Here is a 144,179-nt window from a genome sequence, read left to right as displayed (position 1 = left end):
GGGGCGTGGCAACAGGAATGAAAGGTGTCACATATTTTTAAAAAAAAAAAAAAGTTTGTTCATATACGAATAGAGAACATGACAATAGTATACAGTAACCAAGGACCAAGATAATTTGTTTCAGGGGATAATCTCATCTGTAGATGTGTAGACAGTACTACACATGTAGTACTCTGTCTTTACTCTTCCATGTACACATGAATACTGTAACGATTTCTAATCACATTATCCCACCAGATTGCCAGCCAAGGAACCCTAATGAGTCTGGTTCCTCTGAATTTTTTTTTTTTTTCCCTCGTCATCTCAGGGAATTTTTTTTTTTTTTTTCCTCAAGCCTCTGGTTTGCTCATTAGGGATCTAAATGTACATCCGGAATTTTGTAAAGCTGCTTTGTAACAATGTCTATTGTTAGATGCGCTATACAAATAGAATTGAATTGTAAGGCGGCGGACTGTATGGCATGTGTTCATGTCCTAAATTGGGTGAATAAGGTTAAATATGTTGCTTTCTAAGACATTGTATTCCCAAAGGACTCAAAACTACATTTCTTTGCTTTAGGAACACTCTGGTGTTTTTCAGTGTTGATGCAAAACGCATGTATAATGAAAATCTAAGGGCAGATGAATTCTTTAAAATTCCATATAATCTCAAATTCAACTTCGCTGGAACTTTTTTTTTAAAGGTGTAAAAATAAGACCAAAACGAAAGAAAGTCTGACCAAAGTTGTTTGGTTGTTCTGTCCAATTTTTCAACACTGGAGCAGTGCAGTAAAAAGTAGTTTTGTTTACTTTACACTTTTTTTCTGAAATGTTTTGTGGTATTCATGTGCCATCAGAGTCACAAAATTTAATCCCATTTCTGAAACCATGAATTATAGAGCTTTATTTGACTACATGAAAACGTTCTTCCAAAATACGAGTTTCTCCTAAAAGTTAGCGTTCACTAGCTTATCACAATAGATTTCCATTATAAGCAAGTTTGAAATAACATTTTCGTTCTTTTCATCAGTACAGGGAAGTGTCTCAATTTTTGTCAGCATACATGTCATGGACAGGTACAGTAGATAAGATCTTGGCATGAAATAATTGATTCGAAGTATTCCTTTTAAACTGCTTTGAATATCTTTCCTACATCTCTAGGTCTTCTTGCTTGACTACAGTGTCCTTTGACTGATCGTGTTGTGAAATTGGTGCATAGCTCTCCAGTTATTTACATTCTGAATAAAGGGTAGGTGAGTGAGACAGAAATATGTATGGAATGTTAACAAGTGGTTCTCCTTTTATTCTGTACCATTTGGAAGAGTACCAGGGCCACCATTACATAGAAGGTTTATGCCTTGAACTACTTGAAGGGCAGGTTAGGGTTTTTCAAGGCTACGATTCAAGCGACAAGGATTAAGTTGTATTCTGTTTACGAACAGAAATGTTTATCAGCGATCAATTTTCTGTGGGTGGATCTTGTTGCTGTGGCCACAAGGACATAAAACCTATTTTACAGAACCGTTCTTTCTGACACTCACTTCCCTGACTATGTTTTAAGTCTAGTGTGTGTCTTTTTATATTCATAGATTGCCATGTATAATTGTGTCAACAAGAAAATGTTTCACTTTATTATTTGGACAGGTTATATGGAAAGCTATCTTTTACTGTACATAAGTCAGTATTGCATCTCTTTTGAACACTTTTTTAAATCTTTGGAAATGTAAACTTTAAGTATGGCATAAAAGAATATGTAAATTAAGAGTGTTTTTAAATATATACATGAGCTTGAGAGTATTCAGAAACGCAGCACACACTGCATTTTCTTTTACCATGTTTTCTAAAACCTTAAAATTGGGTAAATATACAGTATGAGGTAAATGAGCTTGCTCTCACAGTTGGACTGTTTGTTAGGGCACTGTGTCAGTGGGAGTAACAAAACGAAGCAGAAGGAAATAGAGGAGGAGTCATTCTGGCAGCTCAATGCTTCACACTGTGTGCACTGTGTGACTTAATTAGAGACCCTGATGGGGTCCCGCTGCTGTCATGCCAAGCTTTTCCATTCACGCAACTCCTCTTAAGCAGAAGTAAAAGTGCCATAATGTACCGCGGTCAGGCAGCAGGATTGGCTTCTTTCGCTCTCTGATCATGTTTTTTCTGTCCATTCCACACAGCTCGAGAATGGATTGCCAGTTGTGTCTTTGAGCAGTGCTCCAGGACGGAGCACTAAGGAACCGCTGTTACACAGAGACGCCTTCGCTGAGCCCAGTCAGGAAAAACGATTAGGATGGACGTGCACTCAAGCTGCCCTAATGTCAGTATCCCCTGTTACAATGAGCAAAGAGACAAGAAAAAACGTTATACTGTGAGTACTTATTACCTCATTGACTGCTCTGGGGGGGGATAGTATTGCCCTTGACATAATTTTCTCTTTAAGCTCTACATTCCACATTATTGTCATAGGTTTACAAAGTGATGGTCAGAGTTGGAAGACATGAGTGGTTTGTCTTCAGGAGATACACAGAATTTGATAAACTATATAATGCGGTAAGTGTATTATATCTGACGTTTCCTCAGAATGTGTACCGTACGTTGTAACCTGTTCCTCTTATCTACGCATTTGTTCAGATGTAAAAAGATGACGAAACTGAGTTCTCACTCTTCTTGTGGTTCTAAATGATTCCTTGAGCAGGAAACAGGATTAGTCAATCATTTATTTAACTTTTTTTTTATATATACTTTTAAAAATGTAATTGCAAAGCAGTGAAAAACTGACAATTTTTCCAAAATCTGACCTGTTTTAAAAACCCACTTATTTTACTACAGTTGAGAAAACAGTATCCTGCTTTGAATTTGAAGATACCTGCTAAGAGAATATTTGGTGACAACTTTGACCCAGGTATTTGTATGCATAACATTTGCTCTGTAGTTAATGTACTCCTATGGAGAAAAATACTTTATGGCTAATACTTGGCCTTGTTTCTCAGGTGATTTAGCTTCATTCAGTTAAATCGAGATCATGTGCATGTGATGAACAGAGTTGTCTTTAATTATCTTAGTGACGTGTTTTAAATGTGTCCTCCTTAAACTGAGGAGCGTGCAGTTGTGGAATTTGACCTTTTAATGGTTTGATGTGTCGTAAAACTGTGCTTTTTGTTTTAAACTCGTGTGTAACCAGTTAAATGGCAAATGTGGAAGTCACTTGCTGCGCATGTAATTGAATGCATGTGCTTACAATTTCAACATGTGATAAAGGCAGGAATTAAGTGTATACCAGTGCCGTACCTTTGCTAATGCATTCTCTGTCACCATCATTTTGCTTTCAGGAAAGATTCTAAGAGTCTGATAGCTTGAACCTTGTTTAGTATGTGATATTATTGGAAATTACATAATATGAATAGTAGAGCAGTGACTGTAAATGCACCACCTCTTTACACTTCCCGATTCTTGTTCTACAGCTGATCGCACTGCTTCCATCTCTTCTGTAGTCATTTTTCTGATTATGATGCATTATCTCCATCAGAGTTTATAAAGCAGAGAAGAACAGGGTTACACGAGTTCATTCAGAAAATCGTGTCCCATCCACAGCTCAGCAATCAGTGAGTTCATCAGTCAATTATTTATTCAGTGCTTCGTGAACATTATTATTCATGAACAGTCGTGCTGACAAGTCCACCAGACGTATGCAAATTTCTGATCTTCTGGGAGATCAAAATGTCCTGAGCATACAAATATAACTAAAAACATCCTTTATTTTATTTTTTTGCTACTATATCAACTGCATTTTATTTCTTTATATGCATTGATGTTACTTTTATTATCAGTTTTGTATTGTCTCAGTAAGACTTTTAACATGTGACACAGCTCTGATGTCCGAGACTTTCTCCAAATGGACAAATATCAAAATATCTCTGATGCTTCAGATGATGAAGATGAGAAGGTATGTCTCAATCCATCTTGTTCATGTTTATTATATTTATTAATGTTTATTCATTTTTGACTCTTTTTTTTTTTTATTTGTCAATGTATATAAATACAGTTAAAGATAAAATGAAACGAGAATCGAGTAATAATAACATTTCTAAAACTAAATTTTGTGACCGGTGGAAGCTTCAGGACTTTCGTCCCAATTGATAAACTTCTCCTATAAAATGTATATGTATGCAGGGCTCGAAATTCACGGTGGTCCGGTCGCCCGAGGTGACTTAATTTGCCATTTGGCAGGTAATTCCTGTCACTAGGCAGCCCGGTTGGCTAGTTGAAAATAAAAAATATATATGAAGCGAAGATTCGGACTAGGGCTGTGCGATATATCGAATATACTCAATATATCTCCGAAAATTGGGCGGCACAGTGGTGTAGTGGTTAGCGCTGTCACCTCACAGCAAGAAGGTCTGGGTTCGAGCCCCGTGGCCGGTGAGGGCCTTTCTGTGCGGAGTTTGCATGTTCTCCCCGTGTCCGCTTGGGTTTCCTCCGGGTGCTCCGGTTTCCCCCACAGTCCAAAGACATGCAGGTTAGGTTAACTGGTGACTCTAAATTGAGCGTAGGTGTGAATGTGAGTGTGAATGGTTGTCTGTGTCTATGTGTCAGCCCTGTGATGACCTGGCGACTTGTCCAGGGTGTACCCCGCCTTTCGCCCGTAGTCAGCTGGGATAGGCTCCAGCTTGCCTGTGACCCTGTAGAACAGGATAAAGCGGCTAGAGATAATGAGATGAGATCTCCGAAAATTCTGTGTGAGATACATAAAAGTTATTATATTGTAACTATCGAGTATTTTATGGTCATCTGCCGACTTGCGTTTGTTTCATGTTTGTTGCGTTTGTTTAAAGCCTTTTTCTGGTGGTTTTCTCCCTGTCCCTCAGGCAGTAACATGAGAGGCTGCCTAAGGGTAAAAAAAACAATAACGTCACGCACTTGCCATCCAATCCCGTGTGACCTCTAGGTGCTGAAAGGAACTTGCGGGAAGATTTCCTAGTTTCGATTTCCAGCGCTGACTCAGTTCGTGCAATCGCTGGTGTTGCATAGGCTACCGTGTAAGCTCTGTCAATTTCAGCGACAAATTAAAAATGGAAGCAGACGAATTGGTTCCTAAAATAACTAGTAAGGGGTCAGTCATCTGGCTTTTTTTTGTTTGTTTGTGTTTTTTGTTTTTTGTTTTTGGATTATATTATGGTGCTCTGTTTTCATTTATGTATTTAACAACAGTATCAAAATACTCGGGTCTTGAAATAAATGCACATTAGTCATGAACATTGGTAACGACTCTCTTTTGTGTTATTTTTGACAAGTAAAATTCATACATGAACAAATTTTGGCTAGTTGACTTTGTTTGGCTAGCTACTTTGGAAGGCAACTAGTCCGGCTGGCTGGTGAAAAAAAAATATATGAATTTCGAGCCCTGTGTATGTGTTGTTAAATCTTTTTATATAACTTTAATCTTATTGTTTAAATTATCAAAGTTTATGAGCTATAAAATAGGGTTCAGTAGTCAAGTAAAGAATTAATGAGGTTTGTACTGTGACAGTTGATTTTGATAATGGCTAATTACATTGCGATCATTTCAATTTCGTTGACTTGGCTTCAGTTGGAAGCTTATTCTAGAGACCAACTATTCTTGGGAGGAAGGTGGCTCTGTAATAGGTTTGCTTGTGGTGTTGAGGCTGAGTATAGTTATTTCTGTCAAAGTTCCTTGTGTTGTAAGAGGGTGCAGATGGTAGCAGGTGCTGTTTGAAGTCAGTATCAATTAAGTTATTTCTTATCTTGTATAGAAGAATAAGGTCAGTGATGTTCCTTCTATGCTCCAGTGGTTGGAGCTAAAGTACGTGGAGTCTTTCAATGTAGCACATGTCTTCTGGATAATTCAGAATAAACTTTGTTGCCCTACATTGAATATCTTCAATTAGCTTGATGTATTTCAGTGTATGGTGACCATACACTGGAGGCGTACTCAAGCTGCGGTCTTGCCAGCGAACAATATAAAGTCTTCCTCGTTGCCACCTCTTTAATGTGTCTTCCACAAGTTCTCTTCACCAGTCCTAGGATCTTGTTCGCTTTCGCACACCTATCCTCGATGTGCTTGTTCCATGTTGGGTCACTTGACACAGTAACACCAAAGTCTTTTGTTTCAGTTGCATATTCAAGGACTTGATGATGGTACTGGTAATTAACAGTTTGGGTTATTTTCTTAGACATGTTGACAACTTTGCATTTGGAAGCGTTGAATGACATGTATGAATCAACACTCCAGCGATAAATACAATCAGTGTCATCTTGAAGGGATTCCTTACATGCTTCAGATTTGATAAACTTTGTACAACTTCGAGTCATCAGCGAAGAGGGCAAGTTTGGAGTCACCTTGTACATAATCCGGCATATCATGGAACGCCTTTAGGGTTATGAGGTGAAATTAATGAGGGTTCGTATTGCATAACATGAGGGCAGACTATATACTGTGTGCAAAAAAAAATTTTGTATCTCCTGTGCTGTTTGGGTGTAAAAATATCATTGTTTTACAATTCATCCAAGACTTGAAAAGTATAGCTGTATTCTGCGTCATGCCAGAACATAAGGCAAAAGTAACAAAATGATTTTGGGGGGGGGTCAGTTTTACCATTTGATAAAGGCAGTGTATGATACCTATCAGAGATGTCCTATTAAATAATATTATGATGGAAATATATTATGAATATTACATATGAGAGAATGGAAAAGATGCTCAGAGCATACTAAAGGGATTGGATGAGGCTAGAAAGATAAATGATAGCCATGTGATATTCTCTAATATGTTGATCACAACAGACTTCCCAACCTTTATGGATTTTCTACAGGGACGCATTTTAAAATTGGAATTTGGAGTATGTTGCTATTAGTTACCACTTTAAAAAAAAAAATTTGCCAGCTAAAGACAGCAGATGAACCAATCAGAAAGTTTACATTTACACTACCTATTATTAATCATGTGCAGAGCATCTTGTTCCTAGAATACAAAGGAAGTGTGTGTAATGCCACTTTTCCACTACAAACGCGGCTGAGTTGGGCTGAGCCGTGCCATGCTGAGTTGGGCTGAGTCGAGCTGAGTGGGGCTGTTGGAGTTGCATTTCGACTACAACCGCGCTGAGCCGTGCTGGCTGGAAGTGGGTGGACACATTGGGTGGAGTTAGCGAAAGTGGGTGGACGTCACGTGATGTCGTTAAGCAGCGCAAACAGTGACATCAGTGACCTTTTAAGCGGTAGTCTCACGACCCGAATAGTAAACAATAAACATGGAGGACATGGAGTCGTTAGTGTTGCTGGTCTTGGTGCTGTGGCTTGTTGTCACCGACAACGCCAACAGATACTGGCAAGAGCGTATAGATGAGGCGAGGCGCATAAGGCTTCAGAAATTCTCGTAATTCGTAATTCTTCTTCCGGGTTTACGGTGTTTACAGATCCCAGCGTGCTCGCGGGGCGTGTGTGGGCATGTGAGGACACTCCTCCTCACCAATCAGTACACAGGGGAGTGTCTGCTCACGCCCCCAGCCTCACTCAGCTCGGTTTGGCTCGCTTCAGCCCTACTCCAAAACCGTGCAAGTTTTAGGGGCTAAGCAGGGCTGAAGCGAGCTGAGTCGTGCTGTTTTTTGGTAGTCGAAACGCGAGCCGTGTCGGGCTGAAGTGAGCTGAAGCGAGCTGAAGTGAGCTGAAAAAGGGTAGTGGAAAAGGGCCATATATGTTCCTAATGTCTACATCTCAATTCTCACACAAATACACCAATTTCACCTTATACAAGTGATTTTGTGAAAGGATAAAACATGCTTAATTTTTTGTTCGTGTCCATTGATTATACAGTAGTGCTTGAAGGTTTGTGAACCCTTTAGAATTTTCTATATTTCTGCATAAATATGACCTAAAACATCATCAGATTTTCACACAAGTCCTAAAAGTAGATAAAGAGAACCCAATTAAACAAATGAGACAAAAATATTATACTCGGTCATTTATTTATTGAGGAAAATGATCCAATATTACATATCTGTGAGTGGCAAAAGTATGTGAACCTCTAGGATTAGCAGTTAATTTGAAGGTGAAATTGGAATCGGATGTTTTCAATCAATGGGATGACAATCAGGTGTGAGTGGGCACCCTGTTTTATTTAAAGAACAGGGATCTATCAAAGTCTGATCTTCACAACATATGTTTATGGAAGTGTATCATGGCCCGAACAAAGGAGATTTCTGAGGACCTCAGAAAAAGCGTTGTTGATGCTCTTCAGGCTGAAAAAGGTTACAAAACCATCTCTAAAGAGTTTGGACTCCACCAATCCACAGTCAGACAGATTGTGTACAAATGGAGGAAATTCAAGACCATTGTTACCTTCCCCAAGAGTGGTTGACCAACAAAGATCACTCCAAGAGCAAGGCGTGTAATAGTCGGTGAGGTCACAAAGGACCCCAGGGTAACTTCTAAGCAACTGAAGGCCTCTCTCTCACATTGGCTAATGTTCATGAGTCCACCATCAGAAGAACACTGAACAACAATAGTGTGCATGGCAGGGTTGCAAGTAAAAAGCCACTGCTCTCCAAAAAGAACATTGCTGCTCATCTGCAGTTTGCTAAAGATCATGTGGACAAGCCAGAAAGCTATTGGAAAAATGCTTTGTGGACAGATGAGACCAAAATAGAACTTTTTGGTTTAAATGAGAAGCGTTATGTTTGGAGAAAGGAAAACACTGCATTCCAGCCTAAGAACCTTATCCCATCTGTGAAACATGGTGGCGGTAGTATCATGGTTTGGGCCTGTTTTGCTGCATCTGGGCCAGGACGGCTTGCCATCATTGATGGAACAATGAATTCTGAATTATACCAGTGAATTCTAGCCCTGTGATGACCTGGCGACTTGTCCAGGGTGTACCCCGCCTTTCGCCCATAGTCAGCTGGGATAGGCTCCAGCTTGCCTGCGACCCTGTAGAACAGGATAAAGCGGCTACAGATAATGAGATGAGACCAGTGAATTCTAAAAGAAAATGTCAGGACATCTGTCCATGAACTGAATCTCAGGAGAAGGTGGGTCATGCAGCAAGACAACGACCCTAAGCACACAAGTCGTTCTACCAAAGAATGGTTAAAGAAGAATAAAGTTAATGTTTTGGAATGGCCAAGTCAAAGTCCTGACCTTAATCCAATTGAAATGTTGTGGAAGGACCTGAAGTGAGCAGTTCATGTGAGGAAACCCACCAATATCCCAGAGTTGAAGCTGTTCTGTATGGAGGAACGGGCTAAAATTCCTCCAAGCCGGTGTGCAGGACTGATCAACAGTTACCGGAAACGTTTAGTTGCAGTTATTGCTGCACAAGGGGGTCACACCAGATACTGAAAGCAAAGGTTCACATACTTTTGCCACTCACATATATGTAATATTGGATCATTTTCCTCAATAAATAAATGACCAAGTATAATATTTTGTCTCATTTGTTTAACTGGGTTCTCTTTATCTACTTTTAGGACTTGCGTGAAAATCTGATGTTTTAGGTCATACTTATGCAGAAATATAGAAAATTCTAAAGGGTTCACAAACTTTCAAGCACCACTGTAAGTACATTTGGATATTATATGATTATTTTTATTACCTTTACAGAATAACTCTATCTCCAGAAATATTAACCTGGGTCCATCTGCAAACCCTCAGTAAGTATGGTTTTCTGCTACCTGTTTATCCTGTTCTCATATTGTACATGATGAAGTGAAACTTGACCAAAAAAAACCTGATTTACAGTAATCATGGACTCTTGCACCACTTTTTTCCTTTCACTCTCAGGGCAAAACCCACTGACTTTGACTTTATGAAAGTCATTGGTAAGGGGAGCTTTGGAAAGGTATGTTTATTAAATGTATTCTGTGCATTTGTGTAAAAGGTGTGTGTGTGTCTAAAATTATACTTAAAAGGTTTTATGTAGTTACCACTACATGAAGTGTGGTGGTATCAGTTCTGCAGGTACTGAAACCTCTTTTTTTCCCCAGAGAAGTGTTTATTCTTTAGGTTTGTGGTTGGCAGCTAATGAATAACGGGCTTTCCCACTGAGAATCGAGAGCTTCCAAGTTCTCCAAGATTTATACAGTGTTTCTGTTCAGTCTGGAACTATTAACCAAACATGCTGCTTCTCACACCAAAAGGTTCTTCTTGCAAAGAGGAAACGAGACGGGAAGTGTTATGCAATCAAAGTCCTTCAGAAAAAAGTCATTTTAAAGAGGAGGGAGGTAAGTGTTTAAAACTGTGAATGAGTATTGCATTCTAAACTGAAATTGAACTTTTATGTTCATATTTTGTTTCCTTTATTTTTTTTCTATACTGATATAACAGCAGAAACACATTATGGCCGAGCGCAATGTGCTGCTAAAAAACGTAAAGCACCCTTTTCTAGTTGGATTGCACTATTCCTTCCAGACAACGGATAAGTTATACTTCGTCCTGGATTTTGTCAATGGTGGAGAAGTGAGTACTCTCTTTTGTGCATAGGCATGTATGGAATGTCCTCTGATGGATGGAAACTGGGAGTAGTCTAACAGAGGAAGTGGGGCCAATGGAGTGTCCTTAGGAACCACTAATCACAAACCTCTATCTAGCCAATGAAGACACTGTGTTAAGAATAGACAAGATAAGAAGTTGTTGTGCTAAATTTAAAAAAAAAAAAAAAACCCTGAGGAAGTGATTTAAATTCAGGTAGTGTATGTTTTGATAAAATATGTGATTGGCTCGTTATTTGGCTTTTACAGATATTTAGCACCTTGGTCACGGATATACTCTCCCCTGACCTATGTACTGGTTAAAAATGTGGACGTTTCAGATGGGAGAATAACATGATCCTGACCACATTAAATTACTCCTCGCTGAGTCAGAACTGAGTAGTGTGGGAGCATGAACTCGAAGGCCATGGTCAACGAGAGATGAACTTGCCATTTAAGCAAGTGAATTTTCTTTTGTTTTATGTGTGTAAACCTTCAGTACAATCCAAAGTAATGGCTTGACTTCTGTTTTGTTGTAGCTTTTCTTTCATCTTCAAAAAGAGCGAACCTTTCCTGAGCCAAGGGCGAGGTTCTACATCGCTGAGATGTCAAGTGCACTGGGCTATCTACACTCTCTCAACATTGTTTACAGGTCAGTACCTATATTATGCACTACACATGTAGTCCAGAATTATTGGCACCTTCGATAAAATCAGTTAAAGTAAGTAATATTAGTGAAAGGAAAGAGAGATGCCATCAGGTCCATAAGTATTTGGGCAGCAGCTTTTTTTTTTGTTGTTGTTGTTTTTGTCCCCCCTGTAAAATTCTTCAGTGCATTTAACAAAAATTTTGAGCCTAATGAAGGCCTTCTTCACTTGTACTGACTCTTCTTTGGAGTGCATATTGAAAGTTTTCATGTACAGCTGCCAAATGCAAATTCAACACTTGGAATCAACTCCAGACCTTTTATTTCCTTAATTTGTCATGAACTATTGAGGAAAAGGGCCATGAAATGGTCAGTTGTCCCGTTACTATTAAGCATGTGAAAATGGGAATACTATTTTTAAAAAATGGCTGTAATTACAAAACAGTTAACACAATATTTTTGTCAAAGCTGAAAGTCTACACTTCAGTCGCATCTTGATTGCTGCATTTCAAATCTATTGTGGTGGTGTGCAGAGGCGAAATTACAAAAATGGTCACTGTCCAGATACTTATGGATCTGTGTATTTTGAGCTTGAACATTGCGTGTGGGTTTTTTTTTTTTTTCCTGAAAGAACAGTTGAGGATTTATATTTGAGACTGTATGATGTGGTGTGTGGGGTTTTTTTGATTGCTTCCTCACAGCGTAGAATGGTGGACAAGAACGGTGTATATTTATAAGTGGACAGGTTTCTTTTCAGTTTGCATAGCATGACTTGATCAAATAGCATGTGATTTTGTTTTTGTTTTTTGTTCATTATGGACTCCTCTTTGCTAACCACAAAGGGTGGATGAACAAGTCCAACAGCATGAGGTCAACTATTTTCCATGTATTAAAATTTTAAAGGCACAGTAGTTTGTTTTATCCACAAAATGATATACAATGTTATCCCAATCAGTGCTGCAGCATAGTGTGGACATTTATAAGAGTTCAGCATCCCCAGGGTTTAAAACAAATGAGACATGATGAAAATGTTTTTGTTTTTATAGGGATTTGAAACCGGAAAATATCCTGTTGGACTTCCAAGTACGTCAATTTATCACTCAATGTATATTACTGAAACTATAATGTCCTACAAATGTTGATCTGATAATCTGTTATTAATTAGATTAAGTTTTGAGTTAGAATTTTCTGGCTAATCTTGCTGGGAATGTGAACAAATGGGCTCATGTCCCAGGCTTTATTCAGCAGCATTACTATTCAACTTTGAAGAGAAATGGCTTGTTTAAAACCCTTCTTAAAACCATTTCCTGTCTGTTAAGGGACACATAGTCTTGACGGATTTTGGACTGTGCAAAGAGGGGATCTCTCAGGCAGACACGACCACGACGTTTTGTGGGACGCCTGAGGTAATATTTTTGTGACTGTGAGCAGGAATGTGGTCATTACATTGATATTTTGATTATCAACCTAAGAAAACATTCCCATCAGTTAGCAGGATATGCTGGTGTCAGTCTTTTATCAACCTATAAAAGTGTATAGATGTACAGTAGTTGGAGGATTTGGATATACAGTAGGTGTTTCATTTTCATTGTGTCATAAATCAGCTTCTAATGTGGCAATTAAATCCTGCTGCACCTTTTAGCTCATTTTAGGTTTATTTTTCCATGCTTTAAAGGTCATAGGCAAAGGTTTAAAATTTATGCACATTTGAAACTTTTTATATGTTTAAAAAAAAAAACTCTAATTTTCTTCTGGTCCCAAGAAGTATTGTTAATAAGTAATAATTAAAATAAGTTGGCGCGGATTGCAGCAAATTTCTGCTCGGCGATTTTTCGTGACCACTCTGCGCGTGATGTCATTCAGGACAAACAAATGGCTTGAGTTGAGTCTACTTCCGTTTATTTGCATTGCCATTCGGCTCGAGTGCAAACGTGCGTTTGGGAATTTCCAAAGAAAAGCCATGCCTTATTGTTGTGCAGTGAACTGTAACAATGGGACCGGTTCAGGAAGAAGTTTTTACTTTTTTCGGAGAGAGTGGATTGTGCGCGTGAAGCGAGAGGGTTGGCAGCCGAGTAAATACGCCACTCTGTGCTCCGATCACTTTTTGAAGAATCCCCCATCTGTTGGAGAGTTTAGGTGTCGGTGTCGGACAAAGAAGGCTCAAACCTGACGCTGTTCCGACAAAATTCAAACACAAAGTCAAGCAGTCAAAGAAGAAACGGACCAGCAACGCTCAAGCAAAAAGGAGAAGATTGGAGGTAAACATTTTTACCTTTGCTTGCAATTGACAAGTCAAGAATCCTGAGGGATCCTGTACAATCATTGTGGAAATGAGACAAAAGGGATATTTCCTCACTTGGAGTAGGCTATAAATAGTATAATGTCGCGGATGGCAGGCTAATGTGGCCTACCGGTGTACTGTCAAGTAATCATTACCTATATCCACTAGGGAGGGCGGTTTAATTATTCTTCAAAAGGGCTCTTATTTAGTATTACGACGAAAGTAAGACTTTATCATAACTACCAGGATAAATCGTTTGGGCGCAAGCCTTGTTGAGGTCCGGGGTCACCGCGATCAGAATTGGCTGAGTCGCTGTCCAGTTCCGAGGCCACACGGTCAAACCAGTGAGCCACATTCACCGATTGCTTTGCAACAGCCATAGGTTCATACATGTATGGTTTCACCTCTCGATATTCAATTTGGAGGCTTCCTACTTCAAAATCGCTATTGCTTTCAAACATTTTACACAACCTCTCACGACCAAAGTCTGTACGTGTGTGCTCAGTTCGCAAGTAAACACAACTGCTCCCAGTCTGTTTGCCTTGAATAACGTCATGACTACTGTCCCCCTGGCGGTAAAAGTGCGCATAAGTGAGAGGTCAACAAACCTTCGGAACTTGCGCAAACCAGTATATTTTAACCATTTTATTCAATTTTAGGGTGCAAATTAGACACCAGGAAGATTGAATTTGCTTTTCGGGTCGTTCTTCTAGAAAATAAAGTTGATACGTTCTACCTCTGACCCTTGCCTATGACCTTTTAATGTACATCTTTTTCTTTTTGCAGTATCTGGCTCCTGAGGTTTTGAGAAAACAGCCCTATGACAACACAGTGGATTGGTGGTGTCTCGGTTCTGTACTATATGAAATGCTCTATGGATTGGTAAGGCAAAAAATGGCCATTTTCTTAGTTTTATTTGCAAATTCTTATTGTATAATATCTGAATTTGAGATTGGCCGTCCTCTTATTTTTCCCCCAAAACAGCCTCCATTCTACAGTAGGGACACGCATGAAATGTATGATAACATCCTGCATAAGGAGCTGCCAATGCGCTCCGGGGCATCCACAGCAGCCTACTCTATTTTACAGGCTCTTCTGGAGAAAGACAACACCAGGAGGCTGGGATACAAGGATGACTTTGTGAGTCATTATTGTTGTATTGTTTGTTTACCAGGACTGCTGGTTTCCGCTAGGAACTGACAAGCTTAGAATCTCAATAAGCAGCAAGCTGGATCACTTCAACACACGGGTTGACTGTCACATTTGCGATTCACATTTCAAGGGAAGATGTTAGAATTGGCAAAGGGGGGGTGTAGATGTATGTATTGCAAGATTTGTATTTTATATAAATATCTTTGATTTAATGCAGGGCTCTTTGGAAAGTATCAGACACTGAGTAGCTCTGGAGGAGGTGCTAAATTGCACACAGCACTAGTGTTGTGAATGCTGTCGATGTGCAACACCCCCTGGTGGATGAAACTTGTTTTTAAAAGTACAGATTTAGTTCAAGTATATTCATTTAATGCCGTATTTCTGTTCAAGCATGAAATGACCATGGAAGATGGTCGTTTAATTTATCCAGTCATCTCCACTGCTACTTCCATGAGTGTTGGTGAAATCCACCCTGTGTCAATTACAAATATAAGTGCATAAAGAGAGTTAGGATGTATTCAGACCAGGATAGTTCGATAGTTCACTTGCTTTGGTCCGAACCAAATGTTTTTGTTTTTTTTTTCATTTTGGTGCGGTTCGCTTTCACACTGTACATTTTAGTAAGCGGACCAAAATCTGTCAACAAAGCCACGCGCCCTGAAGTCGTTCAGCTATTGGTCAGAGACAACACGCGCACAAAGCGTTAAGTTCAAAAGTAGTCATGGAGGCTTTCCGTGCTGTTATTCTTTTTAATGTCATCAAAGCTATATGTTTTTTCCAGTTTTTACTGTTTTCACAATTGTGCGATTACTATGCTGTTGTACAAGTAATTTATCAACGACGACGACAAAGGGCAAGGCCGCTACGGAGGATAGCGCTGATGAGCGCACATCATGTTGTGACAGTTCTGGCTCTTCACGCAATAGATGAATTTCTTTTTTGCATCGCTAGTACCGCCACTTTTTGAAAGAATGTCCCTGATTTTAATGTAGGTCTGACAGAGTTTCTTCACTTTTAGCCGACATTGTTCTGGGGAGCGCGTGAACCTCTTCTTCATTTTCTCACTGAATACAGCAAACACGTCGGCATTTTTGTGTGTTCTCTCCAAAAGCTCAGATATGTGGACATCTGCCCATATATCCACAAGGGTACGCGTTTCTTCCTCGGCTCACATTTGCCCCCTACTCATTTTTTGTACTCTGTAGTCTAGCCTACCACTGGTCTGAATGACTGAACGACTGTTGTAAGGTTCCCTTGACAACCGAAACAGTGTTTGCACTTTGCGGTGGAGTGTCAAGACTCTGTTTCCCATAATGCTCGACAAACGACGGAAGCTCCCGAGGTATAAAAAAGCAAAACTGTCAGATTAGGTCCGGTCTGCTTTCACACCTCCAAAAGATCCGCACCAGGGTTCCTTTGGTCCAGACCGAGTCTGACCTTGCAGCTCGGTCTCGGTCCGCTTGTTTGGTCCGGACCAGAGTTCGGTGGTTTATATTCAGACCAACCCAAAAGGTCCGGACCAAGGGAAATTTGGTTCGTTTGGTCTGGACCAAACAACGTAGGTGTGAATACGCCATTAAATGCAGTTGAATAGGAAGAGACCCTTTCAGAAGCTGAAAAGGTAGCATAAAAATGAGCTTATTTATAATGCATCATAAATTACAATGTGAGTGACTTTGTTCCACCAGTCTATTAAAATGGCTCAAATTGTTTAGATTAGAGATACCTTTAGGTACACAATATATTGGTTTTCTGAAAAATATCAAACTGTAGTTTATTCTGTATGTTGCTTAAAAACAATCACTCTAACCACAGTAACCCTGACAAGAAAAAGTGGTTGCTCGAGTTGAATGAGATTCCTGATCAAACATTATTTGTCTGTTAATATTCCTGCAAACACCTTAATGAAACAGCAGACAAGATTGGAATGCTCTGATATTAATATACATTTATAACTTTGTCAATTGAACAGCCTTCGGTGATGCTTTTAATCTTGAATATCTGCACATTGTTTCAGAATGAAGTTAAAAGCCATGTATTTTTTGCTTCCATTAACTGGGATGACCTCGTGCAGAAAAGGATCCCACCTCCATTTAATCCCAGTGTGGTAAACGTCATTAATATTATTTCTCTACATTGAAACAATATTTTATTTCATTGCATCCATAAAACAAATGACATGGAATAAAACACCTAAGCACTACCTTCAGTATTTTATTTAAAAAAAAAATGAATGTGCATTATTCTAAAGCTGCCCCCCCCCCCCCCCCCCCTTATTCTTTTTCTGTACAGGAGTCCCAGTATGACATATCAAATTTTGATCCTGAGTTCACAGAAGAATCTGTACCCAACTCTGTGTGCATCTGCAAGGATAACTCCATTGTCAACGCCAGCGTCATGGAAGCTGACGATGCTTTTCTGGGCTTTTCCTACGCTCCACCTTCAGATGACTCCTTTCTGTAAAATTTCTTAAAATAGCTGCTTTACAGTTCTTATGCTGCCAGAAATGACTTTGGTGTGCTCCTTCATTCAGACAGCAAAGAAAATGCAATGACCAAACCAAGGCATTGTATGCTTGACAGAAGGACCGACATCTTGTGATGCAGGGTTTTCCAATTTTTTTTTTTTTCTTAACCTCTTGACAACAGATTTATATTTTGTATTGTATAAATGCATATACCTGAGATAGTGTTTATAGCTCAGGTATTCTAGTTTCTCTTCCCTGGATTATTTTCTACAGTGGCAGTAGTTGTGTCAGGGAATTTGGGTAATGAACTTTGAAACCAGATATATACATTCCATATTTAAATACCCCTTAATATAATGAACTTTATGGCACTTAGGATTTAAAAGAAAAAAAAAGTATTGGAAGAATAGTTTAGAAGGCCTTTTCCCCCCACAGAGAATTTGTAAGATATTTTTTTTGTTTTCTTTTTGTTTTGTTTTTTTTAAACCAAAGATATGTTTTGTAATAACATAAAGATGAAAAAATTAAGTAAACTGTGTAACTGTGGAATTTAAATGAGTAAACTGTGGATGAATGAACCAATGTTGTTTCTCAACCTGTCTGATTATCTCATCTCATCTCATTATCTGTAGCCGCTTTATCCTGTTCTACAGGGTCGCAGGCAAGCTGGAGCCTATCCCAGCTGACTACGGGCGAAAGGCGGGGTACACCCTGGACAAGTCGCCAGGTCATCACAGGGCTGACACATAGACACAGACAACCATTCACACTCACATTCACACCTACGCTCAATTTAGAGTCACCAGTTAACCTAACCTGCATGTCTTTGGACTGTGGGGGAAACCGGAGCACCCGGAGGAAACCCACGGGGAGAACATGCAAACTCCGCACAGAAAGGCCCTTGTCGGCCACAGAGCTCGAACCTGTATATAATTTTTTTTTTTTTAACTGAATCTAATATCCAGGCACAAAAAGATGTCCTGATCCAATAATTTGTTTGGAGCCATTTTATATTTCACAAAGGCTAAGTGCCAAATGACTTCCATATTTAAGTTCACTATAGACTGTGTACCATTTTATGGTATTAAAAAAAAAAACTTTATAAGAAACAAACACTACAGTTATTTGAATAACACATTTATTATTTATTATTATTTATTATTATTATTATTATTATTATTAAAAGGGCGCGTGCTATTCTGTCAGCCCTAAAACATCGCACGAGACACAACGGTTATAAAGACACAGTCACGTGGTTCGTTCTGAGGTAAAGTTAGCGGGTTTTAGCATCTTGATGAAGACAAGATGGAGGAGATTCTGTCTCTGAAAGAATCCATAGTCACATACTTGGACAGAAGTGGAGGCCTGCGTAAACTTATTGAAGCCTGCCAGTCTCTTAAAGGTTGGTTTTGAAGGGGGAATATTTCATTTCCAAATCCATATACCTCCATAGTTAAACTGACTCTACAGCTAGCCTATGAACAGCCCGTTTAATAGCATATACAAACACTATTAGCTTTGATGACACATCATAAATAAGCCTTTCTTTTTTTTACTTACTTACCTCACATTAACATTACATACGTGTATTGTGCATTTATTTTTCCTCTTTCATATTATGCATATAAATGTTATTAACCCTGACCCATATAAACAACTTCGACATTTATTTTCCCTAAATGTTTAACATTAAAATGCAACTCAGGGTGCCTGGTTTCACATAATATATAAATTAAAAAGTTTTGTTTAAAAGCAACATCTAATCTTATGTAAATGACTAAAATATATCCTTGCTTTGATGCAGTGAAAAAAATTTATAAGATTTAAAAGCATGTGTAAGAAAAACCGTCACACATTTGATAGTTACATTAATAAGATTTAATAACTTAATACAGTAATAATAAAGCCAACTGGCTGCAAATACTATTCAACCAAACTTGTCAGAGGTCATGAAGGTATTATATTCATTTGCTAAAGTATAGATTAGATTCACTTTATTCATCCCACGTCGGGGAAATTCACGTGTTACAGTAGCAAGAAAAATGTCAAACAGATCTCATCTCATTATCTCTAGCCGCTTTATCCTGTTCTACAGGGTTGCAGGCGAGCTGGAGCCTATCCCAGCTGACTACGGGCGAAAGGCGGGGTACACCCTGGACAAGTCGCCAGGTCATCACAGGGCTGACACATAGACACAGACAAACATTCACACTCGCACTCACACCTACGCTCAATTTAGAGTCACCAGTTAACCTAACCTGCATGTCTTTGGACTGTGGGGGAAACCGGAGCACCCGGAGGAAACCCACGCGGACACGGGGAGAACATGCAAACTCCACACAGAAAGGCCCTCGCCGGCCACGGGGCTCGAACCCGGACCTTCTTGCTGTGAGGCGACAGTGCTAACCACCGTGCCGCCCATGTCGAACAGATAACAAATAAAACTGAAATAAAAATTAGACAAATGAAGGATTAAATACAGAGGGCTATTTGCATTATCTATAGTGAAAAAGTATAGAAAAATTGCCTTATTGAGAGGCTCTGAAAAATTGCACATTACAGGTAGACTCTATATATACACACACACGTATACATAAATTTTATATATATATATATATATATATATATATAAGTATGCATAAAAATAGTTTAGGGCCTATATTATTGCACATAATTGCATATTAAAGTATACCTGAGAGAAAAAAAACAGTAATTAAAAATACAACTAATAAGTGAGCCAAAAGACCTTTTTAAATTAAAGATTTTCTCAGGATGTCATCAGAATAAATACATTAGCTACACGGGTCTCAGAACAACATATACCCTGTTTGAGTAAAAAAAAAATAAAATAAAAAATGACAGTTCAGTCATTCATGACTATATTTTTTTATACTGCTCCAAAAAGAGTCCTGTTTAATTATTTTTCTCAGATTCCCAGCAGGTGTATCGTTTCAGTTTTGACGTGAACCCCTCTGACATAGTTGAACTGGATGCCAGACTGGGAGACTGCATATTACACGACCCCCTGAAAGCCACTGCACTCTTTCAGTCTGTATGTTTCGTTTTGGATGATTACGGGTATACAGCGATTATTTTGTTAAGTTAGGGTTGCAGGTGTGATTTAAAAAAAAAAGGTATTTATGTACCGTATGTGTTTCACAGGTTTGTTTTCTCTCAATAAAGACTCTGTCACTAATTGAGCACATACACACAGAGAACCAGGTACTACATCATATCATGAGCCCTTATTTCCCTGTCCTGTCAAAATTTATTATTTTGTGATTATCTCTTTTTCAATCCACCAAGATTAATGTTATTTTACGGCCAACACACATGCCACCATTTCCCAACTACATTCTGGACTTATCGGAGTTCCCTCGTGCCTATTATCTGATGAGACCAGTAGCATTAGAGGGCCTTGTAATTGCCATGACTTGTGTGACAAAATACACTCAAGGAGCCAGATTCATCTGTGCAGAAGAAAAATGTCCTTGCTCCAGAGGTAACTGAATCAAATCTGTTTAGCATGAGCCTTTTTAGTGTTTATGGTGTCTCCAAATATATCTGTCATCACGATTCCATCAGGTTTTCAACATATTAGAGTACATGCACCAGGAGCTACAGAGTCAGCAACTGTCCGGAGTGACTTCATCTGCTTTCTTTGCTCTTCGCCACTCAAAGAGGATGTGAAATCTCGTATTTTAGGGGGTAAGAACTAGGGATGGGCTATTGCTTAATTAAGATCATGACATGTTCCTGAATATTGTAAGGATTGTCAGTGCTTTCATAACTTTGTTATTCACTGTACAAATTCTCATCATTTAATATTTCCACCTCATAAAGAACTTTTTCAGAGGTTTTTCATACCATGGCTCCACTGTTAGCACTTTAACAAAACCTAAGCCAAACTAAACATTGTGATAAAGTGTATTGTGAAGATATCTTTAATTATCATATCAGCTAGTATCATTACCAGCTAGATCTTCTTTTTTTTTTTTTAAATACATTGTTTGGAAAGTGAAATCGAAAAAATCTGATGACATGACTACTGATGACAGATAGTGTTCTCATATCACTATTACAAAATAAGAAAACGATGTAAATGCCTCATTTACATGCCAAAAGCTCAAGCGACAATACGGAGAACATGGAACTGAGCATATATTTGTGAGCCAGTGTACTTTGTACATTCCTGAAATATTTCAACGATTATATAGCTGGAACATGTTAAGTAGTAGACTTTAATAGTTACACCCAAGAGTCAGGAAAAACAAACTGATCTCATATTAGAAAGCCCTTGTGGTGCATAGGTATGAAGTTCTCTGTGCGTTTCCTTTTGTAATTGACACTCATGTTAATTATGCTCAGATAAGCAGCTGATTGAGCTTGTACATGTGAGAGCGCTGGATGTGTTGGGAGTCCATGAGCCTTGCTCCCTGAGATATCAATCTGTCACTCTATTTTTGAGAGGTAGGTCAAGATGTGATATCACCTGTACAACACAGTATCATTCAAATCTTTTCTACTCACAGTAAGGACATTGGAGTATCATCAAATGAATGAGCTTAATTCTAAAGACTAATGCTTAAATTAATAACAAAAGGTCAGTATGAGATATTAGACATTTTTTTCAGTATACACAACTGTCTAGTCTAATCACACTGAAAAACACAAATATAGTATATTAAATGCAGCTGGATGATGGACCGTATCTGCCAGCCAAATGAAGTGGTGAGCCGATGTGTCTCCATCTCAGCTGTAAATGTAAATAAAATTAAAAAATACAGTTAGCACAGCAAACACTATTGGCTAATTTACCCAGCTACCATCAGGTAAAATTGACTTTATATGCTATATTTTGTGTTAATTATATACTGTAGCTTAGTGTATACATTACAACATACTTTTAAACATTAGGTCATGCTGTTTGAAACGGTGTAAACTCCAGTTACTAAATACATAAAATGTACATTCCACTCATGTGAAAATATTTTTGTGTTGTATCCTAATTTTAGATGAACTATGCAACAGTATGAAAATTGGCCAGCTCTACCGAGTAGTAGGAATACCAGCACATGTACACCAGTGGTCCAATATTACTTGGACCATCGAGGCTTGCAGCATTCAAAATATCATGCCTGAATGTGAGTAGTCCATTTCAGTTTAGGAAATACATAACACATTGCCATGTTTTAGGAGTGTCAGGATCACTGATCTTAGACTGCTTCTTACAGATCCCTCCCGTGTAAGCGACAATTTCCAGACCCTGCATGCTGCCTCAGCCTGTTCCCCATGGAGGTTTTCTGCCATTGTTGCTAACTCATTTGGCTCTCCAGTAATCCCACCTGGCCTGTACAGCACACTGAAACTGGCGCTGCTTCTTAGCCTGGTGCAGACCAAAGAGGAGAATTTCAAGGCACACAATCACTTGGATGTGCTTGCACTCACCAGCAATACTCTTAATATTGAGAGGTATCGTTTAGAGACTGTTAGATAAAAGACATACATAGTCATTTTGTTAGCTCTGGATATGTATGTTTGTATATTACTGTTTTTCAAGACGTCCCTCCTTTGATATTTAATCAGGCCCAGATATATAGTTACTTTGCTCCTTGTCTTATACTGATATTATTTGGCTACATAAAAGTAAATAAGCCCACATAGACCTGTAGCAATTATTTAACTGTGTACATTCATCGTAAGGTTAATGACATACAGCCTGAGCCTGGCAGCACGGGGTATTCGTCACCCGGTTACTGGAGAACTGTTCGCCTCCTTGTCCAAGGATGAACATGGAGCAGGAACAGCCAACATCCATGCAGGCTCTGCTCTCCTGGCTGCTGGGGGTGTGTGCCTGCTTGGGGACTTAACATGCTACAAAAAAGACAGGATAGACACCCTCCAATCAGGTATCATGGAAAGAAAATAAAGTTAGGGGTATTTTATTACATGCATGAGGTGAATTGGAGTAGTAAACCATTATCAATAGAGAGTAGTGTAAGAAATCCCACGACACGCACACACAGTTTATCATGGTTTATCTTGTGTTCCTGCAGCATTAGATAGCAGAGCAGTATCAGTGTTTATCCCTGGAAAGAAGTATGGTGAGGACGCTGACCAGATTATTTCCTTCCCAATCAACTGCAACTTTTGGGCCCTGGCTGATGCATTAGCTCCTCCTAAAAAAGCTAACAGGCCAGACAGTGCACTGCTGGGCTCTGTTGTAGGTTCACACCCTCTTATATGAATATGAAATATATTTCTTGGTTCTAATGAGTATTTCCTGGAACTGATGCACCATAGAATTTGAATTAATATATCTGTATTAGCTGGCATTTTCCCAGAAACAAATCAATTGGCTTTACTGAGGCCTTAAAAACAATGCAATCACCAATATCCATTTTGCCATAATGACTTTGTCTTCTAAAATTCTTCGTAAAACATAACTAAAAAAGTCATGCTTTGTTTAGGATTTGCAAGATGGCAACAAAATTGGAACAATCAGTTCCGACAGAAAACCTTGTACAAGCTACATTCCAGGTTTCTTGTTTTGACCCAACCTTGAAACAATGGTGCATAAATTTTTAGGCGACACAAGTTCTATCCACATTTAGTAACAGGAAGCAAAGACAATATACTCTTATTTGGAGAAGTTCCAAGTTGCAAATAGCCTGACAAATATTACTCATCTAGGGTGTCTATGGTTCTTATGAATTTGTCAAAAATTACATTTAATTACTTTTTAAATTACATTATTTAATATTGAATTAAAATTACATGGATTATCTTAATTTACATGGTTTTAGATTTTCAGCTTTAGGCTATTTGTGTATTTTATCAAGATACTGTTATTTGTTCACATCACTGCAAATTACAAATCTGCTGTAGTGACATTTATGAATACTTTTAAAAATGTACGTCACCATTAGAATACCTGTAGATGCCCTGGCATCTGGATTAAAGAAAATCTAAAAAGAATATAACGTACATATACTGTGTGTAGGAGATGGGTCCGGTACCCCCACAAGTTGTAGATGCATTTGGGCTTGTGATCCAGTGTCGAGAGCCAGGAGGTAACCACCCACTCCTTCCTATGACAGTACACACCCTGAAGCAGGCCATTTCACCAGGAGAGCCCATTTACCCTGCCTGCATGCAGTTTACCACACAGGCCTACAAAGAGGTTAAGCCACAAACATTTCTGTAAAATTCCATTTCATTTATTAACCTTTTAACTTGTGTGTCTGGTAACACTGTGTATATTGTACATAGTGTACAACTTTAATCACCCCTGTTCTCTTCTTCAGTTCCTAGCTTATGCTCGGAATCTAAAAGTAGACATGAGCGTTGAGGCTGAGAAGATGATTCATGGTTACTACATGGCCAGTCGGAGAGTGCGCTCCTCAGTATCTGTCACATCCATTAAGCTACTGTAAGCATGAGTTTAAAATACCTACGTATAAAGGAAGCAGGGGCTTGAAGAGAAAACAAACTGTTAAACTAGGACCCTAAACTATAACGTGTAAGAGAGCACAGTCCTGGGTCATTATATCCCCCTCTGCACTCCAAATTCAATACACAAAGGAATCAGTAATTGTTGGAACAATTTAATGGTGACTAAAATTAGAAATGGCTGCAACAAAGCCGAGTACACAATAAATGGACAGTACAATTGCTTGCCACTAGATGGTAGCCTTAGAACATCTACACACTAGATAAACGTACGAGTTCTTTCTGGAATCTGCTTTGCCTTTGGACAAATTCCGGCCATTATGAGAGACAATTATTTGGGGAGTCAATACATTTGTGATAATTAGATAATGAATCTCATACACAAATTCTGTGCTTTAACTTCTACACAGCTCATTACTGACCCCATTCACCAGTATCCTTCAAGATAAACAATACATTCATAATTCACTATTGCAGTACCACAAAGTGCACTTAAATACAAAATGTATTTTGCTTGCTGGTTTTGCCAGGATAGCCCTTGCACAGGCTCATGCCAAGCTTAACCTGAGGACTCTTATTCTGGAAGAGGATGCAGTTATTGCAGTGCTGCTGTGTGAGAACTCCATTACCCTCAGACATGGTGAGATCTTTACAAGTGAACCTTTTAAGATTAATCATTCCCTGTAGTAAACTGAATAGATTACTAGCTGCCAATTAACATGATCTTTCAAGTTAAAGTTGCTTTGGTAGTAATTTACTAACTTTAGAAGGTATAATAAAGAATCTTAAAAAAAAAAAAAAAAAGCTCCATATTCAGTGAGGGATATACCACTAGCATAAAAACACTGCAGCAACAAACATTTAAACAAACTTTTTTTAGATGAAGGTTTCAACATTCACTTTTTATATATCACTTCTGTATTAGTTCACTATTATTTATGGATCATGATGAAGCTCTTATTCTTCAGAGTCTGTCTTGGGAATGCAGGAGCCTCAGCACTTGTTCTTCCACCCAATGCGGCGTTTCCCTGTGACCTGCATGACCTGGAGTCCCTGCACAGACGAGACCTGACCTTGGAAGAGTTCCACCAGCAGATCCTGCAGTTTGTATACAACTATGCACCAGGAGCTGCCACCTACATCATGGAAGAATAGGGCACATTTGATCTCTCCGGTATCTCTGAATCATCTTTACAAATGACACATCTAATACTAAGGCATATTTAAAAAAAAAAAAAAAAATTTTGCTTAAACACTCAAATGTCAAAACCATTAAGTTAGATATAGCAAGGTTCAGCTCAGCTGTTCTTAAGTTAGGATAAAATATTTAACACAGTAGTATTAACTTCACATATTTAAAATGTATTCGTCTTACCATATTTATAAATGCATTTTCTAATCTCCCACCCCCATGCAATCAATAACTTGCACTGCCGAAGAAGTCGGGTCTCTAAAGATGATTGGAGTAAAACGATGGTGGGGAAAAAAGCCAAAAGGAGAATGATTAACAAGACAAGCTAAACAATGCAACTTCCCAGATGTGATAATGTAAATTACATGAGTGGGCAAAGATCACATGTGTACCATCTATGCTCTGGCTTTAGAATCCTAACTGCCTAACCCACAATCAATTAATAAACATGACCCCAAGATAGCTTTTCAGATAGTCACATTATCAACAACCCAGTCTGGTCTGATGGGTAAACGGCGAAAATGTGAAAAATCATCATAAATGCAGCATCTCGGGTACAAATTTATTTATTTATTTTTTTTAAATTGGGGAGAATTGTCTTACCATGTCCTGAGACATCCATGTTCAGTTTGTAATATCCATTTCTGAAGAGGGAACAAACGCCAATTTCACCACCTGCCCACCATAAGATACTCTTCAGTGAATATCTGAGCTCTATAGCAGAATCAATCACAGCATCAACAACCCAAACTGGTCAGATGGGTAAATGGCAAGAACATGAAAGTCAGTCAGTACAGATCCACATTTTGCATCTGAGAAAACATCTCTTCTCACCCTGATGATGCAACACAAACTGCAGCCAATGCAAATCCACGTTTGTTGCTCTCAATCTAATAATTCAGGACAAGAAAAGAAAATACAAAGTGAGCCATTTGCTTCTGCCCCAGGATGTGAAACCCCCCAGTGTCAAAGATCAGAGTACAAGTTCTGACCTATAAATTTTGAATTTACTATGGTAAATCTACCACAGAAAACATATACACACCACTATACAAATGCCTTCTTATATCTGGAGGATGAAAAGCTCTGTCCACTGGGGGGCAGGTCAGAGGAAAAACACCTCAAGTACTAAAGCACCTTCTATGTACATCTTAAAACAGCAGAAAAGCTACGGTTATGCCAACACGTGTATTGGGCCATTAACCCATTCATGCAACATGAAGAGCAGGGGTCTGCAAATCTTATCTGCAGTGGGCTGATGTAGCTGCAGGCTTTTGTTTCTAGCCAAACTGGAAGCACACTTGATAGTTGATTGGAGACCAAGATGAACCGATTAAACAAGTGGAATCAGGTGTAGCTCCTGCTTTGTTGGAATGAAAGCTTGCAGCCCATTGTGGAGAAGACTGAAGACCCCTGCTCTATACCATTACATACATAAACCATTCATCTTACCAATGATGGAAACTGACACAAACCACAGCAAAGGCAAGGTCATACTGCCCCCCACTGTTTACATTACACTTAACTGAAGTTAAAAGCAAGTATAACCCCCCCCCCAGCTGTAGCCTGCTCACTCATACACAACAAGCTGGCTTTTCAGAGAGTCACATTATCAACAGCCCATTCTGGTCTGATGGGTAAACGGCGAAAATGTGAAAATCATCATATGCAGCAGCTCAATTTTAAATAATACCAATTTTAATAAAAATTATACCAACATACCTTATCTTGAGACACCCAGGCTCAGGTTACTTTTCAGTAGTTCATTTCTGAGGAAAAACTACATCTTAATTTCATGTTGCTCATCACCCATATATTAATATTATTGGGAGTAAAGGAGTCTGATATTCAATGCTCAGAGTGTCACATTATCAACAACCCAAGCTGGTCAGATGGGTAAACGGCAAAAAACATGAAAATCATCACAGCTCAGACTCGTCAAGAATTAAAATACTTCACAATCTGTGTGTGGGTTTTTGTTTTTCACATATATGGCAAGTCACTGTATTACCTTGTAGTCTCCACGTCACCCATGGCCTTGGCCATTGTTTGGAGTTCCTACTGTATAGAGAAAAACGAATGTTTAAAACATAGTATCCCCCCTCCAAAAAATATATATATTACATGTCAAATTCAGAACCTACAATTGAGTTGTACTGTCCAATTGGGGTTTGATCCCTCCACCACCCACATTTACACCTCAAATAACCACTCCTTAATTAGCCCATTTCTGTTACAATTACTTATTTTACACTGCTTCAGATAAGCAGCACTGAAGGAACAATCAATACATGAACTCAATTCTACGCCATAACTTGACTGATGAACCAAAGGTCAAAGAGCAATATGTAACACAGCTTGAGACCACAACATCCAACACCAACGCAAAAGGTCTTACCACAGCTAGTAGAACTCAAGGTCAGGACCTTAACCAAGACCGTAGCTCCTCAGAGAGGACTAAATTCAAAATTTCCCCAATATAGGTCATGTGAAGACCATTACCAAGCCATTGTGGCCTCACAAGGGACAATAGACCTGGTCATAGCCAGTGGACAGTCCTACAAACAGCAATGCAAAGAGCAAAGGGGCAATTTATCAACCCAAGTGGGACACAACTGTCAACATGATTTATAACTACTGTAAGTGATAAGTAGGCTGCCTGTTGAACACAGTGTCATGATCACACAATAACTTGTTTCTATAAAACTTGAAATAAAGATTTACCCCTATCCTGTCCAAATATAAACCAGAGGTATAATCCAAAGGAAATCTGCACGAGTGCAACCTGGATGAATTACATCCTCTCAAAAACAACCACCCAACTCAAAGTCTGGCAGGAATTTAACAAACTTCCATCCGTTTATCCTGGGCAGAGTCACGGGCAAGCTGGAGCCTATCCCAGCTGAGGCGGGGTACACCCTGGACAAGTCGCCAGCTCATAGCAGGGCTGACGCATAGAGACAAACAACCATTCACATCTACGGTCAATTCAGAGCCACCAATTAACCGAACCTGCATGTCTTTGGACTGTGGGGGGAAACCCACACAAAACACAGGGAGAATATGCAAACTCCACACAGAGAGGGCCCCCGTCGGCCACTGGGCTCGACCCCACAACCTTCTTGCTGTGAGGCAACAATACTACACCACCGTGCTGCTGCCCATTTAACAAACTTACAAGACAAACTTGAAAACAGCAAATATACGCTATACACTCAATCATTAGTATTATGCGTTAACCGTTAGTTATAGATTATAAAGTTAGAAATGCATAAAATTAAAGAATGGGTTTCAATCATGAGTTCAGTTTCAAAATCCATTTTTAAACACCATCTTTTTTTCATACCAATAACTAGACGTAAACTTTTAACATCATCGAAATCCTCTCCCAAGGTGCTTGTTATTTAAGACCAAAACCCATGAACTTTGAGAGTGAGAAGGAAAAAAAAAAAGACCACCACGTGGTCTGATCTCGAAACAGTAGTCTCAAGACCAAGGAGTTTGTCTATTTTTCCATTAACGATTTATACCTTATAATGTTAATAATCTAAATTATTAAACAAACGATATATTATTTCCAATCTACATAAAAGTAACGTGTGAAGTCGTCTGGATACTTTTCATATCCGAAAGATAGGCCAGGAGCAACGGAGTTACAAATTACTGGAAAGTGCATGGCCTTATTTTAAAGCATTGTGCTTAAACAATGTTATAGCAGCTAACTTAATCGTATTTTACCTGAACAAATGTAATTCAGCGTGATAAAGCATTCTGCTTAGGCGACATCCGCGGCCCTTGAAGACATCCTCCGCTGTGGGATCCATGCTGCAAAGAAAGAGGTCTTGCGCATGCGCGTTTTATTATTTCAGCCCAGACTTCCTTTTGCAAACGTGTACATGCGCACTAGACCCTGCTGAGCGCACTGTTGTCAAGAATGTGCACTGCAGTTCTGACTTATGAATAACAAAATAGTACTTTTTTTTATTTTTGATCTCAAGATGCTCTGAACTTATTTCAATGTAGCTACTAGGAAAAATATTTTAAATACATGAACGTGAAAGCCTAGATAAATGAAAATAGGCTAAGTGTCCCAAATTCCCCAAAAATTTTCAGTCAGTTTTGGAAAAAGGACAGCCATGCTTCTTTATCTTATATAAACATGTTTCCTTCACATGTAGGCCTAGATAGTCAGCACTTTAAGGATTTCAGAAATGTGTGTTGAGGTATTTTGTTTTATTAATGGCAAGAAAACTCAGATAAGGTGTGTGTGGTGGTGGTGGTGTGTGTGTGTGGGGGGGGGGGGGGGGGGGGGGGTCCAGTATGATTAAATTTACCTCTCCTTTTAAGCAGTTCACGCAGGTCTACATATAGTCCATAAAAATCCTGATATGGTGAAAAATAAATGCGCAAAGCTCATAGATGATTTAGCATCACTATACCTGGCAGGAATATTGACTGTCATTTCGACTGAATGCACCCATGTTATGTTGACATCTTACAAATACCAAAGTGTTTTTATTCCCACTATTTATGAGCATCCCAAGTATAACGCCTAAAGATTGTTTACACAAGAAAGTCTTAATTAGTGGCGTTTAAGTAGATTTTGTTTGTCACTTTCAATTCAAAGTCGACATTCATTAATCTCTATCTTATGTGCAACACGTGGGAAAAAAATAGAAAAGTATATAGTATAGTCGCTATTAAATGCCCATCTATATTTCTGCCTTTGGTGAGTCAGTCAGTAGACAAATGAATCCATGTTGTATTTCATTTTATTTAATGAACTTATTAAATTACTAAGACAAAAACCAATATCTGAATGCGTTCCTTGTTTCAGCGAATTTCCAAACAGAAGTTGTGTATCATTACATCATCCAGACCTTGTTTTCAAACTGAAAACAAACTTTCTGTCATACAATTAACATCATAATCTGAAAGTGGCGAGTAGTTTTAAATTATGCGTCATTTTTATTTTTCATGTACAATTCACAAATACACCGACAATCGTGTGTGTGTGAAAGGAAAGAGCAGGGTTTCTGCTCGACTTAGTCCAACCATTGTTGTGATCCTGACAGACCTCTTCACATGACAAATGTTACGTTATTCACACATGCATTTAGTGCAAATACTTCAAACTGAAAGTGCACAGCCAACAAGTCAAGCATGACAGCTCATTTTTCCCTACATAGCTACACAAATCCTCCAAGTACGGAACTAAAAGACACAGAACATTGAGCACAGATGTCTGGTTAGAAAGACATAAAAATCACAGTCGATTATATACAAATTATGTACAAATGTCAAATAATTAGGTTACATGCAAGTGTGCCGTAAATACACAGCAACACAATTGCCATGCAGTCGTTTGTTCCTATTTGCATTCATTTCAATATGAAATTGGTGAAAAATTAATAATAATAATAATAATAATAATAAATGAAATAAGTTTTGATAATTCCTTTGCAGAGTGACTCATTAAGACGATTTAAGGCGCTAGTTAATCTTCGGAGCTAAAACCACATCATCAGCGCTTACAACAGAGGTGGTCCACATGTTTAGCTCTGCAAACATCCTGAAATGATCATTTAAAACTTCATTTTAATTAAAAGAAAGTCTTGTGTGCAAAGGGATTATGTCTGAGATGATGATGATCCTTGATTTTCGTTCTGGCCTGAACTGCTCAGGAACTGGCCACTGGCACCGATATACAACCTCGAGCGCATGGGCCATTTCTGGGGGGGGGAAACAACATACATTATATATATATATATATATATATATATATATATATATATATATATATATATACACACACACACATGATTCATTTAAAATCTTCTCATAACAAGCAAAAACATAAACGAGGCTAATATTTTAGATATCAGCATTTTGTAAAACTATTTTTCAAGTGATGCATTTTGATTTGTCTTTTCAATATCTACTGATAGCACAATCAAAGACACCAAGTGTCAACCAAAGTGCTATATTTAAAAAAAAAAAAAAAAAAAAGGCAAACAGCAATGAAATAAAATACAACTGAAATAAATCAAATTAATAAGTGTATTTTAAAAAAAAACCAAGATGGGGTAAAACAAGTACAGACCTTTTTTAAAAAAAAAAAAAAGTCTGTAGTATCGAGACTTGTTTTACCCCATCTTGTTTTTTTTTTTTTTAAATACGCTTATTAATTTGATTTATTTCAGTTGTATTTTACTTCATTGCTGTTTGCCTTTTTTTTTTTTTTAAATATAAAAAAAGTACAATTCTTGTGAAAGGTGTACATCTTTTTTTTCAGTCGTATGTAGACTGTGATTAAAAAAAAAGCATAACATGAATGCAAATTAATGTGATTTAAAAAAAAAGCATAACATGAATGCACAAAAATGCAGATACACGTTACTCACTTTCACAGGATGCAGGTAACCGCCGCCTTTGAGTGAATTTAACGGTTCGTTCCGTTTTGCGCCGTCTCCTTCTTCCATGCCCTCTTCCTGCAGGGTTTTGGTCAGATGAGCTATGTATGTAGTGGCTAATATGAGTACGTCGAGTTTGGACAGTTTGGTGTCGGGTGGTACCGATGGCAGGGTCCTCTGCAGCTCCAGAAACGCGTGTCTGAGGGTTTGAACGCGACTCCGCTCGCGCGCAGCGTTGGCTGCTGCCGGTCGCCCTCTGGTCCCGAGACCACCGGCTGCAGACAGCACGCGCCCTCGTCTCCGGTCTGAAGGCAGCGCGTCGGGACTCGGGCTAGAGCTCGGGCTGGATGTAGGACTGTCCTCCATAACTGTCACACACCCAGGTCCATCCACTGGAGATTAATTCTGCAACCTAAAAAAAAAGTACCGAGATAATAAAGTTTCCTAATCACTAGGCCTAAATCTGTGACCGATCTATACATGAAATTTATTGTGCTGTACAATACAAGATTTCCCTATTCGACTTGACCAGAATTTGACTAATTCTTATTGCTTCACAGAAAAGATTTAAAAGAAGGGTTACCTATAATATGAGCTCTATTCAGTGCAATTAGTGAACGACTATACAACCCTTTGATCACGCAAAGCGATACGCATAGCTATTAACCTGACAGTGTTAAGTTAAGCATAAAAAGAACCCTGATAAGTTGTTTCACAATATTTGTCAGAGACAGAGAGACTTAATTAACTGCCACGACCTCTCCAAGTCGCGCAAAAGGAAAACAAAAACAGTGGCATCGTTCAACGTGTCAACCCTCAAAAAAGAATTTAATCATTATTTTGCACACAATTTCTGCGCAAAGATAATTGACGAGTCATTAAAATGATTCAATGGCGCATATTTGGCCTGTAAATCAGTTAACTTTATCAAACTTAAGTTATTTAGCCATCACCAGAGAAAGGACTCAGATAAAGTTTGCTTAAGCTTACACATTTTAATGCTTTTGAAAACTTAATTAAAAAAGTTATAATGCTCTCCATGTTTTAAAACGAGTAATGGATAACCTTTCTCACACACACACATACCTTTACGCTTATTTTCAGCAAAAATGCCTTCTTGAAAAAGTACACATGAAGGCAGAGAAGTTGGAGTTCTCTCTCTCTCTCTCTCTCTCGGACAACAGAGATGTACAGTTCCGTTCCAGCTGCAGACAGATCTCTATAGCCTGTAAACCGGGCTACAGTTAGTGAAGAAGGTGCGTTTTTATGTCGCCGTATCTTTGCCAAGCCCTCACCTGAGCGCGTCAGGTCTCAGGAGCCTCTAATTTATTGGGAAAACAACGAGCTGACAAGTCCTTCACTTCGGTGCAATTAATCACAAGGCTTTAAAACGCACGGGCGGCGCATGAGGCGCCCCTTCTCTCTCTCTCTCTCTCTCTCTCAAAAAAAAAACAACCTCCAACGCCAGAAGCAGCATTTTTCGGCCACACGCATCTACTTCAGTGCAAGCCACGACTAAAAGACTAATTAAAAGGGAAACATTAAATAACCCCTAAAATAACAAACCAAACTCTCAGAAATTAGGGTTCCAAACTCTTTGATCTCGCTTGTTTTGTATCTTTACTTTGTACACTACCGTTCAAAAGTTTGGGGTCACTTTGAAATGTCCTTATTTTTGAAAGACTGTTCTTTTCAATGAAGATCACTTTAATCCACTCTATACATTGCTAATGTGGTAAATGACTATTCTAGCTGCAAATGTCTGGTTTTTGGTGCAATATCTCCATAGGTGTATAGAGGCCCATTTCCAGCAACTCTCACTCCAGTGTTCTAATGGTACAATGTGTTTGCTCATTGCCTCAGAAGGCTAATGGATGATTAGAAAACCCTTGTACAATCATGTTAGCACAGCTGAAAACAGTTGAGCTCTTTAGAGAAGCTATAAAACTGACCTTCCTTTGAGCAGATTGACTTTCTGGAGCATCACATTTGTGGGGTCGATTAAATGCTCAAAATGGCCAGAAAAATGTCTTCTTGACTATATTTTCTATTCATTTTACAACTTATGGTGGTAAATAAAAGTGTGACTTTTCATGGAAAACACAAAATTGTCTGGGTGGCCCCAAACTTTTGAACGGTAGTGTATATTTTACCTGGAAACCTTTAAAACTCAGCCAACATGCACTTTAAAAGATGCAAAGTCCAAAACCCTTGGTGGCACCATTTAATTATTATTTTTTGTATTTCTGAGAATGTATGGCTCATAGACTTTATTAGACTTTTCCTATATTGTCCATTTAATGTAAATATTTGTGATGTTTTGGTTGGGTGATTAAGGTGGTATGACCTGCATACTGGCGGTCACTGGATCAGACACTTGGACAGTGCGGAATTTTAGCCTGATATTCTAACCAGCAGTCAGCACTTTGATTCACAGCCAATAAATAAACTCTAAACACCGCAATCAACAGGGAAGTATGAGGAAATTCTTGTGAGACTCCCAAATTAATCACCCTGATTTCTAGAGTCCACACACGGAGATGTCGAGGAATTAGGTTAATGAATGGAATTATTCATAACTTGTATATCTCAGATACACAATGTTTTTGTAAGGATGAAGTAACAGTTTTGCTCCAGGCCACTAATTATGAAGCACAGCAAATGAGGTTAAGTAAGCTCCTCTGCCTAATTACTCCACGTCTTACACAGCGTGGTTTAAAGTTCAACAGACTGGTCAATTACAACATGGGGCTTATTACAGGATACAGTGACCAAATGAAAGGCATCTAATCACCCTGTTTTCTTCATTAGTCTCCAGTGAATATATTTATTGTGACCTTCATTATTTGAGTGATAACAAAATGGCTCCACATAGAAAAGGAGCCTTTAAAAAATGTAAAAATTGTTTGATTCACAAATTGGACATTTCACTCTGATAAAAAAAAAAAAAATTTAACGTGTTGCACATTACAAAATAAAATGACACCTTCGGGTTCAAGATCAATCTAGTTATCTTTTAACATTTTAATGTTTGTGCACAGTGACACAATAACACTGTGCTTTGCAAATTTGCCAAGGTTGTAAACTAATCTTGCGGATACCAACAAACCAAATTATATAAGAATTAATTTTGAATATTCTGACAGGAAAATTCTAAAATTGCAGTCTGTTTGAATGCAAGTGTACAATCTCAAGTTTCACTAAGAGACACAAAGCATATAAAGAGAAAAGAATTATATATTTTAATGCAAACTCTCGTACTGTGAATGACAGGAAGTTCTGATGTTCAACAAATAGTAAACTAAAACAAGGCTTGAAGATAAAGCTCACTGGAATGTGATAAAAACAGAAATTCTTACAGGCATCACTTGATCAAATAGCTGTCAATAAACTGATCGAAGACAGAGGCAGTGTGTGAGTGTATAGAACAAAGTGCAACAGAGTGCTTGCTGTCAGTGTGTTACAACTCTGAAAGTGGCATTCTGACATTATGACAGACAATTACTGTGGACTTGATCTTTCTGTGAGCACTCAGATCCATTCCACATGCACTCGTGATGAACCGTCTGTGTGTGGGGTGCGGGCCATGGGAAATGTCTAAGAGGTCCACAAAGTTTCTTCAAGAGGATGCTCAGAGAGCCATGTGATTCTGAACTTTCATCTCTTGAAGATCTGTAATTAGTCCTGTGCTCCGGGGGTCTTCATGATTCTTCATACTCATGTGAACAACAAAAATGACTGTCACTTATATGTATTCATGTTAAAATCTGTCATGTGAACACAAAAATTTGATATACAATAAAATAGTCATGAGAAGCATTTGGTTAAGCATACAGTACGAGTACTTATTCATAGAACATCATATTAAGTTTACCTTTAGCTTAACATTCAGGAATATTTTCATCAATTCAACACCTTAAAGGAACAGTCCACCGTATTTCCATAATGAAATATGCTCTTATCTGAATTGAGACGAGCTGCTCCGTACCTCTCCGAGCTTTGCGCGACCTCCCAGTCAGTCAGACGCAGTCAGACGCGCTGTCACTCCTGTTAGCAATGTAGCTAGGCTCAGCATGGCCAATGGTATTTTTTGGGGCTGTAGTTAGATGCGACCAAACTCTTCCGCGTTTTTCCTGTTTACATAGGTTTATATGACCAGTGATATGAAACAAGTTCAGTTACACAAATTGAAACGTAGCGATTTTCTATGCTATGGAAAGTCGGCACTATAATGACAGGCGTACTAACACCTTCTGCGCGCTTCGGCAGCGCATTGATATCTGAGCTCCGTATCAATGCGCTGTCGAAGCGCGCAGAAGGTGTTAGTACGCCTGTCATTATAGTGCCGACTTTCCATAGCATAGAAAATCGCTACGTTTCAATTTGTGTAACTGAACTTGTTTCATATCACTGGTCATATAAACCTATGTAAACAGGAAAAACGCGGAAGAGTTTGGTCGCACCTAACTACAGCCCCAAAAAATACCATTGGCCATGCTGAGCCTAGCTACATTGCTAACAGGAGTGACAGCGCGTCTGACTGCGTCTGACTGACTGGGAGGTCGCGCAAAGCTCGGAGAGGTACGGAGCAGCTCGTCTCAATTCAGATAAGAGCATATTTCATTATGGAAATACGGTGGACTGTTCCTTTAAAGGCTACGTTACAGTTTTTATACTATCCATAATATTATACAGTCTTAAAAACAAGGACAGTTTTCCTTGTCACTGGCATGGCACCGTCACCAAGGATACATCGTTTTGCCTTATGTTTCTTTTATATGGTATGTTTTACTGTTAACTAGCTCTTCAAGTAAATCTTTAGAGTCACCAGTGGTCCTTAAAGTCCAATCTGTACTGTAGATCTTATTATTTTTTTAATGGTATAAGGATACATACTAAAGGTACAAAGTGCATCACCTCAGTGACAAGAAAAAAGTGCAGTTTATTATCTGAGAGTTTAGACTTAACAATAAATATTTATTAAATAAATGTAATTATCGACATAAACAGCTGGTTATTAGGATTACCGTTTCTCAGCCTTACTTACTCTCCACAAAGTGCATTCCTTGTTGCATTGACTAAAGAATACAATCTACGTTTAAATGCATTAAATGTATTAAGCATTCTTAAAAAGATTTACGAAAGGATTTATAAAATGTGTTAAACCAACGTACTGATTAAATTTCTTTCCTCTTTAAATGTCTTTTACAATGAATTTTTGCTCTGTTATGTCGGCACTTAAGTGATAGATATTCCATTTTAATATATCTATCACACCTGTTGGTAAGGCATGATGAAGTCGATCATATCCCTTATCTGGTTTCTCTGAAGCTTGTCAGCGCATCTTCTCAAACTATGGGACATGCAGTGGTAGCGAGGGTGTAATACTCCTATCCTTCACCTATAACGGAAATGCAGTCACTAAATCATTGGTGGAGAGTGTGTGCAAGTGGCACATGAGCTGAAGTGGTCCTAAACCTGAATTTTTGGGCGAGCTGGTCCAAATCAGCACTCTGGTACACCTCTGGGAGTAGTGCTTAAGTAGATATGCTCTCAGGGGAGTGGGTAGTTTTTCCAAAGTTAAACTGTAGCTCCTGACCTTACATACAGCAACAACGTGAAGCAATTGATATCCTAAGGCTAGCTGCAGAAGAAAAGGTTGTTTATTTGCATGGAGTGTTAAGAATATGAAATGTAACTTGACAAATAGCAGGTCATTTATCAACCTGGGAGAGAGGAAGGAAGCGGGCTGCTAAATGGAGCATGTTTATGTTGATATTGTTTATACACTTTTTTAAGTACACCTCAAAATTTTGCTGAAAATATAAAGAGTATATTAGATTTTTTTTTATTTGATTTGACCATTAAAAGTGATCTCTTAATTTTTTTCTGTAGTGATGTGTGTATATATACCATAGAAATGACATTTTGTTAGGAATTAAGAGGGATTGCTGATGCTGTTCATACCTTACGTCTCCGCAGTCTGTCCGCACTGCGCCTGACCTCATTTTTATGGTGGGTCTCCCAAACCAGAGCGGCTTTCTCTTCCCCAGAAAGCCAGCAGAGTTACAGGCAAAGGGATGTTGGGGGCCCAAGTGAAAGTCAGCTGGAATGAAAATGGAATGAGTCACATCTTGTCCAAATCCCAATACACACGACACAGAGGGACTTGAGCGTGTTTAGTTACATGCTGATGACATGTAAGAACATCGATTGTACCGCATATGTTTAATACTAATCAGAAAAATGTTTGAGAATAGAAAGCACATATACAGTACACTCCTAAGTATTTCAAATGCTACAGACTGAAATCCAGTGTATTGTGGCAGCCACTGAATGTCTGCATTCTGATTTTAAAAAGTAATTTTTTGTTATTATGAAACCACAGAAATCAGTAGTAAAGAATACTAATAGCCATACCAGAAAAGGGATGTGAAATTTGTCCCGTTATGATTCTACCATCTGTTATTTTCTTCTTAACGTCTTTTGAGGCTTTCCAGTTGATTAAGAACTGCCGAGACATCTCGGTTATCTCCTTCCCATCAAGTTCCTCTACATATTAGAAATAAATATGGTTTATGAGAATTGTTAGAAAAACAGACACATGGATGATTGTTACACATTGTCACATATACGTAAGCGTCAGGTTAAGAGAACTCTGAAGTCTGAAATACTTTCAAAACATACAATACTGTAAAAATGTTTGGACAATAAAAAAAAAATAACACAGGGTAGATACTCCATCAGTCCATAAACAAATAGTCATTTTGAGGTTCTATGTTCTTACCTAGCATTTTGCAAACAGTTATTAGTCTGTCTCTGTATTTGGGTTTATGACAGACAGGATTTCCACGCAAATCCATATGATACAGTTGAGGCCACTGGCTAAACACCATCTCCAGTTCCTGATAGGAGAACAATAAGTTTGTTTTGTTTTTGCGTCCAATTTAATAAAATGTTAAAGTCTACTTAAGATCTTATTCAGGTGGAGAAAGCAACAAATCTGCACAAAACTGGTTCCCAAAATCAGCATTTCCAAAAAACCTTTAGCTAGCATTTTTCGTTACTTATGAAAATAAAGGTGTAAATAAAACACGGCTTGCTTTAATAAATACTGTCACTTGGACTAACAAGTTCCCTGGGGCAATAGCCTTCAAGCATGTTGCCCGCAAAGTATGTTTATCTAAAGACACATTAATCCAACGTGGAAATATGAATACTCTCTGGACACACTGATTGTTCATTCCCTTCCTGTCTCAACCAAAGTGCTTCCACTTTTCAGTCCACATGCAATCAAGTCTAGCGGGACTCCAGCGAGCGGTGCACTCTCAGGCTTTGATAAATGATCATGTCAGGGCCGTCAGTCAGAGGGCTTAGCTGCGAACTGCCCAGCACCAAATTGCTCTTCCATGCCGTATGAGTGCCGAAGGTACCCCTGACTCGGCTCTCCTCCAGATCCACATTGTACTAATGATGGCCAGTTATAAACCTGTATTTGACCAGCGCTTCGATTCCCCATCTGCACCCGTCTGGCCACGTGCCACTCCCAGCCTCTGCAGATTCCCATTTGTCACTCGGCTGACTGCTTGTCATAATCTCTTTTAAAAATCTATAACGTTTCCTCTGAATTCCCACTGAACTGTGCAAAGCAGGAATCGATCCTTTGGGCCCTGTCTATTCTGAATCAATACTGGCCAAGGGGTTGTATAAATTAAAGGAGATATCTGCTAAACATGAAAGCTTCCTTTGACACATGTATCACAATTATCTCAAGTGTTGCCTCCGAGGCCTGGCCTGAAGTTACTGCACTGCTCTATGACAAGGTTTTTGCATTCATTGCACATTTCTACAGCAGCAAGTCTATCAGCCTGTGTACACTAAATGGTCTGAAAAATGGCTTCTCTCGAAAAAAAAATGAGGTTACATTTCATCCTTACTAGGGCCTCTTGCAAGAGGAAACTAAATTTGTAAAGTTATTCCCTCATACAAATCTGGAGTTCGAGTGTCAAATGTGTGATGTGGAATAAAATAAGTCTAGTGAGGAAGGAGGAAAACTTGTGCTTGTTTAAGTTGTCAGCAAAGGCGGTCCCTGGAGACCTAGCTCACTGATTTGTTGAATAATTTGAACGCTGTGTAACTCTGTAGACTGGGAACCGCTGAGAGGATTTGCAGGATTAGTTTTTAGTATCCCATTTAGTATGATTTCACACATAATAGTGGATATAGCTATCAAATAAACAATCAAAAAGTGTACTAAATGTAATCTTATTGACTCTTTGGCATGTAATGCAAGATTTTTTACTAAATGAGTCCATTCTGATCTTTCAGTTTAGAAATAAACATGAAATACAAAAAAAAAAAAAAAAAAAAGTTACCTGTACGTCCACGAATTGGTTGTCTGCAGCATATAAATGTGTCAGTTTGTTGAGAACGGCCAGATCCAGTATCTCATCAATGTTGTTGTTGTTAATATTCAAAACACATAATGACTCCTACAAAGAACATGAAGTTAGAATGAGCTTCTTTAGATATTAAACTTGACAATGGTTTCTCAGGTAGTGCACAAATGGATATGCAGTGATACTAGATGGGAGGCTTTTTGGAGGAAAATCTGCCGCATCCACCATCGCAGCAATTTTGTTCATTATCAAAATAAATAAAATTAGTATATTTGCAGTTTGTTTACTGAAGACCAAGGTTGTAAACAGGTTCAGTTGAAGTGAGTGGCAACAGAGAGCTCTTTTACTATCATTACACAAAAACAGCTTTAATACGAATCTGGCCCATGTGTTTGCTTTGGTTTCGGTTTTTACCCAACTGCAAAAAAGTCATATATACAGTATATATAGATATACACTACCGTTCAAAAGTTTGGGGTCACTTTGAAATGTCCTTATTTTTGAAAGACTGTTCTTTTCAATGAAGATCACTTTAAACTAATCAGAAATCCACTCTATACATTGCTAATGTGGTAAATGACTATTCTAGCTGCAAATGTCTGGTTTTTGGTGCAATATCTCCATAGGTGTATAGAGGCCCATTTCCAGCAACTCTCACTCCAGTGTTCTAATGGTACAATGTGTTTGCTCATTGCCTCAGAAGGCTAATGGATGATTAGAAAACCCTTGTACAATCATGTTAGCACAGCTGAAAACAGTTGAGCTCTTTAGAGAAGCTATAAAACTGACCTTCCTTTGAGCAGATTGACTTTCTGGAGCATCACATTTGTGGGGTCGATTAAATGCTCAAAATGGCCAGAAAAATGTCTTCTTGACTATATTTTCTATTCATTTTACAACTTATGGTGGGAAATAAAAGTGTGACTTTTCATGGAAAACACAAAATTGTCTGGGTGACCCTAAACTTTTGAACGGTAGTGTAGATATACAAAGAAAGGTTCTCATGTTCCCAGTATCCTTAACATGGAAGGAGAGTCCAGGTCTCCAGTGTGTGGGCAGCTTTCAACCTTGAGCTACTCACCGACAGGCTTTGGACAGTACGAGGGTCAAAGAGCAGCTTCTCTCCTAGTGGGAGTCTCTGGCCTTCGATGTGCAGCTCCTTTAGCGCTCCCAATTGCTCCAAACCCTCGACCAGCGTAATGCTGTTGCCCCCCAGAAACCTGGCAAAAATAAACAGCTGGTCATTGGTTAACTGGAAATAACACTGCGCAGACTCTCAGTGCATTTTAATATGAATGCACAGTATATATTTTATCATCAAAAAGATTTGTATATAACTTTTCACACGATTGTATAACAGAAGGTTTAAGCAATACACTCACAATTTGGAGAGCTTCTTCAAACAGGACAAGTTCTCTATGTGAGTGATCTTGTTGTTTTGCAAGTACAAATGTGTAAGATTGGAAGCAAAATTCAGGTTGCAGATGTGTGTAATTTGATTGTCATACAAGTACAGAACTGTGAGGTTTCTGCACATGGAAAGGTCATCCTGTAAGAAGGCATGAGACAAAATTAGAAGGAAAATAAATCTCACTCGTGGAATTGGAACAAACTGAATTATTCGGAGTACACTTGGGAATTTACGATATCATCGATGTTCTTGTTTGAAAAATTGAGATGTGTCAATTTCTTGAGATAATGTTGGACTGGAACATTTCTTTTGCTTTTAAGGTGACTGTTAGATCTGGCGATCAGATCTACAGTCAGGCGAACCGTGGCAGCTGGGAGTTTTGGTGTGTTTCTGAAAAATAAAGTGGTTAGGAGATAATGAGCACAAATGTGGATTAAGAGAAGACCGAAATCTAATTTATAGTTCACTTCTGGTTAGAATAAACATTGGTTATAACATTATTTGGTTCATTCTTTAAAAAATAATAATGCAAGCATTAATTTATATGGCAACATTGCTAATTACACAACTACTATCCTATTTGTTTTATAAGCACCACAGTGTGTTGACCCTGGGATCATTGTAAGGCTAAAAGCAGCTGAAAGGCCAAAGGTGAATTAAGCACTTGCTATAAATGTGACCTGACCTAGCATCATACAGAAAGCAGTTCTATAAAGAAAAACTAGCTCAATTCCCTTGAGGTCTGCATTATTTATCTCTGTGACCCAAGGACATCTGCCTGCTGGGTCTTTTTCACTGTGTGTACGGTAGGTTAGAAAAGCTGTGAAAAGACCATAATTCTTTGCAGAAACTTCCAGAGTGACTCTTCAGCAAAGGGCTAAGAACTGCTCTGTCTCTAAAATGTGATTTGTCGAGCCAGAGAAAGAGGTGGATAATATTATATCCATCACAGCATGACAGCATGTCTCTGAGGTTATAAAGCGACTCTCTGTGAAATCAACAGAAAGAAATGGTTCCTCACGGGAGGTGGAGAATTTAGCTAATTTGGCTAACATGAATCTATCCCTAACGCAAATAAATAAATACTATTTACAAATAAAAAGGGATGAAACTGTCAGGTTTTATATCTATACAGTGTCATAAAAGAGGTTTACCTCGATGATTTGTTCGCCATTCGTATAAACAGAACTTTTACAGCCCTTAATGACAACACCACGGATCCTTTAGGAGTTAGCAGAACCGTTAGCAGAACTCACCGCCTTGTTTACGGAACTGAACGCTGCTGTTGCCATGGATACGCAGAAGCGCGTGCATGAGGACAGCTCGTTCACAGTGGACACGATTAACACACATGCAAATATTCACCCTATTGTACATTAATCATAATTCATTTTTCACGTGATTAATTAATTTTTACATGATTCCTTTTTCACATGTGATTTTCTTCCACATGGTTCATTCATTTGCATAAGATTCATTTTCATATTTATTTTCTCCACAATTATTCTAGTTTCACACGATTCACTTATTCACACGATTTTATATACGCCATTATTTTCACACGATTTACATATAATTTTTCTTCACGTGATTCATTTATTTCCACGATTCATTTCACATGTGATTCCCCCAAATGATTCATTTCCACACGATTCATTTCACATGTGATTCCCCCAAATGATTAATTTCCACACGATTCATTTTCACATGTGAGTCCCCCCAAATGATTCATTTATTTTCGCATGTGATTCCCCCAAATGATTCATTCATTTTCACATATGATTCCCCACAAATGATTCATTTATTTTCACGTGATTCCCCCAAATGATTCATTTATTTTCTCACGTGATTCCCCCAAATGATTCATTTATTTTCACATGTAATTCCCCCCAAATGATTCATTTATTTCCACATTTTCACATGTGACTCCCCCAAATGATTCATTTATTTTCACGTGATTCCCCCAAATGATTCATTTATTTCCACATTTTCACATGTGACTCCCCCAAATGATTCATTTATTTTCACGTGATTCCCCCCAAATGATTCATTTATTTTCACGTGATTCCCCCAAATGATTCATTTATTTTCACATGTGACTCCCCCAAATGATTCATTTATTTTCACGTGATTCCCCCCAAATGATTCATTTATTTTCACGTGATTCCCCCAAATGATTCATTTAATTTTACATGTGATTCCCCCCAAATGATTCATTTATTTTCACGTGATTCCCCAAATGATTCATTTATTTTCACATGTGATTCCCCCTAATTATTCATTTATTTTCACGTGATTCCCCCCAAATGATTCATTTATTTTCACGTGATTCCCCCAAATGATTCATTTATTTTCACATGTGATTCCCCCAAATGATTCATTTATTTTCACGTGATTCCCCCAAATGATTCATTTGTTTTCACGTGATTCCCCAAATGATTCATTTATTTTCACGTGCTTCCCCCAAATGATTCATTTATTTTCACATGTGATTCCCCCCAAATGATTCATTTATTTTCAAGTGCTTCCCCCAAATGATTCATTTATTTTCACGTGATTCCCCCAAATGATTCATTTATTTCCACATTTTCACGTGATTCCCCCAAATGATTCATTTATTCTCACACAATTCATTTTTACGTGATTCCCCCAAATGATTCATTTATTTCCACGATTCATTTTCATGTGATCCCCCCCAAATGATTCATTTATTTCCACACAATTCATTTTCACATGTTATTCCCCCCAGAATGATTCATTTATTTCCACACGATTCATTTTCACATGTGATTCCCCCCAAATGATTCATTTATTTCCACATGATTCATTTTCACATGTGATTCCCCACAAATGATTCAATTATTTTCACACGATTCACTTATTCACATAACCTTAACCCTAAATATTTGTCCACATGATTCATTTATTTTCATATAATTAATTTTCAGGTGATCCCCCCCCCCCCCATGACGTTTATTTTCACATGCAATTTTTTCCCACAAGATGAAATTTTCCATATCATTTGTTCATTTTCATATGATTCCCTTTTTCACGTGATTTTTTTTTTACACCTGATTAATTTTTCCACATGTGATCCCCCCCCCCCCCCCCCCCCCATTATTCATTTACTTTCACATCATTTTCACATATGATGATTTTCTCACGTTAATCATTTTTTCCACACATTGTGTTTACTCAGGTTCACATGAGCAGTTTCAGGGCAGATCATGGTGATCACACATTGATAACATAATCACAAGCGAAAAACATACGATCATTTGTAATGTATGTGATTTTTTTCCATAAGCAAAAGTAATGGCACTTTAGATTTGTATTAAATTTTCAGATAGATGAAAGGTGGCATGATTTATACTTGCCTTTAAGTTTCTGAGCTTTAGATTAAACCTACTCAGCAAGGCTTCATCACTATGATGTCCCTAAAAAATAATGCTAAACTCTGTGTTTAAAAGCTGTGTGTTTCCAGACCCCACTATGAAAATTATAGTTTTCACAAATTGCATAAAATACTGATTACTGCTTCTACACTTCATATTTCACAACAACGTAATCAACGCTCATGTAGCATGTTTCATCCAAAACACCAACACATCATCAGGAATTTCAGTGCTGATATCAAGTAATGTCTGATTTCTTACAGTTGTTATGACTAAATGCATTAAAGTAACGGGATCTATAACAAACATAAATGTTCACCAGGAAAATATGGATGGATTGCATGGTTGGGTAGAAATGAATTGATTCAGTGCATTAGATTATTGCTTCAGTCAATGTTAGAGGTATGAAAATAAACCATTTCCTGTACGTTTAAAATCTCATTATTTTTGCACATGCACTTACATGGTTGGCCATTACAAAGTATTTGGCTGCAACATAAGCAGCAAATTATTCCCCAAAAATATTATGGCTGTTTTACATGTTGGTTTTCATGTGAAATCAGTCAGTGTTTATTTTTAGAATGACTGAGTTTTCATTTCAGACTGAGACCTTGGTTTCAGGGGCATGCAGGCTGCGTACCTGAAACTAAAGATATATAGCAGTGGAGAAAGATTTGAATACAACTGTCACAAAAGTGGGGAAAAACAAGTGAGACATGCATTATAACAGAACTGTGTGTTTTTATGGAGGAGAAAACACATCGATTCAAACAGTTACACAAGTTGAAAGTGAAGTGACCCAGAACAGAAAAACTTCATACCCTTTCCTCACTTTCATTTATTATTTCTCTCTCTCTCTCTTCCCTTCTCTTTTATCCTTTTCTTCTTTCTGTATTCCACTTTTCCTATTTCTTTTTCTTTCTATCTATCTAGTTTTCCCTCCATTTTTCCATCTCTTGTCCTTCTTTACAGGTGGTGTAGTGGTCATCACTGTCACCTCACTGCAAGAAGGTTCCGGGTTCGAACCTTGTGGCTGACTGGGGGCTTTCTGTGTGGAGTTTGTATGTCCTCCTCATGCCCGTGTGGGTTTCCTCTGGATGCTCTGATTTTCTCCCACAATCTAAAGACATGCAGATTAGATCAACTGGCTACTCTAAGTTGCCCATGAGCGTGATGGTTGTTTGTCTCTGTGTAGCCCTGTGATAGATTGGCGACCTGGCCGGGATGAACCCCGCCTCTCAGCTGGGATTGACTCCAGCTTCTCCTATGATCCTGACAGGTAAGCAGTGTAAATAGTGGATGGATGTACTTCTTTCCCTCTTTCTCCATTTTCTCCATGTTTATTGCTTTCTTTCCCATCTCCTTTTGTCTTGTTCTCCTATTTCTCTTTCACTCCACTTTTTTCTTCATACTTCCTTTTTTCCACTTTCTTATTTCTTTTTCCGTCTTGTTTTCCTCCAATTTTCCATCGTTACTCACCCTCTTTCTTCTGAGCTCTTCTTCTTTTTTCTCTTTTTGTCAGCTCCTCTATTGTTCTTCATGTCCTTTATTTCTCTTCTCCCTCTTTCTATTTCTTGCACACCTTTTTCTTCATGCTCTTCACTCTCATGTTCGTCTTTTGTACTTTCTATTCATTCCTTTCTTCTTTTCTGTCTTCCCACTATTTTCCATTGTTATTCACCCTCTATCACTGTCTCTCTCTTTCATTTTCTCCTTTTCGCAACCTCTATCACCTTCTACTCTTTCTTCTCTCTCTTGTCTTTCTTCCATACTTTGCCTCTTTCTTTATTCAACTCTATTATTTCTTATTCTCTTTCTTGATTTGCCTCTCTCGCTCAGGTCTTAGCAACCTTTATTTCATTTCCTTTTCTTCTCCCCCCCACTCTTTTCTCTTTTGCTCTTCCTATTCTTTCCTCTCATCCTTCTTTCGTATTTTGTCTCTTTATTCTGCTCTTCTATTATTCCATCTTTATTCACCCCCTTTCCTCTGAGCTCTTCCTTCTTTTATTTCTGCTTTTGCTCTCTGTTATTTCATTTTCTCATTGTTCATTCCTCCCTCTCTCTTATTTTACTCTCCCTCATTCCTTCTTTATTCCACTTATTCACCCTCTCCATCTCCTCCTTTTTTCACTTTTGTGAGTTTTCAGTTTTATTTATTTCACTTCTCCCTCTCTTTCTTCATTCTCTCTCTCTCTCTCATAGTAAGCTTGGATTGCATTCTGTAATAATGCGTATCATTCCTAATGGTAACATGGGGGAGTGGATGCAGTGACCCGTGTGTTGTTATATAATGTTGGGGAATGAGCTTCCTGAGCCTGAGTGACTCGCCACCATTTATGCATGCAGAAGGCTTGGCTGGGAGGAAATGGAGCTCCTCGGCTGGCTGCAGTTCTCCCCCCTCTCTTTTCAGGCGGTCCTCCAGGGCAGCCAGCATGTTTCAGCCCCTTTACAACCAACACTGGCTCAGAAGATCCTGAGCTCCAAAGTAAACATCGGTGCTACCAAATATCTGAGGACCGACACAGGGTCATTTGTCCTAAAGGCGCCCGTCTAATAGGAAGCCGGTGATGTATAGCCATTCTTAATTAGTTATACTTATCGCCCTGATGTCCTTTCTGAGTTGCTTTTTTTAAAATAGGCATTTCCTGCTGCCTATTTATTATTATTACAAGTTTTCTTTGAATTCCACAAATGAAGTAGAATTCCACTGTAATTTAAGGAGGCCTTCGTTAATACAAAGCACACCGTACATGTAGCTAATATAGGCCACTCTGCGGATGTCCATTTGTAAAACGTAATGCGCTTTGCTCTGGGTTCCTCTTAATTTGAATTTTTTTTCCTTTAAGTGAAGCATAAAAATACTCATGTGGTGATGATCACAAGCCTCATTTGTGATTCCAATGTGGAATTGGTATTTGTACGATTATTTTCAGGGACTGATTTGGATTAATTTTTTAAAAGTATAATAGGAACGATTTCAAACAAAGTCTTCTCGTAGAGAAATGCACATTACTTAATCACAACGCACACTGGTGTAAAGTTTCAGAGCAATTTGTAAGCTATGAAGCTGTCTGTACTCTTTTACACCTTTGATCAGGTATAATGAGGTTGTTTTCTGATCCATGATGTGCCTAATTTAATAGCTGTGAGTGCAACATTATGCCGTGATAAATTGGAAATAGTTTTATGATGATTTGGCAGTATGAATAATTGAGTTATTTATTGATTTTTGAAAACGTGCTTCGATGTGCTTTGAAATACACCACCAAGGTTATCAGGTGAAAATTAAAAAAAGTATGTATTTCTATTCATTTTGATAAACTGATGAAGCCTGAGTAAATAGTGTAGTCCAATTTTAAAAAATAGCATTTTCCTCCCTATAAATTATTTAATACTCATTCTTTAATGTAACCATACATAAATATGAAGGTTTTTTTGCAGGACATAAGAAAAATAGTGAGTTGTGTTGAATATCATTACATTATTTTATGAACATGATTCCATCCATATTTTTTGCTAAGTCTTAAAACAAGCATGTAACCTACATTATTATGTTAAGCACAGGAAAAAAGAAAAAAATCATTAGCTGAGAACGGTGCCAGAGCTGTTGTCTGGAAGGAAATGCAGGATGTCGGGAGTGTCTGCAGAGACAGAGAGCAGACTTGGAGGCTGAATGGACGCAGTGTGTCGAGCTTCTGTTTCTGTGATGCATCACTGACGCACCACAGACGTTCAGCTCAACCTCCTGAAGGATTGTGTACCGTGTGAAGACAACCTGCTCAGATCTGTCCTGACCGAGACGTTTTCTGCAGCCCGGCTTGTGTTTACTTTTGGGCCAACGCTGCCGTCGAGTTTGTTATTCCATTATGTAATGCTATGACTGGTGAGAACCTAAATGACAGCTCAATTGGTTTTGTTGTGAGCCAGTATATTCATGGTCTTTGTTAAAGTGTTAAGATCACACTCTGAGGCCGTACAGTCCTGCCCGTGCCAGAGAACTCCGTCGGAGCTTGGATTGGGTCAGTGCTCCGTTTCAGTGAACCTAATGGAAAAAGTAATTATTTCAAACGATGTCTTTGGTGTTATCCAAATGTTAAAATATGTGAAAAGTCTTATGTGGATTAGGGTGCATCAGTCGCCCTCACTTTCATAAAATCTGATGCATTTTGTTTGGGTGTTCCTTTTCACCAATAAAGACATCCTGTAAAATGTTTTGACCATATTCAAAAGTCTAATGGTGGCACCATGAGGTTCATTTTTTGCCAAAAAACGCTTATTTTACGTTTTCGCATAAGGTTTGAATCACAATGTTGGACTCCATTTATTGATTTCTTGTGAGCCAGAGATCATGTTAAGAACCTTTGCAAGGGATTGAGAAGCATTAATGTGATTCATAATACATTTGTATTGTTTAAAAGTAGTTGAACAATGATTCAATGAACAGCTAAAACTCAAACCGTGCTTGATAATATATTTAGAATATGTACTAAAAATGTGGATCTCAAACTGGAAAACTTCATAGGTGAAGACTCGTGGCTGTTCTTTGCAGCTTTTGATATATTCAGGAATGAGAATGGGACATTTAAAAAAAAAAAAACAACTCTGAAATGTCTGCCAAGGGCAGACATAATGCACGCAAAGCATGCGGGTGTGTGTGTGTGTGTGGGGGGGGGGGGGGGGGGGGGGTTCAAAGGGGAGTGTGCCCAATTCACAATCCCCCTTTCCCACAATTATATATGAATGTTTTCAAATTCAATGATGGTTTAAAACGTTTATAAACTTTAAGATAACAAATCCCTGCAGATATAATCATATATATATTTATATCGTGAGCGATAATGGAGGTAACCGTAACGATATATTAGATTCCTCCTGACTCTATCTTTGACAATTTAAGTAAAACGTACCTTTGTGCTTTTTTGTTTTGATGTGCTCCTGGATGTTTCTAGCTCCTCTGTTTCCATAATTGATCATATCTGAGCACAGAATACACAGAACCTTTCCCGGCACGGCCACTTTTCGGATATGTTCCGTCAGGCACGTCGTCACAGTTTGTGTCCCTATCTGCACGGTAACGCTACTATCGAGCCATGCTTATCGGAAACAGTTCTTTATCCCGTTCGATTTATCGATTTCCCTGGCACGATCCTCATTTTTGCGGTCCAAAACTTTCGCCATATTGGCGAAGTAACTTTGAAAACTAACCAAAATAACTAGAACTTAAGAAGTGATCAAAACCGTGTATGTGTAGCTTGTTTCTCCGTGAATTGTAGAAGTGAGATGAAACTAGCGCCAAAACGTTGCCGGAAATCGTCGTGAGTTGTCGTTAGTATAAATATTGAAGAAAGCAATGACGATTTCCATTATCACAGCTGCAACTAATTTTGCGATGAGCGTTGCTGAAAGATGCTGGCGGGCGGTCGGTCGGTCCTGCCTGCTTGTGCCACCACAAGCCTCGCCTTGCGCCGACCCCTACCCCCCCGAAATTTTCTCAACAGATTTACACGTTTCACAAAAATGACATTTTCAGCGGGAAAAACTCGGAATTCCGCAGATCCGCGGAAAATTCTCATCCCTGTATATTTGATGATCATCTGCTCTCAACACTAGTGTCACAATGGGATGGCTTGGCATCTTACCAGAGGACAAAGGCAACACTCACAAACTTCATTGTGAGAAATGATGTGGCAGAGCGTTGTGCAAGTTGTAGCAAAAGACAGAGCAATGGGTCCAAATCTGAGACGGCCACATAGGAAATAGACACTGAGAATTTGCTTCTTAACATTTCACTTGTATCTTCAGTTGTCTTGAAAACAGGTAATCCAGCATCATTATAACTTTAATAGGGGCTAGCATATGCATAGGCGGCAAGCTTAAAACTAGGGTTATAACATTGATAGATAATGCTACTGACACCCTAAAATAAACCTCCAAATATTTTTAGACATTCTAGACATACTGTCTACAGTATCTAAGATATTTGGTATACTCTATAAGGTGCCATAATGTTTCATGAAAAGTGATCGAAATTTTGTCATAAAATAGCAGCTTTTTCCATAACTTTGAGCTCCTGGTGCCACCATTAAACTTTTGAATTTTGTCAAAATATTTCACCCAGTGTGTTTGCTTACCAAAAGCAACATAAAAACAAAAATGCATCATGATCGGAGGAACTTTTCATTTTTAGGGGGCAACTGATGCACTCTAAAGTGGATCAAATCAAAGAACTAAATAATGACTTATTTTTCTGACATGGTTCAACTACAAGAAGACGACAAAACAAAAGAACTCTGACATTAATAATATTTATTCAACTATTAACAAGTGAAGATATTGAGATCAGAATGCCGGTCAATCCATTACTGAGCATACACATCACACACATTTAAGGCTGAGTCACTTTTAATTGGCGGCTGTGTTCACTTGATTGAAGAGCTTATCTTTGATGACTTGGGACATCAAGCCGTGAATTGCTTCAATGGTTGTTTTGCAGCTGAGAATGATATACGGTACATAAGAGTTTTAGATTGAGTCCTGTCAGATGGCAACATTGACATTTTAGAAAACTAGCACGCAACACACACACACACACACACCCATATGCGCACACATGCATACACTTGTGTTAGAATCACCAAACCATAAAACTGTTATTCAGCTCCAATCCACTTTAGCCACAGGGATTTATCAGGCTATTCTGCAGAGGGTTTAATGTGAACTTGTTTACATTAACGTTAATCCTGCTTTGAATCATTAAGACAAAAACGTCAGAACCTGATAATGATCTCTGATAACAACAGTATGTATTATCTCATATGTAATCAGGTAAATACATACACCTAACCTTTTTTTTTTTAATTATTAATAAAATGTTTCCTCATCACAGGCTTCCTTACAGAAATACTGACAGTTTAAAAAATATATCAGGTCTATTATCAATTACAAATAAATCTCAGACAATCCTCTTCCTCTCCTGATAGTTATCATCTTACCTGTCTCGTGTGGCTTTGGCCAGTTTGTCCTCGGACTTCCTGTCGTGGGTGTCCAAGCCGAGCATAAAGCTTCCCCGACCCAGCTGAGCCTCAGCCTGCTCCAGCTTCTCGGACAGATCGAACACCTGCCCCGTCGTGTAGTCTGCATTCTGAACGCATCACAGCAGCCGGTAAGCAGACTGCAACATCATGCACGATTTCCCCACAATGTTAACGCTACGACAACACCTTTTCAGCACTGTTGTGAAATTCACAAATTTGTTACAGGACCTGTCCAAGCCGCATTTTGTTTGCCTCATCGTCGTCAAGTTTGCTGAGGGTGAGGAGGTACGCTTCATGCAAAAAAAAAAAAAAAAGAGGCTCAAAGCCTCAGTCACAGCACTGACAAAAGTTTTCTCCAGAGCAGCAAGCGGCTCCTGACAACTAGTCAATTTATCTTTGTTCAGCAGCTCAAGCGTCGGCTCTTTACACCGTTAAGTAAAGCTCAACACGAAACGTCAGAGCCAGCGATTGTCAGTTCAATTTAGCCTCAGAAGCTTTTCAATACAGAAGAAAATAAACCATTTAGAACCCCGGCAGCATCAAAGTAGATTGTTCTCTCTCCGTCTCTCAATACAGGCTCGTAAAAATCTTCTAGGATATCCACGACATTTAAATACAACACGAATAAAAACATATAAAGCTAGTAATTAAATTCAAAAGAGGAGAATGATACTCACAGTGAGGAGACTTGATGAACTCAGTGTGTTAACCCAGTATTTATTCCAGAGGAGCTCGAGGAGTTTGCGGTCCAGAGAGGACTTGAAGTAAGTCACCTCTAGTGCATAGTACCTAATTAAATAATAAAATAAGTTAATTAATAAATCATGTTTATTTTACTGAATCTAATTCAAGAACTATGTACTTGTATGGTGGAATAAAAATTCAAGATTTAGAACACGAATATAAACATATGCAGTTCAGATTAACTACAAGTCTAGAAAACATGTTATAATTAATTTGCAATCATCAAAAAAAAAAAAAAAACCCATACTGTTTGCAGTGCACACCAAAGTCTTCAATTTTATTAAGAGGTATGGTCTGGTACTCTGAAGGCCCCTCATCTGGAGGTTTGTAGCCCTTATATTGAAAGATAAATACAATTAGAGGTCCTTTTAATGTTTTTAACTAAATGTCCGAGACAAGAATTCTAGCGTTTATAGCCAGCGCTTCCAAATATGACAGGAACAACCAGTGAATAAAGAAATAACATGTACAGTAACATCCAGTATTATGACACCACAGTGAAATTTTCTTTTTCTGGTAGGAAATATTTTAATACCTTTGGATATGTTCTAAAAGCTCCAAGATTGACTTTCCCTGCGGATATGGTCCGCGTAGGATCAATCTGTCATGAAAAGCAAAGACAGGAATGCAATGTGAGAGGAAAAACTATTTCATCAACATTTGATTCACAAAGCAAACCAAGCAGAATCGCCTGACATAACAGCATAACTAAGTTATGAGCCGAATTCCTAATTATGATTTGTCCTTAGCACCGACTCTGCAATCCCCCTGAAGTGTAAATAACATACTGTATACGGTTACAAAAGCAACAGCCATTAATCAGACGCCACTACAAACGTCACTCAGGCTATTTGTATCCCAGGGTCGGTCATGGATCACTGCCACTGCTCCGGTGAACCCCCCCAACACACACACACACTTCCTCTGTGTGTGTTATATATATTATGTATATGGGAATGAGATCAGGAAAAAAAATGTGGAAAATGAGCACGATGTTGAAACATCTCTCTCTAATATTTACCACCACTGCCACAAAGGGCTCCTGGAACTGTTGATTAAGCATCTGAGTGCTGACGTCGATCCCCGATAGCCAGCAGCCGTAACCGGGGTGACTGTGGTACCACCCGATGGCATTCTCCAAACGTCCCACCTGAAAATAAAAATTCGCCGAATTTACCTGGAGTGCGTTTATATTTCAGCAGACGCCCGTGTACAACTGTGGTTCTTTATTCTTAACACATTTGGCATTAAGAATGACCTCTACTCAAAAATTCTAGCAAAATACATTCCACACCAATCCCAAATAAAACCCAAAGTATCCGAGAACTACAAATTTGCTGAATCCAATACTATCTAGTGTTGCAAAATTTAGTCAGACAGACAATCATCAGTGCATGGAACAAATCCCACAAACCCTTGAATCGCTCACATTTTTTCCTCGTTAGGTCTGACATGTACTCACATGTACATCAGCTGTGTTGTATACACTGTAATAAAACATCTCCTGTCTGTCCATTATGTTGATCTTTCTTACAAACAAACAAACACTGATATTTGGTTTATTATACGTTTAAAAGTGCAATATTTTTCTTTTCTTACTAGCACAAATAACATTAGATAGAAATGATCAAAAACACTAGTGTCAGCCATTGTCTCAGAACATGTGTATTATGTAGCCTGGAATGTTTTGTATTTGGACTGGCCTCGTCAGTCATTTTATAGACGCGCCCCCAATTCCCCTTTCACAACCTCATAAATAATTCGGAAGGGGGAAAAAAAAAAAATCACATATTTGTACTTTGTAACTTGGTTTTCAAGCAGTTGAATGTCCGAGTGCGCTTGAAAATGATGCCATGACACTCCTTGCTAATGAATAACTCGAGTTAGCAGGTTAACTCTAATGTATGTTCTGGAGGCAGGAATTTGTGCACATGCACTCGATAACTTAAAAAAAAAATAAATCTTACTTAACTACACCTATTTAACTGTTAGAAGCCTGGTTTTCACAAGTCTTAGCTAATGCACCTTTAAAAGTATGCTGATGTACTAACCAAAAAAAAAAATTCCCCCCCCAAAGGTTGCTTGACATGACATAGATCCTGCTTGTGAAATATAAAACTACGATTATCTTAAAGGACAACACTATCATTTGTGTGACACTTCACTTCAAAAGTCTTGCACAAGGAACTTCAGCACTAAATCAGTTTGAGTTCCAGGCTTGCTATAGTATTAAATATATTTAGCAGAGTTTTCTTATATGAGAAATAAACTTGGGGCGGCACGGTGGTGTAGTGGTTAGCGCTGTCGCCTCACAGCAAGAAGGTCTGGGTTTGAGCCCCGGGGCCGGCGAGGGCCTTTCTGTGTGGAGTTTGCATGTTCTCCCCGTGGGTTTCCTCCGGGTGCTCCGGTTTCCCCCACAGTCCAAAGACATGCAGGTTAGGTTAACTGGTGACTCTAAATTGACTGCAGGTGTGAATGTGAGTGTGAATGGTTGTCTGTGTCAGCCCTGTGATGACCTGGCGACTTGTCCAGGGTGTACCCCGCCTTTCGCCCGTAGTCAGCTGGGATAGGCTCCAGCTTGCCTGCGACCCTGTAGAACAGGATAAAGCGGCTACAGATAATGAGATGAGAAATAAACTTGACTTGCAGCTGTAATCTGGTGTTGTGAGATTGTGATGCGCTGAGCTGCTCTACCTGTTTGGCATTCTCTATATAAGCAGCCATGTACTCATAAGCAGCAGCCTGGGCATTCACTCTGGTCTCGGTGCCTTCCACAGGCAAAGCGAAGCTGTCCATGATCATCATGGTCTCTCCATCCACCTTCCCCAGCATGAGCCCCATCACCTCCAGGTTCCCGCCAGAGCGTGCATGCATCACCATCTTCAACAGGGCCAGTGCGGAGATCTTACAGTATTTAAAGTAATGATGACTGAAGGGGGGTTAAAAAAATAAAAATAAAAATCACCTTTTATGCTTAATATGCAGCTCAAAGTGTGACAAGAATAAAATGCAAATTTGCCTTAGTGTGCTGTTCAGACAAGGATGAGATAGCTGTTTACAGAAATAAACATATGGAGGAGAAAAAAAGTCAGTACGGTACAGAAATGTGGGGAGAACCTGTCAGAGTCTGCATACTCTCAGAAACAGAACAAAGAGGAGGAGAAAGGAATTCATTTTCATTTATGCATAGATTTCCTTCATTATCATCACAAACACTACGTTCAGACTGCAACCTGAAACGACTCGTATCCGATTTGTTGTGAAATCTGATTTTTTTGTTAGGCCGTTCACATTACCAATTATATGAGACTTGTATGCGATCTCCAATATGAACGGAAAACGACCCAAAAGTGTCCCGCATGCGCAAATTGACACGTAATAAGCACATCTACGTAATACGTAAACAAAAAAAAAAAAGCGCACTCTTCCAAAGAGGCGGGATTAGCCAACGCAGAATAGTGACGTTTGTCTCTTGTTGATGACGTGTAGGTCGCATGAATGCGACCTGTCCGGTCAGACTGCAGTCGCATGTGAAAATAACGGATATGCATCGGAATTAGGACCACATATCCAAGCGGCCTGGGCCGCATGTGAAAAAAATCGGATACAGGTTGCATATGGGCAAAAAAATCGGATATGGGTCGTTTCAGGGTGCAGTCTGAACGTAGTCTAAATGGTCAAATAGTGGGCATATTTTAATATACCCTATACGGCCAAGGTTTGTAGCCACCTAATAAATAATATAGTAAACACAGCATATTAATAATATATTTAAATATTCATATACAGTATATAATAAATGCAATATCAGAACAAAAGTTTCACATCTAATTATTCATTATTTTTTTCTAGATTTAGACTATTGAAATTGCAGTGTACATTTGTTGTTATATTGTGCCATTTATTCATTTACTTATTTATTTATTTAAATGAATGATGGCTGTAAACAGTATCCAGTTGTTTTAGCTCCCTGGTGTTTAAATGTGAATAAAGTTGCTCAAACATGTGTCTATGATGGGTCATTCTAGATTTAAAAAGAGAACAGAGCTTTTTTTTTTTTAAAGTTTGAACTTGAAGCTTTTTGACTGGATTTTTCATTTGACTTCTGTCAACTAACTGAAGGGTTGTTTTACAATCAGGGTACAAAGTTTGTGTCACAGGGGTCCAAAATTCAAACTGGTTCTTGTACCAGTTTTTAAGTGAAGGACAAGTTAAAGAACAGATTTCAGGTAATTTTTCGACATGTGTATGGTAGTTTTGTGTAATCTGCTATAAGATGGGAGAAACAAATGAAGTGATTCTCGGAGAGGACTTTTTTTTTGACAATTCAGAACCCACTACTTCCATAGTGCTTTTAAATATAAGGCTGTAAGCTTTGTGTTAGTTGTCTCTAATATTTATGTCCCAATATCTTGACCACATTTTAGGATGAAAATAATCATTTTAGATATGTTATTTTATGGGCGGCACGGCGGTGTAGTGGTTAGCGCTGTCGCCTCACAGCAAGAAGGTCCGGGTTCGAGCCCCGTGGCCGGCGAGGGGCTTTCTGTGCGGAGTTTGCATGTTCTCCCCGTGTCCGCGTGGGTTTCCTCCGGGTGCTCCGGTTTCCCCCACAGTCCAAAGACATGCAGGTTAGGTTAACTGGTGACTCTAAATTGAGCGTAGGTGTGAATGTGAGTGTGAATGGTTGTCTGTGTCTGTGTGTCAGCCCTGTGATGACCTGGCGACTTGTCCAGGGTGTACCCCGCCTTTCGCCCGTAGTCAGCTGGGATAGGCTCCAGCTTGCCTGCGACCCTGTAGAACAGGATAAAGCGGCTACAGATAATGAGATGAGATATGTTATTTTATATTGAGAAATTAGCTGTCTCGGACAGGACATTTTTTTTGACACAATTCCATACTAATTTGATCAAAATAGTCTGAAAACTTACTGGCATTCAACATTAAAACTTAACTACGTTTCCAATGATATGGAACCAAATATGTGTTTTATGGTATAAAGAATGATGTAAGTGCATCCCTTTTGAGCTACCTGTGGTCAAAAAAGCACTTTTTCTAAATGACACGAGTAATTTTGCTAAATATGACATATATTGCCATACATTCACCAAAAATAACGCTATCACCAAAATTTTTTTGCATGGTAAATAGAGCTATCACAGGGCTACAATAAACAACCAAGTTTACTTAGTCAAGCCTTTTGATATTGAAGATAATAAGTGTTAAATGTGATTTTTAGCTTGCGGACCCTGACAACCCCTAAAGCAGTTGGAGAAGCTCTGACTAGCTGAATCAAATCATTAGAGCATTAAACGAATCCCGACCCACACACGCTTATCCACTGTTACTCAACTCTTTTGTCCAGGGTTTGGCTGCGAGGATTTCCTGCTGCTGTTTTTTGTCATATTTGTAGATCTCGTCGATGCTCTGCACCTCTTGGATGCTGTTCGACAGCTCCCAGGTCTTCTGAGCGATGCTGCTCCCGGCCATGGCGAGCTAAAGCTAACAGCTTCTGTGTCGCTGTATGTAATTATAACACACACACAGCACTCAGAGATAAACCACAGAACAGGTATGAAACAGGCGAAATGGCAGCAACTTTATCATTAAACAATTTATACAATTCAAGACTTTAGCTAGCTAGCTGCTAACTAGTAGCAGCTACTGCTGTGGCTTCTTCTTCTACGGAAAATGGCTGCCCTGGTCAAAGTTGCCAGACCTTACTAAGAACCCTCACTTTAGGATGGTCGAAAACTTAAGAATCAGAATTAGAATCATGTTTACTGGCCAAATACATGAAAACACACACACACACACACACACACACGAGGAAGCTGGTGTCTGTCTAGCGATACAGGGGATGGGAAAAAAGTGTGAATACATGTATATGTAAGATATGTATATGTAATATAAGAAAAATGCAAAAATGTATATGGACAATATAGGCATTACACAATATAATAAATATGCAATCTACAATATCTACTCTATTGTAGACAATATACATAATATACAACACATATACACAATGTCTAAAATATCTGTATTATACAATATTTATCTGTAATTTTTTTTTTCAAGGTCCAGTTTCCATCAAATCCTGCGCTCTGATTGGCTGGCGAGCGGGTCCGTATCCTATGATACAGACCCCGGTTACAGACCTCTGGCGACTCGCTTGTTCACAACAACAACAAACAAACAAACATAGTAGCATTTTTTGTCAACATTTATCTTTTTTCTAAGATTTATTTATAAGATTATCAAAAATCTTAGAAATTTTTGCCAGCATTTCTCAGGAGAATATCATTAATTTTACAGCATGGATAGCGATAACGACAGCGTTCACAGCGAAAGCGAGTTTTACTACCCTGAGGAAGAAGAAATAAAAGAAAACATTTCAGGAGAAAGCTAAAAACCTCTAACTTGCTAACGCCGAGCAAAAACATGGCTGAATCCTGAATGACTCCTATTTGTATAAATAGGGGACTACATAGGCAGCAAAATGTAGTTTTTTTTTTCCTGCCATGGAAGTGCACTTGTATACCGAGGAGAAAGCAATTTGCATTACAGCCATGAATGAGGATTCAAAATGGCGTCTCGGCTCGGTTTTCCCTTTCGGGCACTCTCGTTTTCTGTTAGAATTTCATAAAGAAAAAAATAAATATATTATTTACCAGCTTAAGGTCGGTCCGTATCGTGAAATTCCGTGACCTCGGCCTTGAATACTGACCTCGGCCCAGAGGGCCTCGCTCAGTACTTTCAAGACCTCGGTCACAGTATTTCACCATACGGACCTCCCAGCTGGTAAATAACATACATACATATGTTGTTCGTCCGTTGATACGATGAAGACCATCACTCATCCAAGAAATCCCAGGGATGGAGTGCGCGCAGTGCGCGGAGAGCGTCTGTGTGCGCAGATGGCTACTGAGGCCAATCTGCGCACGGAAGAATCTGCCGCAGCTGGGGCACGTAATGGACACTGGGGCCAGATTCGCAGCTCGAGCTTTTCTGGCAGCTCTGCATGCCTCAGTGGAGGCTGTTCTTTTGGCTTCGCACGCTGAGGCGCCATTTTGGACAGCAGCGCACCATCCTGCATGGTCCTGGGCCAATTGCTCCCAGTTTGTGTGGCTGATATTAAAAGCCTTTAGTCCAGCTTTAAGGGTGTCCTTGAATCTCTTTTTTTGGCCACCTTGGGAATGTTTGCTGTGCTTTAGCTTGCCGAACAGAAGTCTCTTTGGCAGACGTGTGTCTGGCATGCCGGCTACGTGGCCTGCCCAACGAAGATGAGACTGCATCAGGATGGTGTGAATGCTGGGCAGGCCAGCACATAGACATATAAACATAGACGCCGCCTTCTGCGTAGAATCATACGTCATCCTCGCCGCCATATTGGATGTGGCAAAGTGGAGATTCTTCACCCGTCTCTGGTATAGCGTCTAGACAGTAGCCGAGAATAAAGATGCCTCATTCATGTGCTGCGTTTAACTGTACCAACAGGTTTACCGTCCAAACGAGATCACATGTGAGACTGGAAAAATACTTTTCATTGTATTTGGTCATTATAACGTAATTTTACGAACAGATTTTTCTGACTTTGTGGCTAATATGAAGTCTCGCGCATAATAGCCGCTCGGTGAAACCTGTCTCCAAACAACAAAGTATTTCCTTCATAACTACGCTGATTGTTGTTAGTTGCTTAGCTAACTTTTCACATACTATGTAGGTTTCCCAAAAATAAAGACATGAAAAAGCAGTGGGAGACAGCTGTGCGACGGGAAGGGTTTTCTGCTACTCCGTCATCCATGCTCTGCAGTGAACACTTCAGAACGGAGGATTTTGACAGAACAGGTCAGACAGTCAGGATCAGAGAGGGAGCTGTTCCTTCATAGCCTGGGCCCGCCCATCCTAAGCGTGACGCAACACGAGGGCCTGTTGCAAGCTTAGTCTGGCCAGGCAAGCTATCTACAGCTCTTCCAAGCTCCCGAAAAATTGGGAGCCAATCAACTTTGAGCATCTCCAACAGCCCTGGGTAGAGGCGTGTTCAAGGCACTGACGTAGTAGAACTGCGACCAGAAGCCATAGATTGTTTACAGAATCTATGCCGGAAGCGCTTAATTCACTAGAAACATTACGAACATGGAGCAAGTTCTCATTGAAAATGGAGCAAAGAGCAGCCCTGGAGGTATTTATTGAAAGGAAGGACGTTTTCGCCTTGCTCCCGACCGGCTTCGGTAAGAGTTTAATCTACCAGTTAGCCCTGTCGCGTCACATACGTCAGAGGAAAGAGTGATGTGATTGGTTTAAGCTTCGTCACAGCCTTTTCTGGCTTCGACCAGTAGCAAACTGAGGCATTTCAGGGAGGCGGGTCAACCACGCACTTTGGGAAACAGTTGGGCTGAATATCTTTGCCAGACCAAATGCTCGCAGAGCTTTGAAGTCACGTTAAGGCCAATTTATGCTGACAACCCAGTCCTCGCAGATGGCGTCGCAGATAGCGTCTGCGTAGCCCCCCACCTTCACAGACGCTCTGTGCACACCTCCCAAAAATTGTGACCACCGCAGAAGCCTCGCAGACAGCGTCGCAGACAAGAGGGCTCTGATTGGTCTACTCTACATCCGCTGTACATGCACTTCCGCTTCCCTACTTTCCCGGTTTGTTTTGTTTTCACGACCGCCATTTTTAAAAACACGAGTGAAGATGGAGCAGCACGAAGAGCGGTTGATCGAGGAAGTGAGGAAGTACGTACATCTATACGACTCCAGTTCTAGTCATTATAAGTAACCGGAGGATAAACACTCCACTAACCACACCCACCAACTACTCCTAGCAATTTCGCGACTTCGCGCCCCCTTGCGTTGTGGCGGTGAATAACATTGCGCACGCCTATTACTCCCCGCTCAATGATAAATTACAACTGTCTGTGAAAAGCTATCTGCGAAAGCCTTGTCGCAAGAGCATGCAGAGGCCCTTAGCCAGACTACCAGTAGTTCCTTCAGTCTTCAGTTTCCCAGCTCATCTCCACCGGGTAGGTGTATAGTTATAAGCGGTGAGAATTAGATAATACAGTGCCACACTATGATGAACGTTTTTGAACGTATGATGAATGTTTTTAACCTTTCTGAATGTGAAGGAATCAGTGATGTATTTTGTTTTGGTATGACGTTAGAACCTGGCCGAACTCAGTTTGGCGGTCATGCAGAATATTGATGGGTATTTCGCACACTATTTATAACCATCACATTAAAAAGTTATATATGTTGTTTTGATGCCTGTTTGTTTCCCAAATATATACGTGTGTGTCTTAATGGGTGAAAAGGCATCGAGTTAAATATTATTGTAGAAAGGGGCTTTATGAAGTTCAGTCCATTTACTTGCATTGGTTTACGGGGACAATTTGCCACATCCAATATGGCGGACACTCTGACGTATCCCAGCAACGGGCCACCAGCTCAATGCGGCGTCTATGTTTATATGTCTATGGGCCAGCACGTGTAAGGACCTCAGTGTCTGGGATTTTCTCTTGCCATTTGATGCCAAGAATTTTCCTCAGGCAGGTGGTGTGGAAGTGGTTCAGCTTCCTGGCATGACGCTGATAGACCGTCCAGGTTTCAGCACCGTAGAGCAACGTAGTTAGAACAACGGCTTTATACACTTTGATCTTGGTTTCCGTTTTTATGCCTCGTCTTTTCCACATGTTCTTACGAAGCCTGCTGAAAGCAGTGCTTGCTTTAGCTAGTCTATTTGTTACTTCATCGTCAAGGGTGACGTTCCTGGAGAGTGTGCTTCCAAGGTAGGTGAACTTTTCCATGACGTTCAGTCTGTGCCCATTGATGGTGATGTTGGGAGCACACTATGGCTTTCCTGGCACTGGCTGATGCATGACCTCTGTCTTTTTGGTGATGATGGTTAGGCCAAAGTTACTACAGGCATTCGAGAATATGTCGACCGTGCGTTGCATATCAGGTTCTGACGCAGCATTCAGGGCACAATCATCGGCAAAGAGAAGGTCGTTGATGGTATCAGTCGAGACCTTAGTTTTAGCTTGCAGCCTTCTTAGATTGAACAGGGAGCCATCAGTACGGTAGTTGATACCAATGCCCACCTCAGCATCTCCAAAGGTATCGCTCAACATGGCCAAAAACATTAGACTGAACAAGGTGGGGGCGAGGACGCATCCTTGCTTCACTCCATTGGAGACGAGGAATGGATCAGAGGTCTCTCCATTTTCCTGGACTCTTGCTAGCATGCCGTCGTGAAGTTGACGCATGATGTTTACGAAATTGCTGGGGCAACCGTACTTTGTCATAATTCTCCAAAGACCATCTCTACTCACGGTGTCAAATGCCTTCGTCAAATCGACATAAGTGGAATAAAGGTCAACATTTTGTTCCTGACACTTCTCCTGGAGTTGTCTGGCAGCAAACGCCATGTCCATAGTCCCGCGCTCTTTCCAAAAGCCACACTGACTCTCTGGTAGTAGACCTTGCTCGAGATGTGCGATGAGACGATTGAGTAAAACTCTGTCCAAGATCTTTCCTGCAACAGCCAGCAGGGAAATTCCACGGTAATTGTCGCAGATACGACAGTTACCTTTGCGCTTGTAGAGGTGCATGATGGATGCATCCTTAAAGTCCTGTGGCACAGCCTCATGAAACCAGATGAGCTGAAAAAGCTGGTGGAGTTTCTCAGTCAGGGCTACTCCCCCCTCTTTATAGACTTCAGCTGGGATGGAGTCTAAACCTGGAGCTTTGCCACTTGAGAGAAGATGAGCTTTCTCAATTTCCTCAAATGTTGGTATGGCGTCCATGGTCTCGTCAATAGGAACCTGAAGTAGCCTGCTGATGGCTTCATCATTTATTGATGAGGGCCTATTCAGGATACTCTGAAAGTGTTCTGCCCATCTCTCGAGGACTTTATCTTTGTCAGAGATCAGTGTTGACCCATCAGCACTGAGAAGTGGAGACAGTGAGCCCATGGTGGTAGGACTGTATATTTCTTTCAAGCTGTTGTAAAAGTTCTTCATGTCGTTTCTGTCAGCAAAGCCCTGGATCTCGTCGGCTTTCTTATTTAGTCAGGAGTCCTGCATCTGGCACAGCTTCGCCTGTAAGGTGCTCCGCACATTTCGTAGTATGTCATGCTTTGATGTTGATGTCGGATCGTCAAGATGGGTTTTATATGCACGGCGCTTTTCCTCTAGTAGCTGCTCAATCTCCATGCAGTTCTCATCAAACCAGTCTTTGTGCTTTCTGGTAGTTGGTCCAAGGCATTCCAGGTCCGTGTTGTAAACCATCTCGCGGAGTGCAGTCCACGCTATCTCAATATCATGGCCATCCAGTACAGTGGCGTCTAAGCATTGTTCAAGGGTGTCGGTAAAGGACTGCTTGATATTTCTTACCTGTAACTTGCTGGTATTCAGTCGTTTAGGCGCTTTTGCACCCTGGGGCCGTCTTTTGGGCTGGACATGGATATTTAGTTTGGAAACAACCAGGTGGTGATCTGTCCAGCACTCAGCACCACACATGGTCTTTGTAACCCGAACATCTCGTCTGTCCCTCTTTCGCACGATGGAATAGTCAATTAGATACCAGTGCTTTGAGTGGGGATGCATCCAAGATGTTTTGTTACGCGTAGGGAGACTGAAAATGGTGTTAGTAATCAAAAGGCCGTGCTCTGCACAGGTCTGCAGAAGGAGGAGACCATTGCTGTTACATTTTCCTACTCCATGCTTCCCAATCACTCCTTCCCAGGAGGCGCTGTCACAGCCAACTCTCGCATTGAAATCGCCTAGGATAATAAGTTTATCTGCTTCTGGGATCGAGTTGATGACAGTGTTTAGATCTTCATAGAACTTGTCTTTAGCCTCATCTGGGTTAGTCATGGTGGGGGCATAGACACTGATAATGGTAGCAAACTTTTGGCCATGGGAAAGAGGGAGTCGCAACTTCATTAGGCGATCGCTTACACCCTTCGGGCAACCAGCTAGCTTTCCAACAAGTGATGACTTAACAGCGAACCCTACCCCGGCTTCTCTTCTCTCTTCAGGGCCACATCCACACCAGAAGAAGGTGTAGCCTGCACCACTCTCGCACAGATCACCCTCTCCTGCCAGCCTGGTTTCACTAAGAGCAGCGATGTCAATGCGTTTTTGCCAAGTTCTTTAGCGATGAGTGCTGTGCGTCTCTGGGGTCTTTCGGAGGAATCTCTATCAAGAAGCGTGCGAACATTCCAAGCTGCAAGGGTTATTGATATTGTTCTAGTTTTCAATTTACTTCCTTTGTGTCGACCGCATGAGTAGGGCCCCCTCCAGTCGTGGTAAACTGGCTAGGGTAGGAGGAGTAGGCAATGTTTGGGCCACCTTTTCTAGTCCCTTCCTCATGCCGTGGAGGTAAGCAGTGCATTTCCTAAATAGGGCTGTTCAGTCGCTCAGACTGCTGCCGAAATCCACTGCTACTCCGATCAGTGAATAGCAGCCCAATGGCCTAAGCCACCTATGTGCAGGGTTGCGGCTACAACTACCAGTGTACCCACACCTGTTGCTTCGTCGCGCGCCTGTCGCCACAGGACTTTCATGGGATAGATGATGATAGATGACTTGCGCAGTGAATTTTAATTAAAGTGAAGAAGAGTTGTGCATTGTCGACCTCACTCTCTCGTCTGGGACTGTCTAAGAATCCAGTGGCAGGACAAAGTCGAGACGACTGGAGACAGAACCAGATGCAGTGGATGGCCAAGGTGACTTAAAAATACCACGTCTTGCCCTATGCACTCCACAGGTGCATTGCTGTAACCGCCTTCTTCTCTATAGCTTCTGCAGGATCTGCCGGTTCCCAGACTTTGTGAGCCTTTCCCGGACTGGATATGGCCGCAAGGCAGAGGAGGTTTGGAATCAGGGTTTTCCTTCCCCTAGGTGGACTGCCAACCAAGGCTAATGAGCTCCATCTACAGTGGTGCTTGAAAGTTTGTGAACCCTTTAGAATTTTCTATATTTCTGCATAAATATGACCTAAAACATCATCAGATTTTCACACAAGTCCTAAAAGTAGATAAAGAGAACCCAGTTAAACAAATGAGACAAAAATATTATACTTGGTCATTTATTTATTGAGGAAAATGATCCAATATTACATATCTGTGAGTGGCAAAAGTATGTGAACCTCTAGGATTAGCAGTTAATTTGAAGGTGAAATTAGAGTCAGGTGTTTTCGATCAATGGGATGACAATCAGGTGTGAGTGGGCACCCTGTTTTATTTAAAGAACAGGGATCTATCAAAGTCTGATCTTCACAACACATGTTTATGGAAGTGTATCATGGCAGGAACAAAGGAGATTTCTGAGGACCTCAGAAAAAGCGTTGTTGATGCTCATCAGGCTGGAAAAGGTTACAAAACCATCTCTAAAGAGTTTGGACTCCACCAACCCACAGTCAGACAGATTGTGTACAAATGGAGGAAATTCAAGACCATTGTTCCCCTCCCCAGGAGTGGTCGACCAACAAAGATCACTCCAAGAGCAAGGCGTGTAATAGTCGGCGAGGTCACAAAGGACCCCAGGGTAACTTCTAAGCAACTGAAGGCCTCTCTCACATTAGCCAATGTTAATGTTCATGAGTCCACCATCAGGAGAACACTGAACAACAATGGTGTGCATGGCAGGGTTGCAAGGAGAAAGCCACTGCTCTCCAAAAAGAACATTGCTGCTTGTCTGCAGTTTGCTAAAGATCACATGGACAAGCCAGAAGGCTATTGGAAAAATGTTTTGTGAACGGATGAGACCAAAATAGAACTTTTTGGTTTAAATGAGAAGCGTTATGTTTGGAGAAAGGAAAACACTGCATTCCAGCATAAGAACCTTATCCCATCTGTGAAACATGGTGGTGGTAGTATCATGGTTTGGGCCTGTTTTGCTGCATCTGGGCCAGGACGGCTTACCATCATTGATGGAACAATGAATTCTGAATTATACCAGCGAATTCTAAAGGGAAATGTCAGGACATCTGTCCATGAACTGAATCTCAAGAGAAGGTGGGTCATGAAGCAAGACAACAACCCTAAGCACACAAGTCGTTCTACCAAAGAATGGTTAAAGAAGAATAAAGTGAATGTTTTGGAATGGCCAAGTCAAAGTCCTGACCTTAATCCAATCAAAATGTTGTGGAAGGACCTGAAGCGAGCAGTTCATGTGAGGAAACCCACGAACATCCCAGAGTTGAAGCTGTTCTGTACAGAGGAATGGGCTAAAATTCCTCCAAGCCGGTGTGCAGGACTGATGAACAGTTACCAGAAACGTTTAGTTGCAGTTATTGCTGCACAAGGGGGTCACACCAGGTACTGAAAGCAAAGGTTCACATACTTTTGCCACTCACAGATATGTAATATTGGATCATTTTCCTCAAGAAATAAATGACCAAGTATAATATTTTTGTCTCGCTTGTTTATCTGGGTTCTCTTTATCTACTTTTAGGACTTGTGTGAAAATCTGATGATGTTTTAGGTCATATTTATGCAGAAATATAGAAAATTCTAAAGGGTTCACAAACTTTCAAGCACCACTGTACCCAAAGAGAATATACCATCCCTCACTCGGTCCCTGGTATAACATTTTGTCAAATACAGGTGCACCATGTGTAGGTAGTTATACAGGAGTTAGGTGACCAGAGCCGTGAAGATTAGTCACCCTAAGCACCCATACACACACACACACACACATATATATGGCATTCCACCGAATGGGTGCCATTTGCTTATTGTACCACTCCCAAATTAAACTTAATTTGTTATATCTTTTCAACACTGATTATAATAACACACATATTTAACTATTCAAAATGTGTATTGGTCAACCTCAGGCTACGTTACAAGGTTTGGAAGTCAAAGATGGCTGCATTTTTTTCAGTCCTGTTACCAAAACTCTGAAAGTAACAGGACTGAGTTTTTAGCCTAGGATTAGCTAATACATAGAATTAAGCCACATGGTGTCAGCGCTAATAACATGACCACACTTAGCACATTCTAGTGATTTACCAAAAATCTGTATTTTTAAAATAAACAAATATCATCTAAGAAATAATTTAAGTAACAGGACAGTATGTTGACATTAACCTTATCAAAGTTAAAAAATCATCAAATATACAGAAAAGTAAATGAGAGAACTAACTTTTGGTCTTCCCATGGCCTTCAGAAGACACAACTGATGTAACTTCCTGTTGAGCATGTGATTTATGGAATGTTCCAAATTTGTCAGATGGGGTAATATGTTTGGGTAACAGGACTGAGTGAAAACCCAGGGACACGACTAAAATGTGTATTTTAACTAACATATTGTGGATTTCTTATGAAAAAAATATATTTAAACCATGGATAGGATATGGAGTCACACAACAGTGCAAAAGAAATACTGTTTCTGAAGGATTTTAATCATAATATTTCATAGTTAATTATAAAGTTAGAGGGCGGGGACAGGTAACACATGCTATTTTTCAGTGTTTTAGGTAGTTTTTATTAATCCTTACAATTATATATCTTAAATTTGAAATCAGATCAATGTGCAGGACATTCTGCGTAATAAGGAAATGTATTTTAAAGTACATTTTTATGTGCATTTATACATATAATTTTCTAGGGATGGAAATGGCACTGATTCGGTGGAATGGCTCATATATGCCGTATATATATATATATATATATATATATATATATATATATATATATATATATATATATATATATATATATATACTCACGAGGGTAAGTCAAAAAGTTCTAAGACAAATGAAAAAAATATTAATTTATGAAAATAACAAAGCTATTTCTCTACATATTCTCCATTTAAGTCTAAACACTTCTGCAAGTGATGTTCCATCAGAGAATTCCTTCTTTGTATTCCTTTTTTGAATTCTTTTGAAATTATAACATCTGTCTTAGAACTTTTTTGACTTACCCTCATGTGTATAAACACTATAATACGCTATCTATATTATGCATTCAAAATATCTATATTAATAATATACAATATCTATAATATACAGTATGCATTATAAATATGTATGCTATCAACTCACTGCTATTATCTCATCTCATCATCTCTAGCCGCTTTATCCTGTTCTACAGGGCTGCAGGCAAGCTGGAGCCTATCCCAGCTGACTACGGGCGAAAGGCAGGGTACACCCTGGACAAGTCGCCAGGTCATCACAGGGCTGACACATAGACACAGACAACCATTCACACTCACATTCACACTTACGGTCAATTTAGAGTCACCAGTTAACCTAACCTGCATGTCTTTGGACTGTGGGGGAAACTGGAGCACCCGGAGGAAACTTATGCGGACACGGGGAGAACATGCAAACTCTGCACAGAAAGGCCCTCGCCGGCCACGGGGCTCGAACCCGGACCTTCTTGCTGTGAGGCGACAGCGCTAACCACTACACCACCGTGCCGCCCCACTGCTATTATTATTATTATTATTATTATTGCGCTTGTTTCTATAGTAACAGCTCATTCATAGGCAAATGATGGCTGTAAATGTGTTCTTTAACAAATAAAATAGTATAATCAGTGATATGGTGAAGTTCTCATCTCATCTCATCTCATTATCTCTAGCCGCTTTATCCTGTTCTACAGGGTCGCAGGCAAGCTAGAGCCTATCCCATTTAAGACCAATTAAGCAAACAGATCGGGACTGTTCGAGCCGTGATACAACTCAGTATGCAGAAGGGTGATAATGATGTTTTAATTAAATATGGGAGCAAAGGGTCCCAAACTGTAGCTTACAGCTAACCAAGCAGCAGCCATTTAGTGAGCGTGGAGACGAGAGCCTATCGCTGACTCAGCAATGCCACGTTTTGCTATATTTGATGAAGAAATGATAAACCAATTGAAAGCTGCAAGCAAAAATGAAAATACCAAAAGACGCTTTCGAAACTGATTCAAACGTGCAAGATAGTCTTGCGCCCTGATTGGTTCAGAAAACGTGAATGACAAATGTTGTGAATTTAAATGGCTTCCGAAGTATGAGTTTGGCTCTATATATTATAAACAAGTAATCGTATGGTTCGTCGTAAAATTAAGGATCAATTTCACTTGTGATTTCGAAGTTTTGAAATTTTCAAAACTTCGAAATCACTCGTGAAATTAATCCTGAATTTTACTCAGCCCCATACGATTACCTATACTAATCACCCCACCCTGTCACTGAGGACTACTATAAAATAACACCTCCTCAAGTGTTTTTATTTCTCTTTTTTTAAAACTAGGTTTTCACATGGGGCGGCACGGTGGTGTAGTGGTTAGCGCTGTCGCCTCACAGCAAGAAGGTCTGGGTTCGAGCCCCGTGGCCGGCGAGGGCCTTTCTGTGTGGAGTTTGCATGTTCTCCCCGTGTCCGCGTGGGTTTCCTCCGGGTGCTCCGGTTTCCCCCACAGTCCAAAGACATGCAGGTTAGGTTAACTGGTGGCTCTAAATTGACCGTAGGTGTGAATGTGAGTGTGAATGGTTGTCTGTGTCTATGTGTCAGCCCTGTGATGACCTGGCGACTTGTCCAGGGTGTACCCCGCCTTTCACCCGTAGTCAGCTGGGATAGGCTCCAGCTTGCCTGCGACCCTGTAGAACAGGATAAAGCAGCTAGAGAGATGAGATGAGATGAGGTTTTCACATTTCTAAAGGGGGATTTCACCCAAAGCGGCAACCTTCTAAGCAATCTGAAGGTGTGTATAGCACCCTCAAGCGGCCATGAGCGAAAATTTGCTGCATTATAAAATAGCTAATTTTTTGTAAAAGCATAAAATATTTACAACCGAAGACATTGGTCTGTCATTTGCTCTCTTCTATCAAAAAGGAAATGCTGATTTGTATGCATTATAGTTAAAATAATGCTATCTAGATTTGTCTACACTATATTCTACTATTAGAAGAAAAAGAAGACTATTATTAATATTAATATAGTTTCATACTATAAGTCCCCTTTCTCTACACAGAATAAAATATGTTTATCTATCTGTGCAACATAACACACATACAGGAAGCTAACACTGATAAAATACAAACACAAATCAAACAAAATAAGGAAAAGACACAGTGTCTAAATGACAATGCAGGAGGTGTATTAATGTTATTTTGGATTTATTATTATTATTATTATTATTATTATTATTATTAAGTTTTAATCAGTTTAGCTCGAATGGCGAATCAGAACAGTTCAAACGTATACACTTTTTGCATATAATTATTTCCTGATTTTATTTATTTTGGTCAAAGCGCGCCCTCTGGTGGTGATATTATGAAACTGTGATTCCAAAATGCCTCGGCTTGTATAGTACATTTAAACTTTAAATAATAAACACAAAACCTATATTTTTATTAAAGCGAGATTACAACTAGATATAAGATAACAAATTATATTAAACTATAAACTATATCACCTGATGTGTACAAAGAAACGTAAAAAAATAAACCGAAGAGAGAACCTGCTAACAGCTAGCAATGAATCAGTGGACTTCATTACCCATCATCCTTTGTGTGAAGGTTATGTTCTGACGTCATCCAGGAAGTGGAGAACAGCAATTCATTGAGCTGCTCTAGATCGTTACAGCCAAAGTAAAATATTTATTAATCAGTGCATTTCGCCAGATCATTATTGTCTGTTATTAGTGTCAGACAGTCAGCTGTTATGGTGAAAGTGAAACAAGCATGAAACAAACATTACGAAATATCAGAAAGGTAAGATGAAAGGGTTAAATCCCAAACTACTTCCTGTATAACATATAGTGTGTTGATCACCCTAATCTATTCCCTGTAGTGTACTGTACTGATACAGAGAGGAGGGAGTCGTTTAGGATTCAGCCTGTTTCTTATACAGTCATAATCAAGTGTGAAAATGAAATGATCAAAAACAGATGAAATATCCAAGTGGAATAAATAACTTTTATCTTCTAAATAGCTGCTCTTCTTCTATTCCACAGGATCAGCTCAATAGACACGATGAACATGGTCACATTCTTTATTGTGGGGCTTCTGGTCCATGTTGTCTTCTTCATCTCCATATTTGACATCTACTTCACATCACCTTTGGTTCATGGGATGAGTCCTCAGCATGTGCTCTTACCATCACCTGCCAGGCGCCTGGTGCTCTTCGTAGCAGATGGTCTGAGGGCAGACAGCATGTTCAAGCCTGACATCAACGGCACCATCAGGATGCCTTATTTAAGGTCAGGACTGTGTTTCCTTCATCCACTTTTTCTTACTTTCCTCCTCCTGATCTTTCTTTCTTTCCCTCCTTCCATCCATCCCATCCCGGTCCTACGAATTACCGTCCGGACCCTTCTGGATACCGTCCAGATATTGACATTTTTTCCAGCAGTATATAGAATTAAAGGGTACATATTGAGAATTAATGATGTATACCAAACAGGGATTTTACTTACTACAGTGGGGCAAAAAAGTATTTAGTCAGCCACCAATTGTGCAAGTTCTCCCACTTAAAAAGATGAGAGAGGCCTGTAATTTTCATCATAGATACACTTCAACTATGAGAGACAGAATGGGGGGAAAGAATCCAGGAAATCACGTTGTAGGATTTTTAATGAATTAATTGGTAAATTCCTCGGTAAAATGAGTATTTGGTCACCTACAAACAAGCAAGATTTCTGGCTCTCACAGACCTGTAACTTCTTCTTTAAGAGGCTCCTCTGTCCTCCACTCGTTACCTGTATTAATGGCACCTGTTTGAACTCGTTATCAGTATAAAAGACACCTGTCCACAACCTCAAACAGTCACACTCCAAACTCCACTATGGCCAAGACCAAAGAGCTGTCAAAGGACACCAGAAACAAAATTGTAGACCTGCACCAGGCTGGGAAGACTGAATCTGCAATAGGTAAGCAGCTTGGTGTGAAGAAATCAACTGTGGGAGCAATTATTAGAAAATGGAAGACATACAAGACCACTGATAATCTCCCTCGATCTGGGGCTCCACGTAAGATCTCACCCTGTGGGGTCAAAATGATCACAAGAACGGTGAGCAAAAATCCCAGAACCACACAGGGGGACCTAGTGAATGACCTGCAGAGAGCTGGGACCAAAGTAACAAAGGCTACCATCAGTAACACACTACGCCGCCAGGGACTCAAATCCTGCAGTGCCAGACGTGCCCCCCTGCTTAAGCCAGTACATGTCCAGGCCCGTCTGAAGTTTGCTAGAGAGTATTTGGATGATCCAGAAGAGGATTGGGAGAATGTCATATGGTCAGATGAAACCAAAATAGAACTTTTTGGTAAAAACTCAACTTGTCGTGTTTGGAGGAGAAAGAATGCTGAGTTGCATCCAAAGAACACCATACCTACTGTGAAGCATGGGGGTGGAAACATCATGCTTTGGGGCTGTTTTTCTGCAAAGGGACCAGGACGACTGATCCGTGTAAAGGAAAGAATGAATGGGGCCATGTATCGTGAGATTTTGAGTGAAAACCTCCTTCCATCAGCAAGGGCATTGAAGATGAAACGTGGCTGGGTCTTTCAGCATGACAGTGATCCCAAACACACTGCCTGGGCAACAAAGGAGTGGCTTCGTAAGAAGCATTTCAAGGTCCTGGAGTGGCCTAGCCAGTCTCCAGATCTCAACCCCATAGAAAATCTTTGGAGGGAGTTGAAAGTCCGTGTTGCCCAGCGACAGCCCCAAAACATCACTGCTCTAGAGGAGATCTGCATGGAGGAATGGGCCAAAATACCAGCAACAGTGTGTGAAAACCTTGTGAAGACTTACAGAAAACGTTTGACCTCTGTCATTGCCAACAAAGGGTATATAACAAAGTATTGAGATGAACTTTTGTTATTGACCAAATACTTATTTTCCACCATAATTTGCAAATAAATTCTTTAAAAATCAGACAATGTGATTTTCTGGATTTTTTTTCTTCTCATTTTGTCTCTCGTAGTTGAGGTATACCTATGATGAAAATTACAGGCCTCTCTCATCTTTTTAAGTGGGAAAACTTGCACAATTGGTGACTGACAATACTTTTTTGCCCCACTGTATAATTAAAATTGCACAGGGGCATAAACTCAGAAGCAGGGCAGAAGCACGCAGAAGTGTGTGGTGTGACAACACAGAGATATGGAGAGAGAGAGAGAGAGAGAGAGAGAGTGTGTGTAAGTGTGTGAACGTTCAGCTTGTACACTAACCACAGCCTGTGATGAGCAGAGGGAGCAGCAGTGTACGCATGCTCCCACACACACACTCAACAAACACAATAATGACTGACCGGTTACACATAGCTTAAATTGCATTAAAACTAGCTGCATGAGATGTGAAAACATGTCTCTCAAAAAGTTGAGACTTTTGATCGCTCGCAAATATGAATCACTTGTTGACACTTTTGATCCTTCACAGTCATGAGGTATGTGATAACCACAGGCCCGTGTGTGTATATGTAAGGGGAGGTTGATCTCTTAATTTTCATACTTTCAACAGTACTTGTGTTCATTACTACTACGGAGAAAAACTAGTCTCTGAAGCATGCCAAGGCCAGCCAAGAAGACCAGATGGGCATGTGGAGATTGCCATGCATCCTGCACCAAGACCCAAGATACGATCTTCTGCATTGGATGTGCCAAGTGGTTTCACAGAACTTGCCAAAAGCTTTCCAAAACAGTTTCAAGAGCTGAGCTCCATGGAGCATGAGTTTTGGTGTAAGGGATGCTGCTACAGTCAGGGGTCCTTCAACTTTAGTCTCTCTTTAGAGTGACTCCGCAAGTTCGTCCGTGAAGAAGACCTCAGCCGCTTGAAGACAGCTGCCCAGCTTGAAAGTATTTTTCTCAGGGATTGTCAGCTTGAGACACTGGACATCAGCATGAGGTGGCCTCTCCAGTGATTACAAGTGGACCAGGCAGCGTCCAAAATCTACAGCAATGGCAAAGACGGCAACAAAAAAACTTATTGCTGTCTCAGGCAATGGTAGTTGCCTATTCAATGCTATATCAGTGGCATTGTATGCTGATGATGGCCGTGCCCAGGAGCTACAAGTGCGCACAACTATAGAACTCATTCTCCACAGCGATGCATATCTACATTTGTACATGCAATTCACCAAGTTCTGCTGCAGAGAAGAAACCATCAGAGATGGAGTAAAGGGCAACTTCTCTTCTGCATTCACCATGGCAGCACTTTCAACCGTCATTCAACATCCCATTGCTTCAGTCTACCCTTCTATGAATGGCCTCAGTGATCCAGTTTTCTGGTTGCTCACAACAACTTTGGAGCCCCTATGTAATTCCAGCAGTCACTCTGACACTATTTACATCATGTGGAGCAGGATAGGGAGTGGCTCCTCTAAGATGTTGTGGAATCCCAACCACTTTGTCACACTCATCATACAAGCTGACACCACTGGGAGTCTTATTGCCATCAACACCACAAGTCCAACACGTCGAGACATCTCCTCTATTGGTGTATTTAATGAACAGTTCAGCACATCTAAGTCCTCTCTCCATGCGGAAGAGTTCACAGAACTTGTTTGTAGGGCAGTAGATGTCACCACTAATCATCGACACTTTCCCAGACACCACATCAAGTCGTGGCAATGCAAAGCTGTCTCATGGCCAGTACATCCGGACAGCACCAGAAGTTATCAACAAGATCAAGACATCAGCAGCCTCAAGTCAACCCCGCACAGTGTACACAGCCATGGTCCTAGATTCATCAGTGAATTGTCCTCATGACTTGAAACAGGTGCAAAACATGAAGTATGCTGTCAACCTCCAAGCAAGAGAGAAGAATGGAGGGACACAGTACTGGCAAAACTCTGCAGACTACATTCAGGTAGTCCTCTCTCAGCTAGACGACCACCCCTTTGTTCAGCATGTGGTGCATCTTAAAGGGAAGCCACCTGGATTTATCCTGTATGTTGATGACCAGCTGAGTGACATTGCACAGTTCTGTTCAGCTGATGCCACTTATCCCTCCATCTTGGGCATCAACAGGAACTTCAACTTGGGGGAACGCTACATAACATTTACAGTCCACAAGAACAACAGAGTCCTCCGGAAATCATCACAGGAGCCACCCATCATGTTAGGCCCCATCTACCTACACTGGGATAGCAGTTATGAGAGTTACCATGGGTTTTTTTCTCACCTGCAGTGTAAGTTCGACAGCATCGCTCTGGCAGGTATGGAACTCGGCATCGGAGATCTGCTGGTTGGCTCAGATGAGGAGAGAGCCCTGACTAAAGCCATAAGACGGTGCTTCCCAGATTCTTCTCTGGTCCTTTGTACACGTCATCTAGAATATAACACCAGACGTCGACTGCAGGACAAAGTTGGTGTGGACAAGAAGACCCAGAGCTGATCCTGCAGGACCTCTTTGGGCCAGATGGCCTTACAAGCAGCGCTCGAAACTAACGGTGTCCCGACGTCCCGGGGACCATAAAAAATGTCATCGGGACACAAAATTATCATATCTGGGACAATCCCGGGACAATGGAAAAAAAATAGATCTAGAAAAAAAGTTCTACATTCATATTATTTACAAAGCCGTAACACATACGTAGACATTCACCTAATTTGTCAATTTTAATTTTAAAACGTTAACAGCGAAAAATACATAGTAGCTACACTTTCGATGCACCTGCATCCGTAGGCTACAGAGCAGTGCATTCTATTCTAGAATCTTCGGCCGGTGTCCGCATTATATGGACTTGGAATGGAATTGCTACCGCACACGCTCCGCCGACTCTTGCCAGAACAAAAATGCTGAAGTGGTTGAAGCGGACTGACCGCGGGGAAGAAACTGAAAGCCCAGACATAACGTCTCCGGGACCTTCAGGATCCAAAGTGTCATCGCCTGGTCTGCAGGCAACGCTAGCAACTGAATTAACTTAATGAACACTGTTAGACACGTTATAAAATACAACAGGAATGATGTGGATGATATTGACGGAAGATACCGTTCAACAGAATAAGTGAGTTTTCTTGGTGTCTTTCTAGTTCAGAAAGTTTAGTCAGTCAGCAGCACCACTAGGCTCGGACCTGCCACTATGCTGATGTTGCTTTCGGCAGCGAAAGTTCATAAAATGGATAACGGAAAGTTCATAAAAATGGATAACGGAAAGTTCATAAAAATGGATAACGGAAAGTTCATAAAAATGGATAACGATCTCATCTCATTATCTGTAGCCGCTTTATCCTGTTCTACAGGGTCGCAGGCAAGCTGGAGCCTATCCCAGCTGACTACGGGTATAAAAATGGGTGTCCGGTGATGGACAGGGTAAAGGACTGTATAAGGGGGACACTGGATCGGGTATACAGCAAGCTACACAGGCTGTCCGGTTAGAACAGGAATTAATGGATGTCCACTCACGAGAAACCGTGTAAACCGTGGTTTTACTAGAAAACAGAATAAAATACAAATACAACAAGACATGAGCAATAATATACACACAAGCAATAATGTAAATAATGACAATGATATAAATACAAATACACATCGCATTAAATATATATTAACGCAAATGAATAATAACTATATACAATGTAATACAAATGTAAAACACACAAATGAATACTATATAAGTAAAACAATGTAAAGCCCAATGAATGCTATTTACACCCCATAATAAATAACACAACACACTAGATACTGATTATATACACGATATGTACACAATATGTACAATGTGTACAACGTACATGGCGGATGAGGATAGCTGCCTACAGCAGCTATCATTACCAAGGTGCGTGGTGCAACTGCTTACAGCGAGTCACACCCGCATGAAGACACAGAGTGTGTCGGCTGAATGAAGGGGAGCGTGGCTCCTTTAAGCGCTGCCCCGCGCTGTGTTGCGCATAGAAGGTTAGAATATGTGGCGCGGTTATGAACTGTACATACCACCACTACACTCCCAACACGGCAATGGCTAATAATGAAATGTGCTCCCGTAACAAACCGTGGACGAGAAAACAAGCGCTATCATTACATGGCTACTGAACAGAACAGAACAAACACGTAAGAAAATAGACAGACACAGGATGAGAGAAAAGGAGAAGAAATACTCGCTAGCCTTACCGCTACATGTAACAGTTACAGATAACGAGTACACACATAACACAGTAGCTACGCAACAATAAACAACTTACATTCAAGGACGCACGGAATGCTCACACGGCACAAATGATGGACGTTGGATCCTGACACGTCCGCGATAGAAAGACAGAAAGCAAGAAAGAAATGAAACCGAGAAAGAAAGAGAGAAACGGATCCAAATATTCACTGATGAGAAGCAGGTGTTGCATGGAGTCCCCGTCTGATGTGTGCTGTGTTTTCCTCGATGTTTGTGCGCATCTTATATAGTCCACGCAGCACAGTGTGATGGACAGTGGCGCCAGGGTGTCTGAAGTTGGCGTGTGATGGACAGTGGCGCCAGGGTGTCTGAAGTTGGCATGTTGTAACATGCCCTGACAACTAACGAGTTGGGAGCCACTATGTCTGACAAGGGTGCCTGTTTACTACTTTTAAAGGTCAAAATAATTAAGACCTGGCACCGCAATTCTGAACAACGGGCGAAAGGCGGGGTACACCCTGGACAAGTCGCCAGGTCATCACAGGGCTATGGATAACGGTAATGGTGAAAATTATAAGTTGGCCTTATAAGTGCCAACAGATATTCAAGGTATAAGTAGATGAAATGAACATAAAAGGGGTCTTATTTTCAACTAAAGTGTACTGCAGATGTAGTGAGTTGAAACATTTTCTGAATGAGCTAGTTGGCCCCTTTAAATAAACGGGTATCTATTCATACAGTGAGATCACCAAAGTTTAATAAACTGAAAATGCAATAACTGTAATTTTGAAGTAGATGATGTATAGGACACGTGTCGCTTGTGTCTTGTGACTTATTGTAAAAATGATATAAAGGGTTCAAAATCGCATAGTTACAAATATAATAGTAACTTCATATGATAATATTAACCACTGGTTATTTCAGAGAGGAAAAAAATGGGGACACTATTGCTTCCATTCGGGACAATACAACACAGAATTCGGGACCACTGGGGGACACAAAGAAAAAAAGTTAATTTCGAGCCCTGCTTACAAGTGCCGACACATTCCAGTTTGATGAAGTGGCTCACACTCTTCAGCTGAAGTATGAAGAAAGTGTTCCCCGCTTCACTCCTTACCTACGTCAGGAGCTCCTGCCTGCCATCAGAGAACACGTGGTTGCACCACGGAAGACTCAAGACAACATACCCATCAACTGGACCAACAGCAACTGTGAGGCAGGTATATAGACCCCTTCGCATGTTTGTAAATAAACCGACGGTTGCCAGGATGCGCGCACAGCCTGGACTCAGAAACAATGGCACTGCCCATAGACCGGCATTATGAGCTGTCAGATTATGCAAAACAATTGTCGTTACAAGATCGAGAATGCTACATAAATAAGTTAACTCTAACAAGTGGACATCGCCTACCGGATCCGCATTTAATTAAAGAGTGGACGGACGATGTTAGTAAGTTTTCCTCTGATACCTGAAGGCAGTCATACTATTTACAAAAAATGTCAAACTCAAAAAAAAAAAAAAAACTATTTACAAAAGTAGCCTGCCATCAGCATTCTGGTTACAGTGAGACTACAACTTGATTAACAATGAGACATTCATATTAATTTTGTTTTAATCAAATTATGCCAGTGATGTGATGGCAATGTGGCTTTAGCTACAACAGCAAATACCAACACTAAACAGCAATTTGCAGGAGGGAATGGCATGAAAGGAATGATAGTGTAAAGAGTGCAGCTAAGAGAAATCAGAGCTGCGTAAAAAGCGAGAGGCAGAGACCAGAAATGAAACTGAACGGGGCGGGAGCTAGGTTAGAGCAGTCAACGTAAGTTGGCATTTAGAGTGAGGGCACACAATTTTACCTTTCCATCCTTGCTTTAAAATTGTGATTTTCAGCATACACAAATAATGATGGCACAAAATCTGGACTGCTTGAGTCAAGCGAGACCTCTCCTACAAACAAAATTGCATGCAAAGCTAAGTTAACATGCTAACAATATTCATTACATTGTGTAATTATGACCCAGCTAATCAGACAAATGTTACCAAAGTATTTTGCTACATCAATAAACGAAGACTAGAAAGAATAAAAAAGAAAGATTTAATAAATAGCCTGATCTTACCTGTGATGAAGTGGGCGCTGCAAACCCGCGCATTTTTGATGGTGCTTTCATCCCAGTCTACACGTTTGATGGCTTGTAGCCATAGACGTCGGCGATTTTTTTGGAATGGGTGAGATCCTGCTGGAATTCTGTACATTTTAACCCCATCACTACTACGATTCTGACACCCGACAACACAACAACTAGGCATTTCTTCCAAATATTTCTTCTCGTCTCTACCGTCGCTGAGTCTTTTTTGGGGCCAGGCTGCGCGTGCAATTTCCGCTTACGTATGAATGACGTTTACTGCGAAGGGGTCTATATTCCAGAATTCTTTAGTTTTGGTCTTTTGATATTGATGATATGATAATGATAACAGTCCGGATGATGTGCCTACTACATCAGAACAGTGTTAACACTGTCCAGACGGTGATGGAAAGTTCTGGACGGTTCCAGACGGCTCCGGACGGCAATTAGTACGATCCATCCAACCATCCAAATTTCAGCCTTTTTGTCTTTCCCCTCCTTCCACTCTTCTTTCAGTCTTTACTTTCCCTCATTTTCTCCTTTGTTTCTCCCTTCCTTACTTCACATTTTTCTTCCTTTTGCTCTTATTTACCTTTTCTACTTTTATTCCTTCCTTATTTCTTTCCTTCCTGCCAAACTTAACACCCACCTGCCCTTCCTTCCTTCCTTCCTTCCTTCTTTCCACGATGCTCATGCTCTTCCACCCTTCCTCTCCCTCATATTCTCACTCCCTTTTTCCCTTCCTTCCTTTCCCTACTTCCACCATTCTTTCTTTCCTTACTTCTTTCATTTATTCCTTTTGTCTTTGTTCTTACTTTCTTTCCTTCCTTCCAGTCTTCTGCTCACAGTTTACAAAAAAAATCCTACAGGATTTTTTTATAAGGAATTGAGGTCCTGTAATGTTCTTTGCTGCCATTCAGAGTGTCTCATGCACATCCAAATCGAGCTGCTGTCGGTAATCGAGCTGAAGGTCCCAGCAGGGTGCCAGAGAAATCCAATCCTACATGCACACAATGAAATCGGGCTATTGTGTGAGGTGCATTGTGCACCCGAGCCACAGGTGGCGCAACACGCCCCATCGTGTTGGTACACTTCCGGTTGTCGTCATGAAGAGCTATTCAAGAGTGTAAACAAAGTTATCAGTTCTGTGTTCTCCATTGCGCGTTTTTCTCCTGTCCATGAATTTTAATATATTCAACTCCTTAAGCTGAATGAGCATAAACTCCTCATTGCTCCAGAAGTGCACGTTTCTGCTTGCCTGTGGCAGTGGGGGCGTGGTCAAGCGCCGGTCTGTGACAGGAGGGCGGAGCCAGTGAAGGTGAGTGGCAGAATCACTTCACCTGACGGTAATTAACCTGTTTGTGTGTCTTCCCAGTAACCGCGCCCTATTTAAGGAGGCAGAGGGAGAGCAGAGGGGACAGCTCATCCCGGGACTAGAACACAGCGCGCGCGTGTGTGTGTTTTTCTCTCAAGAATAAAAGTAGGCTGTTAAACTGAAAAGTCTGACAATAAAAAGCCTCTTAGTACCAGAAGCTTTGTCCTGCCGTCCTCTGTGCTCCACCCACACTTCAGAGAGCTCTACATCGCCATTTTCTCTTCTTCGTTTGTTCCTCCTGACCTCTTCTGCTGCTCGCTACTACTGTTGCCATGCCGACCGAGGCTGTTGTGTTTCCCGCTTGTGGTCTCGTCACTCATCACTTCCGGAAGTAGCTCGACAACTAGCTCGATAGGGTATACATGCACAAAGTAGCTCGGCAGAAATCGCATAAACTAGGTCGTGTAGCTCGATTCCGAGAAATCAAGTTCGGTTCAATTTCAGCCGAATTAAGGTGTATACATGGCATTTTGAACTTCGATTTCAGTCGAGCAACGGCAGAAATTCGATTCTCTCTATGTGCATGTAAACATAGTGACTGTTCCATCCTGCTAAACAATTCACACCCAGGTTGGGTTCTACATGTTGGACATTTTGTCATCGTGGAATGTTGTTGTTGTGTTCTGCTTGCACATGAACATAGAGTCAGGAAAAACAAACTGATCTGCTTTTATCCGAAATTACATTCAGCAGCACGGCTGATTTGTATTCACGCCATACAATGCAAAACACTGGTGATTGTTTTAATCAGGTATATGTCATTTTATTGCTCATTATTGTGTGTTTACATCTATTAGGAGAGTAATTGAGGAGAGCGGTTCGTGGGGAGTGTCCCACACGCGTGTACCGACAGAGTCCCGTCCTGGACATGTGGCGCTCATCGCAGGCTTTTATGAGGATGTCAGCGCTGTGGCTAAAGGTAAGTACCTGTAACAATATGATTTATGTCTCATGTATAACTGACGAGATATATAAAATATTATGTGTGTGTGTGTGTGTGTGCGCAGGCTGGAAGGAGAATCCAGTGGAATTTGACTCTGTGTTTAATGAAAGCAGGTACACATGGTGTTGGGGAAGTCCTGATATCCTGCCAATGTTCGCTAAAGGTAAATTATGAATGTACCACATGTACTTCCATGTTATTATTGTAGTAAACCCAGCAGCTCTGTCTCATTCTGTGTTTGTTGTAGGAGCCAGTGGAGATCATGTGTACACTCACACTTATCCTGCTGCAATGGAGGACTTTGCCTCAAAGGACGCCTCCAAACTAGATAGCTGGGTGTTCGATCAAGTGAAGGTGTGTCCTTATTGCTGCTGTTTGAATGCTGTTCGGGGGGAAAAATCCTCAAAAATTGTGTCCTCAGGAGTCTCTGTTCTAGTTCTCAGAAATTCTGTAAATCCAGAATCTCTCATTCTCATCTCATTATCTGTAGCCGCTTTATCCTGTTCTACAGGGTCGCAGGCGAGCTGGAGCCTATCCCAGCTGACTACGGGCGAAAGGCGGGGTACACCCTGGACAAGTCGCCAGGTCATCACAGGGCTGACACATAGACACAGACAACCATTCACACTCACATTCACACCTACGCTCAATTTAGAGTCACCAGTGAACCTAACCTGCATGTCTTTGGACTGTGGGGGAAACCGGAGCACCCGGAGGAAACCCACGCGGACACGGGGAGAACATGCAAACTCCTCACAGAAAGGCCCTCGCCGGCCACGGGGCTCGAACCCGGACCTTCTTGCTGTGAGGGGACAGCGCTAACCACTACACCACCGTGCCGCCCCTAAATCCAGAATGGTTTTGAAAAAATAATTAAATGAAAAGTTTCTGAGTGTGAAATGTTTACTGTATTGAGCCGTAATACAATCAATCTGAATGAAATCATAATTTACTTTTTTTTTAAAGAAATCAGCTTCTTTCTTTGAGAATTTGCACCAGTTCTTCTATTACTTGATGAAAAAAAATACAAAAGTTTCTCCAAAGCATTGAATTTTCATTATTTAATAATAATAATAATAATAATAATAATAATAATAATAACGTCTGGGAATTTTTTTTTTTTTCTTCAGATACATGAATGCAGTAGGCATAGCATAGCCATGTAGAACAAAATATATAGAAAATATTGTATATGTGTGCCTTAAAGCTGTACTGCCTTTCAGATTTTTCAAGTGTAGGTCATAAAAAGAATTTTCCTTGACCGACACCCAATTATTTTTGTTTAGTGGACTGAAAGCTACTGAATTCAAATAGCAGACTTCCAATTTTATTATTATTTTTTAAAAATAGAACAATTAATGAATTTATCTCCACGTGGCCTTATTTTTCCTTGCTTCACCATGGCCCAATACAAGATACTACGTCATGCATGACGTGGTGGGCTTTCTCCGTTTGCGCAAGGCATTGTGGGATACAAATTTGAAACAGGAGAGAAAAATGGAGGACATGAGTGTGCGAATGAAACGTGAAAGACCGACGACAGTAACGGAAAACGAGAAGAAAAGACGTTATGTTACCGTATATACGAAGGAAAGGAAACGCAGGACCAAACTAATAAATATCGATGGTCAGCGAGCATGTTGGTGTGATCAGCTGTTCGTTTAGCGACAGAATGATGGAACTGTCAGTGCACGCTCAAAGGTAAACCTGCGCATGCGCACGCATACGGACTTCCTCTGTCTGCTTGACTGCACGATTTCATGCACATTATTTGCTCGGGAATCCCCTCAAATTAAATAACTTCCCAGCCACTGAATGGCCTGATATTTTGTGAGATATTACAGAAATAAACATGTATCACAATGACCACATTTCAGAGGGAACTAAATTTCACCAATTTTATGAAATCGAAAGGCCGTCTAGCTTTAATGTTATGTCCCCATGTAATGCTATATCTCATGAAGAGATGTAAGATTATACTTAATAGGAGCAACAACAAACACTGAAATGACATCATTGCGGTAGTGATCAAATTAAAATGAATAGCTCAAGGCTATTCATTTTATTTTATTATTTTCAAGAGCAAATAAAACTTTGTGCTACAAGATTTTGTAGCACAAGATTTTATTTGCTTTTGCGGTATTTCTGAGCCTTGAGGGGTGTGTGTGTGTGTGTGTGTGTGTGTGTGTGTGTGTGTGTGTGTGTGTGTGTGTACATCTATTTAGCACTTGGTGAGGACCAAAAATAACCAAATGTCCTTGCATTGAAAGGATAGTGTCATGAAAAATCACACAATGAATGTTTTATTGGTTTTATATATATATAAAAAATAATAAAAAGGCAAAATATTTCCTTGAGGTTACTGAGGTTAAAGTGCATATCCTGGACCAATTTTGTGGGGTTTTTTTTATATGAAAGTATGTCCCTTTACACACTCATCCAGAAGGGTAATTTTGCACAAGGCCATCTGTCTACAGCAGAAAAAAATAAAATAACAAAACGCGTCTGGAAAAATCCCAAGGGAGTCTGGAGCCAGAATCGTGACGTTATCTGCGGAAGCGCCAGCAGGCTGCGCGAGCTTTGCACGGTTTCAGTGCACAGCCTGTGTAGACCAAGCGCTCCCATTTCTCTCTCATTGTCCGGTCTTTTGGAAAACGATGAGTACTAATCCCATCAAGATTGGTGTTGCTACACCCTCCTACGATACATCTGTTAACCATTTTAATAATTACGTGATAATGTTGAAGAAATTAGCAGGAAACCACCAGGTCGTTTCCTCATAAACAAACCAGCACTGACGTAGGATTCAGAGGGAGGCGTCCCGCAGATGACGTCACGAAAATCAGTGTTTCCCAGGAAATTCAAATGCCAAGTTTTTTCAGAGGCGGACCAATTTGCCTCAAATGGCTTGATTTCAACTGAATTTTTCTGGTATTGCGCAAGGTAAAAAAATTTGCGCAAAATGTGACAGATATTTGACCAAAGTTTAATATAAAATAGGAGAATTACACTGATCTTGCTCCTGAATTTACCCAAAATGTGCCCTTTAAGGTCAGGCTTAAGTATTGGTTTAAGCCTAGCATTAATTATCCACAGTAATCACTGTTTGTGAAAAGTCCTCACAAAGAGAGAAACCCCAGCATGTGTGTTCGAGAGGAGTGAGATATGTTTACACGCGATGAAATGTGATGTGAAGAAAAACAGCATGAATTTTAACCTGACTGTTTATAGTCAAGTCACACAGGTTGATATGAACGGTGAATAAATCTTCTAACTGGCCAATGATTAATTGAATCCTTGAGAGTAAGAGCACTGATCTGGGGTCAGCTTGTGTCGTTTCCATCCTGATTAAAACACTAGGTATCAGTGAGACAAGTGTGCACTTGGACAGCTTTAAAACACTTGATAGAGACCAGGTGATGAGTGTTAGGGGAGAATGTTGAACAGAAGTGATTTAATATTAATATTTTCTCCTTTTTTGATGCAGGACTTCCTCAGATCGGCAAAAGAGAATCAAACGCTCATGTCTCAATTGCATGAAGATAAGATTGTGTTTTTCCTTCATCTTCTGGGAATCGACACCAATGGACACGCCCACCGGCCCATGTCAAAGTAAGCTGTAAACCTCAAGTGAAGAGTGTGCTGCGGGTTACACTGATCAGCATGCTCCTGACACTGAGCTGCGAACTACTTTCCGTGTCACTTTGACACCTTCGTCTCTGTGGTCTAGAAAGCATTTACTGTTACATGACAGCAAATGTAAGAACGAACCACAGACGTGTACTGTAGGTGCCAGGGTTATTTTTCTCCACTGAATTCTTAAGAACACTTTATAGACTTTGAATATAGATTAGATTATCATACCAAATACAGTTCAGCGGCCTGGATAATGGAAAGTCAGAATAAACACTAACATTAAAGTCAGCCTAAATTTTTAAAGGAATAGAAAATACATGCATGGGTTGGAAGCTTGTAATATTGAGAGCCCGTAAGAAAAGTTTCAGGCATGTTTGACCATTTATAAGAAAGTTGTGAGCATTTTTGTATCGCTGCTCTAATGCCACCAGGAGGCTGCCATGTTGCCTGTTGGAAGGGCGATGCATGACATCATTTGGGCGCAAAGCTGAGTGTATACTTCAGTACTGAAGCGGCAAAGCGAAAGGTCTACTAAGGCAGTGTTTCCCAACCACTGTGCCACGGCACATTAGTGTGCCGTGAGAGATCATCAGGTGTACCATGGGACATTATCCTGTTTCACTTAATTGTTCCAAAAATTATTTATTTACTGCAAATAATTTGTCTTCGTTCATCTATGCCAGCGACGTATAGTAACTGGCAGAACAATTAAATACTCTTCCAATAGATGGCAGCAAGTAGCTAATTAACCTGTGTATCTACCTGTTGCCATTCAAACAATAGAATTAGTAATGCTTCGGGTGTGACAGCGGTGATAGCGATAGCAGGGATGAGAGTTTTCCGATTTTCGGCGGATTTCCGCTTTTTCTGAGTAAAAATCGACCTTTTTATATTATGCCAAATCCGTTGAGATTTTTTTTTTCATTTATTGAGGCGGGTTGGGGTATGTTCCTTCGTGATACTCAAGCGTAATTCATTCCTACGACGATGTTACATGTTTACGTTTTCGCCATCTTTAGTCTCGCTAAGTCTCATGGTAGAATACATGTTATCTACAATGTAATTGGCCAAAACATCGATGGCGAGAGCATGATAGCCAATCATAACAGTTCTTACAAAAGAGAGGACTGACAAGCTTTTGTCTTTGGCCAAAAAGCTGAAGAAGTCGAAATGATCAAATGAAAATGAGAAGTGACTGTGAACTATAAATAATAATAATAATAATAATAATACATTTTATTTATAATCGCCTTTCAAGGTACCTAAGGACACTGAACAGTAAAAAACAAACAATAAAAAGCAAAACAATAGAATAACAACAATAATAAAATAATAAGAAATCAATAATAATAACTTTATTAAAAATCAAAGAGAAAAGGCCAAGCTAAAGAGATGTGTTTTTAGCTGTTTTTTGAAAGAGGACAGTGTTGAGCATTGGTGCAACGCTAGTGGCAGGGCATTCCACAGCTTAGGGCCATTTACACTGAAAGCCCTGTCACCCATAGAGCAGAGCCGAGAGTAAGGGACTGCTAATAGGTGGACATCTGTGGAGCGAAGATTTAGAGGTAACTGATATGGAGTTAGATTTGATAAATAGGGAGGGGCCAGGTTATGTAGGGATTTGTAGACAAGTAAGATAATTTTGTACTGGATGCGGTATTTAACTGGGAGCCAGTGCAGGTTGTATAGAATAGGAGTGATATGATCCCAGGGCCTGGTGTGAGTGAGTACCCTAGCAGCTGAGTTTTGGACATATTGCAGCCTATTTAGTCGCTTGGCTGGGATGCCATCGAGCAGGGCATTGCAGTAGTCGAGTCTTGTATATAAAATAATTGTATGTAAAATAATTGTATAAAGTGTACATAGACATTATCCCATAAACTTAGCATTCGTTTGATTTAATACATTGAACATGTATATGATGGTCAGTAAATCTGAATTAATGCTGACCGTTTTGAAAACTTAAATATTTCAAAAGACTTTTTGAAGAAATCATATGCAACTAATGAGCACATGGGGAGAAAAGGTCAGTCACCCTAAGAAATTTTATTTAATATATGAACATTTTTTTTTTTAAAGATTTTTTTGGGCTTTTTTCACCTTTATTGGATAGGACAGTGTAGAGACAAGAAATGAGCAGGGGAGGGATTGGGAAATTACCTCGAGTCGGAATCGAACCTGGGTCCCCGAGTTTATGGTGTGGCGCCTTATCCACCTGAGCCACGACGCCCCCATATATGAACATTTTGATAATTAATAGAACTTAAAGTGCACCTGACAGCAAAATTATGTTCTAAAATAGGTTTCCGTAATAAAACTACAAACACCGGCGGCACAGCGGTGTAGTGGTTAGTGCTGTCGCCTCACAGCAAGAAGGTCCTGGGTTCGAGCCCCGTGGCCGGCGAGGGCCTTTCTGTGTGGAGTTTGCATGTTCTCCCCGTGTCCGCGTGGGTTTCCTCCGGGTGCTCCGGTTTCCCCCACAGTCCAAAGACATGCAGGTTAGGTTAACTGGTGACTCTAAATTGACCGTAGGTGTGAATGTGAGTGTGAATGGTTGTCTGTGTCTATGTGTCAGCCCTGTGATGACCTGGCGACTTGTCCAGGGTGTACCCCGCCTTTCGCCCGTAGTCAGCTGGGATAGGCTCCAGCTTGCCTGTGACCCTGTAGAACAGGATAAAGCGGCTACAGATAATGAGATGAGATGAACTACAAACACCACTGATCACTTTCATGATAGAACGAACCACCAACAGAACGAAACTCTTTGTGCGCAGCTGCATCAATCTGGCCAAAGCACCAAGTCAGTGGCTGCCATATTTGCTGTGACGTCACATGCAGAACGACTGCTCGGCCTTCTATGCAGCTATGGCCGACGAAACAGAGTGATTTTCTGACCAGTCTTCAGAAACTGAGGCCCTTTTTGAGGTTGACATTGGACATGTCGGATTACATGAAGACAAAGCAGTGGGTGGCATTTTGCCTTATCGTTTTGAGCCATATCTGGACGATTTGCCTTCAGAAGGCGAGATTTCCGACTCGGACACAGAATACATGTGAATAATACCTCAGACTTCATTCAGTCTGTAATTTGTGACAATATACCGTAACAGGATTACTACATATAATAAATATTTTGGAGTATCTTTCATTATATTTTCGTGACCAAAGGCTCTGTATACAGTTCAGTAAAGTTGGAAAGCTGTTGGCAGATTCGAACTTCCGGGATCAATAACTATTAAGTGAAACGTTGTTAAAACACAAAACACGCATATTTTCAACCGTAGTAAGATAGACAACGAGCTACAACCTAACTTTCATCAAAACGAGCCATCCTCAGAGCCACACCAACAACATTAGTGTTTACGTGCAGCCGGCTGTGAGAGCAGCACGCAGGGACCGTCTACAAAGTGCAACACCGAAAAGAGACATTACAAAAAATATTCAATAACTTCACTATGATACAGTGTAGTGTCACCAAACTCACTACACACTTCATTGGTTTCCTACAGATTACACTACAACACTTGGTTTGAAAGAAAGGCATTTGTCATAATTTCTGGGAATTTTTATTAGGAATATTAATCAATAACTTGGGGCTGCTCGATTATAGAAAAAATAATCACTATTATTTCAGTCAATATGGAAATCACGATTATTCAACCGATTTTTTGAAACAATGCATTTATTCAGCGTTTCTCTTTAAAACAAAAAAAATCTCTTTGTTATTAATCATTTACGTTCATCTTTCTTTCAAACTGAAAATAAATATAGTCTAGAAAAACTTAAGTTTGCGATGTATAAAACAAAATAAAAATATTCTTTTGACATAAGACAGAGAAAAACAAATGTACATAGGCTGCATGTCTTTGGCTAAATAATATGCGATGGATGCTGTGAGTGCGTTGTGCCTCTCCGAACTCGTGGGATTGTAGAGAGTGGCTGAAATGGATGGCTGCATTGTCTTGCTGGTTGTGGCGGCATCGGCTTTATCTTTTTGTTTGTTTTTTATTGTTTCGTCGTGAATAACTTTATGGCTCAGTTTCAGGTGGTTGAAGAGGTTTGTAGTGTTGCCATGAGGCGCAGATACTACCTTATTGCAAATCTTACACACGATGCGCTTCTGTTCCACGTCGGATTCTTCGAATCCAAAGTGATCCCGTATTACAGACGTTTTTCGTCCCTTTTTGTCGACCAACCGATTCTGCCCTCCTTCTGTCATCTTGCGAGCCTACCTCGCGCCAAACAGTTCACAATCTCTCCTCCTTTCAGCTGCGTGAGTGGAGAGCCATAGAAACACACACACTGCTTCCGCCGTGTGAGTGTTGTTGGCAAGTCTGCGCATGGGCCCGCAGGAAGGAAATGTATTGCGTGTGCGTGTCCCCGACAAATGGCAAAATAATCGTTTCAACTCGATTATATGAATTTTGAGATCGTTTGACACAAAAATCGAAATCGTGATCAAAATTCGATTAATTGCACAGCTCTACAATAACTTCACGATGATACAAGTGTTGTAGTGTAATCTGTAGGAAACCAATGAAGTGTGTAGTGAGTTTGGTGACACTACACTGTATCATAGTGAAGTTATTGAATATTTTTTGTAATGTCTCTTTTCGGTGTTGCACTTTGTAGACGGTCCCTGCGTGCTGCTCTCATAGCTGGCTGCACGTAAACACTAATGTTGTTGGTGTGGTTCCGAGGATGGCTCGATTTGATGAAAGTTAGGTTGTAGCTCGTTGTCTATCTTACTACGGTTGAAAATATGCGTGTTTTGTGTTTTAACAACGTTTCACTTAAGAGTTATTGATCCCGGAAGTTCGAATCTGCCAACAGCTTTCCAACTTTACTGAACTCTGGATACTATAATATTATGTACATGTGAATAATACCTCAGACTTGATTCAATCTGTAATTTGTGATGATATAACAGGATTACTGAAGATAATAATTTGGGGGAATCTTTCATTATATTTTCGTGACCAAAGGCTCTGTATACTACATGTAAATAAAACCTCATACTTCATTCAGTCTGGTCATGTTCATGAAATTCCTGCTTTACACGAATATAGTCGGTGATTGGAAATTTTAGATGATAGACTGATTTTATACACAAAGCTATCCTGACATCATTTCCTCCCAAGATACGGTCTGTTTTCAAATGAAAATATCATTTTGTTGCACGGGCGATTGCTCTAAGACAACGAGGGAGGCTCAGCCTCCTCTAAAAATGACAAACATCGTGTAGGATGAATTGCGCTAGGCTTATGTTATAGCCGACCTTATAACATTGCTATTTCAGATCCAGAATCATAGAAATATATGTGCTCAACCCAACTACAGTGCGAAATCATTCCGTTATAACTTTCCCCAGTTCGCCTAATGTGTGCGTGAGTTTTTCCCCCTCGTGACAGCGCGATGCAGCCCAGCCTCAGTGGACTTCAATGGCATTTGGGAGCGATGCGCTTTTCAATATCAAAATGCAAGACGATTATTGGACAAATACTGCGAAAACGCCCGCCCACGGAGTCCCACGGACTCCCAACCTCAGTGGACTTCAATGGCATTTGGGAGCTCTGCGCTTTTCAATCTCAAAATGCAAGACGGTTATTGGACAAATACTGCGAAAATGCCCGCCCACGGACTCCGAGCCTCACAGTGGGAGGGACATGGCAGTTTCCGCGAGGAGACTGGTGATTGGTGAAAGTGGCCAGATATTTTCTTTGATTGACAGCTCATTTCAAATATAGACAGGCAGTGGTGAATCTCAGTTCAGTCCCATGCGGATTCGCAAGTGCTGTGGTGTATTGTATCAGCTTACATTTCGTATTGTGTATTGTATTGCTGTGGTGTAAGAGATCAGCTTACATTTCGATTTCATTCATTACATACGGTTTCTACCAGCTTTTTTAGTTTGTATATATTTTCATTGTAAATAAAGTGTAAATATAGTGTTGTCAAGTTTGCTATCTTAGTTCCAGAAATGTCGTTTATGTGAGTGACTGAACTTGAGGGGGCTAGTCAGCTAGCAAGAAAGCTGCGCATGGATGCCAAGCATTGTTGATTTAATTTTGGCGAAGCCATTTGCCAGTCTTCCTTTCGAGGGAAAAATTAAAGAGCAGGGTAGACCAACGCCTCAAATTGACTTGGTGAAAAAGGTAGGGAATAATACTCGTTCCTTTCAGCTCTCCTGGTACGAGAAAGTGAATTGGCTAACAGCAAGTGACCCACATCAACAACAGTAAATAGGCTACTTTAGTAATATGTCATGGATGGACCAAAAATATAGAATCTATTTAAAATGTTTATGCTGAGTATATTATATTGGAATATATATTTTTCTGGATATTAATTAAACACAGCTACAATTTGGAAAACGTTTTTAAACAAAAACACAGCCGAGAACATTTCACACTACAGACCTGGATTAAAAGTGAAGGGTTATCAAAATTGTCAATAAAACATTTCTCAGTCAAAATAAGTAAAATATAGGGAGAGTGTCACTGAATGAAATGTGTGGCACCCAGCTCTATGTTTGGCTCCCCAAGGTCAGTGCTTGTGCCTATTCCAGAACACTCTGCTGTTACTGCTGAGGTTCCTGACAAAGAGCTGCTTTCAATAATGATCAATTTTTAACAACATGCCACAATTTTAAAATATAAAATGTTAAAATATACCCCTCCCCCCCAACACCACCATCATGTATATTGGACAGTAGGCTAATGGGCTAAAAGAACCTGTTATTTCACAGTTTGTGACCCTGCCAACAATCAGCCAGATCAGAGGCAAGAGTATGGGCAAAATTGATGTGTTTTTTCTTTTAAAATCTGGAAATATCGTAACCGACCAGCCTCCCCTGTTTGAAAGACTACCAGCCGCCACTGCTTTGTTGTTATAAATATTGATACTTTCACAAACAGTTCCGGTGTCCGGCGCACTTGTTTTGCCCACTCTTCACGTCTGATGGGATCCTTGGGAAAGGTATACAGACTATACCCGGCTTCCCTGGGGTTGGAGCAAAATCCAGCCACACAACGAGCAGGCATATTCACCAAAATAAACAACTCAGACCCAAAAATATTCACTTGCAAAGCACTGGTGAACAACGAGAAGTTGAGAAAATGTCTGTCAGCGGTTCTGCATGTGACGTCACATCCCCCTTCTTCCTCGGCCGTGGGTTGGCTCACCGTGATATTGATTTATCTGCGTGGCGGGCCATTCAAAACGATGTTTCTTACTATTCTGTCGCGCGATGTGTGAAGTAAATCTGTCATTTTATTCAACTCAATATGGTGGAAATTAACAAATTAACATGTTTTTTGGTGTCAGGTGCACTTTAAGTTTAATGTGAATTTAGTTTGTCATTTTTGTTGATCATAAATTATAACCATACCCTTGAATGTAGAATGTGATTTTATTTTGAATTCAAACAATACTCCTATTGATTTGATACACATTTTCATGTAAATATATTAAAAAAGACAACAGATGTTTATCTACTACAGCTCAGATTGCAGGAAAAGTGGTTTGTAAGGCCTTATTTTTCAAAAATTTCCTGGGGGGGTATATATATAATTTCTCTCGTCTCGTCGTCTTCCGCTTATCCGGGACCGGGTCGCGGAGGCAGCAGTCTAAGCATGGAAGCCCAAACTTCCCTTTCCCCAGACACCTCGGCCAGCTCCTCGGGAAGAACACCGAGGCGTTCCCAGGCCAGCCGAGAGACATAGTCCCTCCAGCGTGTCCTGGGTCTTCCCCGGGGCCTCTTCCCGGGGGGACATGCCTGGAACACCTCCCCAGGGAGGCGTCCAGGAGGCATCCGAAAAAGATGCCCGAGCCACCTCAGCTGATTCCTCTCGATGTGGAGGAGCAGCGGCTCTACTCTGAGCTCCTCCCGAGTGACTGTGCTTCTCACCCTATCTCTAAGGGAGCGCCCAGCCACCCTGCGAAGGAAACTCACTTCGGCCGCTTGTATCCGCGATCTTGTTCTTTCGGTCATTACCCAAAGCTCATGACCATAGGTGAGAGTCGGAACGTAGATCGACCGGTAAATTGAGAGCTTCGCCTTTTGGCTCAGCTCCTTCTTCACCACGACGGACCGGTAAAGCGACCGCATCACTGCGGAGGCTGCACCGATCCGCCTGTCAATCTCACGCTCCATCCTTCCCTCACTCGTGAACAAGATCCCGAGATACTTAAACTCCTCCACTTGAGGCAGGACTTCTCCACCAACCTGGAGAGGGCAAGCCACCCTTTTCCGGTCGAGAACCATGGCCTCTGACTTGGAGGTGCTGATTCTCATCCCAGCCGCTTCACACTCGACTGCAAACCGCCCCAGTGCATGCTGAAGGTCCTGGTTTGAAGAAGCCAACAGGACAACATCATCCGCAAAAAGCAGAGATGAAATCCTGTGGTTCCCAAACAGGACTCCTTCCGGCCCCTGGCTGCACCTAGAAATTCTGTCCATAAAAATTATGAACAGAACCGGTGACAAAGGGCAGCCCTGCCGGAGTCCAACATGCACTGGGAACAGGTCTGACTTACTGCCGGCAATGCGAATCAGACTCCTGCTCCGTTCGTACAGGGACCAGACAGCCCTTAGCAAAGAGCCCCGAACCCCATACTTCCGAAGCACCCCCCACAGAATACCACAGGGGACACGGTCGAATGCCTTCTCCAGATCCAGAAAGCACATGTGGACTGGTTGGGCAAACTCCCATGAACCCTCGAGCACCCTATGAAGGGTATAGAGCTGGTCCAGTGTTCCGCGACCAGGACGAAAACCGCATTGTTCCTCCTGGATCCGAGGTTCGACTATTGGTCGGATTCTCCTCTCCAGTACCCTGGAGTAAACCTTCCCTGGGAGGCTGAGAAGTGTGATTCCCCTATAATTGGAGCACACTCTCCGGTCCCCTTTCTTAAAAAGAGGGACCACCACCCCAGTCTGCCACTCCAGAGGCACTGTCCCCGACCGCCACGCGATGTTGCAGAGGCGTGTCAACCAAGACAGCCCCACAACATCCAGAGACTTGAGATACTCAGGGCGGATCTCATCCACCCCCGGTGCCTTGCCACCGAGGAGCTTGCAAACCACCTCAGTGACTTCGGCTTGGGTAATGGACGAGTCCACCTCTGAGTCATCAGCCTCAGTCTCCTCAGTGGAAAACATGACGGTGGGATTGAGGAGATCCTCAAAGTATTCCTTCCACCGCCCGACAATGTCCCCAGTCGAGGTCAACAGCTCCCCACCCGCACTGTAAACAGTGTTGGCAGAGTACCTCTTCCCCCTCCTGAGGCGCCGGACGGTTTGCCAGAATTTCTTCGAGGCCGACCGATAGTCCTTCTCCATGGCCTCCCCGAACTCCTCCCAGTTCTGAGTTTTTGCCTCCGCAACTGCCTGAGCTGCAGCACGCCTGGCCTGCCGATACCCGTCAGCTGCCTCAGGAGTCCCGGAGGTCAACATGGCCCGATAGGACTCCTTCAGCTTGACGGCATCCCTTACTTCCGGTGTCCACCACCAGGTTCGGGGATTGCCGCCACGACAGGCACCGGAGACCTTGCGGCCACAGCTCCGAACAGCTGTGTCCACAATGGAGGTAGAGAACATGGTCCACTCAGACTCAATGTCCCCCGCCTCCCTCGGAAGCTGGGAAAAGCTCTCCAGGAGGTGGGAGCTAAAGACCTCCCCAACAGAGTGCTCGGCCAGACGTTCCCAGCAGACCCTCACCATATGTTTGGGCCTGCCAGGTCTGTCCAGCTTCCTCCTCCGCCAGCGGATCCAACTCACCACCAGGTGGTGATCAGTTGACAGCTCAGCCCCTCTCTTCACCCGAGTGTCCAAGACATAGGGCCGGAGATCAGATGAAACGACTACAAAGTCGATCATCGACCTCCGACCTAAGGTGTCCTGGTGCCACGTGCACTTATGGACACCCCTATGCTCGAACATGGTGTTCGTTATGGACAAACCGTGACTAGCACAGAAGTCCAATAACAAAACACCACTCGGGTTCAGATCGGGGAGGCCGTTCCTCCCAACAACGCCCCTCCAGGTGTCACTGTCGTCGCCCACGTGAGCATTGAAGTCCCCCAGTAGTACAATGGAGTCCCCAGTCTGAGCACCCCTCAGTACCTCTCCCAGGGACTCCAAGAAGGCCGGATACTCTATACTGCTATTTGGCCCGTAGGCACAAACAACAGCAAGAGCCCTCTCCCCAATCCGAAGGCACAGAGAGGCGACCCTCTCGTTCACTGGGGTAAACTCCAACACATGGCGGCTGAGCTGGGGAGCTATAAGCAAGCCCACACCAGCCCGCCGCCGCTCACCACGGGCAACTCCAGAGAAGTGGAAAGTCCAGCCCCTCTCGAGGAGCTGGGTTCCAGAGCCTAAGCTGTGCGTGGAGGTGAGCCCGACTATCTCTAGCCGGTACCTCTCAACCTCCCGCACAAGCTCAGGCTCTTTCCCCCCCAGTGAAGTGACATTCCATGTCCCAACAGCCAGCCGCTGTGTCCGGGGATCAGGTCGTCGAGGCCCCTGCCTTCGACTGCCACCCAATCCACACTGCACCAATCCCCTACTGCTACCTCTGTGGGTGGTGAACCCACAGGAGGTCGGGCCCACGTCACCTCTTCGGGCTGAGCCCGGCCGGGCCCCATGGGCAAAGGCCTGGCCACCAAGCGCTCGCATACGAGCCCCAACCCCGGGCCTGGCTCCAGGGTGGGGCCCCGGCTGCGTCATACCGGGCGACGTCACGGTCCTTGATTTTTTTCTCCATAGGGGGTTTTTGGTGAACTGCTCTTGGTCTGGCCTGTCACCTAGGACCTGTCTGCCTTGGGAAACCCTGACAGGGGCATAATGCCCCCGACAACATAGCTCCTAGGATCATTCAAGCACACAAACCCCTCCACCACAATAAGGTGGCAGTTCTAGGAGGGGTATATAATTTTATTTATATATATATATATATATATATATATATATATATATATATATATATATATATAATATAAATTTTTTTTTGTGATATTTTTGTTTGGTGGTGTGCCATGGGATTTTTCAAATGTAAAATATGTGCCGTGGCTCAAGAAAGGTTGGGAAACACTGTACTAAGGTGACAATGTTGATTTTTTTTTTTCACTATACATCTGAAAGTGTATTAATGAGCTGCAACCCTGACTTACGGACAAACCTGAACTCTTTACCTGTAAAACGAAGCTGAAACTGTGTGTTACACTACTCATTAGCATGCTTAGCATGCTCTCGACTCATTCATGAAAAACTTCATCAAGACGTCCTCAGGCTAGCCTACCGTAATTACCGTAGTAGGCAGTCCAACCCCCGCGGCAACGCAGAAAGAGGGTAAACAAACTGCTTTACTATACAGGATTCATGTGAACATGACAAGAGGATGCACTTGTACAGAAAAAGGAAATATTGCCAGAAACACCCGAGCTGCTGGTGTGGTATGGATTTATTTGGTAAAATTTATACATGTAAAAGATACAGTATAAATAGCACCGAGGACAACGCAAAGTATAAAATGCACTTATTTCCAATGGACAGCAGGAAACAATGAAATATAAGAGACAATAATAAACTGACAAAATTGTATAAACAAAAAATATATGCTAACTGTAATTATCACAGAGTACAACTAGATGACAGAAATGGCACCAAAATGATTAAAAATTAATTATATACACATCATAAAACTGGGTTTGGAATTTACTCCATAAAAACTGTTTCACCTGTTTCTTAAAATGATCACGTGTTTGACGAGACTGCAGTGATCGAGGTCGGCTATTCCACAAACAAATTCCTGTAAACCTAAAAGAACTCCGAATGGTTTCCTTAAAGTGTGATGTCGCTTACAATACACGGCCGTATTCGACAAAACGGATCACAGTGCCAGCGACATTTCTTCACTGATTTCCTCGGGTATTTCGGACAATGACACGAATAACGATGATGATCGTGAAAAACAAGCATTATCATATCATATCAATTAGTTACACACAAGTGGACAATATTTATAGAGTTGTTTTAATTACTCATTACCGAGGCTTTTTTGACAACACTGAATCAAAGCAAGACACCCAACAAACATCAAGCCGCTTAGCTGCATCAGCAATTATTACGTTTATGCCCAAAGGAAGTCAAAATAACATATCATGCTTAATAAAAACCTAGGAAAGGCATAAAAAGTGTTTTCTTACCCTTTGAAGTTCTCTTTTGCGGACGACTGACCGTGTTGTCTCGTTTGTCTTGTGCGCTTTTTGGCTGAAGATTGTGGGAACCGCATCTGGATTCAGCGCTGGCTTGTACAGTATTCCTAATACCCGGTGCATCCAAGTTGTTTGAGTGAAACAGTTTTCTTCAAAATATTCCGAGCACACGAGCTGCGTAAAGCAGTGTTTGTTTACTCTCTTTCTGCGTTGCCGCGGGGGTTGGACTGTCTACTACGGTAATTACGGTAGGCTAGCCTGGTGACATCTTGATGAGGAAGTTTTTCATGAATGAATCGAGAGCATGTTAAGCGTGCTAACGAGTGCTTATGCTGCCAGGAACGTGGGGAAACTCGCGCACCTGCCTCTTGGATAGATTTGGGTAAGTCAGATTGTATGCAGATCTGTTTGTAGGTTGTCTAGCAAGGTTACAGTCCGCAGAATGAGGCCGTCATGGCAACACTACTTGTACCAGGGATATAAATATGAAAAGTTACCTCCCTCCATTCAGTCACACTCTTCCCTCGCTGTTTATCAGCGACATCAGGATTATCTTTCCTCCTCCACTTTTTTGTTAGAGAAATGGAATCTCAATTTTTTTAATATAAACTTTTAATGAAATAATCTCCAGCCAGGGGCAGCTTCAAGTCTTACTCGCTATGCGGAGCTTCTGTGTCTTGCGCCCAAATGACATCAGAGCATTGCCAGAAACGATCGGGGGGATTTTTCTGAATGGTTAAAGTATTTTCAGTGGTGGCCTCCATGAAATCTTCCATTCTGCATAGAAACTTGACTTTTGGAGATGGATAGCTTAGTTGTATGAGTTCCTTATTTTCAGTTATTTCACATGAATCGTTAGTTTATATCATAATCTGTCTTCATAACTGTATTTTAAAAATGGGTTTTCTTTTCTTTTAAAATTATATTTCCTTTTTGTAAATCTGTTCAGGGAGTTGATTTAAATGCATGGACATGTCACAGTGCAAAGGTTTATGCCATATAAATTTGACGTACAGTACTGTGCAAAAGTCTTAGGCCCCCTATTTTTTTTTCATATATGCTTTTGTTATAGAGTTCTGTTTTATGACTTCTACATTATTGAGTCTGTGCAGAAACATTTCAGAGTTCCAAATGTTTGTTTTCCAGCACAAAATTAAACGTTGCAGAAAAAAAGTTTGTATCTGAGACTGCAAATTTTTTTTTTTTTTTAAAGCAAAGGATTGACTCACACCAAATATTGATTTTTGTTATATTGATTACCTCGCCTGGGACGGAGTCCACCAGGGGGCGAGGTATTGTTTTTGGTTGGGTTTCTTTTTTTTTTTTTTCTAAACGATATTCCGGGAAAACAGCTGGACCAATCTTCATGAAACTTTCAGGATAGATGGGCATTGGTCTCAAATAGAACCTCCAACATTTTGAGGGTCATCCAGTCAAGGTCACCAAAAAGGTCAAAATCATATTTGTTGTGGCTACTGCCTCATATAGAGGCGCTAGACACTACGTCATCGTGCTGTAACAGTCATGCAGTGCGCATGCGCATACACGTGTTCCTATTAAAATGGCCAGTGAGCGTATACAATTCAGTTCACCATCCGAAATACAGTGGTGCTTGAAAGTTTATGAACCCTTTAGAATTTTCTATATTTCTGCATAAATATGATCTAAAACATCATCAGATTTTCACACAAGTCCTAAAAGTAGATAAAGAGAACCCAGTTAAACAAATGAGACAAAAATATCATACTTGGTCATTTATTTATTGAGGAAAATGATCCAATATTACATATCTGTGAGGGGGCAAAAATATATGAACCTCTAGGATTAGCAGTTAATTTGAAGGCGAAATTAGAGTCAGGTGTTTTCAATCAATGGGATGACAATCAGGTGTGAGTGGGCACCCTGTTTTATTTAAAGAACAGGGATCTATCAGAGTCTGATCTTCACAACACATGTTTGTGGAAGTGTATCATGGCACGAACAAAGGAGATTTCTGAGGACCTCAGAAAAAGCGTTGTTGATGCTCATCAGGCTGGAAAAGGTTACAAAACCATCTCTAAAGAGTTTGGACTCCACCAATCCACAGTCAGACAGATTGTGTACAAATGGAGGAAATTCAAGACCATTGTTACCCTCCCCAGGAGTGGTCGACCAACAAAGATCACTCCAAGAGCAAGGCGTGTAATAGTCAGCGAGGTCACAAAGGACCCCACGGTAACTTCTAAGCAACTGAAGGCCTCTCTCACACTGGCTAATGTTAATGTTCATGAGTCCACCATCAGGAGAACACTGAACAACAATGGTGTGCATGGCAGGGTTGCAAGGAGAAAGCCACTGCTCTCCAAAAAGAACATTGCTGCTCATCTGCAGTTTGCTAAGGATTACATGGACAAGCCAGAAGGCTATTGGAAAAATGTTTTGTGGACGGATGAGACCAAAATAGAACTTTTTGGTTTAAATGAGAAGCGTTATGTTTGGAGAAAGGAAAACACTGCATTCCAGCATAAGAACCTTATCCCATCTGTGAAACATGGTGGTGGTAGTATCATGGTTTGGGCCTGTTTTGCTGCATCTGGGCCAGGATGGCTTGCCATCATTGATGGAACAATGAATTCTGAATTATACCAGCGAATTCTAAATGAAAATGTCAGGACATCTGTCCATGAACTGAATCTCAAGAGAAGGTGGGTCATGCAGCAAGACAACAACCCTAAGCACACAAGCTGTTCTACTAAAGAATGGTTAAAGAAGAATAAAGTTAATGTTTTGGAATGGCCAAGTCAAAGTCCTGATCTTAATCCAATTGAAATGTTGTGGAAGGACCTGAAGCGAGCAGTTCATGTGAGGAAACCCACCAACATCCCAGAGTTGAAACTGTTCTGTGTGGAGGAATGGGCTAAAATTCCTCCAAGCCGTTGTGCAGGACTGATCAACAGTTACCGGAAACATTTAGTTGCAGTTATTGCTGCACAAGGGGGTCACACCAGATACTGAAAGCAAAGGTTCACATACTTTTGCCACTCACAGATATGTAATATTGGCTCATTTTCCTCAATAAATAAATGACCAAGTATAATATTTTTGTCTCATTTGCTTAACTGGGTTCTCTTTATCTACTTTTAGGACTTGTGTGAAAATCTGATGATGTTTTAGGTCATATTTATGCAGAAATATAGACAATTCTAAAGGGTTCACAAACTTTCAAGCACCACTGTAAATGGACTAGACTAAAGAAATCACTTTCAGACATGTTTATGCTTATTACAGAGGGAAAGTGCATTCCACTGAGCTCTAGCGCCGGACCATTTCCGTGAAATAAGAGTTTGGGTCATGGCGACAGCGTGTGTATGTCAGCCTCAATTTGGAGGTTTCAGTTTCGAACACTGTAAGAGTAGAATAATATAAAGTACAGACACTTGGTATATTTTACTTCTGTGATTTTTTTTTTTTTTTTTTTAAATTGTTCATTTTTGGATTACTTTTCATTTTTGTGGCTACTGCCTCAAAGAGTAAATATATATGCTATATTTACTCTATGATAAATATGTGACAAGTCTGTCATGGTTACCAGAGGACCAGCCCCCCACTGTAACCCTAGCTATGTAATAGGTGAGAAGCCGAGGGTTACAGAAACGGAGATCGGCGCCACCTAATGCGCCATACGGTGCGGGAAGGACTTTAGACTTTGAGAGTGGTGTTGCATCATTAAATATAAGAGCCACTCAAGTTTGAGTATGCAAATTCAGGCAGTGTAGCATATTCATCAAGCATGGATGTTTTTAATGAGAGTAAAGCTGAAGGCACTTTGAATGTATCGAAGAGACACTTTAGGAACTTAATTCCAGGTTGACTGATAACGTGCATAATTTAGAGGTTTTTTGTTTTATTTTTGTCACGTACAAGGGAGTATCTGGATAACATTGGCCTGGTTGACCGTGGAGTGGCCGAGATCGTTTCTGTGTTGGAGGAGTTCTTTGGGAATGATGGGAGAACGGCGTACGTTTTCACATCTGATCATGGCATGACAAACTGGGGTAAGGTTTTTATCAGCTCCAAGTTCCTGCTCGCCATCTATTCATATTCTCTTCCTTGCTTTTTTTTTTTTAGACAAGAGTTTTAGTGAACATGAACTACAGTGATGTAAAATAAGAGATGTGACACAAAGTACAGCAACGTAGAGAAGACAACAAGCAATAGAGAAGGCTGAAATAGAAATTTATTGCAATTTTATTGTTGTGTAAATGAACAAGCCGTGCCAAAATTTAGGAACCAATGGGGATCTATTCAGCAAATATATTGTTCCAATATGTTGAGCAAAATTTGCAAAAAAATATGATACAGCAGCTGAGGAAATGTGTATGTAGTTTTACTCTCATTGGTTCCTGGCTGTTCAGACACTGTACTGCGATAGCAACAGGCATTAGGTGAGATTTCATTGCAGTTTTGAGCAAAATAGCATGTTTTATTAAAAAAAAAAGTGACAAAACACAATTGCGAATGATCTGTGATTCCACTGAGTAATGTTCTGTGATTTAAAACTGTTTTTTTTTTCCTCTCATGACTGTCAAAGCATGAAATACAAAAACACAAAATGTACCATGTTTTTGATTCACTCTTCGTCATGTCATGTGACTTAAATTTACATTTCAGTTTTGCAAAATATTGCTTTGTCGAGTCAGCTGAAAAACCGCCTCATCCAAGTGTATCAACTTATTATTTTTTTCAATATTTGAGTTTTATTTTGGGCGATACGGTGGTGTAGTGGTTAGCGCTGTCGCCTCACAGCAAGAAGGTCCAGGTTCGAGCCCCATGGCCGGCGAGGGCCTTTCTGTGTGGAGTTTGCATGTTCTCCCCGTGTCCGCGTGGGTTTCCTCCGGGTGCTCCGGTTTCCCCCACAGTCCAAAGACATGCAGGTTAGGTTAACTGGTGACTCTAAATTGACCGTAGGTGTGAATGTGAGTGTGAATGGTTGTCTGTGTCTATGTGTCAGCCCTGTGATGACCTGGCGACTTGTCCAGGGTGTACCCCGCCTTTCGCCCGTAGTCAGCTGGGATAGGCTCCAGCTTGCCTGCAACCCTGTAGGACAGGATAAAGCGGATAGAGATGATGAGATGAGATGAGTTTTATTTTTTTAACTTTACATGTTTCCATTGCTTGTTTATTAGTTTACAATTTCAGATTGCGCATTAAGCATATTAATGGAAACCCACCTAGTTTAAGTTCACATTTTTTTACTTTTCACCCTATTTGGAACCTACTTAAATAATCAATTGCTAAATAAGAGAATTTGTCATTCTCTAATGCTTGCACTTGCCAAATTGGCGACAAGTACTAAAAGTAAGTCAAGCTTTTTAAGAATAGTTTCTGGTCCACAGAAAAGTCCAGACTTTGGAGCTTGGCTTGGTCGTTGTTCAACTCTTGCAGTAATGAGACAAAATCATTCAAGTTGCCAGATCCTTGGAAAGATTCCTGCAGTGGAAGCATGCCTAAATTCTTTCTTAAAATTATCTGTGGTACTAAGGTGCTTCTCCATACTAGACTATTAAGTATGCCTCTAGCTTAGAATTACTTCAGCAGGTTATTTCTAACATGTAAATATTTGTTGGCTTATGAGCATATTCTGCTGTACTGAGGACAGAACCGTGGTTGCTTGTTCGATTCTTCTTTTAGGGTCTCATGGAGCCAGTCATCCATCAGAGACCCTCACTCCCTTGGTGGTCTGGGGGGCTGGAGTTCAGAAAGCTCAGAGAACCACCACTTTTTATAATTATGACGATGACTACTTCAGAGGTTTGTTTTCATCCATTTAACTCCTCTGACATTATGTAGTGGATATTAGACTGGAGAGGACTGACTGATACTGTGTGATTTGTGATGATCTCAGGCTGGGGTCTGGAGACCTACAGGAGGATTGATGTCAACCAGGTAGGATGTTGTATACCGTTTGTCTTAATTCTACTTTTTCCTGGAAATAAGGGGGGGGGGGGGGGCAGATCGAAAGGAGATGATTCTAATGATCTGTTTTAATGAATGCAGGCTGATATAGCTCCGCTCATGTCATCTCTCATCGGGGTTCCCATTCCACTCAACTCTGTGGTAAGATTGACCTCTAGACATAATGTTTTACGTCCCTGTGAACATGATGATGATTATTATTATTATTATTTAGTTATATAGTCCTGGGTATGACTTTAAACTGCAACTGGTGGTGAATCTCAGGTCCGGGAGGACTTGAGTATTGGGGAAAGTGGACTTACTCCTTAATCACCATTGCTCCCAGGTCTGCTCTGACCCAGAGTGGTAGCACCTGCCTGGGTTCCAGCTATGGGTTAAATAGTACATCATCAATAAGACGCTGACAGCAGGGTGCTTTTCGGTGCAATGTGGCAGATGAACCCAACAGGGTCAATGGCGCACCAACAGATGGCATCACTTGGCAAGTCAGTTGTCACTGCGGGGCGACTTCTATACCCATCAAGTCTGTGGCACTTTTGTGCACCACTTGGCATCAGGTCTGGAGGTCCAGAGAGACCACACAATGGGGGCATGGCATCATTTGTCTTACCTTACTGTGCAAGGCGCTTCGTTAGGAAAGGAGAATAAGTCTGGTGCGAGCCTCGCGGCTCATCTGCGTTTCTGCGCATCCTAATGAAGCAGTCATCACTGCTAGCGATGGACAACCACCACTGACGATATAGTTACTATTATAGTTATAAGCCTGATTGACTAGACCTGTTTTTGAATTGAGATAACATGCAAATGCTGATCAAACACAGACATACATAAAACTGTAGTAGCTGAAAAAGTCAAAAAGCTGATCAGACTGCTAAATTACCTGCTGATACACATTCTCACCGAAAAACATGTTTCTGTGTTTGGTTGTGATGTGTACTGTCTGGATTCTTTAATCTCCAGCGGTGATGGACCAGAGATGTTCCTAATAAAGTCGAAAACTCCTTGATGGAGATTAATCTTGATGCATTACTTGACTTTGGATTTATTGGTTAAGGTCATTTTTTAAGGATTGGAAATGTGTACTAATTTTTTACATTTATTTTTTTAAAAGACTTTTTGGTTCTTGTTTGTACCAAATCCTTTACTTGGTGCCTTTTGGGTTCTGATTTTCAGTCATTTTTTCATAAAATGCATTTGTTCTGTGATTTATATAGGGTCTGTGGATTTTTTTTTTAACTTTATTTTTGCACTGGATGTGAGATTTCTTTCCTTCTTCCACTTTTGATATGCAGCGTCTAATTATGTTGATTTGCAGGGGGTTCTGCCACTCGAGTACCTCAATAACAGCCAGCATTTCAAAGCTGAAAGCATGTATGCAAATGCAATTCAAATCCTGGAGCAATTTAAGGCGAGTTCAACTTTGCTTCTTTTGATTCATTTGAATTATTGCTCATCTTCAGTGTTGTAATTGTAATCATGTTTTATTATTATTATTATTATTATTATTATTATTATTATTAGGTGAAAATGACACAGAAAAAGGAGACCACTTTGTCATTTCTCTTCATACCATACCAGTGAGTCAAGTGTTGGTCTTCTTAAGAGTGAATTACACAACACATCACATTGTATGTTGGTCATTTTATTATTACTGTTTCCTGTCTAGACCTCTGATTGATTCTAAAATGACCGAGTTTGTGAGTCACGCAAGATCACTGATTGAGAAAGGACGCTTTGATGAAGCTGTAAGTGCCAAGCTGTAACGTTAATTTCAGACCTCCTCCTGGCACACGTCTAAACTTTCTGTTCTTGTCTCAGATTCATCAGTGTGAGGTTCTGATAGATCAGGCCATGGAGGGATTGTCCTACTACCACACCTACGACCGCTTTTTCCTGGGCTGTAGTGTTGTCTTAGGTTTCATCGGATGGACATCTTATGTGGTTTTGGTCATCCTGAAGACTCACGCCAGCCTGCGCAAACCACCCACAAACAGACACACAGTGAGATCAGACGCAGCAAAACTGTACAGTTTTACAAAATAAGATTTACAAATAAAATATTAAGCTTGAAACTCTGGTTTGAGTTAAAATTGGTTGCTTTAAATACAAATTATTTTTTTTTGAAAGAATTAATTTACAGTCTCTATAGAAAAAATAAATCTCTTTATTTTTCTGAGAAAGTTTGAGGGTTTTTTTTTTTAAACATGCTGTCGGACAGTTTTGCTAAATGTCACCCTTCCTGTTTGAGAAAATACGCTATTAATGGGGCTGTCAGCATTTCACTGCTCAAATACTATTCACTTTGTTCCTAGTATTTATTGATTTATATATTTGAAGGCAGAAAAAAATCCACATTGAAATGTTTAAGGCACTTTTAGACACCTGATGCACATCCACCAGATGAGCCTGAAGCTAATGGAAAAAAAATACAGATCATTTACAGCCTTTTTTTTTTTTTAAAGTGAATATGAACTAATTTGAGATTCAGTGCAATACGATAATAGAACATCGGAATTGCAAAGCAAAATTAAATGATTTTGCTTTGAAGACTGAATACATTTGAGCTCGTTTAGTCTAAAAACTTACTGCAGCCAGCTTTAATGTTAACATGCATCTTAACTTTGGGTTAGCTTTAGAAATCAATTCAGTATCCTCACATAGATGGAAGATATGGAAAGTAGTCAACCTTTAACCATAAATCTATTTTTACAGAAAAAGCAATGTTGTTTTTTTTTTTTTTTTTAAATCTAATACATGTTGGTACTTTCCTTTCAGGTGGTTTATTTAAATGATGTGGACTCTAGAAGAAGTGATGCAATTTACACTCCAAAAAAAACCCAGCCAAATTTTTCAGAATCATCTGCTGTGTTTCCTGTGTTGTTTTAGACAGCAGGGAGCCATCTGGGTCGGGTGTTTGTGTGTGGGGGCCTGCTGGTGTCTCTCTTCCTGTTTCTTCAGGCCAGTTCCTTCACCTACTACATCTACTGCCTGCTGCCTGTCCCTGTGTGGTATGGCGTCCTTAAAGAGTGAGCCACCCTCGATTATTCTTGCGTTAACAAGCTATTGTATATGGGTATGAGAAAAATTTTCAAAGGCTCAGAGATTGGCATCGGAGGTGCAAACATGAGGTCAATATCTAAGATAAAACCAATTGAACTTGAAAGTTCCTCATTTTTGTTTATCTGTATTTTTTATTCAGTCTTTGATTGGTCAAAACAGGCTTCTTCAAATTTAGTACCTTACTTTTGGTTGTATTCATTTGCTCCGACGATATCCATTTATGACACATTTTTCAGGCATAGTACAGCACACTGTGGGTGCAAAATGTATCTATAGGGAGGGAAAGTGAAACCCAGCGATCCTAGTGGTAGCGTTCCTAAGCCGAGAGCCATACTATTGAAAATCCCATAGACCCGATTTTTTAAAAAATCCCACGAAGTTATGATGTGGAACTTGTACACCCCCCAAAAATATGTTGTATATGTTGGGATTATTTACTAACTGTGAAAGTATCAGATGAAATTTCGCTGTCTTTTAAAAGATCGAAATTGCGCCTAACCTGTCAGAAACGGATTACAACAAACTGTCTAGTCAGAGTCGCTCATATTACGTCAGCAGTAGGCTTGATAAGTTTTGTTCTTCATACTAGCCCTTACGAGTGCTGACAGCTGTCCCTGTGAATAGCGGCAGTTGACTACATGCCCTGATCTGTAATGGTTATCCCCACGAGGGATGCATTTCTTATTGGTACAGATATACTCCGCCAACCACGCTATATAAATCGGCATGTTGATGTAGGCTACTCGCCGGCCGCTACCTGCTACAGATTTGGAAAGGCGCTAGACTTGCGGTGACGTCACATATGCGACATCGGGTCCGTGTAGTCTTTGATCAGCTTATTAAAAAACATTCAAAACAATTCAGATCGGTGGAAAAAATAAAGTATGATCACCAGGATCGATAGAGCTGCCCGACATGCACAACATATGGAAGCCATTGTCTTAACTTTGAAGTGTAACCTGAAATGTAATTTTTTGAAAAGATATTCCCATTCATTTTGCCATAGAGGTTGGAACGCATCCAGTAGGGGGCGATGAGATTACTTTCCCCTCCCTATTTGCTGCTCCACACTGCATATTAATTAAGGCCTACATTTCAAGCAGACAATATATTTGTCACGTGCAAGATGCAGTCCTTTGCAGAGCCTATTAGTACATTACATTGCATTACATTTAGCAGACGCTGTTATCCAGAGCGACATACAACAAACACAAAAGTCAGATCAGTTTGCATGTTTTTTCTGGGTGTTATCAAGTTTGTGCTTGAGTTTACACCTACAAAATGTGAATAAATGACACCCACAGTGTAGAGATGATGGATGTGCTTGTTTATTCAAGCAAGGACATTTTTTATTTCACTATGGGCGAGTTGAATTTGGAAGCCTTTATCGTTTTATTTGGATTTTTCCATTTTAAGGACCAAGTCTACAGCTTATCAGCTTTGTACTTTAACACTAAAGTCGTACATTTTGTTTTGTTAATGCTCTTGTTTTCAGATTCGGGATCCTTGTTGATCTGATGAGCTTGGTTCCTTCCCTGCCTCTGAGCAAATGCTTTGGATATTTTGTTCTAGTTACATTTGGGATAGAGCTCCTGGTAAGTGGGACACAACACAGAAAATTATACACTGATACCATGATACACACACATCCAGTGGTTTTCTCAAAGTATAACCAGAACTGTGTTTCAAAAAATAATTATACCCCCACTCTGAGGGGGGGGTTATACTGATTTACCTCTGTCAGTCTGTCCATCCGTCTGTCCAAAACACCCTTGTTCTCAGCAACCACAAATCATAGCCACTTGGTACTGAGCTTCAGCTTGGGGTTCTATACCGTGTATACATTTTCAGGTCTGTCCCACATCGACTTCCTGTTTACCGACTAAGTGTATTTATGAAATGTATAGCGTGGATTTACAAAATTTTCATAACACTTTTTGCAGCAACTACAAATCACAACTGTTTGATATTTGGTACTGAGCTTCAGCTTGGGGTTCTATACCGTGTATACCATTTTCAGGTCTGTCCCACATCGACTTCCTGTTTACCGACTAAGTGTATTTATGAAATGTATAGCGTGGATTTACAAAATTTTCATAACACTTTTCGCAGCAACTACAAATCACAACTGTTTGATATTTGGTACTGAGCTTCAGCTTGGGGTTCTATATCATGTATACCGTTTTCAGGTCTGTCCCACATCGACTTCCTGTTTACCGACTTAGTGTATTTACGAAACATAGGGTGGATTTTGACGATATTTCAAGAAGCAAAATGCTATTTCAAAATGACAGTTTACTAGGATGCTGTTTGAAATCCCTCGGGAGAACACTGCTCTTTACTTATTTGTTTCAGGATTAATTATTTGTTGAAGTCAACATTCATAATAAGTGTCCTATTCCTTCAATTGTTTGCATTCTGATATAAGCAAGAGCGGGGGGATACGTAAGCGAGCAGTGACTCACAGTCGATCTTGTTTTTTCTCCACTGATTTGTAGGTTGTGAGTTTTTTCTATCGGGCGATGTTGACCCTGGGACTGATAGCGCTGGCACTGTGGCCTGTTGTCTCAGGGCTTTATAGAAAAACCAAGGTGAGGTTAGAGTTGGTTTTCTAGCTGTGCTTTCACAATAGTAAGTGATGAATTAAAATGACATTTCCTGTGTAAGTTTGCAACATAATGCTGGGATTCCAGTGAAGAGACAAATTACATAATTTGAGGATTTGTCAACTTTATGCAGTTAGTTACGATGAGGTAAAGGTGAAAAATTGCTTCACCAAGTGATTATACCAAGCAGTTTTAGTATTTTAATGCAAAAATAACACAGTGATGTATATTAATTATACAGTCTGTGCTTTTGGACTGCTACCAAGGAAAAAAACACTGTGACTGTTTAGGAAAATAATCCATGACCAGGTAGTGTGAAGAAGTAGTTACTTGTACCACATGATTATTTTCCTACAATAGCACATCTTGAAGCTTGTTATTCCTCTTGTACTACATCAGTATGCCAATGATTATATTTTTATTTATTAAAGAATGACGCATCATGCATTTTTTAATAGGTATATTATATACAGTTAGGTCCATATATATTTGGACACTGACACAAATTTTATTTTTTTACCTGTTTACTGAAACATATTCAAGTTATAGTTATATAATGGACATGGACATAAAGTCCAGACTTTCAGCTTTCATTTGAGGGTATCCACATTAAAATTGGATGAAGGGTTTAGGAGTTTCAGCTCCTTAACATGTGCCACCCTGTTTTTAAAGGGACCAAAAGTAATTGGACAATTGACTCAAAGGCTATTTCATGGGCAGGTGTGGGCAATTCCTTCGTTATTTCATTCTCAATTAAGCAGATAAAAGGCCTGGAGTTGATTTGAGGTGTGGTGCTTGCATTTGGAAGATTTTGCTGTGAAGAAAACATGCGGTCAAAGGAGCTCTCCATGCAGGTGAAACAAGCCATCCTTAAGCTGCGAAAACAGAAAAAACCCATCTGAGAAATTGCTACAATATTAGGAGTGGCAAAATCCACAGTTTGGTACATCCTGAGAAAGAAAGCAAGCACTGGTGAACTCATCAATGCAAAAAGACCTGGATGCCCACGGAAGACAACAGTGGTGGATGATCGCAGAATAATTTCCATGGTGAAGAGAAACCCCTTCACAACAGCCAACCAAGTGAACAACACTCTCCAGAAGGTAGGCGTATCAATATCCAAATCTACCATAAAGAGAAGACTGCATGAAAGTAAATACAGAGGGTTCACTGCACGGTGCAAGCCACTCATAAGCCTCAAGAATAAAAAGGCTAGATTGGACTTTGCTAAAAAACATCTAAAAAAGCCAGCACAGTTCTGGAAGAACACTCTTTGGACAGATGAAACCAAGATCAACCTCTACCAGAATGATGGAAAGAATAAAGTATGGCGAAGGCGTGGTGCAGCTCATGATCCAAAGCATACCACATCATCTGTAAAACACGGCGGAGGCAGTGTGATGGCTTGGGCATGCATGGCTGCCAGTGGCACTGGGTCACTAGTGTTTATTGATGATGTGACACAGGACAGAAGCAGCCGGATGAATTCTGAGGTATTCAGGGACATACTGTGTGCTCAAATCCAGCCAAATGCAGCCAAACTGATTGGTCGGCGTTTCATAATACAGATGGACAATGACCCAAAACATAAAGCCAAAGCAACCCAGGAGTTTATTAAAGCAAAGAAGTGGAATATTCTTGAATGGCCAAGTCAGTCAGCTGATCTCAACCCAATTGAGCATGCATTTCACTTGTTAAAGACTAAACTTCAGACAGAAAGGCCCACAAACAAACAGCAACTGAAAACCGCTGCAGTAAAGGCCTGGCAGAGCATTAAAAAGGAGGAAACACAGCATCTGGTGATGTCCATGAGTTCAAGACTTTAGGCAGTCATTGCCAACAAAGGGTTTTCAACCAAGTATTAGAAATGAACATTTTATTTACAATTATTTAATTTGTCCAATTACTTTTGAGCCTCTGAAATGTATTGTGTTTAAAAAATGCTTCAGTTCCTCACATTTTTATGTAATAATTTTGTTCAACCCACTGAATTAAAGCTGAAAGTCTGAACTTCAACTGCATCTGAATTGTTTTGTTCAAAATTCATTGTGGTAATGTACAGAACCAAAATTAGAAAAATGTTGCCTATGTCCAAATATTTACAGACCTAACTGTGCAGTCAGGTCCATAAGTATATGAATGGACTAAAGAGTTAATGCAATATTTTTGCTAAATCCCTTGAATTAAAGCTGAAAGTCAACACTTTAATCACATCTTGATTATTTCAGATCCATTGTGGTGTAGTACAGAGGCAAAATAATGAAAATTGTGTTGCTGTCCAAATACTTATGGACCTGAATGTATATGTTATGTGTTGTAGTCCAGGTCAGTGAGTTGGGTGTTGAGCTGCTTGTGTCTGGCAGTGTTTCCTCTGTTGCCTGTTGTCGGACGAGAACCCAACACCAACTATGTGTAAGACCCTTCATATGCTCTATCTCACAAACTGTAAATACCTTTTATGTCATATTTCTTATGTTGTGATCTTTTAATCCAGGTTATGTGCAGCAGCTCTAATGCTGTTCATGTCATTCCTCTACGTCTTATCACGTAGACATGCAGGCCTGCATACGAGAGATCGTTGGCTGTTTATTGGCCAGGTTTATTTTTCACTCATGCTCACACACACTATCATCAAAAACACATAAATTTAATGTTTTATAATATTCGTGCACTCTAGCAAGTCAGTATAAATGTCCTTGTTTTGGTTGCGCATCACAGAGACAGTCTTGTTATACTTTTAAGTGTGTCATGGATGAACTCCAGCAGTAACACTGTTGTGGTAATGTTTGTAGATGCTGCAGGTTGTGCTGTGCACATATGTGCTTTCCAGCACGCACTCCAGTCTGCAACTCAAACAAGGCCTGCCTCTCTTCAATCAGCTCATCAGCTGGACCACTCTGGGTTGGACAACTTTTTTATATTTGTTTTCCTGTGTGTTTTATTCCTCTTATACCACAGCAATTTTGCCAACAATTAAATTTTTTTATTTATTAAAGAACGTCACTTACTAGTATCATTTGTTGTGCCATGTTGAAGAAACAAGTTCCTGTTCTCACTTGCGCTTTAGCAGCTACAAATAGCCGTTTTCTCGCCGCATTAATATAAACCTGTGGATCTGCATTTGCACGACTGTCAGGGCTGCTGTTATTTAAATAAAAAGTGACCCGATGCCTTCTGACCAATCATCTCATCTCATCTCATTATCTCTAGCCGCTTTATCCTGTTCTACAGGGTCGCAGGCAAGCTGGAGCCTATCCCAGCTGACTACGGGCGAAAGGCGGGGTACACCCTGGACAAGTCGCCAGGTCATCACAGGGCTGACACATAGACACGGACAACTATTCACACTCACATTCACACCTACGGTCAATTTAGAGTCACCAGTTAACCTAACCTGCATGTCTTTGGACTGTGGGGGAAACCGGAGCACCCGGAGGAAACCCACACGGACACGGGGAGAACATGCAAACTCCTCACAGAAAGGCCCTCGCCGGCCACGGGGCTCGAACCCGGACCTTCTTGCTGTGAGGCGACAGCGCTAACCACTACACCACCGTGCCGCCCTGCCTTCTGACCAATCAGATTTGGGAAATCAACCGTGTTGTGATTATAATGCTATTTAATCTCTTGATCAAAATGTCTCTCACTGTCTAACTGTGTGTCTCTGGCTTCCAAACTCTGCCCTCTTTTTCAGTCTCATCGTTTTTTGTGCCGCTGCTGAGTTCTACGCGAATCTTCCACAGGCTCCTGAGTATCCTCATGTCCCTCATCTGTGTGTACCTTCTCCTCAGCACTGGGTAAGAAACAGATTCTCTAAATATTGTATGGATCCTTTCTGTATAATGATATACAGATAAACATATTGCATTATTTCAGACCCACTTTACATGATTGTATTTCTGGAAACTAAAAATCTAAGACGTGTCTGTGTGAATTTTTATTTTTTTAAATAGTAGAATCATTAGTGTTCGGGTTAGATGGTTTGGCTTTCTGTCCATCTTTTAACATCCTGAACAATGACAAAGCTTGCTGTACATAAACAAAACATCCGAAGTGAATCCTTTTCCTTTTGCCATTTGAAGATTTGAGCCGGTGTTCTGATAAACGGTCCTACATCCGCGAAGCGTCCTACAGTAGGAGGGGATGTCAGACATGTCTGTCGAGCAGTCCTACATTGCAGGAAATCCTACAGTGTGATTAACTTTTAGTCATAGTTCGCGGTTTTTCCCTCTGCAAAGAACATGCTTCTACATTGATACAACGTCCACCAACCCTGTCAGAATTCATATGAATGTAGGACGTTCTGACAATTCAAACGACTCCGTCAGAATATGCTTTTACATTCATATGAATCTAGGACGCTCTGACTCTTCAATTGACCCTGTCAGAATATGTAGAATTAAGGTTTTTTTTGTCACTATTCACAAGTACCATTTGCTCCATTAAAATGAGTGTAGGACGTTATTACAATTCAAATGGCGCCGCAGGACGTTCTCACAACTCATATGACCCCATCAGAATATGCTTCTACATTAATAAATGATTGTAGGATGTTCTGACAGTTCAAAAGACCCCTTCAGAATATGCTTCTTCATTAAAATAGGAGTGTAGGACGTTCTTACAATTCAAATGACGCCGCAGGACGTTCTGACAACTCATATGACCACGTCAGAATATGCTTCTACAGTAAGTAGGACGTTCTGACTATTCAAATGACCATCGGAATATGTTTTTACAATATATGAATGTAGGGTGTTCTGACATATGCTTCTACATTAAAATAGGAGTGTAGGACGTTCTGACAGTTCAAACAACCTCGTCAGAATATTCTTTTACTTTAATATATGAATGCAGGACTTTCTGACAACTCAATGACCATCAGAATATGCCTTTACATTAACATATGTAGGAAGTTTTGACAATTCAAATGACCCCACCAGAATATACTACACTCACTGTAAAAAAGAATAAGTTAAGCTTACTTGAAAAAAAGGTGGAAACTCATTGCCTCAAATAAATGAAGTAATATAACTCGTTCTCTTTCAAGTTATCTTTACGTTTAAAAGTAATCTCCACTGAAAATATTTGTTATCCTTACTTGGAACTTGAATGTTGAGGTTGCTTAAAACCAACTAGTAATGTTTACTTCATACCAGCTAGTAAAGGTTACTTGGAGCAAAGTTGTGTTTACTGGTGTTAAATGGGTTTCTCTTACTTTCAGCTGTGTAATGGGGACCTAATTCCTGATTGTAAGGTTTACTTGCAGAATCTACACCTTACTTATAGTTTGTAAGTATCAGCAACTTGAACAATTAATGTCTCACTTACACAATGTAATGTAATTAAATGTTATGTTATTTTTATTGCAAGACATAAAACGGCATAACAACATATTGGAGCATCAATACAGTTTTCATTCGGTCAGTAACTTTTTTAAAGCTTACTTTCATTTAACACATCCAACCCAGAGAAGCATAACATTCCACTTAAAGTGTCAGTCCACCATTTCTGGAATTAAACTCATTTTCTCCACCTCCACTCGAGTTAAACAACTGAGTTTTACCTTTCTCCTATTCATCCAGCCGTTCTCCTTGTCTGGCGACGCAACAGCACACAGAAAACAAACTTCCACAACTAATTTTTTTTTTTTTTTTTTTTTTAAAGATATTTTTTTGGGCTTTTTGCACCTTTATTGGATAGGACAGTGTAGAGACAGGAAATGAGCGGGAGAGAGAGAGACGGGAAGGGATCGGGAAATGACCTCGGGCAGGAATCGAACCCAGGTCGCCCGCATTCATGGTATGGCGCCTTAACCACCTGAGCCACGACGCCCCCCCACAACTAATTTTGAATGATTTCATTTTATTGGAACATTTCAAGATGGCCAACTATTTGTTTTGAACAGGTTTACGGATTTGCACCAAATCTTACAAAATCTTACATTTTGGATGTCTCAAATGGCACACACAGCGCACCAGGCTCTCTCTCACACACACACACACACACACACACACACACACGGAGCGATATTTCAGATGTATTGCATCTGACTCGCGCAATGGTTAGAAATCAGCATTATGTTAGATTAAGTAGTAAAGATTGAATGCACGCCATTAATCTGCACCGTTTATTCTGCACCGTTTATAGCACAGCTGATGTAGGACAAAAATCTGTTCAAATGCCAAGAAATGACGTTTTGTGCTATGCGCAGTGGGGCTTTGTAGGACGCATTGACGTGTAGGACAGTTTATCAGAGCACCGGATGTAACAATATGAGTCGGTGGTCTGTGTCATGTATTTGGTCCTGGTGTGAATTAATGCTCATGTTGAATTGTTTTCATTAGTGGCTATTGGAATCCATTGACCTTATTTCATTTTAAAGCAGCTGCACACTAAGGCCTATCATCCACGTTACGATCTGCGAGTTTGATTTTAAATAGTTTTCTTAGGCCCAGATGTAAAATGTAATGCAACATGAAACTCTGAGCTAAGAAGTCATGGTTATCTTTGAAAGAATTTGAGTGCCTATTATTACTGTGGTCATGTTACAGTCTCTGCATTGTTGTTCTCTGAATTCTGACTCGTTTCACCACAAAGATTTTAGCTACTCATTTTGATACCATGTGGTTGAGCTGGAGAACATTTGAGGAAGTGGGATGGATCTAGAGTCTTCATTTACTGATAGTTTTTTTTGGTTGGTTGGGTTTTTTTGGTAATGCTTGCTATTTAAGTGCATAGAGTAGAACAGAAAGATTGACCCAGGGTGCACATTAGTTGGACCTTTTTTGATTGATAAAAAAAGAAAATGCATCATTTGATTTTATTTTGCTCCTCGCTCTCTTGAGCTAATGTCATACAAGACAAAAATGCACTTAAGTTTAATTCAACTTAAGTTCAAGTTCAGAGTCAGGCATAATTAAGACATATCTCTATGTTTTACTCAGACCCCATGTTGCACCCCATGTGCAACTTCTATGCAAATTCTGAAGTCCAGAGTTGCCTTTGAGATCTGAATAACCATGTGGGCAATTTCTGTATTGAATCCTCACTGCTTAATTAATCATTTCTGAATGCACAATTGAAATGTGTTTGATTCATAGGAAAGGGAAATGAGAGTTTCTGAGAACTGAATCCTAAAGCCTGTCGGAAGGGGACAGCTTCTGTGTTAAGTCTGGTTTCTCTCAAGCGTCCTTCCTCATCTTTCATGTCAGAGCTTTTCCTCCCCACTGTCACCTCTGGCTTACTTATTAGTCATCAGGGTTCATGCAAAGCTGCTTTGTGTCAATGTCTATAATGCAACAGATAAATAAAATTGATTTTGGATTAATTAAGTCATCATCAGGCATTGGGTCAAAAGGTCATGTCTCTGTATTTAGGTCTTCCCAAAAGTGCTCTGTTGGCTTTAAGATTAAAGGGTGTGAGGTATTTTAGTCGTTTACCCATGTCATAATGGTTGTAGGGTTTAAAACAAGGTAACCCTGTGTTTAAAAAAAAAAAAAAAATTCGAGATAATGCCAAGTTTCTTTCTTCCATCATTATCTGTTATTAGCTTTAAGGGGTTTATAATGTTAATTTGTTTCTACTTTAATTCACTTCTTCGGTACTGTTTGGTTGCTCTTCGAAGGTATGATGTTATAAGATGTTTCCATCCAGACAATAACCCAAGTATTAATCAGAATATTCTGTTTATTTTAATATTCAGTTTTATAAATGATGTTCTGATAATTAGTTTACATAAACATTGTAAAATATAGTTAATGTCTGTGCAACACAATGACCGTATCATTACTTATAAGGCGATGCCAAGAAATGTATAAACTTGTCGAATGATACTGAGGGAAATATTATTTTGATGCAATAGAGAAATATCCTGTCCTAGTCAGAATATATGACCGTGAGTTGCCCTAGTGGTTAGCATGTCCGCCTCTTAACTGGGAGATTGCGAGTTCTACTCGCGGTCAGGTCATACCAAAGCCCATCATAAAAATGGTACCTACTACCGGCTGGCAAGGCATGCTGGAATACAGATGTGTGTAGGGAAGTTAATCTCTCACGGTTACCAGAGGACTAGCCCCCACTGTAACCCTAGCTGTATGGAGCACTTGCATGTGACGTCACAGCCGATCCAGATTGTGACAGACACCATCTTGTCGGTCAAACGCCATATTTCCGCCTTCTACTTATACTTCTGGTTCTACTTCTACCTTTTCTTCTGGAAAACCCTACTATATACAATTCTACTACAACGGCTGCGGCTACAAGCTCTCCCTACCTGTGCACGTTTTTTATGTTTTTTGTGTGTATTTTTGCGTGTTGTTCGTCTGTACCGGACTTCAATATCCACTACAACCGTATGGACTTACTGGACATTGGTTTCCAGCAGAAAATGATGGTTTGTAGCGATTTCCATCGCATGCACAACATTCCAGACGAGATAGCGAGACCAGCGGGGTCTCCGTGGATTGTTATCGGAAGCAAAGCGAAGGAGGCGGCGCCGGGAGAGGAAGCAAAAGCGAGGCTGCAGAGCTGGCCTGTTGACTAAGCTCAGAAAACAGCCACTCAAACCTCCACTGCTAAGCCTCTACCTCTCCAACGCCAGATCCATGGTAAACAAGACGGACGATTTGGAATTACAGCTGGAATTACCTTATTCTATTCTATAATCGGCTGGTCAGTGCTATACTAGATACTGATAAAAATAGTGTTAGTACTCAATACTTAAGTGACTTACCCGTCCAATGAGGATTGTTATTTTCTTGTTTACAAGATGCCACATCTGAGTCGCTGACAAATCCTGAATTTCTGTAAAGATAACTGTCCAGAGATTTATAAGCACGCAGTGCTTCACCACTGAACAGCGAGGGAAAGTTAATGAGGTAATTATACACGTCTGGGTATTCCACTGGCAGTTCAACATCCACTGACACGGTCGTGAAAACTACGTCCGGTAAGCCATAAAGGTCACTAATCTGTAGATCGTTTATTTTAGACATATATCTAGTTATCTGTTCATTAGAAAAATGAGCCGTGTAGTCCGTCGGTTGAAATTGATCCATTCTGTACACGAGTGCAGCAGTATTCAGCAGTGTTTTTTACCGACAAGATGGCGGCTGTGTACTTTCCGGTCACGTGACTGCAAGATCTCTATCGGCGACAGGCTGAGGGCTATTGAAATGGAGATTGGCGCCTTAAAGAGTTGATTAGTACTGGGACAGGAGGCTGCCTGGGAAGACCAGATCCTGGCGTGAGAGGGACTTTGACTTTGAGTCAGAAATTATGTGTGAAATTGATAGATAATCTAAATTTTCTATTATTTGCCCATCCAAATTGCTTTTAAGTCCATGATATTTTGAAGAGGTGTGTATAGTTTTTCAGTCTTTTAGTCCAGTGAAACCGGATTTGTAACTTCAAATAAAGACGATTTTTAGAATGTACAAATATACAGAACTGGATATTATTTGCAGACAGGAGGCTTCTGTGGCTGAAAATTCTCACAGTGACTTACAGGATGTCTAGATATAGTATCATCTGCAAGGTTGTGCATGCAAGCACTTGCAAATGTTTGATTCGTTTGAATGTTTGAAGATACGAGGCCCTGTTTCCTCCTGTACTGTCATGGCTGATGTTTGTGTGGATCCATATGGAGCAGGAAGCTGTGGACACATACGGAATGGCCAATAGGAATGAGGTAACATTGAGTCTTCTCACACACACACACACACACACACACACACACACACACACACACACACACACACACACTCTGAATTACCACAACTCTTTTATCTTTCATATAAAGTCTTCTAGTTTCTGCTGAGTGGTGGTGGTTTTAGAGAAGTAACCTTTTTGAGGCAAATCAGAGTTAAAGACCAAGAAGAAAACTGGTTGCAGCACTCACATTCACAAACAGACACAACCGGTGCCAATAAAAAAAACCTGACATGACGCAATAACCTCTTAATAGTCCACTTGCACATGACGTGTCTGCAGCATACATGTTGGTGGGGTGTTTGGAGCTAAACTGAAATAAATGGGTGAGAGCAGACTCTTGGACCTTTTTAAAATGTTCCCTCAAAACAGATATTTATTTATACCTTGAGCTTACTAGCATTTTTTTTTTTAATCTTTCTGTTCTTTTGGCTGCAAAAACAGGAACTCAAAATTACAACACCTTAATTTTTGTCTTTTACCATTATGAAAATGAGGTAATCAAGAACAGTTTAGCTTGAGGCCATAAATTGCTCCAATCAGATGAATGAACTTTTCCTGTATATTTATACACTGGTGTCCACTTTATTAGGAATACCTGTCTACACCTGCACATTCATGCAGTTATCGAATCAGCTGATCATGTGAGCTGGTCAGTCTGGTCCTTCTGACCTCTCTCATCAGCCTGCAGACCCTCTTCTCACAGGATATTTTTTGTTTTTTGCACCATTCTGTAGAAACTCTAAAGAGGTGTGTGTGTGAGAGAAATTCTCAGATCCGCAGTTTCTGAAATATTCAAACCAGCCCTTTTGGTCACAGATATCACACTTTTTTTCTTCATTCTGAGGTTTGATGTGAATGTTAACTGAAGCTCTTGATCTGTATCTGCATAATTTTATGCATTGTGCTGCTGCCATATGATTGGCTGATTTTAGCTAATAGGATGAATGTTTGGTGTTCCTAATAAAGTGGGCAGTAAGTGTATATTTGGTCAATTATGTATAAATACAGTATCTGGGCACTGTATTCTAGATCAGTGATTCCCAAACTGTGGTACACGAGACCCCACCTGGTGGTACACTGAAAGGCCGAACTCCAAGTGGCCCAAGTCTTAACTTAAAATTTAAAATATATATTTGAGAATATTTTTTAGAAATAATTTCCTGTGCTTAGCTATGTAGGGTGACGCGACTCTGTCCAACATAGCATGAACTAGTGATGTTAACATTAGCTAAACGGTAAACACCTTGACACAGTCGGACTTGGACTCCTCAGTCGTTTACTTTAGCTAATTGCCAATTAGCTAATTTCATGCCAATTCAAACGGGCTCATCTATCTCACTAAAATGGGATGATGGTTGTTGTTATTATTATTAGTAGTATCAGCTAGTAGTCAGAGGTGGATTTACATATGCGAGGTGTCTCTTTCACTGTTAAGGCCCAGTCACACAGCCAAAACTTACGATTTACGCATGAATTGCGCATAAATTTCGAGTCGTGCGCGATTCATCAGTGCTGTGCGTAATTCATAAGTTTTTTTTGACTTGGAGCATCAGTAGTTGTCAGTGGATGTTCGACGAATCGGGTTTGTGCTCGATTCCAGGTTTTGAGCTGCTCAAAAATATTGATCACGCATAAGTATGCGCGATTGTGCGCCGTTTAACGTAATTCGTGCGTCCTTTGCCGTAGTTCTGACGCGGACAATGCGCGATATATGTGTGGACCGTTAGTGGTTGATCGCAAGAAATTTACCGCTACCGCGCACGTCGATGACTTTTCACTGACGAATAACGCACATATCACGCATGTCTCGCTGTAGTAACACGTACATTTCACTGATATCCACTGACATGCGCACTCTATGCGTCGTTCATCAGTGCTAGTGTGCGGTTCATGCGTGCTTATACGTGGTTCATACGCAGTTTATGCATGGAGTGTTCGTCAATAAAAAACAGAAATTGTCCCTCTTTTGACCCTATGCGCTGATGTGCGTGATTTGTAAGTGATTGTAAGTGATTTGTACGTAGTTCATGCGCAATTAATCGGTGATTTTCGACCATGCACACCCCCAAAAAATGGTCAATTTCTTCACTGACAATCACGCACAAGCCAACTTTATACGTGATTTATACATGATTTATGCGTGATCGGCTGTGTGACTGGGCCTTTACATTGTTGGTATCTGAAATTTGGTTTGGTACATGGTCTGAAAAGTTTGGCAACCTCTGTTCTAGGTGATTCATAAGGATCGGAAATTTTTAATCCATTACAAAAAAAAAACATTAATTAATGCTAACATTTAATAGGTTAGCTTTTCTCTCTTTTATCTGTTGCAGAACAGGTCAGTAGGCTTTTTGCCTGCAGCGTTTGCAGACAGGACAGACGTCTACTGATTTCCTGACTTACAAAAGTGCTAAGTAGGTGAAATGTACAGTGGGGCAAAAAAGTATTTGGTCAGTCACCAATTGTGCAAGTTCTCCCACTTGAAAAGACGAGAGAGGCCTGTAATTTTCATCATAGGTACACCTCAACTATGAGAGACAAAATGAGAAAAAAAATCCAGAAAATCACATTGTCTGATTTTTAAAGAATTTATTTGCAAATTATGGTGGAAAATAAGTATTTGGTCAATAACAAAAGTTCATCTCAATACTTTGTTATATACCCTTTGTTGGCAATGACAGAGGTCAAACGTTTTCTGTAAGTCTTCACAAGGTTTTCACACACTGTTGCTGGTATTTTGGCCCATTCCTCCATGCAGATCTCCTCTAGAGCAGTGATGTTTTGGGGCTGTCGCTGGGCAACACGGACTTTCAACTCCCTCCAAAGATTTTCTATGGGGTTGAGATCTGGAGACTGGCTAGGCCACTCCAGGACCTTGAAATGCTTCTTACGAAGCCACTCCTTCGTTGCCCGGGCGGTGTGTTTGGGATCATTGTCATGCTGAAAGACCCAGCCACGTTTCATCTTCAATGCCCTTGCTGATGGAAGGAGGTTTTCACTCAAAATCTCACGATACATGGCCGCATTCATTTTTTCCTTTACACAGATCAGTCGTCCTGGTCCCTTTGCAGAAAAATAGCCCCAAAGCATGATGTTTCCACCCCCATGCTTCACAGTAGGTATGGTGTTCTTTGGATGCAACTCAGCATTCTTTCTCCTCCAAACACGACAAGTTGAGTTTTTACCAAAAAGTTCTATTTTGGTTTCATCTGACCATATGACATTCTCCCAATCCTCTTCTGGATCATCCAGATGCTCTCTAGCAAACTTCAGACGGGTCTGGACATGTACTGGCTTAAGCAGGGGGACACGTCTGGCACTGCAGGATTTGAGTCCCTGGTGGCGTAGTGTGTTACTGATGGTAGCCTTTGTTACTTTGGTCCCAGCTCTCTGCAGGTCATTCACTAGGTCCCCCCGTGTGGTTCTGGGATTTTTGCTCACCGTTCTTGTGATAATTTTGACTCCACGGGGTGAGATCTTGCGTAGGGCCCCAGATTGAGGGAGATTATCAGTGTCTTCCATTTTCTAATAATTGCTCCCACAGTTGATTTCTTCACACCAAGCTGCTTACCTATTGCAGATTCAGTCTTCCCAGCCTGGGGCAGGTCTACAATTTTGTTTCTGGTGTCCTTTGACAGCTCTTTGGTCTTGGCCATAGTGGAGTTTGGAGTGTGACTGTGAGGTTGTGGACAGGTGTCTTTTATACTGATAACGAGTTCAAACAGGTGCCATTAATACAGGTAACGAGTGGAGGACAGAGGAGCCTCTTAAAGAAGAAGTTACAGGTCTGTGAGAGCCAGAAATCTTGCTTGTTTGTAGGTGACCAAATACTTATTTTACCGAGGAATTTACCAATTAATTCATTAAAAATCCTACAATGTGATTTCCTGGATTCTTTCCCCCATTCTGTCTCTCATAGTTGAGGTATACCTATGATGAAAATTACAGGCCTCTCTCATCTTTTTAAGTGGGAGAACTTGCACAATTGGTGGCTGACTAAATACTTTTTTGCCCCACTGTATCAGTAGCATGTCAGTCTACACTTCAGTGGAGTTTCTGGTTCCTATTATTAGTTGACATGAAAAACTCGAGTGGTAAAGCACAAAGCAAATTCAAAAAACTCCATGACCATATTTGAATACCACTTGCCTTTTTATCAATTATCAGGTGCAGGTACAGAGAACCACAACATCTAGCAAAGTGGGCCAATGTCAAACCAAGAGCTGAACTTAACCACATGTAACCAAAATGTGCTCATTTCAATTATATAAAGTATTTGGTCTTTTGTTCATGGTGCTTGTCTTCTGTAGCTCTACACTGTCCTCCACTGTGCCGTACATGTTTTTTAAATTTATTTATTTCTATTGGATGCAAGATGTACTGTCAAGCATTTTCACAGTGACAATTTTCGGATTTTTGCCTCTGTACTCTCGGACAATTTTCGGATTTTTGCCTCTCATAATGTCCCTCCATTTTCACAGGCTCAAAAGTAATTGAACAACAGACTAATAAGCACTTTTGTGGCCAGGTGTGGCCTGTTTCCTTTTTATTTCATGACCGGTTAAGGAGATAAAAGATCTGGATTTGATTCCAAGTGTTGAATTTGCATTTTGTAGCTGTTCATGGGAAGTCTTAATATGTAGTCCTAAGAGTTGTCGATGCAAGTGAAGGAAGCCAACATTAAGCTGAAAAAACAAAGCAGACTGACCAGAGAGATACAGTGGATATAAAAAGTCTACATACCCCATTAAAATGATAGGTTTTCTGATGTAAAAAAAAAATGAGACCACGATAAATAATTTCAAAACTTTTCCCACCTTTAATGTGACCTATAACCTGTACAATTCAATTGAAAAACAAACAAATCTGTTAGGGGGAAAACATAAAAAAAAAAAAAACATACAATAAGCTGGTTGTATAAGTATGCACACCCTTAAACTAATACTTTGTTGAAGCACATTTTGATTTAATTACAGCATTCAGTCTTTTGGAGTTCACACCTGCCAGCAATTAAAATGACTCTGACTCACCCCAAATAAAGTTCAGACATTTACTCAGTTGCCTCCTCCAGCAAAAGCCAGCGTTCACAGAGAGCTTACAAAGCATCAAAGGGATCTCATTGTTGAAAGGTATCAGTCAGGAGAAGGGGACAAAAACATTTCCACGGCATTAGATATACCATGGAGCACAGTGAAGACAGTCATCAAGAAGTGGAGAAAATATGGGACAACAGTGACATTACCGAGAACTGGACATCCCTCCAAAATTGATGAAAAGACAAGACGAAAACTGGTCAGGGAGTCTGCCGAGAGGCCTACAGCAACACTGAAGGAGCTGCAGGAATTTCTGGCAAGTATTGGTTGTGTACTACATGTGACAACAATCTCCCATATTCTCCATATGTCTGGACTATGGGGCAGGGTCGCAAGATGGAAGCATTTTCTGACAAAGAAAAACATCCAGGCCGGCTAAGTTTTGCAAAAAAAAATACATCAACTCTCCCAAAAGCATGTGGGAAAATGTGTTATGATCTGATGAAACCAAGTTTGAACTTTTTGGCCACAGTTCCAAAAGTTATTTTTGGCACAAAAACAACACTGCGCATCACCAAAAGCACACCATACCTACGGTGAAGCATGGTGGTGGCAGCATCATGTTTTGGGGTTGTTTTTCTTCAGCTGGAACAGGGGCTTTAGTCAAGGTGGAGGGAATTATGAACAGTTCTAAATAACAGTCAATTTTGGCCCAAAACCTTCAGGTGTCTGCTAGAAAGCTGGAGATGAAGAGGAATTTCATCTTTCAGCATGACAATGACCCCAAGTATACATCGAAATCAACAAAAGAATGGCTTCACCAGAAGAAAATTAAAGTTTTGGAATGGCCCAGCCAGAGCCCAGACCTAAATCCAATGGAAAATCTGTGGGGTGACCTGTGCACAAGAGATGCCCTCGCAGTCTGACAGATTTGGAGCGCTTTTGCAAGGAAGAGTGGGCAAATATTGTCAAGTCTAGATGTGGCAGGCTGATAGACTCCAACCCCAAAAGACTGAATGCTGTAATTAAATCAAAAGGTGCTTCAACAAAGTATTAGTTTAAGGGTGTGCACACTTATGCAACTGGCTTATTGTACTTTTTTTTTTTTTAATGTTTTTCCCCCTAGCAGATTTGCTTGGTTTTCAGTTGAATTGTACAGGTTATGGGTCACATTAAAGGTGGGAAAAGTTTTGAAATTATTTATCGTGGTCTCATTTTTTACATAAGAATAACTGATCATTTTAACGGGGTGTGTACACTTTTTTTATATCCAGTTGTAGCGGAAACTTTAAGAGTGGCCAAGTTACTGTAACAATTTGGTACATTCTTTAAAAGAAAGAATGCACTGGCAAACTCTGCAACACCAAAAGGCCTGGAAGACTACAGAAGATAACCAAAATGGATGATCGCATCATTCTATCCTTGGTGAAGAAAAACCCCTTTTCAAGTCAAGAACACTCTTGAGGAGGTAGGCATATCACTGTCAAATGCCGCTTTTCCACTACCAACGCGGCTGAGTTGGGCTGAGCCGTGCCGTGCTGAGTCGAGCTGAGTGGGGCTGTTGGAGTTGCATTTCGACTACAACCGTGCTGAACCGTGCTGGCTGGAAGTGGGTGGACACATTGGGTGGAGTTAACGAAAGTGGGTGGACGTCACGTGATGTCGTTAGGCGGCGCAAACAGTGACATCAGTGACCTTTTAAGCGGTAGTCTCACGACCCGGATAGTAAATAATAAACATGGAGGACATGGAGTCGTTAGTGTTGCTGGTCTTGGTGCTGTGGTTTGTTGTCACCGACAACGCCAACAGATACTGGCAAGAGCGTATAGATGAGGCGAGGCGCATAAGGCTTCAGAAATTCTCGTAATTCGTAATTCTTCTTCTTCCGGGTTTACGGTGTTTACAGATCCCAGCGTGCTCGCGGGGCGTGTGGGGGCATGTGAGGACACTCCTCCTCACCAATCAGTGCACAGGGGAGTGTCTCCTCACGCCCCTAGCCCCACTCGGCTCGGTTTGGCTCGCTTCAGCCCTACTCCAAAACCGTGCGAGTTTTGGGTGCTGAGTAGGGCTGAAGCAAGCTGAGTCGTCCTGCTCTGAGGTAGTCGAAACACGAGCCATGTCGGGCTGAAGTGAGCTGAAAAAGGGTAGTGGAAAAGGGCCAAAAGTCTACAATCAAGAGACAGCTTCATGAATGTAAATACAGAGGATTAACCTCAAGATTTAAACCACTGGTAACACTCAAGAACAGAAATGATTTGCTAGATTAGACTTTGCTTGAAAGCTGGCCCAGTTCTGGAACAAAACTCTTTGGACAGATGAAACCGAGACTAACTTGTACCACAATGATGGGAAGAATATAGAGAAGGAAAGCCAAAGCATACCACATTACCCATGTCCACCATGTTTGACAGATATGTATGGAAGCCAATGGAACTGATTGCCATCGGTGTTTACATCCCTCCGATGGCAGATGCAGCCGCTGCATGTGAGAGCATTCACTCTGTCACAGCAAGGCTGCAGACACAGCCCTGAGGTATTTATGATAATTTCTGGGGACTTTAATCACGCTACCTTGGACTCTACTTTGGCTGCTTTTTACCAGGTTGTGAACTGTCCAACAAGGAGCAACAAGACAATTGACTTGCTGTATGTTAATATGAGGGATGCAGAGTCACACCCCTCCCCCCTGACCATAACCTGGTTCGTCTACAGTCGAAGTATACCCCTCTGGTCCAAAGTCAGTGTGCAACAACTAGCCCCATCAGGAGGTGGTCCCCTGAAATGGAAGATACCCTCAGAGACTATCATGACACCGCGGACTGGGATGTGCTGCTTAGCCCACACTGTGAGGACATAGAGGGGCTGACATACTGTCTGACAGATTACCTTAACTTCTGTGCAGACGTGGTCTCCTCCGCTAAGACTGTATGGTGTTACCCTAATAACAAGCCATGGGTAACACAGGAAGTCAAAGCTGTCTTCAACAGGAAGAAGGCCGCCTTCAGGAGCAGGGACAGGGAGGCGATGAGAGCATTACAGCAGGAGGTGAAACGCTGCATGAGGGAAGCTAAGGACAGCTACAGGAGAAAGGTGGAGCAGAAGCTGAAGGAGAACAGCATGAAGGAGGTCTGGGAAGGTGTGAAAACCATCACAGGCCACAACACAAAGACCAGAGTCGTAGGGGGGACAGTGGAGAGGGCGAACGAGCTGAATGAATGACTTTTTCAACCAGTTCAACCAGTCCACTTCCCCCCCACCCTCCCCCTCACTGCAGCCATCTCTCCTTCTTCCCTCAACACACCTCCCCCCCAGTCATTGCAGCAGCCCCCTCCTCATCCTCCTCCCCTACCTCAACACGGACTCCTCCGTGCATCACTGCAGACCAGGTCAGAGGTCAACTGAGGAAGCTTCACCCCAGGAAAGCAGCAGGCCCGGACAAGGTGTTTCCCCAACTACTGAAGACCTGCGCTACTGAACTGGGTGAACCACTCCAACATATCTTCAACCTCAGCCTGTAGCTGGGGAGAGTGCCCACCCTCTGGAAGACATCATGCATCGTTCCAGTTCCTAAGAAGAACCGGCCCAGAGAGCGGAACGACTTCCGACCGGTGGCACTCACTTCACATCTGATGAAGACGTTGGAGCGGCTCTTCCTCAGCCTCCTCAGACCCCAGGTGCAACACACCCAGGACTGTCTGCAGTTTGCGTACCGGGCAGGTGTTGGTGTGGAAGACACCATCCTCTACCTGCTACACCGAGCCCACTTGCATCTGGATAAGGGAAATGGCACAGTGAGGATCCTTTTTTGGACTTCTTGAGTGCCTTCAATACCATCCAGCCCCTTATGCTTCAGGACAAACTGAACAGGATGCGAGTGGACCCCTGCCTGGTCACCTGGATCTCCAGCTACCTCACCGACAGGCCGCAGTACGTCAGGCTGAAGGACATCACGTCTGACACTGTGACTGATAGGAGCACCGGAACACCCCAGGGCACAGTGCTGGCCCCTCTTCTCACCCTGTATACCGCGGACTTCTGCTACAACTCAGAGCTGTGTCACATTCAGAAGTTCGCCGATGACACAGCCATAGTGGGGTGTATCAGGGACGACTGAGAGGAGGAGTATAGGAGCCTGGTGAGGGACTTTGCTGTGTGGTGCAATTGGAACCATCTACAGCTCAACACCTCGAAGACCAAGGAGCTGGTCATTGACTTTGGGAGGTCCAGACCAAGGTCACGACCAGTTCTGATCGAGGGAGTCGAGGTGGAGGCTGTGGATTCCTACAAGTACCTCGGGCTGTGGCTGGACAGCAAGCTGGACTGGACTTGCAACACCAACCACCTGTACAGGAAGGTACAGAGCAGGCTGTACTTCCTGAGGAGGCTGCGGTCCTTTAACATCTGCAGGAAACTCCTGTGGATGTTCTATCAGTCTGTGGTCGCCAGTGTCCTGTTTTACACTGTGGTGTGCTGGGGGGGGCAGCACATCCAAGAAGGACACATCCAGGCTGGACAAACTGATCAGGTGGGCCGGCTCTGTGGTTGGCATGAAGCTGGACTCTCTGGTGACAGTGGAAGAGAAGAGGACTATGGACAAACTACTGAACATCATGGACGATGCCAGTCACCCTCTGCACACCGTCATCAGCAACTAGAGGAGCCTGTTCAGTGACCAGAATGCTCTTTCCCAAGTGCAGAACTAACAGACTTAAAAACTCCTTTGTCCTTCACGCCATCAGACTGTACAGCTCCTCTCTGGGGGGGAGGAGGGGTAACAGGAGGACCGAGGATGGGAAGGAGCAGTAGCCTAGCCTGACAAAAACCAATACTGGACAATGTGCAATATAAATGTGCAATATAATGTGCAATACCTCTCCTGCTGGACATTTTTCTTTTTTTTTTTATATTTGTACATGTTAATACTTAATTTATCTAGAAGTTTTTTTTTTCTATTTTCTATTCTCTGTTTATCCTATCATGATGCTGCTGGAATTTTAATTTCCCTGAGGGAACCCTACTAAAGGGATCAATAAAGTTATCTATCTATCTATCTATCTATCTATCTATCTATCTATCTATCTATCTATCTATCTATCTATCTATCTATCTATCTATCTATCTATCTATCTATCCTTTTCAGCTGATTTACATAATCACTGAAAAATGCTTTCATGTCAAAACATGCTACAGCTCTTAACTTTGTGCATTTTGACAAGATGTTCAAAACATCAGGTGTCTTTTCAGCTCTCACGCATCGATTTTGCTGAAAATATCGACTTATCCAGAATAAGGCAGCTGAGTTTGGGTGATATCAGAAGATCATACTTCTTTGTATCCTTGCATTTTATCAGGAAATATTCTTTTGCACCAGCATTGTATCTACAATTCATTATTTTTTCTTAAATACAGATCATTATTAATTTAACTTAATAATTTGCATCAGGTATTCTTCATAATCATTGCATTCTTTGGCACAGGAAACATTGCCTCCATCAACAGGTAAACTTTAATATCAGGGCCCTTTGAGGACCTTGGGTTAATAAAAGTTACAATTAAAAGCCTACACAAAGGCTATATTTAAATAAAAATAAAAACCTCTTCCCTTATCTATGATCCTCTCTTTCACAGTTTTGACCCAGCTTCTGTCTACTGCTTTCAAACAGTCTTTAATCCTTTCGTCATGGGTGGCCTTTTAATGTGGAAGGTACCACGCATGCACAAACACACATCCTTACTTTATGTAGTGTACCTAAATAAATCACTGAAATATTTTTGCCGGAATAATATGAAGATTTGGAGAAGATAAACCCAGTGACTTGAGAACAAGAAGGACTACTTCTCCTAGAGCTATCAAAAATACTTATTATCTGACTTTAAAGGTGCAGTTTGTCATTTTTAGACGAGAAACAAATTGCCTCTTTTCCCTGGCCCATCCAGCCTGTCTTTGAAATATGTATGTTTTGTGAGTTGCCTTTTAAGGAAAAAAGGGGCAGAGTTGAGCAGCTCTGTTTCAGCTGGGGGCAGAGCTCATTTCTGGGCCAGAAAAATATAAGCAGAGGACTGAAATGAATAATTTTGAGAGATCTAGTGCATAGAAATATTGTAAATGACAGTTTTTGCATGTTTATTTGAGATCATAAGGTTATCATTGGTCTGGAAGAAATTGCAAACTGCACCTTTAATTTTTTTTTGTATGTTATGTATTTATGTTGCTCTTTTTTTCAGGTCCTGATCCCATTCATAATTGTAACGTGCACGTTTGAAAGTGTTCAAGTGTCAACACGGCTTTCGTCACGAAGGTACAGGGTTTATCATCTTGCATCATGGGACACGAGTGTTTTTTCAAAGAATGTACAAAATTACTTCCTCTGTCACTTAAAGATGCCTCAAAGAAAATTTCAGAAGCTTGTTCTGGAGCAATATACTTTTCAGAAGATAGGTGTCACCCCCCCACCCCACACACGCTGGAAGAGCAGTGTAAAACAACTTTTTGGTTTATACTTGTATTCAGGCTTGTAGTACTCGAGTCCAACTCGTGCCCAAATTTTAAGGACTCGTGACTTGACTTGGACTTGAGCACTGATGACTTGGACTCCTGCATTAACTGCATTTGGACTTGTAAATTGGAGACAAGGATTCTGATTTTTTTTTCTTAATTTTTTGTAACATGCCATAGTAATTTGGCATAAGATATTTATATCTACATAAATTTTTATACTAATTTTGTGCAAGAGAATGCACATTTACCTGTTCATACGTCATGTTCAGGAACAAACTAACATTAATGGCGCTAAAATGCCTGGAGAGACGCCCCTAGGATTGTCCACTTTGCTTATATAGACTTCTCGTGCAGTGGGAAAAAAATGCACTGCTATTTGTTCCATATGTAGAAGAACTATCGAGGAGACGACGGGGACAACCTCGAACTTCAATCGTCATTTGGCAAGACTCCACCCAGAGAAGGAAGTGACACGCCATGTTCATTGCTCTGTTGATAGCGGGGCTTGCTGAGCGATGAACTAGCTAGTGTTAATCCCCTCTCATGTTATTGCTGGGTTTCACGTGACGTCACATCCGCCTCATTAGTTATTCAAAACTTTAGCTGGTGGTCTACCAAAGCTCAGTTGACAAAGCGTTTGTACGGAGAAGGTTCATTGCTTGCATGAAAAATGCCTTACGCTTGCGTTGTTTTAGGTTGTTCGAATCGATCAAACCGTGAAACTGATAAAAGTTTCTTCAGGGTTCCCCGTGAACTAATAAAAAAAGGGTAAATGAACACAGGATTTCACAAAAAGATGTTGAGAAAGGTGGCTTTTGAACCTCTCAGTGAAATCGAAGGGAGTCGAGTCAATGCTTGCAATGATCACTTGGTGAAAGGTTTGTATTTCGCCTTTCAGCTATGTCCTTAGTGTTTTCCAAGTACTTTTCTTGCTATGTGTTATTTTATGGTATTTTTTTTTTAGTCACGGAGCACTAAAGTCCCCAGCTGTTTCTTTGTTTACTCCTCACAAAGTCCATATGCATGAAGGTCGTGACAAAATTCTTCCCCAGCCGTACAGTTACAATGCGTCGTGATCACTTCTCCGTCTTGTTTAACTAAGATCCAGGTCTTTAAAGGGGTTTCTGATGATCTTTGTGAATGATTTACCTGAGAGATAAGAGCCAACACAAGTCAGAATCAAGTCAACTGTTGTTTGTTTACACTTCAACTTGCAGCACTTCATTGTAAAGACGCGAACGAAAAGCTTAAAAAAACATACTTACACGGGCAAAAACAATCCAGGATTCGTTGGGCAGCGATTTGATCGCGAGGTCCTTTACCCAGCCACATACAAAAAAGTTGTAAGCCTTTATACTCTTCCACGCTTTCATGTGTTTTGCGGTGTAGAAGGACGTCTGCAACACCAGATAGTTCGAGATGTCGGGGAACTCGACTGAAGGGTCGTTTTCCAGATCGTATGACAAATCCTTCTTTCCCAGACTGTAGGGGTCGATTCCATTGTACATAACAGTCTTCTGAATATATCTAAAGCCAGCAGCAGCTTCTAGATTATGAGCGTACTCTGATAAGTTATCGCTAGTTGTTTGCGCTACGGTGGCCGTTTAGACCACCAGCTTCTGGTAAAACCGCTAGGCAAAGTCACATGGCTGAAACCCAGCAGTTTGCCCTGTTGATAGTGGGCGGGGCTTGCTGAGCGATGAACAAGCTTTTTATCTGTAGCCCATTAACTAAAATGGGGCAGTCAAGCAGGAACGTTAGTCCAACACAGTAGCAGAGACACTTTCACATAAAGGCAGCAACAGCGACCATCAAATGGTGCAGTTGGAGTCTTGGACTCTGACTTGACTCGAAATTTTCTTTAATGACTTGGACTTGACTCGGACTTGAACACCGGGGACTCGAGGTTTACTGACTCATCTACAACACTGCTTGTATTTATACCCATATAAATACATTTATACTTGTATTAAGTCCATATACATGATGCTTTTCCTTTCCAGCCTTTTCCTGATCGTGTTGGTCATCTCTGATTTGATGGCACTGGTAGGTTCATCAGGCATAATGTTAAGTTATAGTTTCTGTTTTTAAAGTGACCACACACGTTTTTAATGTCTTCTCCTGTTCCTCAGCACTTCTTTTTCCTGGTGAAAGACTACGGAAGCTGGCTTGATATCGGCACAAGGTAATTTCTAAACATTTCCATATTTTCCTCTTCAACTCAAGCTCTCAGAAATCGTCAGCAGTTTCAGATAGCATCCAAAGTTCGATTTAATGTTGTCAAACGTCTGTGAAACAAGTTAGTTCCTGTTCTCACTTATGTTCCCTCACAAGGCCTCTCTTTTTTTTTTCCTTTCTCTGCAAGTTGAGACAACCCAGCTTGTCATGTTACCAAAAAAAAAGTGTATATTCCTCTGTCCTGAAGATGGTGGAAAACATCTTCATCTAAAGTTACAGCTTTACCTCTGATTGATTAGTACAAAATGCCGACATTGCAGACCCTGTCCAGACATGTTAAATAAGCGTCTTCTTACAAAAAACTTCGTAATCCGTTTATGTGGAGCATCCGCTGTACAAGTCCCTGTGAATGAGCTGTTACTATAGATACGATAACGTATTAGAACGAACGCATGAATATAAACCTATGCTTTGCAGCTGCACTATTGTTAGAGCTGCAGTTATAGAAAATGACCAATCAGAATCCAGCATTCAGTGCTGCTGTGGTATAATGAAGATGAATAACTAAAGAATAAACTGGGAGTTTAGGGGTTAATAAATAAATTGCGTCCAGCATCTCAGTACTTGTATAAGAGAGAGCTTTATATAAACGTGATTTTTTTTTTTCCCCCTCTTACAGCATTAGTCACTACGTCATTGTCATGTCCATGACCATCTTCCTGATGCTGCTGAGTGTGATGACACACATTCTGACCTCGAATAAGCTCCAGATTGGACAAAAAGTGAAGGTGCACTTTAAGTGATGTGCATTAGACAGTGTTGGTGTTCGGGCACTGTCCTGGCGGCAACAATACTTGATTTACACCATAAGTACAACTTTCTCATAAGGAACCTGAAAAAAAAGACATTTCTGGGAAATACACTATTAGGTTTAAAGGAACTAAATCTTATTGTGTGCACGCAATGCAAATCCTCACCCCTAAAACAGGAAATTGGCTATGCTCTGAAAAGAAAACAGGAAAACAACCGACTCTTATTTGCAGTATTGGTATGAATAGTACAGATGTTCTGCAACAGACATTTATTCAAAAAGCACCTGAACCAAAAAGATATGTTGATGAGACTGTGTGTGTACATCATAACATTAAAAAAAAACAGGTGCTTGTAAAACTAGACTGATTTTAATTTTGTTTGTGAATTTGTTCTTTTTAAAAAAATTTTTTTATTTCTGCCACATGAACAAGTTGTGCAAGAAAACGTGAATATGCTTTTGGTTTGGACTGTTTACAGGTGGTGATTTCGTCTGTGATGGTAAAGGGGTAATTTTTTTTAATCTATTTTGGCTTCTGTTAGGTATTTATGAATTTTGTACGGGACAGAATAAAGCATAACGTTGAGATCAGATTAAGAACATGTTCTTCAGTCTTAGCCGAGGATTCTTCTGCCGTTAAAATGTCTTCTGGATTTTTTAAAATCCATTCAGTGTAAAGTAAAACGAGTCAAAAACTAAATTGATTGTGAAGGTTGAAGTAAAGATTAACAAACGATAACTGGACTTGGCTCAATTTTCCAGGAGCTCACCTATTTTCCCAAAGAATTAATGATCATCTTTGCCTGACTGCTTTGCGTGTCTGGATTGATTGATTAATTGATTTAATGATTGATTTTTTTTATGTGTATACATAACTATATTTATATTAAAATGCACTCTAGAGACCATACAAGGTGTTTCCTCTTATTTGTCCCTGTTCCTTTTCTTAACTTTGGCAGTTCTTAAATATTTGTATTAATGAATCGGTCTCCTTCTAGATGTCAGTATGTGTAATAATAATGCAAAATCATTTTAGGACCTTGGTGATCTTAGGTAAATCACGTCTTGTAAAATGATTTTTAACTCTGATGTTTTGACTGATCTGGATGGTCAGGATGAGTTTACTTCTAAAGTGATCTACAGTATGTTGTCCACCCTTCCTGCTGAAACACAGTTTGACACTTTTCTCACCCCACTTCCTACTCTGAAAGGCACCCTGACAATAATTTATTGAAAAATTTGCTCTCTACAAACCACCTCATTGAATAATATTAAATCACCATGGGAGGAAGAACTAGGTGAGGAAATACAAGATGACCTATGGAAAGAGGCACTCAGAAGGGTGCATACATCTTCCATCTGTGCTCGGTATGGTCTCATACAATGCAAACTTATCTATAGGGCCCATTGGACCAAAGCAAGGCTATCCCGGATCTATAATGATGTGAACTCTAGCTGTGTAAGGTGTAACCAGTCACCTGCAAATCCTGTGCACATGTTTTGGGGTTGTTCATCCCTGGCTGGCTTGTAGGAAGAAATTTTGAATACACTTTCAGAAATAAGCGGCACACAGATTGAACCGGAGCCCATAACAGCACTATTCAGGGTTCCTCCGACTGCACTGCATCTGACCAAAATTAAAAAGGATGGGGTCGCCTTTGTTACTCTGCTGGCAAGACGACAAATCTTGCTGCACCTCCATCCCATGCCATTTGGATTAAAGATATTTTAAATTGCATCAAGCTGGAAAAAATCAAACGTACAGTACATTGAAGGAGTCTGTGAATAAATTTGGGCAATATTGAACCCTTTTTCTCTTAAGTGACTAGATTTCCCTGCAAATCCAAGTAAATTTTTTTTTTTTAAATTGTAATTCTCTTATTTTTATTCTTGGTGTATGGTGGCAAGGGCACACTGTATTTTAACAGTGTAAAAACCTTAGAATGTGGACTACACTGTTCATTTGATCTGGTTGACCCTGTGAATAACTTAGTCATACTATGTTAGTATTTCGTTTTTTGCTTTGTCTTTATTTTCATTTTATTTATTTACTTTTGGGTTTTTTTTTTTGTAGGCGCTGTCTTTGCACTTGCTTTCTTCTCTTTTGTTCGGTCACATTTTTGTTTTATACTCTGTTGTCTCATTGTTCTTCATATTACTTCATACAGCTAATGTATACTTTTAAAAGTGCAATTATTTTGCAATGCAGATTATACTAAAACTCAATAAAAAAGTGTAAAAAAAAAATAGATCAATTTATGGAACAAGAGAAGAACTGTTTGGGTTTTTTTTATTTTGTTTGCTTCCTGTTCATATTTAGAGTTTTTTTTTTTTTACACTTTGCTTTGTGTAACATAACTCAAGAATAGCATCTCAGAAACTCAAGAATCACCTCAGGCTTTTTAGGATGAAACAGGATCAACTTTTAATCTTCTAACAGCTATAATCAGCTGTAGGATTTTCCACTGAACTCCAAAGGTTTGTTCTTAAAGCGTATACGCAGAGTCATGGCCTCACTTTCGTTTATAAATGCCTTGAGACCTCAAGAATGGCACAGGAATAGTTATAAGCTTTAACAATAAATCTAATATAGTAATTTTTACGATTAAAGTGATTCATATAGGTAGCGGTCCGAGTGAATGACCTTGACATTGTGATGTCACAGCAGGAAGTCTATCGGTCTCATCGCCATTTCCGCTATACTAGAACACAGAGCTGACTGCAACTCCGATCCTCCCTTTTGAGCTAATTTATCGCCATGCCACGTAGATGTGTTGCTGGCCGGTACAGCAACACGACAGAAGCTGGATTTACGTTGCATTCATGGCCCAAGAATGTTCAAACTGCAAAGATTTGGATGCGTTTTGCGAGAAGTTCACGGGCACATTGGGCGGCTATGAAGTGGTCTCTCCTCTGCTCTGCACATTTTACTGAAGACTCGTACAAGACCTCTGATCTGCTGAGGAGCGTTGGCTATAAGCCAGTATTGAAAGAGGGTGCAGTACCAACAATTAAAAAGAAAACAAAAAAAGGAAAGTAAGTATTTAAATTTTTTTTTAAAGGAAAGTGAGTTCAGTTGCACCAGTTCTCCCGGAGTGAGCCGAGGGTTGTTTGTAAAACCCGGGATGGGACATATCGCTCAGGCAGTGACCTCCCCATGGTTGTTGCTAAAACCGGTGACATCCCATTCCATCCTGGGTTTTAGTAATGGCGGAGTACTCAGTAATGGAGAAAATGGAGAATGAGTGGAGCAGCTGTCTGCTTTTTCCGCTGGATATTGCTGCCACCTTGCCCTTACGTGGAAGAAGCAAATGAACAGAGAACTGAACAAACAACTGAAAGTCAGATTGTTTCAAAACAATCGGCCACAAGGTCGGCCTTCAAGCAGCGAGAACACAGACGGGTAAGCTCCGATTCTTATTTGGATACAAAACGTTTTAAGTTTTATCAGTGAAAATGCATGCATGTACATGTATGTTGCATAAGTTACTGTATAACACCTATCCTGTTTTAATGAGAGTCAACCCACAATCAATGAAGTCAAATCAGTCTTAGTTGAGCAAGTCGGTAACGGTATTTCTTACATTCACCATGACTTACTTTCAGCATGACTTTGGTCTACAGCTGTCAGAGGCCTCGGCCTTAAAACCGGTTACCGCCGTGACATCATGCACTCGGCTGGCTGGCTCAGCGGGGCAGCTCCAATGCCAACTTTGCGGTCGATTTTACAACCCCAATTCCAAAAAAGTTGGGACAAAGTACAAATTGTAAATAAAAACGGAATGCAATGATGTGGAAGTTTCAAAATTCCATATTTTATTCAGAATAGAACATAGATGACATATCAAATGTTTAAACTGAGAAAATGGATCATTTAAAGAAAAAAATTAGGTGATTTTAAATTTCATGACAACACCACATCTCAAAAAAGTTGGGACAAGGCCATGTTTACCACTGTGAGACATCCCCTTTTCTCTTTACAACAGTCTGTAAACGTCTGGGGACTGAGGAGACAAGTTGCTCAAGTTTAGGGATAGGAATGTTAACCCATTCTTGTCTAATGTAGGATTCTAGTTGCTCAACTGTCTTAGGTCTTTTTTGTCGTATCTTCCGTTTTATGATGCGCCAAATGTTTTCTATGGGTGAAAGATCTGGACTGCAGGCTGGCCAGTTCAGTACCCGGACCCTTCTTCTACGCAGCCATGATGCTGTAATTGATGCAGTATGTGGTCTGGCATTGTCATGTTGGAAAATGCAAGGTCTTCCCTGAAAGAGACGTCGTCTGGATGGGAGCATATGTTGCTCTAGAACCTGGATATACCTTTCAGCATTGATGGTGTCTTTCCAGATGTGTAAGCTGCCCATGCCACACGCACTAATGCAACCCCATACCATCAGAGATGCAGGCTTCTGAACTGAGCGCTGATAACAACTTGGGTTGTCCTTCTCCTTTTTAGTCTGAATGACACGGCGTCCCTGATTTCCATAAAGAACTTCAACTTTTGATTCGTCTGACCACAGAACAGTTTTCCACTTTGCCACAGTCCATTTTAAATGAGCCTTGGCCCAGAGAAGACGTCTGCGCTTCTGGATCGTGTTTAGATACGGCTTCTTCTTTGAACTATAGAGTTTTAGCTGGCAACGGCGGATGGCATGGTGAATTGTGTTCACAGATAATGTTCTCTGGAAATATTCCTGAGCCCATTTTGTGATTTCCAATACAGAAGCATGCCTGTATGTGATGCAGTGCCGTCTAAGGGCCCAAAGATCACGGGCACCCAGTATGGTTTTCCGGCCTTGACCCTTATGCACGGAGATTCTTCCAGATTCTCTGAATCTTTTGATGATATTATGCACTGTAGATGATGATATGTTCAAACTCTTTGCAATTTTGTACTGTCAAACTCCTCTCTGATATTGCTCCACTATTTGTCGGTGCAGAATTAGGGGGATTGGTGATCCTCTTCCCATCTTTACTTCTGAGAGCCGCTGCCACTCCAAGATGCTCTTTTTATACCCAGTCATGTTAATGACCTATTGCCAATTGACCTAATGAGTTGCAATTTGGTCCTCCAGCTGTTCCTTTTTTGTCCCTTTAACTTTTCCAGCCTCTTACTGCCCCTGTCCCAACTTTTTTGAGATGTGTTGCCGTCATGAAATTTCAAATGAGCCAATATTTGGCATGAAATTTCAAAATGTCTCACTTTCAACATTTGATATGTTGTCTATGTTCTATTGTGAGTACAGTATCAGTTTTTGAGATTTGCAAATTATTGCATTCCGTTTTTATTTACAATTTGTACTTTGTCCCAACTTTTTTGGAATCAGAGTTGTAACTCTCAAAAATATATACATTTTTTAATTCCCATTTATGCAACATACAAGAGTCAAGGATGGAGATACTATCCACTGAGAAATGTATTTAATGAGAAATGTATTTAAAAATAAAGGTTCTGCGTATCTCCTTTTAACAATTTGAATTTTATCATTATCATGCCATCCAACTACTTCCTCTGTCTGTGGCTACCCAAGAGAGGCTTGAGAATTTTCCAACTACATACAAATTCCTTTAAGCATTTTCTGCTTTAGTCAAGACGAACCAGCCGGAGACTTTGACATTTGTAACAAAGTTTTAAAGCAAAGTGACTTAAAACAGAAAAAAACTGAGTGAAATCTAGCATGCTCTGTTTGAGGAAACTGCTGAGAGGTGTTAGATGTGCAGTTAGTGTGAATGACAAAGCAACTACTGTTGCAAGACCCTCCTACCTCTTCTTTTCTGTCTGACCAAAATTTGTATACACACACACGACCACACACAACCACAGTTCAGCTTAGAGAAACAAGTGCAGTTCTTATCTAAATAAAGATGGAGGGACCGAGACACCAGCACTTTGCTCTACTTCCTCTGGCATTGTCTATACACTCCAGCTTCTGCTTTCATGGTATGTTTTGCTGACTGTCACTTTATTTTGTTAATATAAAAATGTTTTATTGGTTAAGTTTATAAAGTTCTGAGATCTGAATAATATATGATGTGTTTGTGAGTAAAGGATAAAATGGAAAGAAGAAAAAACTAATAACTGAACAGCATGGGGCTGGAAATGACCGTACTCATAAAACTTAGCAAAATGTTAATCATAACTATTAAGTCAGAGGTGCTTTGTTTTGTTTTTAAACTAGTGTAGGCATAAATCTGGTACGAGTCAAAAGTTTGTATACACCTATTCATGGAGCTGTTGTCTTTATTTGTTTTTATTTTATCGTATTACACATTAACAGTGAAGATGTTCGCTGAAGACTATGAAAGAATTAATGTGGAATTATCTAAGAAACAGATTTGTCTGATTAAACTTTTTCTAGATTTTTTTGTAGTTTGAATGATGGCACGTTACTGCCATTCTGTTCACAAGTTCGTGGTCTTTCATAGTTTGAGTTCAGAAATGTTCTTTCAAGTATGTGTCTGACCTTTAAGGCCACAAAAAACATACCTACAGTCAGGTATTTCAAGAGATCAGTAAGAACACACACTGTTACATTTACTTGAATAAGTTATCGAATAAATTGTACTTGGAGTAGCTTAAATGTTATTTTACTACATGTTCAGTGTTTTATTTCTGGTGCTGAATTTCAAATAATGTTCTATTGAGCACGCAGAGCACCACATGCGCTCGACAATACATGTGATACCTTATTGTGTGTGTGTGTAGATAGATGGATGGATGGATGGATGGATGGATGGATGGATAGATAGATAGATAGATAGATAGATAGATAGATAGATAGATAGATAGATAGATAGATAGATAGATAGATAGATAGATAGATAGATAGATAGATAGATAGATAGATGTGTGTGTATATATATGACACACGAGTGTTTTACTGGAAAATATGCCACTCATATTTTTCATATGAGCTCCATCTGGGCCATGGAGAACCAAAACCGTGACACAAATCTCTATATATTACTCGTGAGCAAATTGCTGAATTTGTTTTGATAAATTTGGGGAATTTTTGTTGGTGAATGTGTCGATATAATAAAAAGCAAATCACACGTTGGCTTGAAGATATGAAGTTTATCTTCTCGTGTTGAAAATATTTTTGCTCGAGTGCTTCATTCACTCATGAAATATATTTACCACTCGAAGATAAACTTCATATCTTCGTGCAACCATATTTCATATATATAGTGAAAGGAAGAAATTTTGGCCATCATGATTTTCTTAGATGAAGAAATTTTTTTCACCTTCTGTTGTTTGCAATATAAATACATAATATCTAATGCTTACAGTGGTGCTTGAAAGTTTGTGACCCCTTTAGAATTTTCTACATTTTATGCATAAATATGACCTAAAACATCATCAGATTTTCACACAAGTCCTAAAAGTAGATAAAGAGAACCCAGTTAAACAAATGAGACAAAAATATTATACTTGGTCATTTATTTATTGAGGAAAATGATCCAATATGACATATGTGAGTGGCAAAAGTATGTGAACCTCTAGGATTAGCAGTTAATTTGAAGGTGAAATTAGAGTCAGGTGTTTACAATCAATGGGATGACAATCAGGTGTGAGTGGGCACCCTGTTTTATTTAAAGAACAGGGATCTATCAAAGTCTGATCTTCACAACACATGTTTGTGGAAGTGTATCATGGCACGAACAAATGAGATTTCTGAGGACCTCAGAAAAAGCGTTGTTGATGCTCATCAGGCTGGAAAAGGTTACAAAACCATCTCTAAAGAGTTTGGACTCCACCAATCCACTGTCAGACAGATTGTGTACAAATGGAGGAAATTCAAGACCATTGTTCCCCTCCCCAGGAGTGGTCGACCAACAAATCACTCCAAGAGCAAGGTGTGTAATAGTTGGCAAGGTCACAAAGGACCCCAGAGTAACTTCTAAGCAACTGAAGGCCTCTCTCACATTGGCTAATATTAATGTTCATGAGTCCACCATCAGGAGAACACTGAACAACAATGGTGTGCATGGCAGGGTTGCAAGGAGGAAGCCACTGCTCTCCAAAAAGAACATTGCTGCTCATCTGCAGTCTGCTAAAGATCACATGGACAACCCAGAAGGCTATTGGAAAAATGTTTTGTGGACGGATGAGACCAAAATAGAACTTTTTGGCTTAAATGAGAAGCGTTATGTTTGGAGAAAGGAAAACGCTGCATTCCATCATAAGAACCTTATCCCATCTGTGAAACATGGTGTTGGTAGTGATGGAACAATGAATTCTGAATTATACCAGCGAATTCTCAAAGAAAATGTCAGGACATATGTCCATGAACTGAAATTCAAGAGAAGGTGGGTCATCCAGCAAGACAACGACCCTAAGCACACAAGTCGTTCTACCAAAGAATGGTTAAAGAAGAATAAAGTTAATGTTTGTTTTGGAATGGCCAAGTCAAAGTCCTGACCTTAATCCAATGGAAATGTTGTGGAAGGACCTGATGCGAGCAGTTCATGTGAGGAAACCCACCAACATCCCAGAGCTGAAGCTGTTCTGTACAGAGGAACGGGCTAAAATTCCTCCAAACCGGTGTGCAGGACTGATCAACAGTTACCGCAAACGTTTAGTTGCAGTTGTTGCTGCACAAGGACGTCACACCAGATACTGAAAGCAAAGGGTCACATACTTTTGCCACTCACATATGTAATATTGGATCATTTTCCTCAATAAATAAATGACCAAGTATAACAACATTTTTGTCTCATTTGTTTAACTGTCTTCTCATTATCTACTTTTAGGACTTGTGTGAAAATCTGATTGTTTTAGGCCATATTTATGCATAAAATATAGAAAATTCTAAAGGGTTCACAAACTTTCAAGCACCACTGTATGCCATCTGTTTCTGGATGACATCATAAACTCCTCAATGTTCAAATGCATTTAACATACTAAACTGTTTTTTGGAAAGAACTGGATAGCCATAGTCTAAACGCACACTGAGAGACTCCCAAAAAGTAGCCAAAACTATTGTCTTTCGTTACAGCATTGGAATATTTGCAGTGAAATACATTCATTCCATGTGTCATAAGTAAGGATTAAATCACAAACCCGTGTATTACCTCTGACTGTTAGAAAGCTGTAACACTGGAGACTCCTTCCATAAATGTTAAACATGTTCTTCCAGAAAACTTCATATCAACGTATGCCTGTGTAGGTATATGTAGGGTGCTATTGGTCTTAAGTGATCAGTCTCATTAAATCAGTCTCATTAAATCAGTCTCATTAAATCAGTCTCATTAAATCAGTCTCATTAATAATACCATTAATTTTGGTGCTTAATAATAAATTACCAAACAGCTAAATTATGGTATACTCCAAATTGTTATGAACACTACCAATGCAGCAATAATGTATTACTGACCGCACCACATAACTCATATACACCTTGGAATTCTTTGAGATTGGATGACTTCAAAGAATATATAGGAGCAACACAGACACAGTTTAACAATTAATTGAATTTATTATAACAATGATAAAATGAGTAATAGCAGTTGAATACATTCAAATATGATATGGTCATATACTTGATGTGCGTGTGTGTGTGCGCGCACGAGGGGAGAGAGAGAGCAAAGGGGTGTGTGTGTGTGTGTGTGTGTGTGTGTGTCCCGTACGTGACTGCGCAGTATGGGGAGGAGGAGACAAAAGGGTTTGAATGTGAGTGCGGGAAAATGCACTGTAAAGGTTGAAATGAATCAGGGCTTGGAATGTTATCTAAGGTGTGTTGGGGGAGGGTGACAACCTCGTGGTCCCTTGAGACAATACATTTAGGACCTCTGCATGCTCTTGCAACAAGGCTTTCGCAGATAGCTTTTCACAGACAGTTGTAATTTATCGTTGAGCGGGGAGTAATAGGCGTGCGCGATGTTATTCACCGCCACAATGCAAGGGGGCGCGAAGTCGCGAAATCGCTAGGAGT

General features: G+C 40.5%; 7 protein-coding genes and 1 long non-coding RNA gene across 8 annotated transcripts in view; 4 read left to right on the top strand and 4 right to left on the bottom strand.

Moving 5' to 3' along the window:
- The first annotated feature begins 2,152 nt into the window (after positions 1-2,152).
- On the top strand, positions 2,153-17,577 carry sgk3 (serum/glucocorticoid regulated kinase family member 3). The gene is made up of 16 exons (XM_060899765.1): positions 2,153-2,343; positions 2,442-2,525; positions 2,805-2,877; positions 3,502-3,577; positions 3,843-3,918; positions 9,588-9,637; positions 9,768-9,825; positions 10,124-10,207; positions 10,311-10,442; positions 10,993-11,105; positions 12,146-12,182; positions 12,419-12,505; positions 14,167-14,262; positions 14,365-14,520; positions 16,550-16,639; positions 16,825-17,577. The coding sequence occupies exons 1-16, from the start codon at positions 2,266-2,268 to the stop codon at positions 16,993-16,995; spliced, it is 1,461 nt and encodes a 486-aa protein (XP_060755748.1). The 5' UTR covers positions 2,153-2,265; the 3' UTR covers positions 16,996-17,577.
- Positions 17,578-18,243: 666 nt separating this feature from the next.
- On the top strand, positions 18,244-25,634 carry mcmdc2 (minichromosome maintenance domain containing 2). Its single transcript, XM_060899764.1, has 14 exons — positions 18,244-18,401; positions 19,930-20,051; positions 20,162-20,221; positions 20,306-20,501; positions 20,585-20,707; positions 21,368-21,469; positions 22,015-22,143; positions 22,234-22,471; positions 22,703-22,908; positions 23,056-23,222; positions 24,003-24,182; positions 24,307-24,431; positions 24,982-25,091; positions 25,440-25,634. Exons 1-14 carry the CDS (start codon positions 18,305-18,307, stop codon positions 25,604-25,606), a joined length of 2,022 nt encoding a protein of 673 aa, XP_060755747.1. The 5' UTR covers positions 18,244-18,304; the 3' UTR covers positions 25,607-25,634.
- LOC132867057 (uncharacterized) lies at positions 24,594-29,477 on the bottom strand. The gene is made up of 7 exons (XR_009650671.1): positions 29,382-29,477; positions 27,655-27,704; positions 27,366-27,412; positions 26,478-26,533; positions 26,247-26,357; positions 25,827-25,901; positions 24,594-25,587 (listed from the first exon to the last, which is right to left on the bottom strand). It is a non-coding gene; the product is annotated as an uncharacterized LOC132867057 (long non-coding RNA).
- A 1,729-nt stretch (positions 29,478-31,206) lies between these two features.
- LOC132867574 (transcription factor 24-like) lies at positions 31,207-32,713 on the bottom strand. The gene is made up of 3 exons (XM_060900566.1): positions 32,710-32,713; positions 32,048-32,448; positions 31,207-31,375 (listed from the first exon to the last, which is right to left on the bottom strand). Exons 1-3 carry the CDS (start codon positions 32,711-32,713, stop codon positions 31,274-31,276), a joined length of 507 nt encoding a protein of 168 aa, XP_060756549.1. The 3' UTR covers positions 31,207-31,273.
- Positions 32,714-35,324: 2,611 nt separating this feature from the next.
- ppp1r42 (protein phosphatase 1, regulatory subunit 42) lies at positions 35,325-43,085 on the bottom strand. The gene is made up of 9 exons (XM_060900829.1): positions 43,021-43,085; positions 42,100-42,256; positions 41,838-42,004; positions 41,537-41,675; positions 40,432-40,548; positions 38,844-38,961; positions 38,477-38,608; positions 38,024-38,162; positions 35,325-35,772 (listed from the first exon to the last, which is right to left on the bottom strand). Exons 1-9 carry the CDS (start codon positions 43,038-43,040, stop codon positions 35,688-35,690), a joined length of 1,074 nt encoding a protein of 357 aa, XP_060756812.1. The 5' UTR covers positions 43,041-43,085; the 3' UTR covers positions 35,325-35,687.
- Positions 43,086-51,550: 8,465 nt separating this feature from the next.
- On the bottom strand, positions 51,551-58,751 carry cops5 (COP9 signalosome subunit 5). Its single transcript, XM_060899763.1, has 8 exons — positions 58,393-58,751; positions 55,734-55,968; positions 54,061-54,189; positions 53,575-53,640; positions 53,287-53,372; positions 52,973-53,084; positions 52,254-52,402; positions 51,551-51,754 (listed from the first exon to the last, which is right to left on the bottom strand). Exons 1-8 carry the CDS (start codon positions 58,527-58,529, stop codon positions 51,664-51,666), a joined length of 1,005 nt encoding a protein of 334 aa, XP_060755746.1. The 5' UTR covers positions 58,530-58,751; the 3' UTR covers positions 51,551-51,663.
- A 12,829-nt stretch (positions 58,752-71,580) lies between these two features.
- pign (phosphatidylinositol glycan anchor biosynthesis, class N) lies at positions 71,581-135,156 on the top strand. Its single transcript, XM_060899762.1, has 29 exons — positions 71,581-71,755; positions 71,998-72,243; positions 82,390-82,511; positions 82,600-82,698; positions 82,783-82,889; positions 86,023-86,147; positions 102,294-102,424; positions 104,061-104,180; positions 104,275-104,315; positions 104,427-104,486; positions 105,661-105,753; positions 105,867-105,922; positions 106,012-106,090; positions 106,164-106,346; positions 107,232-107,371; positions 108,901-109,000; positions 109,904-109,996; positions 112,332-112,423; positions 112,506-112,608; positions 112,804-112,912; positions 113,706-113,808; positions 119,597-119,699; positions 130,000-130,086; positions 130,199-130,254; positions 130,384-130,459; positions 130,981-131,054; positions 133,258-133,300; positions 133,387-133,439; positions 134,112-135,156. The coding sequence occupies exons 2-29, from the start codon at positions 72,017-72,019 to the stop codon at positions 134,233-134,235; spliced, it is 2,799 nt and encodes a 932-aa protein (XP_060755745.1). The 5' UTR covers positions 71,581-71,755; positions 71,998-72,016; the 3' UTR covers positions 134,236-135,156.
- Positions 135,157-140,075: 4,919 nt separating this feature from the next.
- LOC132867854 (probable G-protein coupled receptor 141) overlaps positions 140,076-144,179 on the top strand; it is a 6,797-nt gene continuing 2,693 nt past the window's right edge. Inside the window, exon 1 of the mRNA XM_060900828.1 lies at positions 140,076-140,185. Within this exon, the coding sequence (XP_060756811.1) occupies positions 140,110-140,185 (76 nt within the window). The 5' untranslated portion in view covers positions 140,076-140,109. The remainder of the gene's footprint in view (positions 140,186-144,179) is intronic.

Source organism: Neoarius graeffei, chromosome 19, assembly GCF_027579695.1.
Source record: "Neoarius graeffei isolate fNeoGra1 chromosome 19, fNeoGra1.pri, whole genome shotgun sequence".
Taxonomy (NCBI): Eukaryota; Metazoa; Chordata; class Actinopteri; order Siluriformes; family Ariidae; genus Neoarius; species Neoarius graeffei.
The sequence above is the reverse complement of the archived record's forward strand: the minus strand, read 5'-3'. Positions and strand labels throughout refer to the sequence as shown.

What these genes read in the sequence shown, in the direction of transcription:
- sgk3 (XM_060899765.1), top strand. Translation starts at nt 2,266, where the DNA reads ATGGACGTGCACTCAAGCTGCCCTAATGTCAGTATCCCCTGTTACAAT. An exon ending in GTAAGGGGAGCTTTGGAAAG is followed by an intron (nt 9,826 to 10,123) that starts GTATGTTTATTA and finishes TCACACCAAAAG; the next exon opens with GTTCTTCTTGCAAAGAGGAA. An exon ending in TGGGATACAAGGATGACTTT is followed by an intron (nt 14,521 to 16,549) that starts GTGAGTCATTAT and finishes ACATTGTTTCAG; the next exon opens with AATGAAGTTAAAAGCCATGT.
- mcmdc2 (XM_060899764.1), top strand. Translation starts at nt 18,305, where the DNA reads ATGGAGGAGATTCTGTCTCTGAAAGAATCCATAGTCACATACTTGGAC. An exon ending in CCACTGCACTCTTTCAGTCT is followed by an intron (nt 20,052 to 20,161) that starts GTATGTTTCGTT and finishes TGTGTTTCACAG; the next exon opens with GTTTGTTTTCTCTCAATAAA. An exon ending in AAAATGTCCTTGCTCCAGAG is followed by an intron (nt 20,502 to 20,584) that starts GTAACTGAATCA and finishes CGATTCCATCAG; the next exon opens with GTTTTCAACATATTAGAGTA.
- LOC132867574 (XM_060900566.1), bottom strand. An exon ending in GTTACCTGCATCCTGTGAAA is followed by an intron (nt 31,376 to 32,047) that starts GTGAGTAACGTG and finishes TCCCCCCCCCAG; the next exon opens with AAATGGCCCATGCGCTCGAG.
- ppp1r42 (XM_060900829.1), bottom strand. Translation starts at nt 43,040, where the DNA reads ATGGCGAACAAATCATCGAG. An exon ending in AATTTCACATCCCTTTTCTG is followed by an intron (nt 38,163 to 38,476) that starts GTATGGCTATTA and finishes TTTTCATTCCAG; the next exon opens with CTGACTTTCACTTGGGCCCC. An exon ending in ACAGACTGCGGAGACGTAAG is followed by an intron (nt 35,773 to 38,023) that starts GTATGAACAGCA and finishes TGTTCACATGAG; the next exon opens with TATGAAGAATCATGAAGACC.
- cops5 (XM_060899763.1), bottom strand. Translation starts at nt 58,529, where the DNA reads ATGGCCGGGAGCAGCATCGCTCAGAAGACCTGGGAGCTGTCGAACAGC. An exon ending in AGCCCTTTGTGGCAGTGGTG is followed by an intron (nt 53,641 to 54,060) that starts GTAAATATTAGA and finishes TTTTCATGACAG; the next exon opens with ATTGATCCTACGCGGACCAT. An exon ending in GTTCATCAAGTCTCCTCACT is followed by an intron (nt 52,403 to 52,972) that starts GTGAGTATCATT and finishes TGATGCGTTCAG; the next exon opens with AATGCAGACTACACGACGGG.
- pign (XM_060899762.1), top strand. Translation starts at nt 72,017, where the DNA reads ATGAACATGGTCACATTCTTTATTGTGGGGCTTCTGGTCCATGTTGTC. An exon ending in TGACGATGACTACTTCAGAG is followed by an intron (nt 104,181 to 104,274) that starts GTTTGTTTTCAT and finishes TGATGATCTCAG; the next exon opens with GCTGGGGTCTGGAGACCTAC. An exon ending in GGAGGATTGATGTCAACCAG is followed by an intron (nt 104,316 to 104,426) that starts GTAGGATGTTGT and finishes TAATGAATGCAG; the next exon opens with GCTGATATAGCTCCGCTCAT.